The sequence below is a fragment of the Cryptomeria japonica genome, chromosome 10 (assembly GCF_030272615.1).
Source record: "Cryptomeria japonica chromosome 10, Sugi_1.0, whole genome shotgun sequence".
NCBI lineage: Eukaryota > Viridiplantae > Streptophyta > Pinopsida > Cupressales > Cupressaceae > Cryptomeria > Cryptomeria japonica.
This window is the reverse complement of record NC_081414.1, coordinates 499,527,986-499,672,164: the sequence shown is the minus strand read 5'-3', so window position 1 is coordinate 499,672,164 and position 144,179 is coordinate 499,527,986.

Below are 144,179 nucleotides of genomic sequence, written 5' to 3'. Positions count from 1 at the left end.
TTTGTAGTGGTTGCCAGCTCGCAGGTAAAGAAAGAATATTACTAATAATGTTGCGAGGTTGCGACTGAAGGTCTTGATGAAGATCAATGGCTATCGCTCACTTGTGAGATTCTTTGAGGATTCGTAAAAGGGGTTGCGAGCTTGCGATTAAGAGGATTTGGTAGCATTGTCACTAACTCATTGGTTCCTTTCCTAATTGTTATAACCGGTTGAGAGTGTGCGATTAAAGATGGGGGATTGACACATGGACTTGTTTGTCGAGTTCTATAAAAGTTTTGAATGGCAATCACAATCAAGTGCCACAGTAGCTAGTTCATGCAAGTGTGGCAATTAATGAGACTTGAGAGAAGTGACGGCTTGCATGATCTAGCTGAGATTTTGACAATTGTACAATTTCATTAATGACGACGCCCATTCCCAAATACCATTTTATGTTGCGAGGTTGTGACTGGATGTGATTTTATGTTATCGCAAGGTCATGAGGTGTTCGCAGTTAGGTCATTTTAATTTGCAATCATGTGATGGGGTTAAGTCGCTTGCTCACAGGTTTTGAAGTTGTTTAGTTTTGGTCTGATTTTGTGGTCATCGCATGCTCGCGGGTTTGTAGTCTTAAGTCAAAAAGTGTTGCGAGCATGCAATGGCGGTTAAGTGTCTTCTTATCGCGGGATCGCGAGGGTTTAAGTCAAGTTAAGTTTCTAGTTGTGAGCTTGCGATGGAATAAGTTGTTTTGTTAGATCAACAGCTGTCACTCACTCGCGAGATTCTTTGAGGATTTGTAAAAGGGGTTGCGAGCTTGCGATTAAGAGAATTTGGCAGTATTGTTGCTAACTCGCTAACACGTGGACTTGTTTGTCGGGTTCTGTAAAAGTTTTGAATGCCAATTGCCAATCAAATATAAGGGCATGAATTCAAATTTCGCTCGAGTACTTCAATTTGAAGTTTGAATTAATGCCACAGACTGTAGCTACTAGCTAGTTCATGCAAGTGTGGCAATTAATGAGACTTGAGAGAAGTGATGGCGCCCAAATAGTAAATACCATAAATTGCATGATCAAGTCGAGGTTTTGTATAATTGCATTAATGCATTCTATCTTCGAGGTAATCTAGTGAATTGAGCTCTGCAACAACGTTGAAGAATTCGGAGTGTTGGGTGTGAGAACTCAAAAAATTTCAGAAAATTGGTTAAGTTTTTCTTTGCAGCTAAAATGAGCCAGGCGACGAGTGCTACTGGAGGTTCCAAGCCCAAGCCCAAGCCCAAGCCCAAGCCCAAGCCCAAGGCCACGACAAGTGGAGCAGGAGAACCTGGGGGTTCCAAGGCCAGTGCCACTGAGGAAATGATGGTTAAGAAATACAAAGAGGAATTTGTAGATTTGATGCCAGGGACTTCCGTTGCTTTGAATACAAATCATTTGGCATGGAGAGATTTATTTAGCCAATGCAGAAACCCTACCATGCCTAATATGACTAGTTATGCTCTGTTTAATTATTTCTGGAATAATAGGGTTAAGGGTGTCCCGATGTCAAACCCTTGGGATTTAAATATGGCAAAGTTAATTGTGCCAGATGTGTATGTTGATGTGGATTTGATCAAAGAGTTGGCCAAACGCTATTGCCCAGTATCTAGGGTAATCAGAAGAAAGAACCAGTCTACCTTAGTTTCAATTAACATAGCTAGCTTTGTTGAAGCTTTCCAGATTACTGGTTCTGCATGTACAAATATAGATTTGGAGCGGATTGCAGAGGATTACGACAAATACAAAGGTGTTATCAAGAAGCATGCAATCCCTAGATACATGCCTAGGGTGGATAGGAAGCCGGTTATAATTCCAGAGAGTATCAAACCACCATTTGACATCACAACTTTCCACCATTATATGCATTGTATAATTTATGGATTATGCAGAGTGTTGGGTTTTGATGGAGATTCAACAGTGTCAGCTGAATTACTGATGATGGCCATGGACATTCAACACCTAGATGTTAACAAAGATTATGATTATGTGGGCTATGTGGTTGAACACATTCATAATGCTCTAGTTGAAATTCAGAGTGGTGCACCTAGCCCTACATTCAAGCATTATTCATTGTTGATGCATTTAATCTTGTTCTATAATGTTGAGTTCTTGGATAAAGAATTGGAGCTTTTCAAAGAAGAACTCGGTGTCTTAATGCCAATACAAAGATGGACCCAGGTTTGGGACAGTAGTTCTCCCCATTCTTCTTTCCTTTTCTTTGAAAATTGGATTGTTTCGCCAATTATGGAAATGCTAGGAATAACTAGGGAACGATTGTCAATTGATGTTAGGAGAGTTTTGAGACCTTACCAGTTTGTTCCAAACTGGTCTATTTCACATAATTGGGGGGACTTTAATTTTTTTGATAACTTTTCTATGATCAGAGTCTATGGGTGTCCTCAACCTCCCCATATTTTACCAAAGTTTGTTCCAATTAGGATTTCTTTTATGGAGTTTATTTGGCAATTGACCCTAGTTGAAAAAGAATACCTTGATAAACACAGGAAGGGTTCTTTTCTTCCTAGGCTTTGGGTTGTGTCTGATTTTACCATTGGTCGGAGTTGCTTTGATGAAGTAAACAATTTCCTTAAACAGTATAGGTTGGTTAATGTTGTGTCTAGATTTTGTGATCCGAAACAATTTATTAAAATTGCAATGCCAAAAATGACACCTTGGGCCACAATAAAGGACCATGAACCATTGGATGATGAATATGTGGTTAGAAATTTGCTGAGAAAAGATGAAGTACAAGAAAGGAGAAGAAAATGGAAAAATTTGATGAGAGTTGAAGCAGAATTGAAGGCTGCTAACCCTAGTTTCTCAAGTTTTTGCCCTGATAGCCCGTACCTAGAGAGGATTAACAAAATGTTGAGTTTATATGAAACTCTGATGGAACAAATGCCTCCAATTCCAGATTCCGAAGTGGTTGCTTAGCAGCAAGACCCCTAAGATGTACATTCTTCACATGGCAAGAGGCCACTTAGTGTGTGTGCTCATGCTAATGATGTAGAGAGTGGGGATGAAGTTCAATCTACCCCAGCTGCAAAGAAACAAAAAACCAGTGAGGTCGGTACAATTGTGAGGAGAGACCCTACTAGAGCAATTGTTACAGAACAAGGACAATACTTTCATCAAATAAGGACACATCTCAGAGAAGCAAGGCAAAATGAAGAACATGGAGAAACAAACGAAGCCCTTGCTCAAGGCTTTGATGAGCGTGTGATGTTGTTAAATGAATTCATGAAAGATGATGACTTTATTAAGTTAGATGCATTTAAAAGTTTTTTGTCAAGATTGAAACAAAAACAATTAAGACAAAATCTGATCATAGAGGAAGCAAATGAAGACAAGAAACAGGAGATCATCGAGGCACTGCAACAATATGATCCTGACAGGGAGCAAATATTTGTGGAACAGGCAAGACAATTGATTAAGAGTACTGGTATGATTATGATGCCTGACTGGGATATCCAGTCTACTTTTATTATTGATCAGACTAGGAAGCAAGAGGACCCAATGTTCAAAACTGAATTTGAAATTGGAGATGTAATAAGAGGATCAGGATTTATTCCTAAGTCAAAGATACTTGTTGCTTGGTCTTTGGCCCCTTCCACTCAAAAGCCCCACCTTCTAAATATCCAAGTAGAAAAGAAAGCTGATAGAATGATCTGGAACTTGCAAAACACAACTGACATGGAGATTTCCTCTTTTTTGACTCAAGTTTCTTTCATGAATTTATCAAAAATAGAGGATTTGTCAAGAAGATACATAGAAACATATACCCAATTGATTACATTGAATAAAAAATATGAAGAGACACTGATGAAGAAGGGCACTCTAGAGGAAGAGTTAGTGGATTTGAAAGAAAAATTGCAAATGAGCCCCCTCCAATATAGATTACAGAACAAGTACAAGAAATACCAGCTGATGTGACAACAAAAATGGAGGAATACACAGGGAAAATTGAAAATCTTGAAAAGGAACAAAATGTCAAGGCTATCTCTGTTGTGTCAGGAATTCTGAAACACAAGATTAATGTATTGAAAGGAAAATTGATGGTAGTGCATGATTTGCACATTTCTTTGACAGAGGCAAGTAAAACATCCTCAGAGGCTGTCGCTTTTCTTGGACCTTTGTTCAATGTTTGGTCAGGAAGAAGTAGATTAATGGATAAGCTAGATACCGCAATGATGTATAGTGACAAGTTCCCTCCCAAGATCAGTGACACCAAAGACATGGTGGAGGTAATGAATGCAACTTATGCATTTTTCACAGGGAAGGATGCACTTATAAATGAAAAATTGCAGACATTTGGGGAAGGTTATAGTAAATTGGTGCCTTCAATTTATGGTAGTAATGGATAGTTGAAATCAGTTTCTGATTGGACCAGCGAATTTGATTTGATTCTGGAGCAAGAAGAAATAATCAAGCATGTAAATGAACAGGTTGATGTTGATTTCCTTAACGGTCTGCTTGATTCACTGTTCAAGGTTGAGGTTGACCATGCAAAATTTATTGTTGAGTCCAGGGCAGTTACAGATGCCAGATGGACAGATTCAATTGCAACGTTGGAAGAGGTAAAGGCATTCAGTTGGCCAATAGACAAAGAGGTGGACAGGTGGCAAGCCATGCTAAAGCCAAAGGCAAAGAAGAAATCTCAGGTTGAGGTTGCTACCCAAGATTGCTCACAGTAATTTTTTATTTTCAATCGGTAGAGAGGGATGGCCAGTTGGCCACTTTTATTGATGTTGAACTTGAAAAATCTTATATAGTTATAAATTTATAATAGCTCAACTGTTCAAGAATTTGATAAGTGCATAGTTGAAAACTTGAATCGCATTGTGAATTTACTTTTTGATATCATTATGAATATAATATCAATATCATTTGCAGTTTGAGATCTTCACATAATTGTCTTTGTGTTGAATTAATGTTTTCACTGTGAATTGAATGGTCAAGGGTTTTTCAGTTTACATATGAATCTGGGTTGTGTATGTAATGGCATTATTCATTATTGAAGTTTATTATCAGGTTGTCTTGAATTGTAAGTTTAAAGTGACTCTAGAGTCTATGCCCTAGGATAAGGCACCGATCTGTTGTCTTGATGTCTTACTAATTATGTTGTATAATGTATTCCTATCTATTGTGGTGTTTAATAGTAATACTTTCATTCTTAATACTCTTGAGTCTTATGATTTTATATGCTATGGATGTTTATGTAATATATGCTGTATAATGTAATATGTGTTGTATTCCTATCTATTGTGGTGTTTAATAGTTTTACTAATTATGTTGTATAATGTATTCCTATCTATTGTGGTGATTAATAGTAATACTTTCATTCTTAATATTCTTGAGTCTTATGATTTTATATGCTATGGATGTTTATGTAATATATATGGAGGTGTTCTATGACTGTCTATAATCCGCCCACCAATTACAATGAGGTGAACCTTTAATATGTATTATGATTCCAGACTAATAGAAAATTTAAATGAAAAATTACATACACCATAACAATGCAACAAATGAAAAAAGTTAAATCTCATGATTCTGATCATTTGAAAGAGATACAATCATACACAGTAAATTTAATAATTTATATATAACTCCTTCAAGAACCTGCACAAAGCTTGACACTAAATGCTTTTCATTTGCTATATAAATGACTATACAGTATACAACTTGCTCCCTTCACCTAGAGTCTAGAATGAAGAATCACTATTGGAACTAGAAAAGGAACCCCAATGACTATACAACTTCAACTTGCAAAACTGCTTGAGCCATGCCATTATCACCCTGATGCCTTTAGATGGAATGTGAGATGTTACGTTCTGTCCAACAGATCGTTTCCAAATAGAGGAGGAAGCCTTCATGCCCAAGAACAAAGAAAATGGAAAGATGAGCTCGAGCCTTCATGCCCACGATCAAGGAAAGTGGAAAGAGGAGCTTTAGGGTAAATGTAATATGTTGGGGAGGGGTTGCAGCTTCCATGTCATCACAAAGATGACTGGCTGCCACTCCCCACCCAAACAAATCCTTCTTTCATTCCTCTGCGGGCTCCTTCTTCAAGCTCCCTGCCATCCAGTGGCAGAGTAGAAGCAGAGGATGTGCCATGCATGGCCTTTCTTGATAAGAAAAGGGTTTCACATCCCCTCTGGCAATCCTTCTCACTTTCACAACCCCTCTGACAATAAACAAACTCACATAGCAAAAAACAAAAAAACACCCATCCGGTATCACAGAGCACACAACAAGTGCAACTCCATGCACGATCCTGCTCAAACATCATCTTCCTTTCTGAGGAAAAAAACCACTCTCAGAAAATGAAAAAGGTTTATTTTCTCTTCTACCAATTAAGTCACCACTCCATTGTATTTATAACATTTTCACACTTCATTTGGTGATGCTCATTCTGCATTCACGTGAAAAATTATCATTTTGGTGGTTTCCAACATGACTGTAGACTCTAGAAGTCATCATCATGCCTATCAAATCCTTAATCCACTGTATCCTGCTAAGGCTCATCTATTGTGAATGATTTTGTTATGATTTTATTCCTCCTTGATTGGACAAATTCTGCTTCAAAATCCCTGACAACAAGCAACCTGAGCTCTTATTTCTAAGAGAAATCCGTGATCTCCCATCTCTAACTCAGAAGCTATCAAATCCTTTTATGCCTCTGAAACCGTCATCCTCGCTTGTCTAATCAACCTCGACTCAAGAGAAACCTTCAAACTAGTCCCTCAGGAACAAGTCAGCATCCAAGCCTTATGGTTATTGCTAGCTCACGAGGTAAAATGTCTAAAGACGTGATCAAGTCACGAGCTAGCGACTAGATAGTTTGTGGTTAAGTTTTATGGTTATCGCTAGCTCACGAGGTAAAATGTCTGAAGACGTGATCAAGCTGCGAGCTGGCGACAAGTTGGTTTGGGTTTACATCGCGAGGTCTCAGGCTTTTTGGGTGTTAGCGTTTTATGTTACCGAGTTTAGCAAATAAAACAATATAGATTGTTAGTGAAATTGCTTTGGTCACGAGGTCTCGAGTTGGTCTGATGTCATACATTATAGCCGTGAGAGTTAGCGAGTAACTCATTTCATACAATTGTCACTAGCTCTCATGTTTGTTTAATGTTAGCATTTTTAGGTCACGAGCTAGCGACTAGACAGTTTGTGGTTAGGTTTAATGGTTATCACCAACTCGCGAAGTTAAATGTCTGAAGACCTGATCAAGCCGCGAGCTTGCGAGTTAATTGCTAGCGGTTAAGAGATAAATAGTTTTATGTTGGCGAGTACGTGACAAGGGTTAAAGTTACCACTATCTCCAAGTCGCTGCGGTGACGAGGACTTAACATTTTGTGGTCGAGAATTGGCGAGTGGCAGTTCAGTTTCCCTCAGTTGCTAGATCTCGAGGTTACAAAGGCTTAGCATTTTCAGCTTGTGATTTGGAGATAGAGAGAGTCATTAGGGCTTGTCGCTAGGTCGCGAGATGCCCTAATGGGCAGTCTTCCAGGCAGAGAGATGATGACTGTGTGCCACGTGTTTTAATGACTTAAAGTTAATATCCTGAAATCGCCAATATTTTTATTTTTATGGTTTGAAAATAGCTTGAAATCGCCAATATTTTTATTTTTATGGTTTGAAAATAGCTTGAAATCGCCAATATTTTTATTTTTATGGTTTGAAAATAGGTTGAAATTGCCAATATTTTTTTTTAATGGTTTGAAAATAGGTTGAAATCGCCAATGCAAATATTTTTCTGGTTTTAAAAACATTACAATTCGCCCATGCAAATATTTTTTGGGTTTTAAAAACATTACAATTCGCCAATGGAGATTATTTTTTTTCTCCATAAACGACAAAAATTCGCCCGTAAAATTAAAATTTTCCTCGAGAATTATACAACTTTCGCCAGGTTTTTACACCTTGTCCAAGGGGGGGGTTTCTTAAAGTTTTCCCTGTTCAAGTTCCCGAAGTCTACACAAAGTCTTATATCTCCATTCTTTTTTGTGACATGCACTAAGTTTGAAACCCAAGTGGAGTACCTACAAGGTTTGATTATCCCCACATCTTTCATTTTTATTATTTCTTCTTTCATTTTATGTAGCAAGGTTGGATTTACAAGTCTCTATTTTTGTCTAAATGGCTTGGCATCAAGTTTAAGGGGTATTTCATGCTGGAAAAGATCTTCTCTGTAAGCTTTGAGGTCATCATATGACCATGCAAACACATGCCTATATTTTCTAAGCAATATTATCAGTTGTTGCTTCATTTTAGGAGTTAATTTCTTTCCAACAAACACACACCTTGGTGACTCCTCGTTTCCCAAGTTAACTTGTTCAACACCACTTTCTCTAGTTGCAGTCACTTTAGTTTCTATTCTGTCTGTGCATTGAAAGTTCTTTCTAATGCAACCAAACCTCTTGGTATTTTGTTTGATTTTAGCTGTATGATTTCCTGTCCAAACAAGGTTTCTTTCCCATCAGTCCCTTCCACAAAGTCATTAAAGTTAATATCCTATGCCTAATAATGATCCATACACTGCAAGAAATTTAGCAAGTGAGCATCATCTTGAAAAATTTACCAGTTGTATAGGTTATCAGGGATAGAAGGTTTGACTTTTATCTCCACTTTTGATATCCCATTCAATGTCACATCATTTTCCTTTAGTGCAATATTCGCCAGAAAGTCAGCCATTATGTTTTTTGACCTATCAACCCAATTTATTTGAAAGGCATCAAACAATTCGATAGTTTCCCACACTGCATTCCTATATTGCTTCAATCTGATATGTTTAGAGACATATTTTTCCTTAATTTGGGACACTATCAATTCTGAGTCCCCAAATACACTAAGGATTTTAATCCCATGCTTAACTGCTAGGTTCAGTCCTGTGATTAGAGCCTCGTACTCAACAATATTGTTGGTACATTCAAATATAAACTTGAAATAATACTTAAATGTTTCTCCACTTGGTGAAATGAATAGAATCCCAACTCCACTTCCTTCCTTACTGCATGAGCCATCAAAGTACATGCGCCACACTTGATCATTTATTTCTTTGATGCAAGACTCAATTGGAGACAAATCCTTAGTCTTTGGCTTCGCCAATTGCACTTTAAAATTATCCATGTCTGACCAAATAAAACATTTTGGCTCAGGCATTTCCACATCCTCAATGATATATGAGGAACGAGGCTCTCTTTCAATTCTCACTTCATGTCCGTTCACTGGTATGGTTGCATATGAAAAATCCAATTGGACATGTCCCCATATCAGGTTTGACCACTATCTAGATAATAACATTCCATAATTTAGAGGGACATCCACCACCGCGATGCCTGTCTTGTAGGATGCTTCGGGGCATGCTGCTATCTTGAACTCTACATCTTTCATAACACCCACTATTGAAACAGATCTATTATCCATAGCGTAACACTTGCCAAATGTCATATCCACCCCCATTCCAAGCTCTTTCATGACTCCTACAAGCATAACATTTATTGCTGCTCCTGAATCAATCATGCAATTTTTAATCATCTTATTATTGATCATTAGAGTTAGGTAAAAGGGATCTACTTCGGAAGGATTTTTTGTTTTTGTCGACCCCAGATAAATGGCTGGAACTGGATCATGTTCACCATTATTGTCTTGACCACTCTGCTTGTGTTCTTTCACTTTATCTGCTGAGACATCTGTGATCATCCTTAGCGTCTTCTCTCTGTATTCTGGGAAATTCATCATATCAAGTAATGGCACAAAGACCTTCATTTGTGTCAAAGCATTGGCAATGTCAAACAATTTGGCAACGGGTATTGGGGAAGTAGATGCCATATTCTCCCTCTCCCCCTTTTGCAGTTTTGTTATCTGAACCTCTTTCTCTTTGGTTTTGCCTGGGTCCTTCTTGGATATTACTCATTCTATTTATTGGTTTAGATATTTTATTGACTTCTTTTATGAACATTCTGGAGGGCTTTCCCTGCTCAGGGTTTATGGTTCTGTTTCTGAGAGCATAGGTTCTTTTGGCTTGTTCCACTATAGCTGTCGTGATTCTTTCCCTTTCTTCCTCAGTGGGGACCTTGAGTTTGATCCCTTCTTCTTCATCTGAGAATATTTACTGCATACAACATTGCTGATTGATCTGTCTGGAACTTACATCACTATCCCCTTCTTCCTCAAATGAGTTATATTCTTCGAATGGTAGAAAATCTATGGTGTGGTCATCTATATACCCTTCACATTCTTCTTCTTCTTCTTGCAGCTTCTTTGCCACTATACATTGGTAAGGAGAATGTGGCATGCCACAAGCAAAGCACCACAGGTTATCATCTGACACTTGATTAACAGTTCTTTTCAGAGGATCTGGTGTTTTCATATTATCCTTTCGACTCTTCTCCACTATTTCCCATCCTTCTAGGTAGTGTTGTAAGGCATATTGTGTAGTCTGGGTCTATCATGATGAAAGAATTGTTGTTTTTCTATTTTATTTACCTTTACAGATAAATCTTTTAGAACATTTAATACCTTGTCCAATTTATCTTCATCTTTAGTTTGTTTGGGAGCTTTTGGGTTGATCAACCTAGTATCTTCTCTCTTCCCGATTCTCCCATCAACTTTTCTATTGTTTTCTATAGTTATGGCAACTTTCATAACTCCTTGGAGAGTTTTAGGGTTTTTTGTTCTGAGTTCATAATTTGTCTTGCTGTCAAAGGCATTTATGTAGTACAAGATGCTTACCTCTGGGACTGGTTTTATCCTATTAGGAATTTTGTTTATAACTCTATTAAATCTTCTATTGAAATCGACTATTGTCTCATTAGGTTCTTTTTTGATACTTATGATATCATGTAGGGCAAACTCAGGGCTATTTTGATCTCCACATTGTTCGAGAAAAAGTCTCCTAAACTTTGCAAAGCTACTTATTGAAGCATCAGGTAATGTTTTGAACCAACCTCATGCATCTTCTGTTTAAGATTGCATGAATAACTTCATTTTAACATCTTCATATGGGAGGCATAAATCTTCCATGATTGTATCGAAAGATTTGCAATGTGCTTCTCCTATGATAGCATTACTCCCAGTGAATTTTGGTACTGCAATCCCGATTTCATTTGGGATGGGATGAGGATACACCATCATTCCTGAAAAGTCAAATCGTCTAATACACTTTGTATTCATCAATCCATATCCTCCCTAGAAGAAATTTCCATGGTTCTGACTCGTGTTATTATAATGGGGAAATTGGTTTTTGGGTTGGAATTGAGTTTGATATGCAAAGTTGTTATAATGATTGTACTGATGTTTAGGAGGTACATGGGTGTATGCATAATTACCATTCTCATGATCATATAAGGGGTTTCCAATTATCTTATAGCTTTTGTTCTTTACATTGGTTTCATCTTTATGATTTCTTCCCTTGTCCGACCCTTGGGTTGCATGTTCACATATTTCTTTATACTTATTCAGGTCATGATCAATATCATTTTCATTGATATTGATACCCATCCTGGCACATAATTCCACACACTCCCTTGTTCTTCCAATATCTTTCATTTCAGTAGCTACATCTAACATTTGTTTCGTCAAATCTGCAAAATGGTCTGGTGCATCCATCCTGCTTGAACCTAAGGAACTTGATGTATTTGCTCTCGAATTTGGGTGATGATTTTCAAAACCAGGAGAGAATTTTCCTTTTCATGCTTTATTTGCAGCTACCAAGTCATCATTTCTTGGGCATGAAGGAATTGTATGGTTCTGTTTATTCCAAGCTGACTGTGAGTTATTTTCAGAGTAATACTGGTTATACCTCTCGTTCATGAAATCATTCATGTGTTCCATTGGATTGTATGTCGGTTCTTTGTTTGGTTTTTTCTTGTTTCTTTTCTGATCAAAGTTCAATTGTACTATTAGATGGCCTTGTGTTGTTGACCTCCTCTTGTACATAAAACTTCTTCTCTTTACTTCAGAGTCGCCACCTCTCTCTAGAGAGGAAATTTGTTTCTTTTTTATATGAGTTCTTTACCACAATAGTCTTTTTAAATGAATACTGTCCCCAACAAAGTCGCCAATATGTTGGATCTCAAATCAATAGATTGGATAGGTTCTAAGGAAATGCCAAATCCTATGATCAAACCCTCCAATTCACTTCGCCAACTTATAGAGTGAACCTATTTGGTTACTAACTCCTTCACTTTAGGCTCTGCAAGACCTAGGTGGGTGTAGCTATTCACTAGTGGCTTTCGATGACTAATGGTTTTTTATAGCAAATTGAGTATTTTGATCTAAATTCTTCCCTACCTCAGAATGACATAGGTTCCTAGGATATGTGGCTTTTATATGAGTTCAAAATTGTTGTTGTGGAAGCTATTTGATCTTTGTACTTGAAATTTATATGTATGTATACTATTGCTAATTGGTTCTATGCATCCTACTTACTTATCCTATGGTTTTAATGCAAAGGTAATTAATATGGTAGAGGTTGTGATTTGTGAATGACTAGTGTCTTTTCTGTTATTTGGGCTACAGAGTCTTATATTTCTCTAGGACTTAATGTATGATTTGTGAGACAGTTTTTAAACCTACCCCCTTTGGTAAATCTGTCAGTTACTGTTTCTTATGAGATCTGTCAAATTTTTATATCATAAACTGCCTGAATGAATTTAACCCTAACCTTAAGGGATCATTCAAGGAAGAACTACAAGGAACAATTACAATCCATGAGTAGATCTTTTTAATCCAAATTTATAATATAGGAACATAGACTTCACTGTAAGAATACGAATAACCTTATCTCCTTTAGATAATATCACAAACAATTGCCTACAGAAAATGAGATAATCTACAACACATATGCAAAAGAAAACAACTAATTCTATTAAAGCTTCTGAAGAGGGGAAAACAGATTTGAAGGTCAAATGATCAAAACATAACAAAATAAACATGCAGAATGCTAAAATATCATTAAAAGACCATTTCACCTTGCTATTTTACCTTCTCCTTCGGATTGAGCTTGATGAAGTGAAGGCGCCACTTGATAATGCTCCACTTGATGTGCTCCTTTGATTGCTGGATGTGGATGGCTCTCCAATGTTGTGCACAAATGGAATGGATTTGAAAAATGATAAGAATGAGATGATCAAGTTGCCAAGATGATTTCTTGGGCTCAAAAGGGCAACATAAACTTACTGGATTTCAAGATGTTTTGAATGAAGGGATGGAGCCCTATTTTATAGGAAGAGGAGAGGAAAATAGATGGCTAGGATGAATTCGAGATGAAGGGCTAAGATTTACTTGTGAGCTCACACAAGGTCCAAGAGAGGGTGTGGAGACCAAGAAATATGCCTTAAAGGCATTTCGTATCTCCACACTCCACAAGATGCATTGGAGGAATTAAAAATTCTCCAAAAAAGGATATCATGGGGATTGGAGGAATAAAACGGAATTAAAAATTCCTTGGGAGAGGGGATGCCTAGAGGAATGTGTGATTTCAAAAATCTTACATTCACCTAGGAAAAGAGCATTTAAAGCTAGTGGCTGGATGAAAAGGACAAAGAGTTGACTTTGTGGCTAATCATGCTGATTAACCATTAACGACTCATTAGGAGGGGGATTAGAGGAAATGTTAGGTGGGATTAATATTTGTAGGAGAATTTGACTAGGAGAGAGAATGAGTGGAGGGAATAAAAAATTAGAAGAATAATGTTAAGTGAGTTTAGGGAGTTTCTAGAAGAATGAATTAAGAAGATGATTTGAAATTAATTAGCTAAGATGAGGATTTGATTTTTTTAGAAGAATAAAGAAAGTGATTGATTTATTAAATAAATCAATCATATGCTATGGTGACAATATTAATTATATTTAATTAATATTGAGAGGAATTTGAATTAACATAATTAATTAATTAATTATGTGAGGAATTAAAAATAATTAAAATAATTATTTTTAAGTGTCTACAGCTTCCAAAATGGTACAATAGTATGCTAGAGGCTATAGTATTTGTCCGATATCTTATATTCTAATAATGTCTTCTTTCACAAAATTTGCTCATATAAATAACTGAGCAACACCTATTTTGTGAGAATTTATGTCCCTTCATCATTAACAACCTAATTACAATTGCTTAATAAAGTGAAAGATAAAGAGATTAAGCATGCCAAGATAATTAATATAACTGTCACTCTTATAGCATCTAACGACCACACTCTAGACCACTCATGAATTTGATCTCGAATCGTCTCGGCTCTCTGAGGCTCACTATGAATTCTTCAAGTGTCGCTCATAAGTGTTTCCTCTTTTATCAATTTATCGAGCATTCATGGCGACTTTATCAGTTACCATTATCAGTTGCACAATGATCACAGAGGCATTTATTTGAATTTATGATGAAGTGACCTTATTAAGCTTTCTATTGATCCTCGCGGCAAAAAGTAATCATTCGTCTAGCAGCACTTCATATCGCCCATCGATACTCATCAATTCTATGGCCGCAACCTTTTTCGATGGAATCATGTACTTCAGTGGCTTAACTGTATCTTCCCTCGAAATGTCATGTTTCATCGATGTCTCCTTAGTTTCGGTGAAACTACCATCATTGTTAAGGAGCTTTGTGGCATCATTGATTTCTTCACTTTCATCGAAAGGCTCTACCTCACCTGTCTATGTCGATGTAATCCTCCATTGGCTTATTGAAACCCCGTTTTCGGTGAGAATCCTTTCACTGCCGCGTTTTGCAATCGTCTTATCATTTTTGAGTATGCCGATAACGATCCCTCATTTTCCGACTTCTACATGGGTCATTGATGAAATCTTTCATGTCAATGAAAGAAGAATATCCTCCTTCGACTTTTCATTTTTCAATGAAACTGTGATTGTCGGCCAATAAATTTTGCACCTCTTTGACACCTTCCTTTTCTCAAAAAATCTTATCGATGAGAACTTCCTGTGGTTTCCTCGACATACCACCTGTCGATGAAAATAATGTTTTTGATGAGCCACTTTTGGAACTCATCGAGGCCCAAGTCTGTTCGATAATTTATCTTGTCGATGAAACACTGATAGGTTTCTTCAATACAACTTGTGTACCATTTCGATCAAACTAGATATCTCGGTGAAGGGTTAACATGTATATCTGATGGCCTTGGTTTGAGCGATAATCTTTAGGATTCTGATGTTGATGGAAATACCAAGGGTTCTATCGAAATTCTTAAGGGCATGCTTGATTTCATTTTTTTCTCAAGAAAATTTCTATAGCTTCAATTGACACCACAAAATTCTATTTATTTAAATTCAATGCTCAACAGGGAGAAAATAAATAAGACCCTTATCAGAATGACTTATAAAGTCGAGAAAACAATCTTTGGATATGCTGATACTAACAGTAATACCGATGGGCATCATCCGAGAAATTATCGACATAAATAGCTGAAGATCAAAAAATAAGTTAACGGTTACTTGTCAGTATAGCTCAAGCTTTAATGACGCAAAAGGTAGACAGTTACTAATGTAGGCATATTTATCTATAGCGACTAAATTGTCAGGAAGGCACCAAATTTAGAACAGTGATGGAAGGAGTTAAGCCAATGTCAGACATCATCAGAAAAATTCAAATTTCGAAGAGATGACAAATTGATCTACATAATTAAGATACATTTATTGTTACAAGAATGACATTCTCTGAGAAGTATATCCAGAAGGACGTTGCACCTAGAATTACAAGATCTTGGAAATGACATTAAGGCAGGTTGAAGATATAGTAGAAGTCAATAAGTAAGTGCTCTGATCAATTCCCTTGTGATTATTTCAAATAATCTATTGAATTGCTTGCAAAATGGAAAGCTCTAGTGGTTCTACAAAGATAGAAAGAGGGGAAACAAGCAAGGGTAAAATAAATAAACAAAAAATAGATGAAACAAGTCCGAAAATGAAGGGGGAGGACAAAAAACTAAATCAGGACCTACTAGATCAATTGCCAGGTTCCACCCCTAAACCTAAGAGGTTCATAGAGTGGAAATTAGAAGATAATTATGCTGATGTAAGAGATGTATACACAACTGTTAGGGGATATGAGTTATTTTTGTTTCACTATCACATACGTGAAAAACCAGAGCCCATTTGCAATCCATGGCAGTTGAGTTTGGGAAAACTTGTGGTTCCAAATGTGTATGTTAATGTTGATCTCCCGAAGTTGCCATCGCAAAACTTTGATCCAAACAAAAGGTCTCCCACACTTTTCTTCACACTAAGTGCAGCCAACACGAAGTGGCCAAACCTCCAACGAATCCTCTCGAATAACATGGATCTTGCAATGCATTCAAACAAACATCATCTTGAAAATGTAAGAAATAATCCACATTATACGTACACCATAGATTCACCATCTTCTGTAAAGAAGTCATTGAAAAATCCTTGGTGTAAAATATTATTGGTATAGATACAAATAGAAACATCGAGGCACCACACATATCCATGGTTTCTTATGGCTCCAATACGCTCCAAACATGGACAAATTAGATTGGGAGAACAACGATGCTATCAACACCATAAGAGTTTTTTTGACAAGTATGTAAGTGCTTGGAACCCTCGTGATGCATCACATAGAAATAACAAAATATGGCACTCCCCACGCAATGATCCATGCCTCCTAAACACAAAAGAAATCTTAGCCACAAATCCAACCCATGATTATGAAGAACTAGTTAATCGCATGCAGAGACTCACAAAATGTATAGAGGGGGCATGCTTGCGAAAAAGGGGGAGAAAATTAGCATGCTGATATAAATCACCATGGGAAGAACATCCTACCTCTATCCTAAGATGCGATGAGATGGGAAAAAGAAATATGAGCCTGCAAGGAATGATGACAGGCTTAACATACATAACCCAACAATGCTTTTACTATGGAGAGATAACATTGATTGTCAACCTATTATCTCTCGAAGCCTTGTACTGAAATACATTGCCAAATATGCATTAAAAAAAAGAGAGCATCTTAAAGCTGTACTGATATGCTAACACGAATATCCACAACTCAAAAAAAAGACACCCCTGCTCTAGTAGCCTACTGAAAATTTATGGCAAACGTTATAGTAGAACGTAATATTGGTGCATAGGAAACTTGCCACGTGCTACAAAAATTACCCCTGGTTGTTTGTAGTAGGCCATTTACATCTTTGAATACTTCATAATCAAATCTATATTGAGGTGATTGGGTTTTGATAGAACAAGGATCCCATAATATTTAAATTCATTCAACATCTAAATAATAAACATAACCCAACTAAATGACAAAATTAACATAGATAGTTCTTATATGTATTTGAAATGTTGGGGTAATGTGTTCACTATCTTAAACATATAAAATACAAAGCATTTTCAATCCTAAATTAATTGGATAACAATCAACTAGGCTCAAAATGCATCGCACCAAAAAGCCCCAATACTCGTATTTGCTCCCACTGGAATTGCTACATTTAAAATTCATGTATCAACTATCCATTCAACACTGTGAATCCCCATCAAAGAAATGTAGCCACCATAGGGCCAAACACTGACAATGTTCCAAGAAGAACTCAAACACATAAGATACATACTTATAGATGAGATGAGCTTCATAGCTCCTAAATTGCTATTGAAAATAGACAGCCAACTTCGTGAAACTTTTCCCCATTGTAAGCATTTATGCTTCAGAGGCGTATCTATAATACTAGTTGGAGACCTTGTCCAATTGCCACCTGTTATGGACAAACCAATATACACATCACACTCAAATGACCTAACAATTTGGATCCAATTTACAATAGTTGTCAACCTAACAATGATGTTTCGCCAACAAGGAGAATCCCTATCCCAATCACAATTCCCTCAAACATTACTAAACATTCAAAATGCACACCCACCACAGGAGGATTGGCAAATATTGATGATGTGAACAAAAGAACAATTAATGCCAACTGAAAATGAGCAGTTCGACAATGATATCCACCTTTTTCCCTACCAACGACATGGTAGACCTTCACAATAAAAGAATGCTAAAACAAATAAACTATTTGATTGCAATCAATACAACCACAATGACAAGAAGCCAAACAACTATGGAGGCTGACGACGGACAACTTGAGAAACAAGTCTTGTTATCATTTGGCTAATGAATCATACTGACAATGAACATATAGACACAAAAGTGCCTTGTCAATGGAGCTCTTGGTGAAGTCATGGAAATAGTTTATGACCCTTAGTCTAGGCCACCCGATGTGCCAATGTACATCATGGTCAGGTTCAATAACTATAGTGGACCCCCATGGGACCCTGGTGACCCAAAAGTTGTACCCATAACACCAATATCACTAGGAAACCTTAGACAACTACCAGTAAAAATGGAATGGGCTATTACCATACACAAATCCTAGGGCTTAACATTGCAAAGGGCCACCATCAATATTGGCACCATGGAAAGACAAGGGCTAACATTTATTGCAATATCTAGAGTGAAGTCCCTGGATGGTCTCCTCATCGATTCGACATTCTCTTATGAAAGGTACGCAAAAATGAAAAACAACACATACACAGTCATAAGGAAAAAGGAAGAAGCTCGCCTGCAACAAGTCGCTTTGTGAAAGAGGAAGCATGCTTCTATAATCTTACTCAAGTAATTTAATCTATATATACCACCAATATAATGGTCATCTTAAATATAGCTATGGAGTTCTACCAATAAATTTTTCTCATGTTGATCCATGACAATTTACTACGACTCTCCTATTTTCCAGATTGTGCAGCTTGAAGATTTCTCCACCCAAGCTATGGTGAACTTGCAACAACCTATATTGTTGATAGAAGATAAAGGTAAACACCAATGATCGTGACCTTGACTATTCACATGCCCTTGCACCCGAAATAAATACAGTTTCCTTTAAGTCCCCATAAATTGCTTCCATTACTCTTTGACTTTGTTGTTGCCCATCAAAAACACAAATAGGCACCCATGTTTCACTTCTCAATAGCTATTTACTTCACCATTCCATATGCTTCTTGTTGTAGATCACACAAATAAAACCAAACAACATGGATATTATTAGATTGCGGTCAACATTTCTATAGCATAAATGTCTGCTCATGAGTGAAACAAGTGATGCCTATTTTTGTTATATTGTTTGGTGTCCAATACATACTACCCCTTGCCTTATATGGATTTATACCTTCCTGCCTATATACATATATATACCAATATTTTTTTTTCCTTTAACTATTAATGTATCCTCCCCAAACTACACTATCAATGCATTTCCTCTGTAGATTGCAACTGACAAAATTCCTCTTTGAAAGCATAAAATTTCTTTGGAAACAACCCTTTGCAATATCTTTGTTTTTCCTCACAGCAACCTGAACACCTATATGAGGTACGCTTTGATACATCAAAAAAATAATGATAAGTATAATATTTGAATTCTATTGAAAGAGTAATAGTGTTCAACTAATGAAAAGTTGTTGATAGAGTATGCAAAAATATCTTGCGTTGAGCTTGCTAATTTTGGTTCATTGTTACCCTCCTTTGGCTGTTACTTTGTTGATCATGTTTTACAGTATGGCTTTGAATTGATTTCAAGCCTCCTCTCAAGCTTCATCTAATTTTTCTACTTTTATATTGTGAATCTCAGAGTACAATATTTATCTATCCAAAAGGAGGTTCCTACTCGTGGCAACAGATGGCATAGCGAGACTTACAAGCTCCCTTTGCTACTTAAAATTTATGTAAATAGATAGGTTTCTAATAATTGCAACATTATGTAGAACAATTTGTGTGCATTGGCTATTTTAGAAATCTATTTCTGCACCCAAGGCATAAGACAAGCAAAACTGGAACTCTAATTATTAATTCATTCACAATCAAGTTTGCACTTTCTTCCATTTCTACTTTGTATGGATCACCAATGTCTTCAAGATAAATAAGTGACACCCATGCGCACTAAAAAAAATCATAACTTTGATATACCCTTCTTGCTCATACAATGAAACTGTTATTATTTGTTGCATCTTCACTAGATGCTCATCTTCCTGAAATATTTTCTAGAGGACATAGACTTCAGCTACTAGCTATTTGAAGTAACCACTTTATACTTTATAAGATTGATATACAATTATTATTAGGATTTTGGTAATAGTTTATATAAGCTCCTATCGACAATTCACATTGCACCTCCCAGGTGCAAGCACTAGTTATAAAATATCTAATTAGCCGATAGGCTTCTTATTGCGAGCTTGCTCATGTACAGATCGTCGGGAATTTTGTCTCACGCTTGAAAAATTGATTCCACAAAAAAAAAGCTTTTGTATTCTTTGCTAGAAATCGATAGAATTTATCAATAGTCACATCAATTTATGTATCAACCATCACAACAATATGGTCACTCAAAATGTGATCTTTACAATAAATGCAAACATAATCGTACCTTTCCCACTACCCTAGCTCCTGCCGACTCTAGCACCAACCAAAATATTAATTCACAACCAACATTTTCGAATAGAAGGTTGAAAAATATTGCATCGAACTCAAGAATATGAAGCAACGAGTATAGGGAGACTCATTTTGGTTAGGAAAAACTTGCTTTTGTAAGGTTCCATATAAAAAATTCTTGCTAACTCTGCCCATTTTTTCTCATCAACATCATTAACAACCAACACAATTTCTATAGGGATATCATTTTTTCAGTCAGTGATTTAAGTGTTTATTTCATGGATATCATTTTTTCTTGTGTTTTATTTCATTCCTATGTTTTAATTTGTTAAATGAAGTCACTGGTTCTATGATTTTCTGTAGGGATGTTTACAACAACTGTCAACATTAATGGCATTCAACATTTCTAAAATGGCGTTTAAACTTGTTGGCATTTGCATGAAGATTGCATTAATGAACTATTATGTTGTCATTGATGTCAATTGTAACTGGTAATGATATTGTTATGATGTTGTTTTACAACCGATAGTTGAGCAAGTGAAGGAAACTAGTATTACTTAAGATTATGATGTTGTTTTGCAACTGGTAGTTGAGCAAGTGAAGGAAACCGGTATTACTTAAGAAGCAGTGAGATCAACCGATAATCCTACCTGTTGATGTGCCAAACCCTAACCGATGGAGCTTGGTGAATCAGTTGTATTTATTTATGATCAAATGATGATCGATAATGATTATGCCATGTAGGCATGTTGTATGTGATATGTTTCAAGTGGTTTTTGGCGTGTAGAGATAACAATTTTATCTTGGGAATGAGCGAGTACATTGCATGAATAGAAAACCACGTGATGAGTTACAAGATTCGATGAAGCGGTGATCAAGGAGCGGTCAAGGTTGTCTTGAACAATGTGCAATGATTGCTATGTAATCTAACAGTCATACTTGAACCGATTTGTTTGCATTCTCTATGAGATCTTAGGTTTGTGATGTGTTACCAACCTATTGTTTTTCTTATAAGGTCGATGAGTTGTTTTGTTGTAGTGTTAGTAATTTTTGTTAAGTGTCAGTGTGATTGATTGCCGAACCAAAAGGAGTATCTACAGTATGTGTGAAGGCAGATAGGAGCATGGAAAGGATCTGATCAAGCAGAGTAGTGCTATTTACAAGATTAACAAACCCCTATTGTTCTCTAACAATTACAACAGTTAAATCCCTTAACCGGGTAATCTTTAATAGACTTAGTGCTATCTAAATCCTCTAACAAGGTGATCCATTAGCTTGGATTTCAAATCCTCTGTCGAGGTTACTCCTAATAGGGTATTGCTTCTAATAGGGCATTATAGTCAATCTCTTAACTGGGTGGTCCCTAACAGGATCTGTTCCTAACATGACATTTTGTAAAGCTTTAACAGGCTTGGCTCCTAATAGGGCGAACTTCAGAAGAGTTCATAATACTTGTGGGTATTCATCCCCACCGTGGTTTTTCCCATTTGGGTTTCCATATCAAAAATCATTGTGTGAAGTGGTGAATGGTTTTTGTGGTTATGTTTGATATGGTTAATTTGCTTAACTATTAAATCCACATAGATATGTTAAGATGTCCAACATTAATATGAAATATGCTTTTACTATTGTTAGTAAAGTATTTTGATGTTTTGGTTAAATGGTTTGGGAGTTTCAGAGCTGTTATACTATTATTTTGATATGCCAGTCAAACTGGTAAACTGTCAGTACTATTGCAGTTTGTAGCTCAGTGTTTGAACCAGTTAGTTCAGTGATTGACTTGAGAGATTGTTTTTGAGGTTGGTGAAAGTTTAGTCAGTTTTCTATTTACTAATTCAACCCCCTCCTCTCAGTAGTTGTCCGGATCCTTATTGATTCATCATATCATCAAAAATTGAATAACTTGAATGATGTAGCCTACATTTCCAGGATCAGAGATGAAGTGCCATTGCCCACTTATGGGTTGAATGTTTATCAAGATTAAAATGAGATTTCTTTAGCATGGCAACTTGAAAACACAAGCAATCGAACTCAACATGGTCGCCGCTATGTGGCAGGTTTGAATCTTGACCCCAAAACCTAAACAAAGAGCCCAACCAGTGAACGACTTCAAGGCGACCACAATTTGGAATCTATGTAGCTAAAAGAAGTATAAATATGCATGAAAAATTAAAATTCATATGTGCATAACATCGCTCTACTTCATGTAGAGCTTGTGAGGGGAACTGGAAAACCCAAGGAGGTTACAAGGTCAATTAAGGTTTGTGATTTCATTCAAGCCCTATATATTTGTGTTCTGATTATTCATAAATAGACAAAGACAACCTTAGATTACATATTTTATGAGGAACAACAACATCAACAACATAGCCAGTAACCAATATCTTCATGGGCTTTTAAAAGATTGGGTGCTCAGAATGGCCAAGGTATCTATTTCAACTTAACTACTCAGGGTTTATAACACATTTGGCTAGGGTTATGATCTTCTGAATTTAAGTTCAAAAAATAGAGGCATATAGTGTGTTGTAACTTGTACAGATGGTGATGTCTTTTTATTCTCTATTTTTTAAAAATCCTTAGAAGTTAAAAGATTTGAATTGTACATTTCTGTTAATAGAAGGAAATGCATAAATATTTTGAATTTTGAAGTTTTTTGTTTTGGAATATCTTGGAATAGATGCCATTATGTTGGCATCTTTTTTGTTGAATTAACCAGATACTTGCAATTAGCCTCCTTTGTTTGGGTTTGCCTAGTCTTAGACGTTTGGTGTGTTAGTTTATTTAGCTGTAGGTTGCCCCATTTTATCCAATTCTTTCTAGGCCTTGTTTGGTGAGTTAGATGGGGTTTATTACCAATTCCTACCAGACAATATTCAACCTAATTATTACTAGGTATGATTTCTTCACCCATTGAACAAGTTGCAGGGCATTTTAGCCAAATCTTGTTGTGGATGGTGTTGAATTCTTGTAGAAAATTCAATGTGGTATTTTTCGCAACTCTTTTGGGTGCATTGATTAACCCACTATTTTGATGGATGTGTTATCTTTCCAATTATTTCTATGTATGATGTCTTTAACAAGAAGGGTTTCTAAACATAAAATATGTATGATGTCTTTAACAAGAAGGGTTTCTAAACATAAAATTTGTCTGAGCTTGTAACTTCTTTGTCTATGTTTGTGTTTGCAGATGCAGAAACAAGCCCTGGCCAAGCGGCCGACTCTTTGAGTTTTTCTTGATTCTCGAGAAAGATTTTGCATGTTCTGAAGAACAACAATTTTATTTGGAATTCGCGAAGAAGTTATGTTTTAGGAATGAAATATGGGTTTCAGAACATTCCTTATCCTTCTTAGGTGGAACGGGAAGTAAAACATGCTTCAAATTTCTTTCCGTTAACACGTACAACCTTAGTTTTATCATTTGATTTCCTTGTTCTTCAAATTGCTTTTCAGAGGCTTTACAAAGCAATTTTCACTTGCATATGGTGGTACTTTAGGGGGTTGTGTATGTAAGTATCCACATCAAAAAATGATGTGTTTCCAAAAGAGGCTCATATGAATCTCTTTTAAACTGTACAATTCTTATTTTATCAATATTGTTGAACATTGATGTGCAACAAAAGGAACAACCCTCAAATGCTCACAAAAATGACCACTAAAACAATGCAATCAACAACTCCCCATTTTCTTGATTTGCAAATTTTGAAGCTTTGTTCACCACTACTTAATCCATACCATCTCACTAGAAGCACTATCCTTGATCTTGAAAATATTTTGTCACAAGAATAGAAAAGTTACTCTAAAAGAAAAAAAGAGAAAGCATTCATATAAGAAAGAAATGTTTGCTTGATTTCACTTTCGTGGAGCTGTCATAGTTGGTGGGTGAGAGCATTTTAAATTATGAAAATAATTTAGGTTATATTTTTTGTGAAGATGTTTCAGATTTACATGTGTATATAATTATATGTTAATATAGTTCGTTATGTAGTATTAAATTTCATCTGTTTTCCCTTATTTACCTATCGGTTTATCCCTTGCACCTTCTACAACTACAAGTGCTAGTAATAACATCATTCTTAGTATTACTTATGATATTTCATGTCCACATGGATATTACCTTAGGATGATGGGGATGATACTTGTAAAGAGTTGGTAGCAATGCCCCCTAATTATTGCAATCCCCATTTTACCTCCTAATATTTTAATGATGGACTTTTGGTTATGACTGATGGCACAAGTTCCCCTTTGAGTTCTAATTTTTTTGCATGAATAGGACTCCTTGTATGCAAAATAAATATTTGCTCTTAAATACTGTGGTGCAAAGTAATATTTTTTATTACTCTAGCACACATCTTTATTTATTTATTTTATAAACATTATAGCTTTGTTCCCTATGAGTTAATAATTAAGGAAGCCTCTAGTAAGTTCTACTTTCTTTTATGGTTCTAAATTGGGAATTTTGTTATTACAATGGAGTGAGTATAATAGAATATGCAAGATTTCCTTTCTACAAAATTACTACTTTGTGTGTGGTGAGATGGGGGGTAACAAGGTGATAATTGAGTCAAAGGCTTGTAATGGATTTTTTAATGATGCTACCATATGGTTATCAGTAGTGAGGTAGGGATTTCCCCATTTCTAGAATGCATCAATGGGCACGATGAGAACCTTTCCATTCCATTTTCTAGCACCTAGAATAACCAGCAAGTGAGGATGTGCGAGATTTCTTTTGAGTGGATGAAGAGGTCATTGCTCAAGAAAGTAGAATGTCTTCTAAGGGTCACAAGTTGAAGCAATGCAATAAGGTCTCTAATAATAAAAGACTAACTCTTTTATTCAAAGAATGTTAAATGCTAGTGAAGGTTCAATGTGGTTTTGATAGAGAGGAACTCCCTAAGTGATGGGACAAGGTATGTCTTCTACTCATAATGTACTTTACTCTTGAGGAAAGATTCAAATGTTGTTATTATTATAACTTTTCCCTACTAAACCATTTTACTCACAATGCCACCATTAGTATCCCCTTATTCTTTCTCTTCTCATTGGAGTCATTAGTCAAATAAGAAATGAATTTGTATGCCCAAAACTATGATAAATCCCCAATTCTGCTACACTAGGGGCTTATTCGTTGCCTATACAAATTTCACCCAACAGTCTACCCCCGCGAACAACAAAGGCTCATTTAATTGAGAAAGCCTCATAGGATAATTCCACTCCTACTTCTTTTCTTGTGGAGGATTATATTGGAAAACATAAAGGTTCTTCTACTAAAGGAAAAAAAAATACCCCTCCTAGGTTACTCCCTAGTTGTCTCCTCTACCCACTAAGGGAAGGTTAAAAAATTTCCACCTAGCAGGTCTCTCCTAACTCTTCTCCTAGTGATTCTAATCCTATCCCCCATATGTGCTAACCAAATCTCCTAAAACCCCATACTATTTCCATAAATTCATAGTTAAAATCCTCTCCAATATGAAGAATATCCCTTTTACTACCCCTATTTCTAGTAAAAGGGGTCACACAAGAAAATCCAAAAACCTCAAAGACCAAAAAACCAAAAAAAGCCTTAGCTTAGCTCTTTGTTGAGGAAGTCAATTTCAATGATAAGACAATATCAATTAAGCATATAAAGGATAAGGAGGATGAGACCATTTACTATGTTTGATACTATCAATGATATTATGAACTCCCATCTAAGGCAGTCGAGGCTAGCTAGCCACCCTACCCCCAATATCAATACCAATGAAGAGAGGATTAAGGATGCTAAGCAGTTTAAGGAGGAGACTGAAGATGAAGAGGATATCAAGAATATTGAGAATGTTGATGAGGAATTTGATAACGATAGTAAAAGACTTTTCCCAAAAATGAGTAAACCAGAATCAAAGAGTTTGGATATTGCCCCCATTACTCAATCCGCTCAACTTGCACATAATAACTTCTCAAAATGTGACTAGATGGATGAGGAGTTTGCTATCCTAAAATCTAAATTACCGATCTTGAAGGAAAGATAGTCACTCTCTTCAAATTTAGTTCAATTTTTATGCACAAGTAAATGACTACACTCTATCTGCTATAGGAGATGGAACTTAAAAAACATGGTGATGACATGGGCACCAATTTTAGCAATCATACTTTTGTTTGTTAAATTCTTTCCTTTTCCCTTAGATGACTATACAATAGGTGCCTAAATTTTGAAGAGGTGATAGAATCCATAGAGATTAGTGTAGATTGTTCTCTTTTAAATCTATCACAAAACTATTCAAAATAAGGCATTACATGTCTTATTCCAAAAGCATATGTTATTTACTAAAAGGAAGAAGAAAACACTTGATAAGGACCTTCAAGTTTTAATAAGACCAAAAAGACACTCTTTGTCTATTTTTTTTAACCACAATCTTTAAGTCTAGAAAGAAAAAGACTTAAATTGAACCAAGAAGTCTTTAATATAAGGGAAGGCTTCAAGAGACATCATTGTTAATTCAACATCCAATTGTAGTATTTTGAACTCATAAATGGTACCAAAAAGAATATTAAATTTATCCCACATGTGCTTAGTAGTTGTAAAATTTTCAATATAAAGTTGTAAATTATCAAAAATAAGAAGACTTATAATGCCTATTACCCCATCTAACTTGTTCTAATAAGTAAACTATATGAAATCTCTAGTAAACTACTTTTTTTGTCCATTGTCCATTTTCTATAATCCCTTAGAGTGAAGAAGTTATATTTTCACTTTCCAAGTGTATTTTAGGATACATGATACAAACACAATAAGGCATGTGAATTGTGCCTTACAATACCTCTGATAATTATATTATATCCAAATGTTAACCCCCCTGACAGAATGATACAAAGTAAGAATTACAAGATTATAGGTTTAAAAGCCACATTTTTTGTTTATAACTCATGATTATTTTTAAGATTTGTGAAAAATGGCTATCTAAAATTGGAATTTGATAAATAATCTAGAATCCTTGCAAAAGTTTGATGAATTTTAAATAAGAATTTATCAATTTTTGACATATAAGGTGGAATTTATGTCCTGTTCAAAGTTGGACAAGTTACAATGATTTTTGGAGGATTACAAATAGATAAAATCAATACAATTTCGGAAAATGGTCTTTGCCACTACAAAGTCGATGGAAAGAGTTTTTTGTTGACTAAAATTTTGTCAAAAAATATTCTCCCATTTGTCAGTTATACAAAAAGAAAAAGTCCCCCCTTTACAAGCACTTAATGAGTTAGCTAAATTGGTAGATGTTAATATTTAACCACTAAAATTTAACATTAGATATTAAAGATACAAGAAATAGGACCATTTAATCTAACATATAATGCTACTGTCAATGTTCTAGTATTGCTAACAAAATTAGCAAATAATGCCACAAAGGAGACCGATTTTGGGGTGTGAAGCTTGAGTAAAAAAAAAGTCATGGTGTGGATGATAGTTGACCAACAACTTGGCTATTGAAAAAAACCACAAAACCATGTAGACCTCCAAAGGGGTTTGACCAAATCTTTAGGCATGTTGTCCAGGTTCATTTTGGTGGTGCAAACACTTCCCTTAATGGACATAAATAGGGCAAACGATCTTGCAAAAAAAGGCCACCTAGAATGTATGTTGGTCTATGTGGGGAATTATAGGTGGAAGGAAGGTGTTATATGGATTTCTTAGTGCTATGTTAAATTCTACAAAACAAGTGAAACTTGACAAATAAGAAATTTTCTTGAAAACACTTAAAAAATCATGAGCTAAAGAATGTCCATGTCCTAGAAAATAGAATGAAAAATACCCTCCAAATGAGCAGATTTGACAAAAATAAATAAAAAATTCCTAAGGGGCAAAACTGCCCTTTATGAAAAAAATTACAACCTTTACAATAAATCCATATAGTATAAAAATGTAGGGTGTTGTACCATATAGTATAATAGGTGATGGAAACAAAAAAAAAAAAACCTTGTCAACAAAATGAAAGGTAATCTTTTATTTTTGGAACCTTTAGGATGCTTGATGATAATGTCTATTTATCTTCGCATGCTTCCTTGATAGAGATGAAAGATTGATTCACCGGAAAATGAGAAGGAACTTGCAGTTCAATACATTGATACCATAATCCCGAGTAGCAAAAAATGAGTGCAAAATATAGACTTCCACAAATGGATCAAGCACAATTAGACAATAATCTATCATAAAATGTATACATGTATACTAAACTCTCACTCCATATAGAGATCAAGGAGCAAGTAGAAAGGTAAAATAGAATGTTTGACTAATCCTCCATCAAATGTGACACATGTAGAACACTTGGAACAAGTGTGAAGGCATGTGTCAAGTGTCTATGAAGTGAGAAACTAAACCACTAGGTGAGCTTAAGCTAGTGTGAATAGGACTGCTAGGTGTAGGAACTAGATAAAAGAAAACTAGATGCAAAAAGACACTTTTCACACTAACACTTCCCAGCTAGAGATCAGATTTTTAAGAATACATATCCCTTAATAAACCTATCTTAAGTGAAAAATAACTACTTTATTCAATATTTTCATCATTATAAGAGAGTCTTGGCCAAAATTTTATAAGAAACATTTAGCAAAGTAATACGCCTCTAGTTTTTTTATAAGATTCCCATCTCCCTCCTTGGGAAGTAATTTAATAATTCCTCATTTAATCTACCTACCCATAAAATCCTAAAAATGAGTGTGCAACTTGTTGAACAAATCACTAATTAGAGAAAGTTTCATCCTATGTGTAGTACTAGTAGTAATAGTACCTAAGAAGGATAAATAATTAAGGATGTGTATAACTCTCGATAGAACAATATAATTAAAATAAAGTATATATTCTCATTTCCAAATATAAATGATATAATGGATGGTTTGAGTGGAGTTAAATATTTTAACAAGATTGATTTGAAGAGAGGATATCATCAAATGAGAATCAAAGAAGGATATGAATGAAAAATTACATTTAAAATAAATGGAATATATGAATTGTTGGTTATTCATTTTGGGTTAACCAACAATTCAAGCACATTTAAGAGGTTAATGAATGATCTTTTGAAGAAATTCACTGGTACTTCAATTATGTTTTTTTAGTAAGACTATGGAAGAACGTCTAAAGAACATCATATCGGCATTGCAATAAAGAATTGCAGTTTCATGAAAATAAAGTTGGTATACTTGAGATTTATAATTTTATCTAAATAATTGAAGATTTATTCAGAGAAAAATAGATCAATTATTGAGTGGTCTACACTAGTTAATATTAGAGTGGTAGTTATTGTATTTATTCACCTTTAAGTAAACTATTTACTATAAACATTTCATAAATAATTTAGTGGTATTTATGCTCCATCAATTTGGACTATGAGGGGAGACAAGAAAAAAATTCAAGCATTAGGAGTCAGTATTTTATTATTAAAGAAGAACATAACATCTCGTGTTAGCATTGTCAAATTTTAAAAAGTTATTATAGGTTGATAGTGACTCAATTAGAATTTCAATAGAAGTGTTGAGCCAAGAAAGAAGACTAGTAGAAAATTTCAATGGGAAGTTGAATCATGCAAGAAAAAATATTCAATGTGTGATCAATAGTTTTATGAGACAATTAATGCATTCAAGAGGCATATACATTACTTGTTACCAAGGATATTATTTTGTATACAACTCATCAAATATTGTGTAATGCCCCTCCCATATGCTTTTCTTCATTTCATACTTTTGTATGTGGACTTGGCTTTATGCCCATGGATTGTATCTTTTGCGAGTTGGATGTGGATCTTTATGTGGTGTTTGATCTTGCTTTGGACTTTTCAATGTTGTAATGAACGTGATCTTGAGTGATTATATTATGTTAAAATTTAAATATATGTTTGTGATCATTCTAGACCAGTGATGTGGTGTATTGCTTCATGGTGACTTGATTATGTTGTGGCATTGAGATGTGTGCTTTATTCTTTTGCTCGGTTGTGAGAACCATTGGATGATTGATTTGGGTACTTGACTCTTTGGGTGGTCGCTATGGCATGAGATAGACCTATCTCATGATTTGGTATTATATTATGTGAAATGTTGATTTGAGTAATCATTAGAATGAGATAAGTGATGTTAGCTAGATTAGTTGATTAAAAGTAATGAATCATATTTTATGTTATTTTGATTAGATGAGATATCATGTTACTAACAATGTTTTGATGTTGACCCGTTTGAGGAATACATGTATATATGCTCATAGATGTAGAGGTATGATATTGATGATGCGTTTAATGTAGTTAAGTAAATACAAAACATGGGTCTAAATGCAAAATGTGCCAGACACAATGGTAAAGTATGCACAGGCAACACTTAATAGCACAGGAAATGGCAAAGATTTCAAGATACACATGGTGCAGAATGACTTTGTTGTCTCTAAAACCCTTTCAAGAAAATGCAATGTGGAAGAATAGACCAGCCACATGGTTCTTTTGACAAGGAACTCTGCTAATTTTGGAAGCATAGACCAACAACGTTACTATTAACTGAGGTTTTAATGCAAAATTTGTATGTAAACAGGCATGTGCTCTGATTTATAGAGATTTTTGTCAAAGAAGAAGAGAACACAACCAACGTTAGCAGTTTAATAAAGATTTAATGCAAATACCATCCACGTGATAGTTTTGACAGTAAACTTAACAAAAGTTTGAAGCATAGAGAGGATACATGGCTATAGCTGTGTGAGTTGTTGTGCAAAACTTGGAATCCAATATAGAACGTACTTGGTATTGCCAAAACATGGAGCACATTCAGGGTATGCATGCAAAACAAACCAAGAGAAGTTGCGTGGGCCTAGACAAAAGCTACGTGGAGTAGGGAAGGAGTGAAGAGCTGCGTGGGATGTGTACGTGGGTTGGGTGCTTGCAATATAAGCCTCATGCAAGGTAAATGGAGGCATATAAATGTAGAAAGTGGGTAAAGATACCTGTAAAATGAACAGGTAATTATTTTTTAGGTAGGTTGTAAGTGGTATAATGCAGGGTAGATATGCATGTAGAATGTGGAAAGTTGAATGGAAGGTGATTGTGCATGTGAATGGAGGCTAGATGAATAATATTTTGTGAATTGAAATGATGTGGGTGGTATGTCAAAACAAATGAAGATTGAGGTTTCATGTATGCAACAAATATTAACCCTCAGATAATCTACAAACAAAGTGTTGAAATCTCTATCTAGCAAACTTGCAAACAATGCGTCAAAATCCTTAAATAAAACTGCAAATAGAATGGACCAGAATGTAAAACCTCTATCAAGTGAAAACCAAAACAACTAAAAGGATGAGTTCATGTCCAATCGGGCATGCCAAATAAAGTTGGAGGAAATGGGTGTTTGAATCAAAGATTCAAACTTGTTCCAACATCCAACAATGAAGTGCCTATAAGAAGCATCCATGCAAAACAAATATCTAAGCTAAACACTCATGCATGCTACAAAAACCTACTCCATTGCACTCATATCAACCAATATCTTGTGTTCAATGATGCTCTTAGAAGCACACACACAAGAGGCTATGGTGAATGAAGTTTTGAGATGAATGCAAATGATATGAAAGGAAGAGAAAGCACAAGCGTGAGAAAACAAGAATGCGAGAATGTAAAAGTGAACTAAATAGCTAGATGATTGAAATGAGAGGGGGGTTGGATTTAAATAGTTGTCCTTAAGGTGAATCTAGGCATTAGGATAGATGTAGGATAAAAGAGATGTAGAAATGAAGAGTATTTTTTGCCACATGCATTAGATGAGTGAAATGGATACATGTGAGAGATGATAAATAAAGGGTGTAGTGGATGTGTAGGAGATTTAGGAAAATGGATTAATAGAATATATTAATGAATTAAATGAATAATAATGGAAGAATGAATATTAATGAATAATGAAGATGAATAATGGATAATATAATGTAATGAAGAATGGAATAATGAGAAGCGGATATTATGAATATTATAATGGAAAGTTGAATAATGGATCCATTTGATGATGTAAGAAAAATTAAGGTTAATAAAGATGACATTTTAATGCAAATTTTTATATGTCTACAAAGGTTATCCCTATTGCCTCGAAAATTAAAAGTTGGATAAAGATAATGAAAGAGGAACTAAACCAAACTGAGGAAAGTCAAACATGGAAACTAGTACCTAAAATGGTAGACATGAATGATTCATGAACAAAGTATGGAAAAGAAAAGGTCGAGGAGGAATTGAAGAATCCCAATTTTTCTTAGAAAGAATTCATTCCAGTTCAAAACTTGAAGAACTTCAGGAGACCTCCTCTTGTTTAATCCAAGTATTCCTCATCTTGTATGGTAACTGTTTTTCATGCAATAAATTTGGACATAGAGCTAGTGAATCAATAAGATCATAATTCAATCATTTAATGGCCAATGTTACTATTGTGATAATTTGGACACAAAGAAAGTGAATGTAGAAGTAGGATGAATTGGAATAGATATGGAAATTCAAGTTTTGGAAGGGGTGTTCAATCTTTCAATGGATGTTGCTATGCATGTAACAATTTTGGGCACAAGGTTGTTAAGTGTAGTCCTAAATTAAAAATAAATGGAAGTAGAATTATCAACATGAATGGAAATGATTCATACAGAGGTTTGGTATGCTATAATTGTAACAAACTTGAGCACATTGCCAAATTCTGTAGAGAAAAGGAATGTGAAGAATGGTTGGGTAAAGAAGATTGATATCAATATAGAAAAGGAGAAGATGCAAAAGATATGGGTGAAGGAATCAAAAGAAAAGCTGGAGGAAAAATGTGAGGATGGGTTGGATCCCTCTGTTGGTGGTGATTCTTCAGGAAAATAAGCATACATGCATTGTCTAAGGGGGAGAACTAGCCACAGATCTTTTGCATCCCCCTTTATGGTCAAGATGCTAAATTGCTTTCAACATGGTAGATGTTAGGAAGTCAGTTCCGGTGGTTACTAGATGGTTTCATTGGTCTAGAAAATTTGTTGAGGTTTCTCGTGAGATTAAATATCAACTATTTATAATAATGACAAAGTATATTTATCGTTAGTAAAGAGGTATGTTTCTTAGAAAGGAAAAAGGTGGCTTGCATAAGTATGGATCTGAAAGATTATAGAAGATTGATCAAGTACATAAAGAAGTAGTTAATATTGCAGAAGAAGTTATGAAGACTACGTCCACATTGGAGCTTCTGGATATAGTAGTGTTGAATTAGGTTCAAAATAAATGTTGTTAGTACAAATGAGTTAGTGAAGAAAACTCTTTAGGATATGAAATATAATGAATAGAAGATGTTGAAGAGATCACAAGGAAGACTTAAAGAAGATCAGATGAATCTAAAGAAGCAACATGAGAAACATAAGTCATAGTAGTTGTACAGATTTAAGGCTTTTTTTTGTCTCCTAGACTAATGTTGTGACTTTTCCCAGGGGGAACAGTGATGGATGTGGCATCATGGTTATGGAAGTTGTCCATGTGAGGGGAAGTGTTGCACTGATTTGAGTTATTTTTAGAAGAAGGAAGAGAAATTCATGACAAAAAGAAAAGTTTATGTTTGTTGAAGTTATAATTGTTGTGTCATTTGTCCTTGATGTCAAAGAGGGAGAGATTTTAGTAGGATATCAATGCAATATGTTCCTTGTTGTTGATGACACAAGTTTTGCCATCAATGACAAAGGGGGAGAATGTTGGAAACTTGGAGAATGTTGTAATTGATGTCAAACATGTATGGGGAGAATTTTGTTAGTGATCTATTGTGTTGTCATTGATGTCAAACTTGTTGTCCCAGATGGAGTTTGGTCCAGATATGATCTTAATATAGATGCATGTTTCTCTATTTGGTGTTAGTGTTGAGTTTGATGTAGGTTTCTTTGTCTGGTGTTGCTGTTGATTTTGATAATAGGAATTGGTGTTCAATAGTATATACATTTAGATGTTTATATAGTGCTTGGTGAATATGTATGAAGTGCCTTTGGAAAGTTACAGTTGTGGCAAGTTCAATATGCATGAAAGATTGTTTAATATTCAAATGGAAGAATGTATTATATTCCTTTGGATTGTGTAGAGGCTGTATGGTTTTGGATATAATGTAAATATTTTGCGAGTGGTGTAATATCAAGTTTACAAGTCTTGTGATTGCTCATATCATGAGATTAGTTGTTGCTTCTTTCTAGCAGTAAGAGTATCTGTTAGGCTGGACCAAAATATGCTTGGTGGTTTTCAAATATGTGAGTTCTAGTGTTGTGATTTTGAGGGCATGTTTATTTGGTTCGTGTAGTATTCTAGTTCAATTCTATGTTGGTATTTCTATTTCACAAGTGAGTTATGTTGCTCTATGCTTGGTATGTTCAGTTGTGTTATGTTTTCAATGTCCTTAGTTGGATTATCTTGTTTGGATCATGCTTTTTGGTATGGATATGCATTGGAGGTTGAGTTAGAATATTGTTATGGGTCTCACTGTGGTGTGTGGAGATCTGCATTAAGTAATTTGTCCTAGAAGATGTTTGGACCTACTGATTATTGTTTTATTGTTTATCTACATGTTATGTTTGGAGATGTGTTAGCATGTGTTGTTCATTGGATTCAAATTAAGATGATAAGTTGTGATGGATTTGGGTCCCCTCTATCTCCTGGAGTGGGCTGTATTGAGTGTTTTTGGTCTGAGTGGCCTACTTTATGTAATATTTTATACTCTTCTTATGGTAAACTCTCAACTAGGTTTTGGATGATCTAACTTGTATTTAAGAAGTGTGAATGTACAAGTTGAATTAAAGAGTGTGTGTAAATTGATGCGAAGTGAATGTGAATAATGTGCAAGTAGATTTAGTATTGTGAATATGCAAAAGTCAATTTATGAAGAGCTTTGATGATGATATATTCAGTGCGATAGTGGTCTAAGATGGTGGTTGATGTTAGATGTGTTTGATATGATACTGGTCACTTGACACAATGGTTCAAGGATAATTTCATGATCAAGAGATTATTTTCATTCTAGTTATCCTATTCTTCCTGTTGCTGGAAGATAGTGTGTCTCTTGGCAGCTCTCTGTATCTTGCCTTGAAGCAATGAGTTTAATTTGTGCAAGTCATTGTATCTTTCGCTAAGGTTGTGTGCCTTATCCTTGCAAGCTCGTAAGATGCATATTTCTCCTTGGAAGTGAGTCTAAAATATTGTAATCAATTTTATTTATAGCATGAGTATGATTCTCACTGTGGTTTTTCCTGTTGGGTTTTCCATGTACATATGGTGTTCATGTGTTGATGATTAACGTTTTCCACTATTGTTGTAGAATAGTTAACTGTTGCTTAAAAAGTTTGATAGATTAGTGTTTAAAAGATCCAGATTGATCCACCCCCTGCCAGTCCTACCATGGGTTCAATACCTCAAGGTTTTGTCTTTCTTCCTAATAAATAGCACTAGGGCTCCCCAAGGGGACACACTAGGCTAGACCAACCCTTTCTCCATTAAATCTTGTAATTGCATCTTAAGCTTTTGTAATTCAGTACAATGTTCATTCTATAGAGGTCTTTTGAGATATGGCCAACCCCTAGAACTAGGTCTATGATAAAATACATCTACCACTTAGGAGGTGTGATGGTGAAAATGGTATTAGTTAGGCTAAGACCTAATCCCACTCTCATTCATACATTGGAATATGAAAGAGCCTAAGGAAGTGATTCACTTTGACTAAGTCTTGTGAAAAAGAGTCAAGGAGTAATTTTAGGGTTTCTATTCCTTCACTGATATGAAAGGGAATGTTCTCAATGTAGGAGAATGCAAATCTATGCTAATAGGGTTAACGAAATCAACTAGAAGAGCAAAAATAATAGTCTAATACATAGATAAAAATAAAGCACCAAGTATAGATATGAGAGGGGAATTTTGATGTGCACCTGACACTAAAATTTAGGTCTGATTTGATTGGACTAGGGCGCTGGGTGCTCTAGTCCCAAAGACTGTACTGAGCTAGAAAATGGAAATCTGCATATTGAAGTGCTCCGGATCAAAACTACCAAATTTTACACCTGACGGAGGAGGACCAAGGCGTTGGGCACTCTGGTCTTTGATATCTAGGGCCAAATTCTAGAAATGGGTCTGTGACAAATTGTTGAGATCTCTTCGAAATTGCCCCCTTCGAATGAAACTTGTACCAATGCCTGCAAGCTAGAAAATGGTGTGTTTGTGTCTATATAGGGTTTTGCCTTAGTCAAACCCATTGTTTTGGTGATTTCCACCTCCACAATAGCCAATAATGTATTGAAAAGCGTGTGTGCCCTAGAATCTCATGTGCTTGTAAGATTCCTAAGAGCTAAAATGCAAAACTAGAGTTCTACCCTATGTTTTGAGTAAAAACCCTAAATGAATGTAATGCAAATGCTTCATACCACAAATGCAATGTAGATCTAAAGAAATAATGTAAATCTGAAAATGAATGATGTGTAGATCTGAAAACTCACATAGAGATATGAAAATACCATGAAACCATACCAAACCCTAAGGGAGAGGTACAAGCCAATCAACAGTCAGTGATCTCTTTATTATTCTTCAATATCTCCTAAGCTTCCATGATTGATGGAAAAGGTTGATGAATACTTGATGAATGATGAATTTTCTAATTGAAGACTTCACACAAAAACCTACACTTTCACTTCATAAGAGGTCTCGTTCAATTGCTAGAGAATGGATCCTTGAAATGAGGAAAGAAAAGGTTATATATATGAAACCCTAAGTTTAATTTTGATCATAGGCCAACCTAGAATTGATAAAATTTCACAAAAAATGGGATTTGAGAATTATAATACCACCAAATAAAGCTCCCAAAATTTGGAGAGAAAAAGTCGAGACCGATGTGGTGGTTGCACTAATCCGGTCGATTTTTTTTCCAAATTTCTAGGGATGCACAATATCGTGATTTCAAAGTCAAATCTAGCTCAAGGCATCAATCCAAGGTGTTTAGATGGGAAAAAATGTGCCTTGAAGAGCGAAATAGGACATTATTAGGATTAATTTATTAATTAAAGAAAATGAAATAAAAGGCGCACACTTAGGGTGAAGAGCCCAATTTTATAATATGTGGGTTGATGAGAAAGGACCTTAGATTTAATTAAATGCTTAAAGGAACCTTGAAAATGCAAAATGAAATAGGACACACTAAGGTGGGTGTTAACCTAAGCATGGAATTGTACAACCCTAATTAGGGGTGTACAATTTACAATGCTATATTTAGCCCCCACTTTAGCGGTCATATGAAAATATGTGCATATGCAAGGTAAAGTACAAAAAAGTAAACATTCATGGGAAAAAGGATATGTCCATAAGATGTTGAATGAAGCCCCCAATGGTATCTTCAGTACAACGTTAAGATCCACATCCTACAAAACCACATTGTTAGTTTAAATAAAAAAATCACCTAAAATGCTTACTAAGTGTGATGAAATTCGAGGGCAGCTATATGCCCCCCTATTTCAGCTTGCTAATTAGTGAGTTGAAAAAGGGTATCATGTTTACCACATTGAATTGTGAAGGAAAATTGATGACAAATGCTCACAACAAGGTTTGATACAAGATCAAAACTAATGAAAAATCATTTGGTAAGAAAGAGATCTAAATCACGATTCTAATACAATCAAGTGTTGAAAAAACAAAGCTCTCTAACACAAGATGTAAAAGATTAAGTGCAAAAATGCAAAATTAGGGTTTGGAAAAATAACTACCTTGACAAGTGTAAAGGGAAGAGATCATTATCCAAGGATATCCACCTTCAAGAATAGAGGGAATCTTTGATAAAAACAACATCTTCAAAAAAAGGATAAAGAATACACCCCTTATGCAATATTTAGGAAAAAGTGGATTCTTAGTGAAGGATTTCACACTTTCATTAAGGAGATATTGTTTAGGAAATATGTATTATTTCAAACAGAGAATGGGTTCTAAATAAGGAACACGCATATTCTATGCAAGAAATGACATCAAATGAAAAATGCAACTCAACAAAGGAAAGGTGAATATTTGGGAAAGAGAGAGAAGATTAAATATCACCCTTCCCCCCTAACATAGAGGCAAGGACATCAAAGAGGGGTCATTTATAAAATCTAAACACTCTTCTAAAAGGACATAGATCCTCATCAGGGCTAAGCATGTCCACAATATAGAAGGGTTCATTATAAAAGATACCAGTCAATGAATAAAAGGATTTGGTGAATGATTATAGACTTCTAACACTAAGGAAGAGGTCCCAATTAATGATATTTACTTAAGATCCTCATTAGGGGTACTTGTTCCAATAAGAGGAAGGATATCCCCAATAGGGATATACACTTTCACAATCAATAAGAGATCCTTATAGAAGACACTACTTCACAAAAGAGAAAGTTTAATCTTAAGGAGAGATGTGTGAAATCATTCTTGCCCCTGAACATAGAGACAAGAGGTGGTACAAAAATAGGCTATTATGTTGCTTACAAAGTACGATTGTACGTGAAGCTATACTATCATGAATGACAATGAGCCCCTAATAAGTAACCTACCAATTCCATATGGTAAAGAGAAACATAATAGCCACTAATGTTATTTAAATATATGATAGATTGGATGAAGAATTTAAATACGACATGTTAATTTCTCTGTACAATCAATAAGAGTAAAAATGTGTATAAGATGATAAGTATCGAAAGATCAAGAAAATAGTCTCTAGGAGAAGAATAGGCCTCTAAGTCATGTTCCTCTTGCACACAAATTTCATCATAGCTAAAAAAAACCTTAGGAGAGGGACAATTTTAATTAATTAGGGCCTCCTTTCTACAAGAGAGGGTATGGATAGAAGAAAAAACCTCATAAATGGGATTGTCAGTGACTTGGGAAGATTCATAAAGAGACTTGTCAATCATCATAATTTCCTTATGAGTGGAATGAGTTTTGAGAGATGTAGAGGGTGATCTAACCGATTTGAGGTCATCATCACTACTAAATATGGAATTCACACTAAGAGATGGTCTTTTAGATGCTTTGGTGGGCTTTGAAGGATTATATCCAGGTCCAAATGAAGCTTCATGTATGTTATTTTCTAGAGGAACCTTAATCCCTTGTTCATTTGCACCACAACCATTGCCATTATATCCACTCTTAGCTAAGTTGTGAAATCCAGGACCATAAATGGATGCCATATCAGAAAGAGATGGCGGGGCCTCATAGGTCTCAATGTCATAAGAAGATGTTGAAGAATTTTTTGAATTAGAAGCAGCCACAAAATGGTTACTAAGCTGTTTAGACAAAGTAGGTTGATTTTTAGTTTCCACCATATCATCTTCCTTTTTAGTCTTAGGCTCTCTTGGGGGGATTTATATTCTCCTATAAGGGTAGGTGTAAAATCTAAGGAACCCCAATCGTCTTCTAAGAGTACCTCTTCCGATCAACAAGTATCTTTAGGAGGAGATGGTGTTTCGACTTGAGGAGTAGAAGAATTAGAAGAAGGTGAAGAAGATTTAGAATCAGATGAAGTTTTCAAACAAGCTTGTAAATTAGTATCAACAAGCAAAGTATAAATATTATTGTTATAAATGAATTTGACACTATGATATAGAGTAGAAGGAACAACTTGCATACTATGAAGCCAAGGTCATCCTAATAGAATAGAATAATGTAAGTAAGTCTATCAGGCATGACGTGGATAAGTGCAGGTAAAATAACAGGTCCCACCGTAATAGGCAAGGTTATAGTATCTAAAGATGGTTTAGCAACATTGTCAAAGCCACCAATAGAAAGAGAATCAGGTTGAATAAGAGAAGGATGGGCACTTTAATCTTATGCGATAAATCAATGCTATAAATATTAAGGTTATATCCATTGTCCACTAAAGTTCTTCTTATAGAATTACCATCGATAAGAACAACAATCATAAGAGGATCCTATTGATGTTAGATCTCATGAGAGGGTAACTCATCTTGTGTGAACATAATTTGAGCTTTAGATTCTTTCATAGGATCAATCAAAGAAGCCATATTATTAGGTGTCACTGCAGGTGGGACATCTAAGTTCTTTAAAACATCTTGTAACATTCCATGATTTGTGGATGAAGTTTGAATCAAATCCCAAAGAGATATCTTGGCAGGAGTATCTTTAAGCTATTCAATAAGATCATACTCTTTACCAAGAATTTGTGATATACGAGGTGCTGATGGAAGAATAGGTTGAGAAGCAGGAAGTGAAGAAGGAATATCTGGAGGAGGATTAAGTTGCCTATTGTTTCTTGTATTATATGTGTGAGCAATAAAATTATATCTCTCTTGAGTAATATATTTAGCATACTCATAAGGACTCTTGGTGGGATATCCTCCTTGCATACTAATAACTAGTTTGTTAGGAGTTCAAAAGGAATCATTAGCATAACCACCCTTAATGACAGAGAGAGATTTATTGAGAGGTTGATAATTTTGAGGAGGACTAACACCTTGAACTGTGAATGAAGAGGGGTTTATTAGGTGTTTCATAACCATTTATCTATATCATATTGATCAAAGAGGGTTTGGGAACATGTGAGGAAGGTCTAGTAGAACTAAAATCATCAAGTGGTCCACAAAGAGGATTATCAACCTTAAAAACTTCTTCATGAATAGGTTTTTCTTTGAATTGAATGAAAGGTAAATCCTCATAGAGGGGAGTATTAATGTTATTAAAACTTTGCAACCTAAGATCATTCTCTTGTTCGAAAGTTTCCTTACAAGGGGTGTACATTTTACGAGAATGAATGATATCATTCATATGATGGGGATTATTGATAGAAGTGTTGATAGTCTCTTCTTGTACCAAAAACATTATCATAAATAGGATCAATTTTGGGAGAGGGACTAGAACTAGTCATTAATGCTTCAACCCTAGAGGAAAGGCTATTGAAAGGTGTAGTGTTGCTAGGAAAGGTAGCCATCATATATTCCTCTATCACCAAAGGATCCACATGGGGAAGGTACAGTCTAGGAGAAGGATAAACATTACTCTTCAAAGATTCATCATTGAGAGGGAGATCTTTGAAAGAAATATTAACAATCTCTTCTTGAACTAAGGTATCCTCATGAGTAGAGCCAATTTGGGGAGGCAAGGTGTTATTAAGGGATTGTCAATCATATCACCCTCTTTTACCATATTATCATCTTCTTTCAATGAGGTACTTTCATGGGGGAGGAACAAATTAAGAGAATAATCAACATCATCATCCAATGGTTCATCCCAAATAGGGAGATCATTGAGAGAAGTGTTAAAAATATCTTCTTTCACTTTGATGTCCTCATGGGTAGGGCCAATTTTGGGAGAGGGAATAATACTATTTATTAATGCTTCTTCTTTAGAAGGGAGATCATTAATAAAGGTGTTATTGAAATCATCCTCTTGCCTTAAAATGTCCTTAGTATGATCGTTAGGAAGCGTGTGAATTATTAGAACAAGGTCTAAGAATGTATTATGATGCAAGGATAAGTCGACCGAAGGCCATTGTGTCATCTTAAGACTGACGACATGGAATGGGGTTTTGGGTAGTGCCCAAAAAATGTTTTTTGGCAACATGAAAAGACTTGAAAATGTCCCCCCCTTTTTTTACCTATACAATGCAATGAAAGAAAAAATGCAAGGAAAGAAAGAAAACTAGATGTCTAAGAAATGAAGATATTACGTGTATAACTAAATGCAAGAATGTGTACTAACCAATACAATTAATGAAAGTGCATGAGCTATATGTTCAAGAATTGTTACAAATATGAATGTTTAAGTGCATACAAATCAGATCTAAAGATGAAAATCATAATTAATGCAAATGTAAGAATGTAGGGTTCACCAAAATGGGATGGAAAAAATTAGATTAGGTAGGCTAAGACCTAATCGCACTCTCCTTCATACATTGGAATATGAAAGAGCCTACAGAAGTGATTCAGTTTGATGAATTCTTGTGAAAAAGAGAAGGAATATTTTTTAGGGTTTCTATTCCTTCGCCAATATGGAAGGGAATGTGCTCAATGTAGGAGAATGCAAATCTATGCAAATAAGATGAATGAAATCAACTAGAAGAGAAGAACTAATAGCCTAATATAGAGATGAAACTGAACGACTAGTACAAAAATGAGAGGGGAATTCTAATGTGCACCTGATACTAAAATTTGGGTCTGATTTGATTGGACCAGGGTGTTGGATGCTCTAGTCCCAAAGACTGCACTGAGCTAAAAACTAGAAATTTGTATATTAAAGTGCTCCAGATCAAAATTGCCAAATTTTGCACTTAATTAAGGAGGACCAGGGCATTTGGCACTCTGGTCCCTAAGATTTGGGGCCAAATTTTGCAAATGGGTCCATGATAGATTGCTGAGATCTCTTGGAAATCACCCTCCAATGGAAATTTGTACCTGTGCTTGCAAGCTTGAAAATGGTGTGTTTGTGGCTATATAAGGTTTTGCCTTAGTCAAACCCCTTGTTTTGGTGATTTCCACCTCCACAAATAGCCAATAATGTATTGAAAAGTGTGTGTGCCCTAGAATCTCACGTGTTTGTAAGATTCCTATGAGCTACAATGCAAAACTAGAGTTCTACCTTATGTTTTGAGTAAAAACCGTAAATGAATGTAATGTAAATGCTTCAAATCACAAATGTAATGTAGATCTAAAGCAATAATGTAAATATGAAAATGAATGATGTGTATATTTGAGAACTCACATAGAGATATAAAAATAACATGAAACCATACTAAGCCCTAAGGGAGAGGTACAAGCCAATCAATAGTCGGTGATCTCCTTATTATTCTTCAATATCTCCTAAGATTCCATGATTTATGAAAAAGGTTGATGAAGGCCTGATAAATGATGAATATGTTGATTGAATACTTCACACAAAATCCTGCACTTTGAATTCATAAGAGGTCTCCTTCAATTGATAGAGAATGGATCCTTCAAATGAGGAAAGAAAAGGTTATATATATGAAACCCTAACTTTAATTTTGATCATAGGCTGACCTAGAATTGATAAAATTTCACACAAAGTGGGATTTGAACATTATAATACCACCAAATTAAGCTCTCGACATTCAGGAAGAAAAATTTTGGACCGATGTGGTGGTCGCATCGGTTCGACTAATTTTTTTCCAAATTTCTAGGGATGCAATGTATCGTGATTACAAAGTCAAATCTATCTCATAGCGTCAATCCAAGGTGTTTAGATGGGCAAAAATGTGCCTTGAAGATCAAAATAGGACTTTATTAGGATTAATTAATTAATTAAAGGAAATGAAATAAAAAGTCACACACTTAGGGTTAAGAGCCCAATTTTATAATATGTAGGTTGATGAGAGAGGACCTTATATTTAATTAAATTAATAATTAAATGCTTAAAGGAACCTTGAAAATGCAAAATGCAATGGGACACACTAAGGCAGGTTGTAGTGTCCCTCCTAGACTTGCATTTTGATTTGCATTTAGCTAGACTTTTTTAGACTTATGATGGTTACTTGGATGGTTATTTATGACTCTTCTGCTATATTAGATGGTATCATTGATGCTAGGACTTTATGTGGATTCATGTTATCTGATATGACTCTTATGATTGGAGAATTTTATGATTGATGATGCAAGACTTGTTATATGACATATGATATTCAATGGTTCTTATGGATGTTGATACATAGTATCACCTTGATGGATGAATTTATATGATTCATGGATTTACATAGGATCATTGTTTACATGGATTATGTGGCTTATGAGGATACTAACTCTATTTCATGATGATGATTTTATGCAATGTTTTGATATTATATTGTGTGACTGTCTTCGTGAGTAGAGAGGATGACATATCACTCATTGCGAGTGGGATATGTTGTCGCGATTCTCTATCACTTGTCTGTTTATACGATATATATATGTATATATACATATATGTATATGTACATATATGTATATGTACATATATATATATGTACATATGTATATATATGTATATATACATATATATATGTATATACATACATATATATGTATATACACACATATATCTATATGTATATACATATATATATGTATATACACACATATATCTATATGTATATACATATATATATGTATATACACACATATATCTATATGTATATACATATAGATATATGTGTGTATATACATATATATATGTATATACATATAGATATATGTGTGTATAGACATATATATGTATGTATATACATATATATATATATATGTATATACATATATATATATATGTATATACACACACACATATATATATATATATATATATGTATATATACATATATATATACATACATATATATGTGTGTGTGTGTGTGTGTGTGTGTGTGTGTGTGTGTGTGTGTGTGTGTATGTATGTATGTATGTATCGTATACATTGTGTTGGTATTTGATGCAGGTTTGCAGGTACTAGACATCGACTCCACCTGGCTCCACAGATCTTAGCGTGTCTTTATCCCAATGGCAAGTTGTTAGAGATGACATAGTTTCCCTCACACACTCTAGGTCTAAGTTGTGTACTTTGTCGTTTATGACATGACGCAAGTTGAGGTTAGGATCTTGTGTTATGTTTATTCCCTTGGCGTAAGTGGGTTTGAGTCCATGCTTATGTGATTATTGTGTGGTTGTTTAATTATTGGATTATAGATATTTATTTGATTATTTTAGGATGATGATTTTCTTGTGAGATTTTATTCAACCAATTAAGATTTATTTAATTGGTTTATTGAATTAATGATTGATTTGATCATTGTGTATATTTAAACATCAATTATCTATTTATTGGTGATTTAATTATTTAATTTGATTATTAATGTTATGAAATTATTTTACGTGATTTATTTATTTAATTGCTATTTGATGATTTATCCATTATTTATTTATTTGAGGATTTATCAATTATTCGATATTATTTATTTACATCAAATTATTGTTGAGTAATTTATTTATTATTTATTTATTGTTGTTAGGCTTTATTTAATTGATAATTATTATAGATTTTTGATTTATTGACTTATTAAATTATTTATTGTAATCTGTGATTTGATTTTTAAATTTTCTATTAAGGGTCCTATTTCTAAGGTCTTATTCATTTAATTTATTCAATTGATTACATAAAGTAGTGGATCATTATTTAATGTGTTTATATAAAAGTTATTTTGTCGGTAATTGTATTTGAATAATATTTACCTACCCTTGCGTGTGATTGGTTGTTTTTATTTGGGAGGTAAATTATATTGAGAGAATAATATTTCCCTTGAAACTATACAAGTTAGGTGAATTATATTGTTTTAGGAATATTTTGATTGGCCAATGTTTGGCCATAGTTTTGAATAATTTCTCTATTTATTTGCCTCTCTATCATTGTTGCCAGGTTAATTTTTCTAGAAATTTGAGTTTGATTTTGGATTGCGTTGGAGATTGGATTGAAGCTTGCTTGGGATTTCTCTTCATTGGATCTTCATTGTTGGATTGCGATTCCAGGTTGGAGTTCTCAGATCTTCATTCTCTGCAATTTTATTTTTGAAAAGATTGTCTTCAGTGGTGTTTTCAGAAAGATTGTTTGGGGTTTTTCCAATTCGTTATAAATTTATTTGAATATCACAAAGGAATTGGGAAGGAAAATTTGTTATTGTATTGATTTGGGAATTTTGATATGATGCTTCCGAGAATGTGTTTCATGTGCCTTCCCTTTTTTTGTTACTTCTTTGGAATTGGGTATTTCCATACATTCTCAATGTTTAGAGAGAGCATTTCATTTATTTTAGTAACTGTTTCATTCTCTTAGGTTCTGGGAATGAGTTTCCTTGTATTGAGATTTTGGGAGTTGTCGGGTGTTACCTTTGGTCACCTATGGATGTTATTTTATGAGAATTCTTGTCTTGTATTAATTTTAATTCACCTTAGAGGCTTGGAAACTTATTTTTTTTGTCTTTGATATTCCTATGATGCCCCTTTTTATCTACTGTATGTCTCTTTTTGAGATTGAGAGAGTTGAGCCCCTTCCTGTGTAAATTGTGTGCTTGTTTGTTCTTGTAACTTTTCTTAAATATCATAGGAGGGTATTATTTCAATTTATAATTCTATGCATGTGTCATTTTGACCTTCCTGCACATTCTGGGAACGAACCTTAACCTATTTGTGAGCCTGGGGCCCAAACTGGGCATTTTCATCAATCTGTAACTTTGTTTTATGTTATTTATGCCTTTTGAGTCATATGTGCCAAAATATTCATCATATGCACCACACGATTGGTCATATGAACCACTTTAGTGATCATATGCACCACTTCAGGTTTTGTATGTGCCATTCTGTGTAATTTGCAGTTTGTGAGGTTTTCGTCATCTGGGTTTTTGTGGGCTGATTTTGGGGTCCTTCTAGAGGCTGAGTATGATTGTTTTTGAGATTTTTAGAGTCATTTTTTATTTCATTTTTATGTTATCCATGATTATTAGTGCTATGGTAAGAGGATTCATGCCTTACCGTTTAGGATCCATATGCGATATGTTGCTTCAGTGGGACGGAGAATGTTGTTGAGGGATTGATTGTATGGCTCTAGTGGGATGAGTTATGCCTCACTTTTGAGGATTTTATGTGTTTTTGATCTCTTTTATGGATTGCATTCATGCTTGGCTTATCCTTAATGATTTGGTGAAGGCTTCTTTTTTTGAGTATGGTCTGTGAGTACTCTTTGCTCAGTTTGTTGTAACTGTTCTTATATCACTTTTGATCCTTCATGATGTTGCTTTATGTTTTACATATGTGTATTTAACCTCTATTTTTGGTTAATGGTTGGGGGAGTGGGCTCTTGCATGTGTTGGACCTAGGCCATGAGCACTAGATCTCTAGGAAGGAGGTCTAAACTTATGGAACCACATGAAGAGTTTATTTTATAATTGCAAGTGATAACATAATAATAATTGATTAGTGGGTTGGGTATTTAGGAATTCACCTAATCAAGATAAAGAATATGATGTTGTATGCCCCAATTGGATAGACCTAGGGAGGTTGTTTTGGGATCCTAGATTGGGAAGACCATGGGAGCGGTATACTCGATATCCCTTGATTGAATCCAAGGTGGAGATAGATTCCACATGAGATTAGCATGTGATGAAACTCTACCCCACATGTGTCCATTGTCCATACGCCTTTCCTTGTTAATTTTTCCTCTGGAAGTTGATTGCATTGATTTAGCCATGTGTTGTACCTTGGTTCTTTATTCTTATGTTGGAGTCTTGTGTAGTTCTGTTGTATCCTTTGGTTGATAGGTGTTAGCTTAGGTCAAGAGTGTGGGTTGGAACCTTTGTCATCTCCTAGAATAAGGGTTGGTTCCTATTTGGTTCCACATGGTTGGGTGGTTTGATGCCTTCTTCCATTGGGATAATATTCTTCTTGGATGCTAGCACGTGTGGATTGGATTCTTGGATTCTTCATGTGATTATTCTTTGGAGCTGATTTCTATGTTCATGAAAAGAAGACATTGTATCATGATGATTTGTAATTGTAAAAGTGATTATGTATCTTTGCAATAGGCATCTATATGTAATTTTACATGAAATTGAAGTAGGACATGATGTAGTGATTTAGGAGAAGTGATCCTTGATGTATCTAATAATTCATTAGGTAATATGAGTTTATGAGAACTATATGAAAGTTAAAGAAAATAGTTTATATGTATTGGAGTAGCATTTGTGAATATGAAATGGATTTATTTTATATCATGCTTAGGATAAATGCAAAAAGGAATGGAATAGTTGCATTGATATTTATTTGAGTAATTAGGATAATATTGTTATTAAATGGTTTCTAAATGGTTTTGTAGCAAATTACCATGCAAATGAATTGTAATTATGAGTGAATGTTGATTCTTATTTGAGTATCTAGATGGTTATTGGATTTGGATGGTTAGATGTATCCTAGTATGATTTTATAGAAATTACTATGTGAATGATTCATGCATAAGTGCTAATGATGTTCTAGATGTTTGAGTAGTAAATGGTTAAAGGTTAATTGAATATGATCTTCTAGATAGATAAGTTTTATGTTGGAATAATGTCAAGTAATGACGTAAAGATACCCTAGGGAATGGCGTTAAGATACCCTAGGGAATGGATGTGTTTGCAAGAATACATTTTGAGATATGTTGATGTTTAGAAAGAATTAATCTGCTTGCCTAATATAGATTTATGATTTTATATATATTTTTTATGTGACAATGCAATTAGTTAATGTTATAATGATGTATGTTAATGTTAATATAGTGTAATGGATGTTTAAAAAAAAATTAAAAAATCTCCATTTGTTAGTAGATTTTATATTATCCCTCTAGGGTATTTTAGCGAGCATTACATTTGGTATCGGAGCCAGGTTCATACACTGGGTACTCTAGTTTCATATGAGCCCATTGTGTGAGTTAGCACACTTAGAATGCGGTAGCCCAGCAGTTTATCCATGCTTGTTATTTCTTTTGCATTAGTTGCCCCAGATTCATTCTTATAGATTCTTTTGCGTCTTGGTTAGACAAGATGCCTGCTAGAGATAAAGGTCGTGGTCATGGTTGTGGTGGTCGTATGGGTACTTGTCAGAATCCTTTCCTTGAGGTTTCTAAAGAGTCACACCATGAGGAACAACAATAGAAGGATCAACAAGTTGGTGATGCGATTCTGTAGTTGGTCAATGCACTTCAGAATCTTCTTGACTGTCTAGGACCCAAACAACAGGAGAACCAACATGAAGAGTGTCATAATTTAGGTCATGAAGATAAAGTTGAGTATCAGGAGTGCGAGAGGGAGTGTTCACGTTCACCTTGTAGGAGAGAAGATGTTGTAGTGGATCAAGATATAGTTGCGATAGTTCACATGAGAGATCTCCTTAGGTCTCGTTCCCCTACTTTTGATGGTTTGGGCAACGAATTGTTGGTAGAGATGTGGTTGCTTGACTTGGGTAGGTGTTTTGCCATGCACCCATATGATAGTTACACCAAGGCCAGGTGTGCGATTATTCATCTTTGAGATTTTGATTCCACTTGGTGGCATACGGAGGAGCAAAAGCTTCATTTGGATATTGCAATAGTATAATGGGAGTTATTCATTGAGCATTTCGTTTCCTATAAGATATTTGGAGGCAATGTAGGGCTAATGAGTTCCATGATTTGAGGTAGCGAGATATGATAGTTGAGTAGTATGAGAATAGATTCTTTGAGCTTAGGCAGTATTCTGGTATTGCGAATGATGATGCGATACTTGTGCAACATTTTATTAGCGGTCTTAATAATCACATTGGTGGTGATGTTTGGGTTTTCAAATCAAGACTATGGAGATAGAGGTGGACAAGACACAATTGGTTGAGGAGAAGCTGTCACCAGGAGGATCATTAGTTACGAGGTCTGTCAGTGCTCCAGTTGTAGGTGTAGATGCGAGAGGTGCTTAGTCTTAGGGTTCATGTTTCACTAGGAGCTATCCTTCGGCTTTCAAGGGTAGACAATGAGCTTGGAAGAAGTTTGCATGGAGTCAGAGTGTCTCTCAAGGTGTTAGATCTCAGAAGGATAGGGATTGTGGTAGGAAGTGTGATAGGAGATTAGTTACTGATAGGCGGTCAGCTCCTTCCCAGCCAGCACAGAGTGTTCATCAGTCTAGTAGAGGCAGTGTGCAATAGTCTAGTGCCGCTCTAGTTGTTCGAGGTTTTAATAGAGGGAGTTGTTTCACTTGTGGCTAGTTAGGTCAATATGCATCGTAGTGTCCTTAGAGGTCCACATAGGTGTTAGGCCAGAGGCTAGCAACTTTCGAGCCTATAGTTGGTGATGCAGGTAGATCCCATCATGTTTTTGCGGCGGTTGATAAGCGTCATGCCGAGCATCAGGGAATAGTTGTTGAGACTACAGGTGAGATAGGTGGTATCTCTTGCTCGGTATTATTTGATTCTGGTGCTTTTGATTCTTTTATTTCTCCTTCTTTAGTAGAGAGATGTGGGCTTGATGTGGCAAAGCAGGCTGATAGGTGGCATGTTGAGTTGGCCACGAGATCCAAGGTGGCCATAGATTCTCTTGTGTGTGGTTGTGTTTTGGAGTTGGGTGTGCTCTCTACCTCAGTGTATCTTCATGTTTTATCTTTGGGATCCTATAGAGTGGTGTTAGGTATGGATTGGCTTGAGTCTCCTCAGGATATGATTGATTGTCGGGGTAAGAGAGTGCAATGTTTGGATGATAGTGGGAAGAGTGTGGAGATAGTAGGTATTCAATGACCTATCTCTCTTCACATGATTTTCATGATGCAGATGAAGCTTTGTGTGCGCAAGGGTTGTCAGATTTTTGTAGTCAGAGTGGATGAGTTGGATGAGGGTGAGAGTCAAGATGATGTCTTTTCTTGTCATCCTATTTTGTAGGATTTTTCAGATGTATTACCAAATGAGATTCTAGGTATACTGCCTAAGTACAACATTGATTTCAGGATAGATTTGATTCTAGGAGCAGAGCCTATTCATAAGGCTCCCTATCAGATGACCACTCAGGAGTTGAGATTGCAACTAGAGGAGTTGTTGGCGAGGGGATTCATTCGACCTAGTGTCTTTCCTTGGGGTGCACGAGTGTTGTTTGTGAAGAAGAAGGATGAGTCTCTTTGGTTGTGCATTGATTATAGACAGTTGAATAAGGTGATGGTGAAGAATCCTTATCCTTTGCCGAGGATCGATGATTTATTTGACCTGATGAAGGATGCGAAGGTCTTCTGCAAGATAGACCTCAAGTCTGGATATCATCAGTTATGGATTCATGAGGCAACCATTCATCATACAACTTTTTGCATGAGGTATGGTCATTATGAGTTCACAATGGTTCCTTTTGGGTTGACAAATGCTCCATCGGTTTTAATGAGTTTAATGAATGGAGTGTTCAAGACCTATCTCGATGAATTTGTTCTTGTGTTTCTAGATGATATATTGATTTATTCAAGGATATAGGAGAAGCATGAGCATATGCGGCTAGTCTTACAGTGTCTTCATGAGAATCAATTGTATCGCAATGTGGCGAAGTGTGATTTTTTCTAGTCTGAGGTGAAATACCTTGGCCATGTCATTTTAGGAGAGGGTATCACAGTTGATCCCTCTAAGATTTAGGCGATTGTGGATTGGCCAACAACCACTAATGTGGGTGAGATACGTAGCTTTATGGGTCTCACAGGCTATTATCAACAGTTTGTTCAGGATTTCTCCAAGATTGCACATCCTATTACTTCTCTTCAGAGGAAAGGAAATAACTTCATTTGGTCAGAGCAGTGTGAGACATCTTTTCAGATTTTGAAGGAGTGTTTGACCAGTGCACCCATTCTAGCAATCCCAGATCCTTTAGGTGATTTCGTGGTATGCATCGATGCATTTTTGGAGGGCCTTGGAGTAGTTCTCATGCAGGATGGACGTATGATTGCCTATGAGTCGCGTAAACTCAAAGATTATGAGTTGAACTACCCCACTCATGATCTAGAGTTAGTGGCAGTTGTTCATGCATTGGTGAGGTGGAGGCATTTCCTTCTTGGGCATTGATTTGAGTTGCACAATGATCATAGCAGTTTGTAGTATATCTTCACACAGCTAATTCTGAATACCAGGTAGTGTCTTTGTGTTAGTACATATTTTACAAAATATTTTATGCTATATATGGATGCCTTTTTCCTATCATATGAGCATTTACTGGTGGTGTCTTATATGCAGGAGCATAACTAAAGAAAATGGAGCTATCCAAAAGATCAAATGCCTCATGAATGGCGTTGCCAGTCCTTTGAGCCTGCGCATATGGAGCAGTAGACTAGACATTAGAAACTTCCAAGCAAACATAGTTGCCAGGGGTCACGTGGCTGCACACTAGGCTCACATGTTTTCAAGAAAAGGCTCAGGCATAGAACACATGCAATAGCAGGGGAGGCATAAAACCATTTATCCCACATTGGCTATGCAAAAGGAGTTTTATATATTTAAATATATGGCCACATGTATACTTATTGTCAAGAGCTAGCTCAACCCTGGTGGGCCCCCCGCGTGCTCGTGCATCTCAAAGCACCCAAATTTTATAGTAGAAGGACAAATTAAATATCGAGCAATTTGGATAGAATAGACGATGATCGCAGAAGATATGATGACCATTGCTATACCGCAGGATAGAGATGCACACTGGTTTATCCCCGCGACTTGGCGACAAAGCACGTGCGGAAAAGGGGAGGTTAACAAGCATGCAAGTTCAAGATTGATCCAATGGTGGTCTCTATACCACAATAGGAAGTTGCATGACCTATATCCCTCGTGACATAGTGACTGGCAAGGTGGCAGGTGAGGTGTCATCCTAGTGGATCTGCAAGCAAATTAGGATGTGCCACATGGCAGAGCACAGAAGAACCCAGGTCCAAGTGGTGGGTAGGTGGATCCACGGGCAAACCAAAAAGTGACATGTGGCATGGATGGATAAAGAGGAGAGAGCCACCCATGAAAGGTTAAAGGTTGAGCAGATAAGGAAGATCAGACAGTCAACCGAGTCGATCCGATGGTGGTCGCTATACCGCGATCGGAAGATGTGCGATGTTTATTTGTCGCGACATGGCGACCGAGTGGTGGGGCCCGCTAAGGAAGTAGTTCAAAGATGAAATTCTAGTGATAAGTGAGGCCATGCTAAGGTGGCAGGGCAGGGACTCCCGAGCCAATCAAAGGCTGACGAGTGGTGGATCCAACAGTGCTGAGTTAGCAATTGAAGTGGCAGTCAGGTGGCATGTCATCAAAAATGACTTATTGAACAAACCTAGGCTGCGATGAATCTCTAAAAGGACTCATTGAAAGCAACAGTTTCATCGACATGTAGTTCATCGAAGAAATCAAAAGTGGTCCCATCAAAAATAAAAGGTATCGATGAAACTACATAATCAATAGGACATGAGAATAGCTCGCCGAGGGAGGAAGTTTGGCCGAAAGAATAATAAAAGGGAAGTATAATCTCTACTTTACGTTATTGTTTGAAAGTGCATTAAAGATGAATTTTATGTGTATTTATCCTAAATAAAGTGCCTTGAATATATATTTTAGGGTAAGGTATTATTTTATATGAATGGATGCTATGTTTGCAAAATATTGTTAAAGGGAAATACTTTAGTTTTAATGAATTATTTTAAACAACTATTTTCAAACTAAAATATAAAGTGGAATACATTTTATTTTCAAATCAAGGAATCTGGTTGGCTTATCTTGAGTGTAGAAAATAATGAGAAGATAATGAATACTTGTTGAGAAATTTTATCAAGGCGGAGAATAAAGCACACATTATTAAAGCATCATTTAGTATTTTTAGGGTTCTCATTTGTAATTATTTATTAAACCAAAGGGTGTGTCCTTTGGAGGGAAACTGTTTGTAACTCCCTTTTGTGTATGAAAGGGTGTGTCCTTTCATATATGCCTTTTGATTTACATACTTATAGGGAGACATTCTTATATGTAAGAGGAGAGAGTCATAAGAAGAAGATACTGCTGTAAGGATTGAATATCATTTTGTATTAGAGAAGTCTATAGGAAGAAGTATCATTTTGTGCAAGCAATCTGTAATGGAGTATCTGCAAGTGCAGCTTATGTATGCAATTATTTTCTGAAGATTAATATACAAGGTTTGCTGTTTCTTTTTTCAAATATTGTGTACACTTTTGTGTTGATGATTATCTTTTCCTCTTGATAAATATGTTTATTGATTTTCTATGATGTGAATCACATGTCGTTGCATTAAGTGAAATATTGAGTTCTTATTGTTTGTGTAATGCATATTGAACCTTCATAGTTGATGAGAAATTGTCTCTTGAGTTGATAAGATGTTTTGTCCATAAAGTGTCATATATATCCCTGGATAGAGGCACTGGTCTGTTATTAGTCTTTTAAGGTTTTGATCTGTATGCATTCAAGGTCCTTGATAGAGAAATGTTCTTCCCAAATCCTATATGAACTGATCTATGTAGATTTCAAGCAATCTCATTTTCAATATACATTCACAATCATTTCTTTTCAAAGAATTCATTTAAAGCACATAATAAAGCATAGTTGCAGAACAATAATTTGCCAGTTGTGTAAACTTACTAAAAGTGTTAAATCCACTATAAATAATCTCTTTTATTCTTGGGAGGAAGAGGCATACCCATCTAGGTTCAGTGGAGCCTAAAGTGCAGAGGGATTTGGTCTTTGAGCATCCTTGTTCGTTGGCCAAGGCTGATTGGACTACTTGAGGATTTGGCAACTCTTTTGGTTTTCCAATCTGTGGTTTTGCAACACATTGGAAGGAGTTTTTGTGTGAGTATGAGTTCAAGGTGAAGTACATACGGGGTAAGGAGAATGTGGCAGCAGTTGCATTGAGTCGCAGGAGGCATGAGGTATCAACAATGGTTCTTAGTGTGTATTTGAGGAGCCATATTCTTAGCGCACTTCCATCAGATGCTTGGTATCAGGAGGTTAGAGAGGAGATTTCTTCAGGGAGAACTTTGGATGTCAGGTATATAAGATACTCTTTGGAGTCTGATGACCTTCTTTGTCATTTGGGACATATCTATGTCCCACCTTCAGATGGTCTTCAAGCATTGATTCTATCAGAGGCTCATTGCGCACCTTACTCGACACATCCTGGTGTCAAGAAGATGCACATGGATTTGCAACAACTATATCATTGGGCAAATATGAGGAGAGGCATAATAGATTATGTATCATGTTTCTTAGAGTGTCAGCGGGTGAAGGTAGAGCACCAACATCCAACAAGTTTGTTGTAGTCGAACCTGATTCTAGAGTGGAAATGGGACATCATATCTATATATTTCATCATCGGTTTTCCTATGTCTTCACATTGTCACGATGCTATGGTCACCATTGATAGGTTGACCAAGGTGGCTCATTTCTTGCTAGTTAGATATTCTTACATAACAGAGTTAGTGGCTCGTATCTTCATGGAGCAGATAGTGAGATTACATGGTATTCCTCGACGGATCATATCGGATCATGATCCCGTGTTCACTTCAGCATTTTGGAGAGCCCTTCAACATGATTTAGGAGTAGAGCTGAACTTTAGTTCAGCATATCATCTAGAGACAGATGACCAGATAGAGAGGGTTAACCAGGTGTTGGAGGATATGTTGAGGATGTACATCATGGATCAACAATTTAGATGGGAGGAGTACATCCATTTGGTTGAGTTCGCATACAATAACGAATATCATAGTTCGATTGGTATGTCTCCCTTCCAGGATTTGTATGGTCATTTGTGTCATACACCTTTGAGTTGGGACAAATTAGAGGACAAAGTCCTTCTTGTATTAGAGATGTTGCAGGTTTTGGAGTAGCAGGTGCGGCGTATTAGAGGTCATATGGTGGAATCACAGGATAGATAAAAGAAATATGCAGATGCTCATCGGGTAGATCATTAGTTTGTAGTGGCTGACAAGGTGTTCTTGAGAGTGTGTCCACAAAAGAGTCCTATTCGATATGGAAAAGGCTCTAAGTTAGCACCTCGCTTTGTTGGACCATTCAAGATTTTGGAGAGGATAGGTCCCATAGATTATTGCCTAGCCTTGCCACCCAGCTTGTCCCGCATCCATGATGTGTTTCATGTATCAGTTTTGAGGCCTTATTACCCTCATATGACACATGTTTTGGATTGGCATTCATTGTAGGTAGAGGACATGCAACTTTCTCTGGAGTCCGCATGCATTCTTCAGTGTCAGGGGTTGACCCTCAGGGGTCGGAACATAGAGCAGGTAAGGGTCCAATGGGACCCAAATGATGATTCTTCAACAACTTGGGAGGATGTAGTGTGGATGAGAGAGTTATACTCCTATTTGTTCTCAGGTTTCCAGAAGTAAGCCTAGGCAAAGGGGGGGAGGATGTAGTGTCCCTCCCAGACTTGCATTTTGATTTGCGTTTAGATAGACTTATTTAGACTTATGATGGTTATTTATGACTCTTATGCTATATTAGATAATATCATTGATGCTATGACTTTATGTGGATTCATGTTATCTGATATGACTCTTATGACTAGAGACTTTTATGATTGATGATGCAAGACTTATTATATGACATATGATATTTGATGGTTATTATGGATGTTGATACATAGTATCACCTTGATGGATGGATTTATATGATTCATGGATTTACATAGGATCATTGTTTACATGGATTATGTGGCTTATGAGGATACTAAACCTATTTCATGATGATGATTCTATGTGATGTTTTGATATTATATCGTGTGACTGTCTTCGTGAGTAGAGATGATGCAATATCACTCATTGCAAGTGGGAGATGTCTTCGCTATTCTCTATAACTTGTCTGTTTAAATATATACATGTATCGTATATATTGTGTTGGTCTTTGATGCAGGTTTGGAGGTACCAGACATCAACTCCACCAGGTTCCACAGGTTTGAGCGTGTCTTTATCCCAATGTCAAGTTGTCAGAGATGACATAGTTTCCCTCACACACTCTAGGTCTAAGTTGTGTACTTTATCATTTGCGGCACGACGCAAGTTGAGGTTAGGATCTTGTGTTATGTTTATTCCCTTAGCGTAAGTGGGTTTGAGTCCATGCTTATGTAAATATTGTGTGGTTGTTTAATTATTGGATTATACATATTTATTTGATTATTTTAGGATGATGATTTCCTTATGAGATTTTATTCAACCAATTAGGATTTATTTAATTGGTTTATTGAATTAATGATTGATTTGATCATTGTGTATATTTAATCATCAATCATCTATTTATTGGTGATTTAATTATTTAATTTGATTATTAATGTTATTGAATTATTTTAAGTGATTTATTTATTTAATTGCTATTTGATGATTTATCCATTATTCATTGATTTATTTTTTTATCTATTTATTTATTTGAGGATTTATCAATTATTTGATATTATTTATTTACATTGATTTATTATTGAGTAATTTATTTATTATTGTTAGGCTTTATTTAATTGATAATTATTATTGATTATTGATTTATTGACTTATTAAATTATTTATTGTAATCTGTGATTTGATTTTTACATTTTCTATTAAGGGTCCTATTTCTAAGGTCTTACTGATTTAATTTATTCAATTGATTACATAAAGTAATGGATCATTATTTAATGTGTTTATATAAAAGTCATTTTGTCGATAATTGTATTTGAATATTATTTACCTACCCTTGCATGTGATTGGTTGTTTTTATTTGGGAGGTAAATTATATTGGGAGAATAATATTTGCCTTGAAACTATACAAGTTAGGTGAATTATATTGTTTTAGGAATATTTTGATTGGCCGATGTTTGGCCATAGTTTTGAATAATTTCTCTATTTATTTGCCTCTCTGTGATTGTTGCCGGATTAATTTTCCCAGAAATCTGAGTTTTATTTTGGATTGCGAATTGGTTTTGGATTGCATTGGAGATTGGATTGAAACTTGCTTGGGATTGCTCTTCATCAGATCTTCATTGTTGGATTGTGATTCTAGGTTGGAGTTCTCGGATCTTCATTCTCTGCAATTTTATTTTTGAAAAGATTGTCTTCAATGGTGTTTTAAGAAATATTCTTTGGGGTTTTTCCAATTGGTTATAAATTTATTTGAATCTCGCAAAGGAATTGAGAAGGAAAATTTGTTATTGTATTGATTTGGGAATTTTGATATGATGCTTCTGGGAATATGTTTCCTGTGCCTTCCCTTTGTGTGTTCCTTCTTTGGAATTGGGTATTTCCATACATTCTCAATATTTAAAGAGAGTATTTCATTTATTTTAGTGACTGTTTCATTCTCTTAGGTTCTGGGAATGAGTTTCTTTGTATTGAGATTTTGGCAGTTGTTAGGTGTTACCTTTGGTCACCTATTGATGTTATTTTCTGCGAAGTCTTGCCTTGCATTAATTTTAATTCACCTTAGAGGCTTGGAAAGTTATTATTTTTGTCTTTGGTATTCCTATGATTCCCCTTTTGATCTACTGTATGTCTCTTTTTGAGATTGAGAAAGTTGAGCCCCTTCCTGTGTACTCTGTGTGCTTGTTTGTTCTTGTAAAAAATTTTAAATCTTATAGGAGGATATTATTTCAATTTATAATTCTATGTATGTGTCATTTTTACCTTCCTATACATTCTGGGAATGGATCTTAACCTATTTGTGAGCCCGGGGCCCAAACTGGTCATTTTCATCAATTTGTAACTTTGTTTTATGTCATTTATGCCTTATGAGTCATGTGCTCCAAAATATTGGTCATATGCACCACAAGATTGGTCATATACACCACTTTAGTGATCATATGCGACATTTCAGGTTTTGTATGCATTATTCTGTGTAATTTGCAGTTTATGAGGTTTTCGTCATTTGGGTTTTTGTGGGTTGATTTTGGGGTCCTTCCAGAGGCCGGGTATGATTGTTTTTGGGCTTCTTAGAGTCATTTATGATTTCATTTTGATGTTATCCATGATGATTAGTGCTCTGGTAAGAGGATTTATGCCTTACCATTGAGGATCCATATGCGATATGTTGCTCTGGCAGGAAGGAGAATGCTTCGCTGTTGAGGGATTGATTTAATGGATCAAGTGGGATCAGTAGTACATTTGGGGCTCAATTACAATGACGGTTCATTGGAATTCTAACTACAATTTGTTGGACTACCGACAAGCAACACCGTAGAAAACTTGTAGTCGGACATTTCGACGGTGCTCAGGAACGTTGGAATTCTGATGCCATCGAAGACTCTTCCGATGATAACCATGACTACGCTTAGCCATTGGTAAAATTCTATATATCATCGAAATTCCAATGACATCTTTGTAATTTTCTGACGGTGAACATGACCGGCCATCTGGCGAGAATGTCATTGGATATGCAACATCCTCGTCGAATGTTTCATGGGGGTCAGTCGGACTTCCAATGACGGCCAATGGGAACATGACCACCCATCTAGTGAGAATGTTGTCAGATATACAACATCCTCGTTGGATGTTTCATGGGGGTCTGTCGAACTTTCGACGATGTCCAACGAAAACCAAGGCATCCAGACCAACGAGGATGACATATGTGTAACGGTTCGGGCATCAGAATAAATTGGGTGGGCATCGAAATTTCGACGGCACCCTCACTGCTTATTCGACGAGGATGTTGTCAAACATACAACATTCTCATTGGATTCTTGGTGGATGGAAATATTTGAACTGATTTACCAATAAGATAATACTAAAGATTCATTATTCTGTATCAACCAACCAAACGACAATAAAAACAATTTGACAATCTAAGCATGCGACGGTACGGGCGTTAGATGCTTGGTGGATGGAAAGATTGAACTGATTGACCAATACGATAATACTAAAAATTCATTATTCTATATCAACCAACTAAACAACAATAAAAACAATTTGACAATCTAATCTTTCCACTTGAAGGCCAGCCTCAAAAAACCATGTATGATTGAAGAATTGTGTCCCACGTTAAGTTCTTCAATCCCATCAATAGCCACCCATAGGTGGCATACCATAAGTTGGCATGGGAGGGATTCCCATTCCACTCATACCTAGCTAAAACCAACCTCCCATACCCACTCCCATGCTAGGCATTGGAGGTGCTGGCAAAGCAAGGAGAAGAAGCTGAGCATTCATATTCTGTAAACAAAATAGGCACATATTTTTAAAAATTGGTAGTAGAGTAGTGTTTCTACTTATCAAGTTGCCATTAGTTTTATATTCAAAGTCATACTATACATTCTAGTTGGTTAGCACTACCGAATCATGTAGTTGGTATATACACAGAGAAGTCGGTATGCATAGTCTAGTCGATTACAAAAGAAAGCAGTTACAGAACACAGTATACACCGAGCTGTCTATTGAGTATCTTTTTGAGACTACCGAGCAGTAAAGATGACACACCGAGTTGACATACACCGAGTGAAATGTGTTACCAGATACATTGAACTTGGACATGCATATGAAAATGTGTTACAAGATTGAGGCACATCTAACCGTTATTACATTGGAAATTGCACCAGAAGATCGTGTATGATTACAAGGACAATTTAACCAATGAAATATTTTGTTTAGTTATTCATTCGAGGAATCTTGTTTGTAAGATCAAAGCAATGAATTGGATCACCATTTTAAGAGATCTATTTATACAACATGAGTTAAGAGCAAGGTATGTGCATGTATGAATGAAGGGAAGGTTGTTATAGAGACACAAAGGTCACCAAGAAGGTTTTTAGAGAACAGTAGAAGAACAGAGTAAACAGAAGGGTTTATCGAGTTACTATATGTGTTACCGAGGTATGCTATAAGCAAGGTAATCTTATTCTGAGCACATAGAATCTGCTATAACATTTCAGATGTAAAGTTGCAGATATTTGTAATGATTTTATTGTAATATTGTGAAGATTGAAAGAGAAACCTTTAACAGGGTAAAAGACTCTAACTAAGTCTATAAATTGTAAAGTTTCTAACCAGGTGCAACATTCAGAATAAATGTTGTAAAATCCTTTAGCAAGGTAGATCTAACAGATCTTGTTACTCCTAGCAGGGTAAGCTATCAGAAATAGCTAAATGTAGCTCTAACCGAGCATTCTTTATTATTGCAGTAGTGAAGTTGTGGGTGCCATCCCCACTGCAGTTTCTCTCTAACCAAGAGTTTCTGCATAACCAAAATATATGTGTTATGGAGTGAATCATGTATGATTGTTATCTATTTATTTTAACTTTATTTTATGTTACTGCACTATTCGGTTTATGCATAACAGTAAGGTTATTATTCAAGAAAAGTTTTGGAGTACTGATTCACCCCTCCCCTCTCAGTACATTAGCTTTCCATATTAGGCCTAACAATTGGTATCAGAGCTTGAATCTTGGAAAATGGTTTAACTACCTAAAGAGAAAGATCTTATCAATGGAAGGCTATAAACAATCTCAGAGGATTGTGTATTTGTAAGAAGAGCTAGACCATGCAAATCAAGTGATTGCAGACATGCAAAGGCAAATGCAAAAATCTCTGAAAGTAAGAAGAAGATTATTTGATGACTTGCAGGATTCTCAAGAGTTAGTGGAACAAATTGAGACATCATCTGAGAATAGTATATCTGAAGAAACTGAAGAAATGATTGGAGTGTTGAAAGAAAAGAACAATGCATTGGCTTATCAACTAAAAGCAATGAAAAGAGAACATGAACATTTCAGCACACAGATGACTGAAAATCTAGATGCATTAAGGACAGCTGAGGATAAAGAAAGGGATCTACAAAGAGAGAAACAACAACTTGAAGTCTTAGTATCTGATAAGGATGATGAAATCATAAGGTTGAATGAGATTCAACAAAATATGAAAGATCAACTGAGTTATGCACATCATGAAGCAATTATGAAGAATGATGAGAATCAAGCATTGAGACTTGAAGTATCAAGGTTGACTGATGAACTTGAAACAGAGAAGAAATCCAAAGAAACACTGAAGAAGAGTTAAGAAGCATCAAAAATGTTGGATGAGCAACTGAATACAAAAAGACCCAACAAAGATGCAGGACTCGACTACAAAGGAATTCATACTACCGAGAGGAGAATCATCAAAGCAAGCTAGAAATAGGAATAAAATCAAAAGGAAGAAGCCTATTTGCTACTACTGTGGAAATCAAGGTAATACTGCCAACATATGCCAGATCAAAAAAGGTAAGCAACCGAATATCACTAAGTCAAATGATTATTGTTACAATTGCAATAAATATGGTCATACATCTAATCAATGTAGGACAAAGTCTGTTAACAACTATCAGAAGGCAAAATTCAAAGGGTTTTGTAAAAACTGCAATAGATATGGACATAGTATCGAGAAGTGCTGGCTTAAGCAAAAGAACCACATGTGGCCTGCACACCGAGCAAACACTAGAGGTTACCAAACTCACACAGATCCTTATCGACAATATGCAACAGTACCATGGGATTACAATACAAGGATATGGTGTGAATGTTGTGGAAGATATGGACACATCAGTGCCAACTGTTTTATAAGGTTTGGAATGAACAACCAAAGATCATGGAGAAATCCTGGTATGGCATGTTTTCATTGTCACAAAGTTGGACATTTAGTTGGAGATTGCAGAGATCAACCTAGAGGAGACACTGAAGAGATAAAAGAAAAATTCAAGATGATTTGGAAAAAGAAGGAAATCATGTCAGATGAAGAAAGCACCTTACCTATCGAGTTAGGTGCACCTATTCCAAATTAATCAGAAAAGGTATGAAGGGACTGCATTCTCTCAAGGTTAAAATCATAATAGTTCCTATTCTAGTATGTACTAAATTCAAAATTTGCATAGTTAAGATGCATTAGTAGGTTTGAAATTCTATCAAAAGTACTCTATAGGAAACCTATCAAGTTGTTGAATACAGGAAGCCTGTCAAGTCGGTAAATGAAGGAAATTTGGTTACTCGGTTAAAATGAAAGAAATGAGAGTAAATCGGTTAAAGGTAAATAGAGTGCATTTAATGTTTTGACCTAACCCGCACGGAGCCCGATAAGGTATTTTGTGTACTTAAATGTATTTTCGCGGTCATTTTCATTCACCAAGTTTTCAAGAAAGTAGAGCAAAGTGAATCAAGGCAATCAAACTTCATTCAAAGTGAATCCAAGGTATTTACATCAAATCTCATCACACTGTTAAGTTGGTCTTCTGATCTTGTCAAATTGCTATTATCTACCAAGTGTGAAGAGTCTGTCATTTGTAAACTGTCAAACCCTAAGGATAGTTTGCTAAGTTTTATCTCAAATTTACAAATGGCACCCAAGATCCAAGATCTCGTAGTTGTCAAGAATGTGGAGAATCCCTCATTGAAATACACTTTGACTCCTAAAGTTGCCTCTGAACCAGATGACAAAACTGCCTTTTCACTCATCCTAGATCGAGTCTTGTTAGTCGAAGATGTTAGATTCTTCACCAAATGCCGTGTTGAAGAACTCGATCATGTTGAGATTAGTGGCACATATGATGAGCTATGTACTGATGGCAAAATGGATAGCAAGTACGAGCATATCAAAATCAAGGGATTAACAGAAGCCCTAGCCTATCCCCATGTGTTCAAACCCCAGTGGGTTAAGTTTGTTTTAAGTAGAGTTCATGATGATTTTATGTGGCTAGAGGAGCAACCATTCAAAATCACTAAGGAAATCATTCATGTGATCACCGGGTATCCTATATATTATCATGCACGAGCACAGAAAATGATATCACAGAAGGAGTTAATTAGTTTAACTAGAGTTGAATCTGATTACCAAGGACTGAAACTTAATAATGTCACTGATGCATAACTTAAGTTTGCAATTAGAGTAATTAGTTACAGTTTCTTCCAATCAGCAAGGGAAAATAGTGTACCTTGTGCAACAGTTGACTTAGCCTACAAAATAGTGAAAAAGGGATTGAAAGTTAGTTTATGTGAAGTGCTACTGAAGAACTTGTTTGAGAACTTGAACACAATAAGGAAGCCGAAGAAGAACAACTCAACAAATACACTGAAGTTTGGTTCACTTCTTGTATGCATGTTTTTCTACTTTGAGAAGTTCTTTCCCTCAATTAGTAAAATAGTTTGGGAGCTACACCAACCAATCACCCATCAAATTAATGATTTTATTAAGAAATTGGGAGATAATTTCAATGATATCATGGATGACTACTTCAACAAATTTCAAGAAAAGATGCACAACAGGTACCAGATTCCACCACAGCTAGTAGAGAAATATAAGGATGGTATATGTTTTGAGGTAGACACCGACTACTGCTATGTGAATGCTGTAGAACCAAGGACTCAATCTTTTCCACCAATGGGTTACAAGATTAACTATGATATCACACAACAATAGATTGATGTATATCTCACATTACCAAGGCATGCTACTGAACTAAGATATGGAACTTACGAAGATGTTAAGGAAAAAGTGAAAATGTGCATTGTAGTACCTAAAGCTACAAGAAAGGCTACAAAGATGATAAAGGTTTTATTTGCAAAATTCAGAGAAGAATCCTCCTCTACACCTATCAAAGGCACTCTTCCCATTACCGAAGAGGAATCTGAAGCTCAAGAGGCAGAAATAACATTGAGTACCGAGTTGCCCAAGGGTAAAGTTTTAAAAAGAAAGAAACTGGACACTTCAAAGGCCCTACTGATTCCACCAACAAAGATACCTAACACTAGAGCATCAGCTGCATCACCGAGTAAGAAACAAAAGAGTGTTACTATTCCCAAGGTAACCAAGACCTACAAGAAATCTACTCGGAGACTATTTTGGCAAAAGAGTCTAGTGATGCAAAATTCGATGATGCAAACAAATTCCAGATTGTAAAAAGCAAGAAGGTAAATATTCATAGTGTTGAAAACTTTTGTGCCAATCTTAAAGAATATGGTGGATTTGCAGGATTTAGGTATGTCAAGTATGAGACTAGGAATAATGATGAGAAGTGATAAATTGAAGAAGCTGTCATTTGTACACTTCTAAAGTTTTGGCTAGCTCCATTAGAACTAGTAAAGTCACTTCCAAATGAACTTTACTTGCATATTGATAATAGGTGGAAATATGCAATGGACTCAGAGAAATAAATTAGAGAAAGAAGTCTAGTCCATCTATTTCCTAATATGTCTATAGCAGAAATAAAGGAGCATTTGACAACCTACAATTCTAAATTTTTTGTCAAATAGAAAGCCTTAAAATTGATGAATGGGCTATACATTGATGTAGAAAATGAGACAAAAGCCAAGTGGCAGGAAATATTCAAACTAAAGGATGTCGGTGAACAATCTCACATTGAAATTGTTGATGTCACCGAGCAAGATCCTGATGTCACCGAGAAAGATTCTGATGCTACCGAGAAAGACCTGGCTAACACTATTCAAATTGATGAAGATGTCATGGATGCAGAAGCACCGGAGCAGGAAATGATAGAAGGCACCACCTATGCAAAACTTGTATCTAGTGAACCTGTGATAGTACAAGTTCAGCCTTATTCGCCGGTCAAGCCACCTATCTCTACCAAAGCACCTAAAGATACAACACAAGGCACTGAAGGTACAACTCAAGAAATGACCTCTCAAGCACCATCAAGCACCAAGAATGTAGCAGTTGAGACCCCCAATACCGAGACACCCAAGGACACCACAACGACTACAGGAACAAACCAAAGTGTTGCATCTACTGAGCAACCTACCGAGGGTCAAAAAGCCTCACAAGCAATTGTCTTAGTACAACCGACCAAAGGTAAAGAGAAGAAAGTGAAAAAGCATAGTTTTAAAGTTGACTTGACTAAACCGATAGTGTTGCCCAATGTGGATATCTCAAAATTAAAGGGGCAAGCACTTATTGATTTCGGTGAACTATGCAAAGCAAAGGACGAACAGGAAAAATAGATGGCCATTCAAAAGAAGAATAAAGTACTACAGAAGGTGAAGACACTGCTAACAAAAATGCTACCATCAGCAACAGTGTCAACCGATGCAGCCATCCACATTCAACTAGATGAACTCCTTAATCAAATAGAAACATCTGGAGTTGATGCATCTGAGTACTTGAGCAAGCTAAAAGACAAAGAGCTTACTGCAAAAATGATTGAAGAGGTACAAAAAGCTCTAGCTCTAGGAAAAGTCAAGCTTGTCAAATTCATTGCTGAGTTGTCCTCTCAACTCAAGCATATTCTTTATTTATTTCAGAAACTTTGTACATTTTCCTTATTCATTAAAGATATCAAGATTAAAACTGATGCAATTGAGAAAGAGATCACCGATCTCTCCACTAAGTTGACCACAGAGTCAAATTCAGTTCAGAATTTTTACACCAAGCTTCAATGGCTCATGGCTCAACAGTTAGAACTCAGAAATGAAGAGCATAAGATCAGGATGGATATAATGACTCTCCAGACATTATTCCTTCCTCATCTCTCATCAGTTTAGGAATAGATTAACCGAGCTACACACCTATCTACTACACAAGAGGGAAGCACTCTTGATGGCTTAATATCACTATTGGCTGATATTCAAGCACAAAATTCTTTAATGGAAAGTGTAAAGGATGCACTCTCAGTCGCACTCACCAATGCTCAGAAGAAGTATAAATCTATTTTTGATCAGTTACTGCCCCCGGATGGAAATTAAGTTTTTGATGTTTGTCAAAAAAGGGGAGTAATACTACATAAGGGGAGTAATATACTATATTTAGGGAGTGATATAGTTTTGATTAATATAGTTTTGAGTATTGTATACAGGGGAGTATACCGAGTAGAATATACAGAGTATGCAGAGCACACAAGCACAGAACCGAGCATGCAAAATCAGAGTTATGTACAGAATAATGATAAGGGGAGTATATCTGAATATACTATTTCATTGACTATTGTATTTACTATCAAGTTTAGTCATTTTGCAAGTATATAGATTTTTGAGTTATGACTTTGAAAGTAGTTTTTGTCAAACATCTCAACTAATGTCAAAAGGGGAGATTGCTACTACTTATCAAGTTGCCATTAGTTTTATATTCAAAGCCATACTATACATTCTAGTCGATTAGCAATACTGAATCATGCAGTCAGTATATACACAAAGAAGTTGGTATGCACAGTCTAGTCGGTTACAAAAGAAAGCAGTTACAAAATGCAGTATACACCGAGCTGTCTATCGAGTATCTTTTTGAGACTACCGAGTAGTAAAGATGACACACCGAGTTGACATACATCGAGTGAAACGTGTTACCAGATAAATTGAACCTGGACATGCATATGAAAATGTGTTACAAGATCGAGGCACATCTAACCGTTATTACATTGGAAATTGCACCAGAAGATTGTGTATGATTACAAGGACAATTTAACCAATGAAATATTTTGTTTAGTTATTCATTCGAGGAATCTTGTTTGTAAGATCAAAGCAATGAATTGGATCACCATTTTAAGAGATCTATTTATACAACATGAGTTAAGAGCAAGGTATGTGCATGCATGAATGAAGGGAAGACTGTTATAGAGACACAGAGGTCACCAAGAAGGTTTTCAGAGAACAGTAGAAGAACAGAGTAAACAGAAGGGTTTATCGAGTTACTATATGTGTTACCGAGGTATGCTATAAGCAAGGTAATCTTATTCTGAGCACATAGAATCTGCTATAACATTTCAGATGTAAAGTTGCAGATATTTGTAATGATTTTATTGTAATATTGTGAAGATTGAAAGAGAAACCTTTAACAGGGTAAAAGACTCTAACCAAGTCTATAAATTGTAAAGCCTCTAACCAGGTGCATCATTCAAAATAAATGTTGTAAAATCCTTTAGCAAGGTAGATCTAACAGATCTTGTTACTCCTAATAGGGTAAGCTATCAGAAATAGCTAAATGTATCTCTAACCGAGCATTCTGTATTATTGTAGTAGTGAAGTTGTGGGTGCCATCCCCACCGCAGTTTTTCTCTCTAACCAAGAGTTTCTGCATAACCAAAATATATGTGTTATGGAGTGAATCATGTATGATTGTTATCTATTTGTTTTAACTTTATTTTATGTTACTGCACTATTCAGTTTATGCATAACAGTAAGGTTATTATTCAAGAAAATTTTTGGAGTACCGATTCACCCCTCCCCTCTCAGTACATTAGCTTTCCATATTGGGCCTAACAAGTAGAACACGTGCTCCTTGAGGCTCAATTAAGCAAAATGCATACCTGTTGAGAAACAATATCTTTCTCTCCTTTCTCCTTGGATTTATCTTCTTGGACAACCTCTAACTTGTCCTTAACAAGCTCATCAACTTTTGTTGTGTATTCTCGAATGAACTTTGAAAAAGATGTTTTTTGAATATTAGCAATTTAATTCTGCAGAAGATTTAAATTGTTTATTAAAGAGTAACTTAAAATATTCACATAATCATTAGAGTATATCAAGAACCTAAAGTAGGTATGTAAACACAAATTCAATCATATTATTCATCCAGGCAAGTTCCAAAGCCACATATGGTCTGATCAAGTCATAGCATATGAACAAGCATGAAGCAAAGTATTCTTTCTTACCTTATAGTTCCAAATGCAAAAGTAAGCCCCATTTCAATGCCCCAATCCAAAATGAAAATTCAAAATATAGTTTAGCATGTGAGAGAGAACAACCAACTATATGTTTTACCAATTGTATACCCGTTCCACAAAATACACCAACAATTCCTCTACAAGTTCACGATTACTCGATTGAGAACTAGTTTCCATTGCATCCTTGTAAAGATTATCCTTTTTAGATAGTGCAACATGTTAGCACATAATTTTTCAAATTAATTATGCTCTTAAAAATGCTATTTTCTATAATTTTCTTAATTATGCTCTTAAAAATGCTATTTTTCTATAATTTCCTTAATTATGCTCTTAAAAATGCTATTGGAGGTGCTGGCAAAGCAAGGGGAAGAAGATGAACATACATATTCTATAAACAAAATAGGCACATATTTATTAGAATTTCAAAAAACCGTCAACAGAGTAGAACAAGTGCTCTTGAGGCTCAATTAAGCAAAATGCACACCTGTCTTCTTTCTCCTTGGATTTCTTTTCTTGGATAACCTCTAACTTGTCCTTAGCAAGCTCATCAAATTTTGTCATGTATTCTCGAATGAACTTTGAAAAAGAAGTTTTTTGAATATTAGCTATTTAATTCTGTAGAAGATTTAAAATGTTTATTAAAGAGAAACTTAAAATATTCACAGAATCATTAGAGTATATCAAGAACCTGAAGTAGGTACGGAAACACAAAGTCAATCATATTATTCATCTAGGCAAGTTCCAAAGCCACATTTGTTCTAATCAAGTCTTAGCATATGAACAAGCATGAAGCAAAACATTCTTTCTTGGCCTGCAGTTCCAAATGCAAAAGTAAGCCCCATTTCAATGCCTCAATCCAAAATGAAAATTCAAAATATACTTTAGCCTGTGAGAGAGAACAACCAACTATATGTTTTACCAATTGTATACATGTTCCACAAAATACACCAGCAATTCCTCTACAAGTTCACGATCACTCAATTGAGAACTAGTTTCCATTGAATCCTTGTAAAGATTATCCTTTTTAAACAGTGCAACATGTTAGCACATAATTTTTCTATAATTTCCTTAAAAATGCTATTTTTCTATAATTTCCTTAATTATGCTCTTAAAAATGCTACTTTTCTATAATTTCCTTAATTATGCTCTTGAAAATGCTATGGGAGGTGCTGGAAAAGCAAGGGGAAGAAGCCGAGCATACATATTCTATAAACAAAATAGGCATATATTTATTAGAATTTTTAAAAACTATCAGTAGAGTAGAACAAGTGCTCCTCGAGGCTCAATTAAGCAAAATGCATACCTATTGAGAAAAAAGATCTTTCTCTTCTTTCTCCTTGGATTTCTCTTCTTGGAAAATCTCTGACTCATCCTTAACAAGCTCATCAACTTTTGTCGTGTATTCTCAATTGAACTTCGAAAAAGATTTTTTTTGAATATTAGCTATTTAATTCTGTAGTAGATTTAAAATGTTTATTAAAGAGAAACTTAAAATATTCATAGAATCATCAGAGTATATCAAGAGCCTGAAGTAGGTATGGAAACACAAAGTCAATCATATTATTCATCCAGGCAAGTTCCAAAGCCACATTTGGTCCGATCAAGTCATAACATATGAACAAGCATGAAGCAAAGCATTCTTTCTTGCCCTGCAGTTCCAAATGCAAAAGTAAGCCCCATTTCAATGCCCCAATCCAAAATGAAAATTCAAAATATACTTTATCTTGTGAGAGAGAACAACCAACTATATGTTTTACCAATTGTATACCTGTTCCACAAAATACACCAGCAATTCCTCTACAAGTTCATGATCACTCGATTGAGAACTAGTTTCCATTGCATCCTTGTAAAGATTATCCTTTTTAGACAGTGCAACATGTTAGCACATAATTTTTCTATAATTTTCGTAAAAATGCTAGTTTTCTATAATTTCCTTAATTATACTCTTAAAAATGCTACTTTTCAAATTAATTATGCTCTTGAAAATGCTATTTTTCTATAGTTTCCTTAATTATGCTCTTAAAAATACTATTTTTCTATAATTTCCTTAATTATGCTCTTAAAAATTCTATTTGAGGTGTTGGCAAAGCAAGGGGAAGAAGTTGAGCATACATATTCTATAAACAAAATAGGCACATATTTATTAGAATTTTTAAAAACTGTCAGTAGAGTAGGACAAATGCTCCTTGAGGCTCAATTAAGCAAAATGCATACCTGTTGAGCAACAAGATCTTTCTCTTCTTTCTCCTTGGATTTCTCTTCTTGGACATCCTCTAACTTGTCCTTAACAAGCTCATCAAATTTTGTCATGTATTCTTGAATGAACTTTGAAAAAGAATTTTTCTAAATATTAGCTATTTAATTCTACAAAAGATTTAAAATATTTATTAAAGAGAAACTTAAAATATTCACAGAATCATCAGAGTATATAAAAAACTTGAAGTAGGTATGGAAACACAAAGTCAATCATATTATTCATCTAGGCAAGTTCCAAAGCCACATCTAGTTTGATCAAGTAATAGCTATTGACACTTAATAGCTTCGGTAAGATAAATGATTGAAAGGGAGATAAATAAAGTCTCCCATTCAATCATCTATCTCATTGATAGATAAATCCAGATCTCTAATGATTATTCCTTTATTTATAATTGCTCTTCCTATTCTATTACAGTCAATTACGTTACTCATACAAACTGATCAAGTGCAAACTATTAAGCTTGATAAACCGATAATGATCCAGTCTCATTCTAAACCCTCCCGATCCATTATCGGGTTATCACCTTAATAGTCACCGAGTTTATAATCATCAGGATTAATGCATCTCACCAAATAACTAATGTTATTGGGATAAATTAATAAATCAACTAACTTATGTTATCGGGTTTTATCGATTAATAGTAACCACCGATTGATATTTGCCACTAACTAATATTGCCATCGGTTGATATTGCCACCGATTGATATTGCCACCGATTATCATCGGATTAAATATATGAATAACTGAAGTGACTTTGGTGCTTGTGTATATGTGATAAACACCAATTAAGAAATTGGTTAAGGAGGGACATGACCAAGGGGTATCTTGGTTGGTCATGTCCAAGGGACATGATCGATCAAGGTACCACTTGATCGGTTCCCTCCTTGATATACATACCCAATGATATGTTGTGGAGAAAATATAGAAAAATATAAATGTTCTCTCTCCACCCGCAATAAACAAAATCAGGTTCATTATATTGAGAAATAACATATATTTAAGAAGAAAAATAACCTTGAATACAACTTGCATCTTGAATTGAAAATTGATTAACATTTACATGATATTAGAGCCAGGTTAAATCAAACCTAAGGCTATTCAATTTTATGTAAAATTCAAGGCAAGCACATATTCAACATCACATTTCTCCTAATGGCTAGCACTATCATATTCGAAGATAGACTCAAAGGAGGTGATGACTTCTCAACATGAAATTTCTGAATTCAAATGATTCTAAAAGAAAATAAAGTCGAATCATTTGTGAAAACTAAAACTAAAGAACCTGAGATTGAACTTGACAAACCAACTTGGATAGAGGGAAATGAAAAGGCCATCAAAATCATAGTTGATGGGGTGATAAATAATATTATGCCTATCATAAGGAAACATGAAATGACCTACAACATGTTCAAAGCACTTAAAGATGCATTTGAAATATCCAATGCTAGTAGAACCTTGGCTTTAAAGAGAGAAATAAATCATATAGCTATGATCAAAGGGGACTCAGTCAATGCCTACTTCATGCAAATATCCACCCTAAGGGATGACCTATCAACCCTTGGATATGAGATACAAAGCAAAGAATTAACACTCATTTCTCTAGATGGGTTGCCTAGTATATGAGAAACATTTGTCCAAGGCATCAGTGCAAGGGATAAATTTCCAAAGTTTGATAGGCTAAAGGTAGATTGTCTCCAAGAAGAATCAAGGTTAAATAAGAAAGAGATCAAACAAAAGAATATAGATGAAGATCTTCAAGTCCTAAATACAAACTCCAACAAGAAAAGCAAGCAGAAACAATTTAGGAAGAGGAAAGGTCATCATGGCAAGAACACCTTCAAGAAGGATCTTTCATAGATTCAATGTTACAGATGTGACAAATTTGGGCACTATGTTACCAAATGTCCAGAAAGAACCAATACAACAATCCACATTTTCCAAAGCAGGAAAATATAAAAGGGAAGATGACTCCAAGAAGTATGTACTCTACTCAGCACTTACAAACCAAGCATCAAACAAGGTTAACTCCTGGGTGATCGATAGTGGCTCATCCAGATACATTACAGGGTTTAGAGAAGTGCTAGACTCCATGATAGAGGAGAATGATGAGGAAGTGACTATCAGAGATGAATCCACACATCCATTCAGAGGAGTTGGAACCTGCACCATCAAACTAAAGTCAGGCGAATCATTGCAACTCAAAGGCGTACTATATGTCCCAGGCATCAAGAGAAACCTAGTCTCCATATCAGCACTAGAGGATAATGGGCACCAAGTGACCTTTATGGACAACAGAGTGTTGGCTTGGCCAAAGAATTCATCTATCAAGAAAGCTAAAACCATTGGTCAAAAACAAGGCTACTTGTATGAGCTGTGCACAAAGTCCAACCTAGCCCTAATCCATGAGACTACAAATGCTAATGAAGTTTGGCATAGAAGACTTGGTCACCTGAATTTTAGAGCTTTATCATCAATGGGAAACCTTGTCACATGCCTACCTAAGTTAAAGAAATATCATTCATGAGCATGCAAGGGATGTGCCCTAGGTAAAAATGCTAAAGGTGTTTTTCAAAATAGTACTAGGAAAACAAGCAAAGTTCTAGAGTTAGTTCATTCTGATGTATGTGGACCTATGTTCGTACCTTCTTTAGGGGGATTTTTGTATTATGTAATATTTGTTGATGACTACTCTAGGAAAACTTGGATCTACTTTCTGAAATGTAAAGAATCAGAAGAGATCCTTAATAGGTTTAAGGAATTTAAATCACTAATAGAAAACTACTCAGGAAATAAAATCAAAACCTTAAGAATAACAATCGAGGGGAATACACCTCAGATTTGTTTTAATATTTTTGTAAAAATGCTTGGATTAAGAGGGAGCTTACTATACCCTATAATCCTCAACAAAATGGGGTAGTTGAGAGGAAAAATAGGACAATTGTAGAAGTTGCCAAAGCCATGATTCTTGATCAGAATCTAAATACCAATCTTTGGGGCAGAAGCAACACTATTGTATATATAAAAAAATAGATGTCCTCACTCCCATCTTGAAGCTAAAAACCCTGAGGAAGTCTTTACTAAAATAAAACCAGATATTAGCCACCTTAGAATATTTGGGTTCCCTGTCTATATTCATGTACCTAAGGAGAAAAGATTAGAATTAGAGCCTTCTGGAAAAAGAGGAATACTTGTAGGATATAGTGAAACCTCCAAGGCCTACAAAATCTATATACCTAGTCAGAGGAATATTGAACTGAGTAGGGATGTAATCTTTGAAGAAGAATTAGCCTTCAAAAGAGCCCAAAGCTCAATAGAACCTGAAGTCTATATCCCCACCCCTAGATTAAAGGAAGACTCTACTCTTGAGCTTCAGAGGGAGAGTCTTGAGGAAAATGTAGGTGAAACTCAAAACCCACCTAGAGAAAATTTCAAGATAAGACCACTATGGGCCACCAAAAATGTAGAAGAAGCTTAGAAGTATGCTACTCCTTCAGGAACCTTTAGAGAAATCAAAAGGCCTAACAAAATCACCAACTACATCACTCTCATGGATGATCTCTCAAAAGAAGAACCCACTAATGTATCAGATGCACTTAAACATCAAGTATGGAAGAGTGTCATGTCTAAGGAATACCAATCCATTATGAAAAATGATGTTTGGGAGATTGTCCCTAGGCCAACTAGGAAATCTGTTGCTACCTCCAAATGGCTCTTCAAAATCAAACATGTTGCAGATGGCAACATTGAGAAACACAAGGCTATATTTGTAGCTAGAGGGTTCTCTCAAAAGGAAGGAATTGATTATGAAGAAACATTTGGACCTATAGCCAGATACACCTCAGTAAGAGCGGTCTTAGCCATTGCAACATCAAAGGGATGGAAAGTTCATCAGATGGATGTTAAGACAACATTCCTTAATGGTGAGATCTCAAAAGAAGTATACCTAGAGCAACCTGAAGGGTTTGAGATTCATGATGCAGAGTCTCATGTGTGTAGACTCAAGAAAGCTCTCTATGGGCTTAAACAAGCTCCCAGGGCCTGGCATGAAAGAATTTATACTTATCTCTCTAAACTAGGCTTCTCTAAGAATGATGTAGATCCTAATCTCTACTATAAGCAAAACAAAGGAGATATGCTAATATTGATTTTATATGTTGATGATTTATTAATTACAGGAGAAGATCACCTTATAGATCAATGCAAGAAAGACCTTTCTAAAGAATTTGACATGAAGGACTTGGGACTCCTTCATTACTTCCTAGGCTTGGAAGCATGGCAAAATTCTGATAGCATTATACTAAACCAAGGAAAGTATACCTTGGACATATTGAAGAGATTTGGAATAATAAATTGCAGACCCATGACCTCTCCAATGGAAACAAATCTTCATAAACTTAAGGAAGCAACAACAGAGTCAAAACCCACTGATCCTACTTACTACAGGCAAATAATTGGGTCGCTAATGTGTTTGGTAAATACAAGAACAAATATCTGCTATGTAGTTAATGCTTTGAGTCAGTTTATGTGTGTGCCAAAGGAGATACAATTGATAGCAGTAAAACACATTATGAGATATCTACAAGGTACTCTAAATCATGGTCTCAAATATGAGAGAGTTGATCTAGATCTACACGGATTCACAGATTCAGATTGGGCTAGAAGTGTGACTGACATGAAAAGCACCTTAGGATGCTATTTTAGTTTAGGTTTAGCCATGATATCTTGGATCAATAGAAAGCAGTCTTCAGTAGCACATATTTCCATTGAGGCTGAATACATTGCAGCTTCCATGGATACTCGAGAAGTAGTATGGCTCAGGAAGTTGCTTGTAGGATTATTCAGTGAACCAATGAAACCTACTGTTATCCATTGTGACAACCAAAGCTACATAAAACTTTCAGTAAATCTGGTGTTCCATGACAGATCCAAGCATATTGAGATTCCATACCATTATGTGCGAGATATGGTAGACAAGAATGTGATTCAGTTGGAATATATTTGTACAGAAGATCAAATAGCAGATATTCTTACCAAACCACTTTCTAGGGTAAAGGTTGAACATTTCAGAAAAGGCTTGGGTATGATAGAAAGGTAATTTGTTATGTAATCTGTACTTACATATCATAAGATGTTTAATGTGTAAACTTCTTTGTCATGTTAGGACTTTTATGGGTTTAACCCCCTGTGTTCATTTCTAAGAGGTGACGATCTCTCAGATAATAAATACTTGTATATAGACATTATAAGGTGACGATCTTATAATGATCAAACTAGTTATCATGTGTGATTTCTGACATGTCATGGATGTGCCATAATTATGATTATGGTAAAACATTTGGAAAGATGTTAGTGCACATACCACAATGTAGATCAGTTGAGAATTTAAATTATTCTCATATGTTAATCCTTAGTTTTTCTTATTTTGCAATACTAATATCACGTACTCATGTTATATCATATCATCACACGGTGATGAAATTCTTGTATCACATGTCTAGGTGATACTCCATATCACGTGTTTAGGTGATATGGCTACTTGTATCATATGTTCTGATGACACTTCATGTCATGTATTCAAATGATATGAATCCTTGGAGAATGAGATTATAAACTATATAAGGAATACTAGTCATCAAGAGAAATGTGATGCTAGACACTTTGTTTTCTATTCATCTTCCCAAGCTAAGAGGGAGTGTTGATACTTAATAGCTTCGGTAAGATAAATGATTGAATGGGAGATAAATGAAGTCTCCCATTCAATCATCTATCTCATCGATAGATAAATCTAGATCTCTAATGATTATTCCTTTATCTATAATTGCTCTTCTTATTCTGTTACAGTCAGTTACGCTACTCATACAAACTGATCAAGTGCAAACTATTAAGCCTGATAAGCCGATAATGATTGGGTCTCATTCTAAACCCTCCCAATCCATTATCGGGTTATCACCTTAATAGTCACTGAGTTTATAACCATCGGGCTTAATGCATCTTACCAAATAACTAATGTTATTGGGATAAATTAATAAACTGACTAACTTATGTTATTGGGTTTTACCGATTAATAGTAACCATTGATTGATATTTGCCACCGACTAATATTGCCACTAGTTGATATTGCCACCGATTGATATTGCCACCAATTATCATCAGATTAAATATATGAATAATCGAAGTGACTTCGGTGCTTGTGTATATGTGATAAACACTGATTAAGCAATCGGTTAAGGAGGGACACGACCAAGGGGTATCTTGGTCAGTCATGTCTAAGGGACATGATCGATCAAGGTACCACTTGATCGGTTCCCTCCTTGATATACATACCCAATGATATGTTGTGAAGAAAATATAGAAAAATATAAATGTTCTCTCTCCACCTGCAATAAACAAAATTAGATTCATTATATTGAGAAATAACATATACTTAAGAAGAAAAATAACCTTGAATACAACTTGCATCTTGAATTGAAAATTGATTAACATTTACAATAGCATATGAACAAGCATGGAGCAAAGCATTCTTTCTTGCCCTGCAGTTCCAAATACAAAAGTAAGCCCCATTTCAATGCCCCAATCCAAAATGAAAATTCAAAATATACTTTAGCCTGTGAGAGAGAACAACCAACTATATATTTTACCAATTGTATACCTATTCCACAAAATACACCAGCAATTCCTCTGCAAGTTCATGATCACCTGATTGAGAACTAGTTTCCATTGCATCCTTGTAAAGATTATCCTTTTTAGACAGTGTAACATGTTAGCAAATAATTTTTCTATAATTTCCTTAAAAATGCCATTTTTCTATAATTTCCTTAATTATGCTCTTAAAAATGCTATTTATCTATAATTTCCTTAATTATGCTATTAAAAATGCTATTTTTCTATAATTTCCTTAATTATGCTCCTAAAAATGCTATTTTTCTATAATTTGCTTAATTATGCTCTTTAAAATGCTATTTTCTATAATTTCCTTAATTATGCTCTTAAATATTCTAATGGAGGTGCTAGCAAAGCAAGGGGAAGAAGATGAGCATACATATTCTGTAAACAAAATAGACACATATTTATTAGAATTTTTAAAAACCGCCAGTATAATAGAACAAGTGCTCCTTGAGGCTCAATTAAGAAAAATGCACACCTGTTGAACAACAAGATCTTTCTCTTCTTTCTCCTTGGATTTATCTTCTTGGACAACCTCTAACTTGTCCTTAACAATCTCATCAACTTTTGTCATGTATTCTCGAATGAACTTAGGAAAAGAATTTTTTTGAATATTAGCTCTTTAATTCTGTAGAAGATTTAAAATGTTTATTAAAGAGAAAATTAAAATATTCACAGAATCATTAGAGTAAATGAAGAAATTGAAGTAGGTATGGAAACACAAAGTCAATCATATTATTCATCCAAGCAAGTTCCAAAGCCACATCTGGTCTGATCAAGTCATAGCATATGAACAAGCATGAAGCAAAGCATTCTTTCTTGCCCTCCAATTCCAAATGCAAAAGTAGGCCCCATTTCAATACCCCAATCCAAAATGAAAATTCAAAATATACTTTAGCCTGTGAGAGAGAACAACCAACTATATATTTTACCAATTGTATACATGTTCCACAAAATACACCAACAATTCCTCTGCAAGTTCATGATCACCCGATTGAGAACTAGTTTCCATTGCATCCTTGTAAAGATTATCCTTTTTAGACAGTGCAACATGTTAGCACATAATTTTTCAAATTAATTATGCTCTTAAAAATGCTATTTTTCTATAATTTCCTTTTATATATTGATCACTTTTTCCATAGGAATAGTTACTGTTGGGTTTTATGTTGAGGTACAATCTTGTAGTGATAATCTCCATCCATTTGTGACTTCTCTCTAGAGATTCAACCATAAGGTGGGCATATTGAGGGTGGCATTGAGACAAGATGAAGCACTCTGGGTTTCCTTTTGAGGTGAGGAGGCCTGACAAAAAGGTTCTTGGGATTGATCAAAGTGCACAAGTAATTATCAGAAAGGGTAAAGCTCCCATGCAGAACAAAGTTTTTGTTCAGATTGTATTAAATCCATTATCAATTTTTGTATCTTAAAGGAGTTGAAGATGATTAATAATTCAGATTATCGGTATAGTTATACCGATGAGGGCACTTAAACTAACAAAGACCAATTTTGCATTGGGATACCATATACTGATGAGAGAGCATAGCAAGCCGGAGTTATACTCATCGACAGAAGTTATACCGATCAAGGAGCAAAGTTGAGGAGAATTGATACATTGGCAAAATTATACTGATATGACCCTTCGACATAGTAAACACTTGCGATAGCAGTGGAGAATTGTCTTGCCGATATCCGATGAGGCTATCGGTAAGACTTATATCGATAAGACTGGCGAAAAGAAGAGTCCATCGGTATAACCAAAGCGATCGGTATGTGTTACTTTGAGCCACCCCGATGCCCGAAGAAATCATCGGTGAAACATATACCGATGGAACATACTCTATTAGGAAGACTTTTCTTATCGATATGTTTCATTTCGAATTAGCCTGATACTCGATGAAGGAGTGAACTGATTGAGAGAAGTGAAGACACTATTGGGAAGACTCATGGCGAGGAAGCTGGTTGCATCGGGAAGAGATATGCTGATGGTGAAGCCCATCGGGGAAACAATGGCTATCATGATAATGCTAATTAAGCTCACCCGACGCCTGATGAGAATATCGGTTTGAGATATACCGATGAGGAGGAAAAGGAGTCATTGACTTAGGGTATCCCGATAAGAGAAAGTAAGATGTCTAAGCAGATAAAGGGTTGTTCAAAGAGCGCCAAAAGGGAAATATTCATTGGGGAGACATATGCCAATGAGCTGTTGTCATATCAAAATTCAAAACCAAAATTTTTTAAAATCTTCTATTTAATACTTGCAATAGATGCATCTATGGTTCGCACGGAAAATTTTATGAGAAGTTCATTATTGCAAAAGAGTACGACGAAACTAGAAATAGCCTTGTCTAAATACTTTTTGGTGAAAGAAGAATACACAGATAGAACACATTGCGCCTTTGAAAAATAGAGAAGAGGATTGTAATTGCATAAATGGAAGCTTCGAGTTGAACAGGAAAGAAGAGGGCGGCCAAGACCCCTAACTCTTACGCAAAGAAAGGAAAAACTGAAGAGGTGCCTCTAGTCAGAAGGTTAAACCAAGACATGATAGACCAAATGCAGGCACCTGACCCAAAATCCAAAAGGTCGAAGAAGCACCTGCCGGGGAGAGACCAATTAGAAGACAAGTACAAAGAGGTTGGAGGTGTGTGGACCAAGGTAACGGGACATGAACTATTTATGTTCCACTATTTGAGGATGAGAAAGGAGATGCCGCTTTGCAATCCTTGGATGATAAATTTAGGTAAGCTAATAGTGCCCAATGTTTTTGTAAACATAAGATTGCTAGAGGTTTTGGTCAGGAATTATAATTCGGTGAAGAGGTGCATTCAGCTCCCAAATGGGGAAACATTTATTAGATTTTCTGCGGGTACCATAAACGAGGTTTTCAATTTAGACCCCAGTCCTAATAATCCCTTGTCCTTTGGGGAGTTGGAGGAAGAATACCTCAAAATGGACACTACATATACCGGCTGGAAATTTTCCATTCACAAGAGGCAGGCATGGAAATTAACAGAGGAAGATGGGTCACCATTCAACATTGATTTGTTCAGACACTACTTGCAGTACACATATATGTCGTGTGGGAAAGTAGGAGGGGTGGAGGTGCCTGATCTAGAAAGCATTGGGCCGCTGGTGTTAGCCTCTGATATACAAATGTATGAGCCGAGGCGTTTTGACTATGCAACATATCTGGTGGAGAGGTTGCACGAAGGTTTTTTAAACCTTAGGGATGATACTCATCCCAATTTCAAATTTTATTCACTATTGATGCATCTAGTGTTATTTTATGGATATGTAAAGGGTTTTTGGCCCGAGGGCCTAAAATTAAATACCAAGAATAGGGAAGGTGAGGAGCAGCTCGTCCAATTGTGGACATCTCTTTGGGATTCTCAATATATGAGGTTCAACTATATTAAGTTTGAAGAACTTATTGTGATGCCATTGTACCAAATGTATGGAATTTCATGTGAAGGGTCTACCTCTGATGAGATCAAGAGGTTCCTCAGACCCAGGGATTATGATGAAAGACACATTGTTGATCATAATGGGGGGGACTGGTTTGTGAATAATTATTTTACATGTTTTAGAGTATATGGATTTGAGGGGAGCCTCTACATGCTACCAAAAATAGCACCAGATAGAATAGCTTATCTAGAGATTGTGAGGCAATTAAGTGTGTCCAATGCTAAACATTTTGCAGATATGTGTAAGCAAGCCTTCTTGCCTAGGACTGAGTTGAGGCAATTAAGTGTGTCCAATGCTAAACATTTTGCAGATATGCGTAAGCAAGCCTTTTTGCTTGGGACTAAGTTTTGGTGATTTCAAAATAGTGTCAACCAAAGCTTATGAAATAATTGATAAGAAGTTGATAGAAGAATACAATTTGTTTGAGCATTATGCTAGGAAAAACTATGATCCTGAAGGATACATTCACTCTTGTAAGAAGAGGCAAAACTTGGGAGGTTATCTGCATGTCAGTATTCAGGTTGAGGATATCTTTAGGAACATGGAGGATGCAGAGGCCAAAGAGGTAATTGATCAACTGAATAATGAATTGGTAGAAAAGAGACATAGACTCCATGAAATTGAAACCGAGGAGGAGGAGGCAGAAAGTGAATCTGATGAGAATGCAATTGTCTATAGATGGCAAGTGCCAGAGAAGGAAGAAGAGCCAGACATGCAGGGCCAAATAGAGACAACATTAGAAGTTCATGCTGACTCTCAGTTAGAGGAGTTTTCTGCTTTTGTTGCTGATGATGTTTTTATTCATTCCAAATAATTTAAATCATTCTTGTACAATTTTAAAGGGAAGAAATTGAGGGACTCTATTCCCAACATAATGCCTGATAATGAGGTTGAGTCGTTAAAGAAATTAAAAGAGGAAATTAATGCAGAGATAACCACAATGACCTCTCAAAAGGGGAGGCAATTGCTTATAGAGGCTGGGGTGATTTTGTTTCCCAGATGGGACCTTAGTGCTTCTTTTATCTTTGACAACTTATTGCATTCAGAAAACAAGGAATTCAAATTGGATATACAAGGTGTAAATGATGTATTTATTGGTTCAAGATTTGATTAGGATGAGGAAGCTTTGTTATTATGGGCTCTATACCCTCCCAACAAGAGACCAAATATCATTTATGTTGACAAGGCCTTTGGCCATATGATGAAACTTAAAGTTGGTGATGTAGATGGAGGAAATGGATTGAATACAAGATTCGGTCTTCCAACATCCAACAATGAAGTATCTGCAAAACACACACATGCAATTGCAAATATCTAATCTCAAACACGCATGCAACAAAAAATCACTCCATTGCACTCCTATTCCTCAAGATTTCACATTTAATATATCTGCTTTCAGAAGCACTTATGCAAAAAGCTATGAGGAAATGGAGATTTGGAAATGCAAAGATAGCGGATAAGATGTCAAGATAAAGGGATGCAAACTGACATAAGTTTGGCGCGTAAAGATGAGATACCCAAATAAGAGAGGGGGCCTTGTTTAAATAGATTTTCTCTGGGCGAGTTCATGTTATGGGATGAATATGGGATAATGCAAGATGAGTGGTAAATGAGAAATGGTAAGTGGTAGGAGGGGATATTAAAGGGTTTTATTAAATAAATAGAGAAATGTATATAATGTGAATGCATGAAGGTGTATACATGAGTATGATATAATGTTTTATTTAATAAATTTAATGGATAAATGATGAGATATTAATAATAATATAATGAAAGATGGAAATTATGAATAGAATTATGGAGAAATAATAGTGTAATAATAAGGACTTGCCCAATGTTCAAAGAAATTTGAAATTAAATGAGGACAAATTAATGGAAATTTTTATGTGTCTACATTTTGCCCCTGTTTGAGAAAACGCAGCTTGTCGCGTTGTTTCAAAGAAAATGATCAACTGATATATGCCCCAGAGGTGTCCTGGTAAGGATGATGATTGATTGGTTATGCCCCCTTGAGAGATTGATCAAACAGAATGATGGAGATTGATCTCTCGATAGATCGCGGGAGAGAAGATTGGATGATTGATATTGCGCAAGTGATTAGGTTGAGATGTACATTTGATAGAAATGCACAATTGATGAGGCATAACTGAATCATTGATGGAAATGAATAGTATAGCCGAATTGATAAGCTAATTAAGTTGATTGAGTTGATTAAGCTGATAGGGATTGATGCTAGAGAAAGATAAGGTGATCCAATGATTGATTGATTGACCCAGGGCATTGAGATTGCAAGAAGCAAGGTGGTTGATAAAGAGATTAAAGATTAAAAGACATGTATCAGTTGGATAAAGTGTTTAATTGATCTTGCTGCAATAAGAAGAATGAAGAAGATGATGAAAAAATAATGAAAAAGATAGATGAAGAGGAGGATGAGAAGAGAAAGGGGATGGAAAAAAAGAATGAGTGATGAGAAAGAGGATATGAAAGGTGATGAGAATTCTTGTGCTTTTTAAGTGCTTGTATCATCATCGAGCTTATTATAGCAAAAGGCAAAAAATCATCTGGATATGAATTAGACCCAAATGAATTAGTCACTCCAATTGCGAGAAGGAAAACATATCAGACAATAAAGGAATGCCTTAGTGTGTATCAGACCAATATGTCCTCGATGATCTTAAGCGATCATGTCCTAGGACGTGTCATCATATTCCTAAGGAACATCCCGCAAGTAGCAAACAAGTGAACATGCCCCATCCTCGCCTTTCTAGTCAAAGACATCTTGGAGATAAAATCTCTAGTCAGAGACATGTCACCAAAAATAAGAAAGTCAAAAACAATCAAAAGAAAATAAGCAAACAAGAAAACAATATGGCTCATGTCAAATGATTTTTTCCAATTAATGTGTTTGGTTTTAATAGGTTGATTAGATGTTATGTTTTCTCAATCGAAATCTTGTCCTATCACGAGTTCATTAAAGTTCCAAAGCTGCATGCTTGTCCAAAGTGTTTGTGTCATCGCAATGTTTATTAAATGTTTTTGGTTTTTTAATGATTTTTAGGGTTTTTATGAATGTTTTAATTTTTAGGGTTTATTTAGGAGATTTTATGATTTTTATGATTTTTTTAGGACATTTTAGGTTTTTAATGATTTTTTCAGGACATTTTATGATTTTTTTAAGGATATTTTATGCTTTTTATGATTTTTTTAGGACATTCTATGATTTTTACGAATTTTTTAGGACTTTTCAGGACTTTTTAATGATTTTTTCATGACTTTATGATTTTTATGATTTTTTCAAGACATTTTATGATTTTTTTCATGTTTGCTCCTTGTGTCTAGCAAGGTAAAAGGGATTTTGAGTGGATGAATGAACAAATAGGACATGAATGGATAAGTGAAAGATGGCAGAGGCTTATACAATTTTCAAGGACTATACCACAATAAGATAACATGTTTAATCCAAGCATAAGGACCAAACATAGCAATGTAAAGATTGGATAGGTGTAACGAATGTCATGTGATCCAAAGGAATGGACATGTCAAGAGGTTTTTTGCATTTTTATGTCCTTAATTTTGGTCAAGATCGAGGGATAGATTTGGATAGGAGGCAAATATGATAAGCAAGATCAAAAGGGGGTAATGATGGATGGAAGCAAGCAATAGAAAAAATAATGGATAGGAGCTTAAGGGTGTGGATCGAGTGCAATAGATAGGACACACAAACTCTTGTAAAGATCCTTACCCTTGTCAAGATCAAAGGTAAAAAAAAAAGGATATGGATGGATGTAGAGTGAATAAGGGATAATGGAGGATGGGGGATAATAGATGGATGCACACGGATGGAACTTGCCCCCAATGAATAGTGCAAGAGGAAAATGAATTATGCATGATGCCTGTTTGCCAGGTTTTCATCATGGTACTTGCCCAAGGCGCTTGTTTGCCAGGTTTTCACCAGTGGACAATTTTTTTTCTCTTTACTTTTTCTGATTTTTCACTTTTTTTCTTTTCTTTTCTTTTCTTTGCTTTTTTATTTTTTCATTTTGTGTTTTCTTTTCTTTTTATCTTTTTTTTTTCATTTTTTTCATTTTTTCTCATTTTGACTTCTTTCTTTCATTTTTTTTGACTTTTTTAAACTTTTGGAAGATGATGGATACTTGATAGGAGATATGACTTAGGAATCAAGTTGTTCTCTAGATAATACCCCTGAAAGATGTTCTATAATGATCCATGGCTATTGAAGGTATGCTCAAAGATGTCGATAGGGTGATGGTAAAGGGAGATGAAATGGATGATAAGATGAAAAGGTTATAAGAATTTATGCAAAGGATTGGATAAGAGGGATGGAAGGATAGAACATAGGTATTGGATAATGGATGGGATGTTGGAATAATTTTGCATGGTTGGATGGAAATGCTGGCAGGATCAACATTGGCACACACCTTGAGGGGTGGTGGACTGGTGGAGGAATAGTGGATTTCAGAGTTTGTGATTTTGATGGAAAGGTTGATGTAGATTTTAGGACACAAGGAGACAAAATGGATGAAGGAAGTGAAATAGGTTTTAGGATAGTGGATTTGGGAGAAGCTGGGGTAGAAAACTTGAATGCCAATTTTGATTTTTCTTTAGTGTGCATGTCCTATACGAGTGACTTGGGAATCCACATGGTTCTTGATTTTTTTATTTCTTTTGTGATACTTTAGAATGCATTGTCTCTATATAAGACTTGGGAAGCCATAGACATTTTGACTTTTCTCCTTTCTTTGTGGGCCTTTGTAGCCTTTTGTAAATTTCTTTCTTTTGTAGTCCCTTGGAATGCATTACTTCACAAGCACCTTAGGAACCCATATGATTTTTGAAATTTCTTTCTTTTGCTCAATGGGCCTTTGTGGCCTTTTGTATATCTCTTTTTCTTTTTCGATCACATTTTTCTTTGTTTTTATATGTCGATTAGATGGGACATGTTGATCCTTAAATGCATGTGGATTGTTTGACTTGTTACTTTTATGCTTGGCATCCAAATTGCTTGGAGAAGGAAAAGAATGTGTGGATGGATATGAATGATATGAAGGTATTTTGGATGGATGGAAGGTGATCGAAGATGTGTGCCTTTGTTGATCTCGCATAAGGGATGGAGTGATATAGGGACCTAAAATAGATGGAAGGGGTCAAGGGGAAGGCGTGTATTTGGATTTAACTAAAGAAATGTAGGAGTTTTGAGGGATACCAACATCTTGAGAGTGAGAAATGTAGCTAGTATAATCAAGATTTTCTTTTATAGCAGGGGGTTCTAATATACCCTGTTCATAAAAGTCTAACCCTTTTCTTTGATAATGCATGCTTTGAAAGATCTTTTTAACAAAGGGTTTCTTCTTACTTTTGATTCTAGAGGCAAGTCCAATTTAAGGTGGAGGTGGCTTGCAAGGAATGATAGGATCATGAGAGGGTTTTATGGGCATGATGGACTCTTGAGGAAAACATGGAGAATTATGGCAAGGAAATAAAGGGATACTTTGATCTTGACATGGAAGAGGACCATTGGATAGAGTAGGAAGGGTGTTTGATCCTTCATTTTGAGTAGGAACATTTGAAAAGGTGGAAGAGGAATCATGATATTGCTTAGGAAGTGGATTAGGAATAGGATTTGGAAGGATGCTTCTCTCTTGAGATGGAAGGGGGTCATCTTGGAAGAAATAGAAAGGTATAAGGTGATCATCATGGGATTCTAGGGAGGTAGGATATTTTTCAACCATTGGATGGGATTGGATAGTTTTGGTGTCTTGATCTTGATTTATGATAGGACTTGTTTCTTCATTCTTTAGATTATCCTCTTGACATGGAGCCACTTATAAGGAAGGGGTAGTGTTTTCGATATGCATGGGGGATTCTTAGAAGGTGTTCATGTTTTTGCATGATGGGGAAGCATTTTGGATAGGGCCTTCTAGAGTGGGTATGATTCGAATTGGAGTGTATGATGGCATAGGATCTAAGATATCTAAATCGTATAAAGGATTTGTATGAAAAAAAGGATTAGCTTGAATTTGTATTGTGGATAGACCTTGAGGGTCAACATGAGAAGTTTCGCCATTAGGTTCATTGTTTGAAGGAGATGGTATGGATTGTTGTTGATAAGTTTTAGGAGATGAAGGCATCGTAGAAGAGATGGAGTCCACATATGGAGCCTTGCTAGACATAGGAGTATTATTTTGATCATGCTTAAGAGTAGTGCCTTGTTTCTCTATATATGAGTCATTAGGATCTTCAATTTCAATGATACCATTATCAAGGAGGTCTTGAATCTTTTGTTTTAATCCCATACAATCTGAAGTCTTATGTTTGTTATGTCTATGATATGCACAATAATTACTCAAAAATTCACATCCCCATGTGGTCTTGTTACACAATATGATAAGATTGTTCTCAAGAAGCTCTTTCAAAGCTGACTCAATAGCTTGTCCCAAAGGCGTAAATTGTCTATTTGAGGGATATTTTAAAGAAATGTCTTGTTGTCTTGGTGAAGGACTCATGTGATCTTTTTTGAGATTTGGCTTTTGATTTTCAATTATTTGTTGTTCCACCTTATATAGTTGTTTTAGCATTCCTTGAAGTTTGTCACTCTTGATATCATGAATTTGTTTCTCAAAAGGGGTCATTGATTCATTTTTTTGAACTTGAATGCCATATATTTCTCTCTTGAGATCTTGAATTTGTTGGGCCAAGGTATCCATAGATATTTACGATAGTTATGATCTTTGACCTAGGACAATGTATGAGACTCTAGGTATGATACAAACCCTAAAGTGCAAAGGGGGGAATATATGATAGGAGTGAAATTAGGATGTGATAAAGATAAATAAAAAAATGTAATCTATGTGACATGATTGAGATGGGAATGTGCTAAAGGGTTGATGCAAAATGCGATCTATATGATAAGAACATGATGTGCAGATAAACCTTAAATGGGATATGAGAATGAATGATGTTCGATGCAAGGACTAAGGATACTCTAGGCCTGAAAATATTTTGAATGTGGGGTTTGACTTGTGCTATGATGGATAGACATAAGGATAAGTTATCAAAGAGAGGGCACACTATGATAGGAGATGATGCACTCCAAGTGGAATACCAACTCAAAGACATTTATAGATTCCCTAACTCAAGGAAGATGCACCTCAAGTGATAAGGGGGATTGATGATCAAAAGTTGATGCCAGACCTAAGACGAGAAATCCTAAGTGCAAGATCAATGTTTTTTTTGGGGGGGTTTTTGATTGGATTTTTTTATTTTATATTATTTTTGGTATGCAAGTAATAATAAAATGTTGTGACCAATGATGAAATGACCTAAGGAACATATGCAAGATTTAAGGTTATGTACTAAAGGAATTATGGAAGGCTATGCAAATGTTATGGGTATGGTCTAAGGGGATTATGCAAGGGTATAACCTAATGGTGGTATGCAAAGGTTTGATTTAAGGGTGCTATGAAAAGGACTAGGTATAATTAAATGAGATATGCAAAGATAAAAGGTGAAACTAGGTGAAGACTATGCAAGGACCTACAAGGTATGGCAAGCTAGAATGACGCGACTATGCGAGGACCTAAAAGATCAGAACTCCAAAAGTGATGTCTCAAGAGATTTGAAATGATTGTTTTGAGAACACGGGTTCAATATTTCAAGGACAATGTTGTTTTGAACTGTTTTTGTTTTTACAACGTGGATGGATACTTGAAAGTTTAGACCCATGTTTTTGTAAAGTGTTTCAATTTCAAGTGTGGTGTTGATTGTGAAATTTTCTTGTTTGTTTTGCACACACTCAGAAAACATGGTAGACAAAATGTTCGTTTGATTTTGCAATAAAAACACATTAAAGCACAATCATAAGGCTGGCTAGGACAATAGTTGTTGAATCTCACTTGGGGGGTTACCCCGAGCTACGCAATTCAGAGCGGATACTTAGGTGCTTGACCCCACTGGATCCACCCTCGCCACTCACTTCTCCGGGGTAGCCAAGCACCAGTCCCCACGATAACTCCCTGTGACAAACTTTCTATCTCTACTAAGAACTGTAAGAATGTGAGCCGCTTTAGAGGTCCGACCTCCTGTGTCAACAACTAGAAGGTTTTTGGTCTTTCTAAAACAAAAAGGTTCTAGTAAGGGCATTCATTCGAGTGGCCATACATGCGGCGACATGCGCTCCATTAAGGAAGGCTCCCAGTCTATAGAGGTTGTGCTCTATAGGGTTTATGGGGATACATGCCGTCGGTATGAACTAATCAGTACTCGTTGCTTGCAACTTTCGTCACAAACACATTTATTTATAGTGGTTCAGAAGAGCTTGACTTTAGCCCTTTACCACTTGGGTCGTTCCCTCTCATCGAGCCTTAAGGGCTTCTCGGGAGGCAGACCCTCTAAAAGGTTAAACAAAAAGAACCTATTGCTCAAGACACAAAAGACACTGGTCAATTTTAAAGCACCAATATGAAATGTGATCTAAGCTAAAAATCAGACAATCGGTTTCAAATCACCATTTCTTCGATATGCGTCCTGCACCAAATGTCATTAGTAGTTTCAAAATTATGATCTTCGACACATGAGAATAGATTGATGCCCTACACGAGATGCAAACCAAAAGATTAATTCCCAAAATAAAATTTAAATCTAATTAAAAAAAAGACTAATTTCAAATCTATAACTAAATAACAAAAATAAATTTAATCTAATCTAATAATTAAACTAAAAAAAAAACAAAATTTAATCTAATCTAATAATTAAACTAACAAAAAAACAAAATTTAATCTAATCTAAAAATTAAACTAACAAAAGACAAAAGTTAATCTAATCTAAAAATTAAACTAAAAAAAAACAAAATTTAATATAATTAAAAACTAAACTAACAAAAAAAATAAAAAAATATAAACTAAACTAAAAATTAATTTAAAAAACTAAATTAACCAAAAAATAAATAAAAACTAAAACAAAATTCTAAACTTAAAAAAAGTGATTAAAAACTAAAACTACATAATAACCATAACTAAAAGTAAAGCTAAAGAAAAAGTGAGTTACGTAAGAGAGTAAAGAAAAAGCCTAAAACTTAAAAAAACTAAAAACACTAACTTGAAAGTTGAAACAAAGAAAACTTAAGAGCTCACGTAAAACCAAAAGGGGTAACACAAGCTGCAATGATGGATGGCAGATGGCAGGGAGGCGTGAGAAAAACAAAAAAAAAAAGGGTTTCAATAAACCAAACAAATCTGCAAGCCAAAGACGAGTCACGTTGATAGCCTTGCATATTACTGATGGTGCATGTATAGATTGAGGCTAAGAAATTATATAACGTGATAGAGAGATGCAGCAAAACCAACATCAAATGAAACTTTCAAGCAAATGTAACCGACAAAGGATAAATGGCAGGCAATGACAATGTCAAAATGGTATTCAAGGCAGGCTAAAATGCATACAAATGAATTTCCTGCAAGGCACGTTAAATATTCAACAAAAGAAGATATGTTAGACGCAATCCCTGCAGCAAACAAACAAGTCACGTTAAATGCTTAATGAAATGAGAAAGATATATGAATTGTGAGATTGAATGATCAACAAAATGGATTGAATACTAGATTCAATCTTCCAACATCCAACAATGAAGTATCTGCAAAACATACACATGCAAATGCAAATATCTAATCTCAAACACACATGCATGCAACAGAAATTCACTCCATTGCACTCCTATTCCTCAAGATTTCACATTTAATATATTTGCAAGATTTCACATTTAATATATTTGCTCTCAGAAGCACTTATGCAAAAAACTATGAGGAAATGGAGATTTGGAAATGCAAAGATAACAGATAAGATGTCAAGATAATGGGATGCAAACTGACATAAGTTTGGCACGTAAAGATGAGATACCCAAATAAGAGAGGGGGCCTTATTTAAATAGATTTTCTCTAGATGAGTTCATGTTATGGGATGAATATGGGATAATGCAAGATGAGTGGTAAATGGGAAATGGTAAGTGGTAGGAGGGGATATTATAGGGTTTTATTAAATAAATAGAGAAATGTATATAACTTGAATGCATGAAGGTGTATACATGAATATGATATAATGTTTTATTTAATAAATTTAATGGATAAATGATGAGATATTAATAATAATATAATGAAAGATGGAAATTATGAATAATGAATTATGGAGAAATAATAGTGTAATAATAAGGACTCGCCCGATGTTTGGAGAAATTTAAAATTAAATGAGGACAAATTAATGGAAATTTCTATGTGTCTACAGGTGAAATAGATCCAATTGTTTCTGCTAATATCAGAGTGGATATTTCAAAATTCAATAAAGCACAGATGGTCAGAGTAGTGAGGGAGAGGAACCAGTACAAGGTATTGTATGAAGAAACACTAAGGAGAAGTGGGCAACAGGTGCCAATGGTTCTTAGTCTGGATAGCTCTCAATGGAAGAAATAATGCGAGGAGTTGCAACAAGAAAATAAAAGGATATTAAAACAAATGCAAAGTGTGGGGGCAGATACTATTGCTGCATTACTAACTAAAAGATTTGAGGTTTTACAAGGCTTTCTGAAAGAATCCTAGACAGTATTTCAAAAGAACATGGACAATGTAGTTTCACACAACATAATTTCAAATAGATTGGGAACAAGGTTGCATGATAAAACAATGGTCAAATCGGAAACAAAAGAAATTGAAAAAATAAAGAGGTTGCTGGCTAAACACAAAAAAATTGATGAACAATTACAATTTGAATATGATGAATGCAAATACATTGTTTAGCATGGTTTCCCAGAGTTAATTGATCAGAAGGGTGAGATAAAGGATAAAGATGTATGGATCTCAGAATGTCGTAGCCTTCTCAATGTCGCCCTTGATATTGCCCAAATTGATGGAATTGAATTGAAAGAGACTGTGAAACAGATGGAAAACTTTGTCACACTGGAAGTCATTGTCAGGGGTATCATCCATGATGCAGACACATATAAGTCAAATAAGTACTTGGAGCATATCCAGAAGTGCAGCAAGATGTTGGGAGATTAGACCTAATGTCTAAGTTGGAGCCCAGAGCCATATTTTTCTATATTTTTATAATATGTTCATATTGTAAAGACAATAGTTAGGACGTTAGTTTTTAGTTAGTTTTAGTTAGTTTTAGTTTTAATGAAAGGGTATGCCCTTTCACTTTCAAACTGAATCCTCATCTATAAATGGAGGATCTTTTAGAACAAGTGGGGGAGATACCTCAAGTTTTATGATCTTATCAAGATAATTTTATACAACACTTATGCAATTTGTCTTTTGGACATATCAAAGTTGATGGATGATACATATTGAAATCAACTGGTTTGGTTATTTATTTTCAATATAAATTTCAAGTTTTCTTCATTTTGAATGGTATATTCTTTTCAATTGATTGATTAGTTCCATGTGATAAATCTATTTTATTAGATTGCGTCAATGTGCTATCTTATGCTATTGTGATTGAGACTAATTTCCAGTTTGAGCATCAGTTTGAAAGGCTAGTTGGCAAGTTTCAAATTGTCTTATTGGTCTTTTAGAGCAAAGTTAAAATTCAATAAGACTAACTGCATTTTATATTTCAGTTACAATCCATATAGATGCTTTTGATGTGATGGTCTTGTTTTGAAAACAAGTTATTAAAACTGTCTCCATGGTTATATGTAGGATATTTCAATTTGAAATAGTATGAAATCAATAAGGGATGAAGGCACTAGTTTGTTGTTGATCTGATATAATTAAATCAGGTATTTTCAGAAGCAATCTTCATCAAGGAATCATACTTTTAATTTATACAGGAACAACTTCATAAACATTTATAAGTAAGCATTTCATAATTTTGAACAAGCAATAAATATAACCAGACAAAATTCAAGAATCATTTGCCTCCTCGAAGGGTCACTAGTTTTTTGAAAATTCGCTATAGAAAAGCCTTTAACCAGAATTCAAGAAGTTCATGTTTCTCAACCTAATTGAAATTGAAGATCATTAGAAAACTATTCAAATGCTAAATTACATCCCACTTTAACTTAAATGAAAGAACCAATAGAGAAGTTCCTCTCACCCTCTGAGAAAGCCCTATCTTATCAAAGTTATCGTGCATATCTATAGATTCTCGAAGCCTATCACAATCTTCCTCTTCTACATAAATTTCATTCAAAGCCTTATTAACAATAGCTACATTGTTGCTCTGTACTGCAACCATGTACGACGTCACAAGACGAAGATGTCCAACATGGATAACAAATACAACAGAACAAAAGATACTCATGTAATTTTTCCAAACCAAATAGTTGCTAAAGAGAACATCTAGAAAAACTTAATACCCAAGTGAAAGACATCTCAGTAATCCTAAAAACACTAACAAAATAAAAGAGTTGAGAACCACATCTTACACATGATATCAACCACTCATGTGTGGTCTACCCTAAGGGCAAGGACATTCAAGAGGTCATTAATAAGATCTAGGTGTTCTTGCAAATAAAAGTGGACAAATTTGTAGTACAATTCAACATTGGCTACTTTAACTACATCTTTGAATTGCATATGGTCCCATGCCTTTGGAGAATGGTTCATGATAGTAGTGGCAAAATTATCATATTCATCATCTTGAATATATAAATATGTAAGTTCCTTCTAGTGCTGCTGCTCATCACAAACACGAATATGAGTTCATCAAAGTGACCCCTGTTTTGATAGTAATCACAAACCTCTTCCAAGTCATCCACCTGGAACAAAAAAAAAATGTCAGAACACAAAAAATATCAATTTCTCACCTTCACAGTTACACATAACACTGCAGATGAACCTTCCCAGATTATCATGAAAAAAAAACTTAAAAAACAAACCACTTGTGGTGTTGTTGTTCGTGTTGGCTCTATTGGACCCTGCAATTAAGATTCAATATACATTATTCAATAAGATTAACTGTGCAACATAATGAAATATTGAAAAGTGTGTTATCTTATTGAGCTTCGCTTGGTTTTGAGAAAAGTTTAATATTCTCTACTTAACAAGGCCAACCACATGAAGGTGGAAGCTCATTTTGCCCCTTCCCCCCCAACATCACTCTAAATTCCCCGTTAACATCTAACATTCATTCATTGTTTCATCAATTAATAAAATATAACATTCATTCATTATCACATAATGTTCAATAACACATAACATTCATTAACACTCATTAACATGCAACATTCATCAATATTAATTAATACATATCATTCATGAACATTCATTAGCACATAATTAAATTCATTAACACAAAAAAATCAGTCATTATCAAATAATGTAGATTACAATTTTTTTATTTTTTTTTAAGCTATGTAAAGTCTAAGTGGAGTCATCATTTTCCCCCTCTTCAGTTGTTCTGCCCTCTGCTCGTGATCTTGATGTATGCCTAGTCCTCTTCTGAGGACGAGGACACCGATGCAAAGGGGGGTCCTCTGCAATAACAAAGAAATAGGTTAAATTCAAATCATTTTTTATTTTTGTTACAAGTATCTCATTAATTTAAAGAACATAACCATGGCTCTCTTTACTCGATGGGGCCACATCATATTCGAAATGATTTTGTCTAGCCTCAACCTCAACATGCTGAATACCCTCTAGATCCTCTAGAGTTGAAATACGAAAGGTTACATTAACCAATACACCAATTGCAATTAAATTTATTTAAAGGAATAACAGTAGTCCTCTTTACCTGACTAGGGAACATCACGTTCCTAATGTTGTCTACTCGGATCATGCTCCACTTGGTCACCACCAACTACATGCTCTAAAATATTAACAAAAAAGGTTACATTAATTTCTACACCAATTAGAATTTAAGATGTTTATTTGTATTAATAATTACATAAAAAAATTTAAATAGCAAATGAATACCTCCACTACTGGGATGCACATCTAGACCTTCATGTGGAGGTTGTGTTCCACGATTATCAAGCTACATTACAATGTCATGCACATTGTTATAATTGCTTACTTAATTAAAACAAATAAATTCACTTTATGTTGGAACTTAACATAAAAGATCATTGGAAACAAGCAGGAATTTAGCAGATGGTACCCAAAGAACCATCTTTGAGGCAGGTATTTCTAAAAATCCATGAAAATCATCTCCTAGAATATTAGGGGACTTAATAGTCCTCACTAGCATAATTTAGTTAAAAATATGATTAGAGATAAAAACCTTGAGATTTTTTTGATTCAAGAAACTAAGATGGCAAAAGATAAAGTTGAAAGTTTGAATATGTTAAAAAATGGAGGAGTCAGTGGAGGTAGTTCAGAAGGTGCATCGGGAGGAATTGTTACCTTCTAGAACAAAAATAATGTAGAAGGAGAGGTGTTGATTCAGGACAACAATCTGGCTTGTATAAGATTTAAGCACATTAAGAATTGCACTACTTGGGTCCTAACTAATGTTTATGTTCCCAACACTATGATTGGTAGAAGTGAGATGTGGAGATATCTTACTGGGTTGAGAAATAGGTTTGCTGAGGATAGCTGGATAATTATGGGAGATTTCAACACTCCCTTGAAGGAAAATGAGAAAAAGGGAGGGAGTCAAGCTAATCTGGATAGCAGACTGGACCTAATGGACTTCATAAATAATAATGCCATTCATGATCTGGAGATGAATGTTCTTTATCTTCTCACATAAGGGCAGGATCAAATCATTACCCTATAACCTTCACGTCTGAAGTAAAGAATAGAAGGATACATTTCCCTTATAGATTTGAAAAAATGTGGATTAGACACCCGGATCTGGAAAGTAAGATTAAGGGCTGGTGGCAGGTTAGTATTGAAGGTAATGCCATGTATAAAGTGGTAAAAAAGATGAATAATGTTAAAGATAATGTTAAGAAGTGGAATAAGGATTGCTTTGGGAACATCTTTACCTCAAAAGCTACAACCCTCTTAGAGCTCAAGGAAATCCAAGATGAGATACAGAACAATGGTAACACTAATATGTCTAGAGATACTGAAGATGTTGTTCTTATGAGATATCATGATATAATAGCTAAAGAGGAAACCTACTAGAAATAAAGATCGATAAATGTCTGGTTAAAGGAGGGGGATAAGAACACTAAATACTTCCATATGTCCACCTTAAGACATAAGGCCATAAATAGAATTATTCAGATTAAAGTGAATGGCAGATGTGTTGTAGATGATAATTCCATGAGCAAGGTTCCTATGGATTTTTTCTCTAATTTACTTGCTAAGGATCAGAATTTGAATATACAGGCCCAAAGGGAACTACTGGACAATATACCTACCATTTTGGGGGATGATTAGAATGATCATTTGACAGCCATCCCTTCCCATGATGAAATTCTGATAGCTGTTAATTCCTTTGAGGGCAACAAGGCCCCAGGTCCGGATGACTTGCCCATGTTCTTCTTCCAAATGTACCGGTATATTATTGGAGATGATGTTACTAGAGCTATGAAAGAGTTTTTTGGTGCTAGAAAACTTTTGAAAGAAGTTAATGGTACTTTTATTGCTCTTATACCCAAAAAGATGGGGGCAGATTCAATGGATCTTTTCAGACCTATAAGTTTATGCAACTCTCTCTATAAGATAATCTCTAAGGTCCTTACCTCTAGAATTATAAAGTTGCTTCCATCCATCATCTCGCCTCGGCAAATTTTGGATTCTATTATCTCTGTTCATGAAAATATCCACTCTTTGGCTTTTTCTAAAAAAGAAGGTTTTTTTCTGAAGCTTGATCTCTTTAAAGCCTACGATAGAGTGGATTGGGATTTTATGATGGATGTTCTCTTTGCTTTTGGTTTTAGTCCCAGAAGTGTTAGCCTTATCAGGCAACTTGTCTCTTCAACTTCTTTCTCTATTTTAATGAATGGTTCCCCCTCTCCTTTCTTTAAAGCCTCAAGAGGTCTCAGGCAGGGGGACCCTCTATCTCCAATGATCTTTATCATCATGGTAGAATGTTTGGGGAGATGTATTGGAAAGCTGGTTGAGAAAAGGGAGTTTTGTGGTTTGAATCCTTCTTCGTCAGATCAAATATGTTCTCATTAGCAGTTTGTTGATGATTCTATAATAATGGGAAAAGCCACTGTGAAGGATTCTAAAAGACTAAAAAAGGCTTTGGATAACTATGGAGAGGCTACTGGCCAGCTTATAAACTGGTCTAAAAGCTTTGTTTATTTTATCAATACCCCAGAGAGAAGGAGGATTAAAATTAGTAACATTCTAGGCGGCCAAATTGGCAATCTGCCCGCTTCTTATTTGGGGCTCCCCTTAGGCCAAGATCCTCTGGATACCTTTTGGGGAGCCTTGGTGGATAAATTCCACAAAAAGCTGTCTGGATGGAAGGGAGCTCTTCTTAGTCAAGCAGGTAAGGTTCAATTGCTAAAAACCACTCTTCAAAGTATCCCTCTCTATGCCATCAGTCTATTTAGGATTCGTACTAAGTATGCTGAGGCCATTGAAAAAATTCAAAGATCTTTTTTATGGACAGGGGTTGAGGAGAAGAAGAGAATGAACTTAATTGCTTGGGAGAAGGTCTATAAGCCTATGAATAAAGGAGGTCTAGGCCTTAGAAGAATAAGAGATATAAATGATTACCTCATGACCAAGCAAATTTGGAGAGGATATAGAAATCAAGGAGAGTGGAAAAAAATATGGGACAACAAATATAAAAGCCAATGTCTGAATCTTCAAAGTTTCCTCAAAGCGGAGATTATCCCAATTGGATCCAATATTTGGAAAAATGTCTCTAGGACTAGAGACTTAATTATCAAAGGTACAAATGGAAGTTGGGGAAAGGGAATCTTATTCAAATTTGGGAGGACCCTTGGCTTCTGGAGTCCCCTTTGAATGAAAACCCTGAGTGGAACAGATATCAGAACCAATGCAAGGAAAGATTTGGAACCAAGGTGGAGGATTACTAGAAAGATGGACAGTGGAAAGACTTATCTCAAGTGGATCAGTCTTTGGGTAGTTTGAATAAAGTCATGAACTCTATGGTGAGGATTGAAGAAGAAGACCATTTAATTTGGAAACTCACAGCTAGTGGTACTTTTACAGTGGCCTCTCTATATCATCAACAGTTCAACAACATGGAAAGTCCTTGCTGGGCTAAAGCTTGGGTGAAAGGCCTCACCCCCAAGATCAACATTTTCTTTTGGATAGCCCTTCAAGACAAAATTATTACTACTAAGAATATTAGAAAAAGAGGTATCAACATGCCTAGTTTCTGTATTCTTTGTAAGCAGAATGAGGAGACTATAAATCATATGCCCCTTCTTTGCTGATGTTTGGGGAAGTTGTCTGGATCAATTCAATATCAGTTGGAGCTTCCCCAACTCAATTCAGGATATTTTCAAGTCATGGCATTATCCTTCAAAAAACAAAACCACAACCTTATTATGGAAAATTGCTTTACCTCACATGTATTGGGGTTTATGGAAAGAGAGAAATGATAGAATTTTCAGAGAAAAGACTACTAAGGCTAAAATTGTGTTTGAAAAAATAAAAAGAAATATAGTGGAAAATATGAATATTATAGGTGGTATTGATAACCCTAACACTAAGGAGGATCAATTTATCTATAAAAAGTGAAGATTAAAGGCTCAAGAGAGCATCTAGAGAAATCCTAGAGAGGGAGTGATATGGATTAGCCCGCCTAGGAGATGGATGAAAATCAATTTTGACGGGGCCTCTAAGGGAAACCCGGGGGTTGTAGGATGTGGAGTGGTCCTAAGGGACGAATGGGGAATATGTAAAATCATAAAATGTATTCCCATAGGAAATCAAACCAATCATGTTGCTGAAGCCATGACGGCTTATCATGGGATGATCCTTGCCAAGGAAGCCAATTGCACTAAAGTTTGGTGTGAAGGAGACTCCTTAAACATTATCAATTGTTTAAATATGAAATTCCCGCCTTCTTGGTCAATTAGTAATGCTATTAAAGCTACTAGGAAAATCAGCGAAGAGTTTGATATGTGTGTTTTTACACATGTTTACTGGGAGGCCAACTCTTGTGCTGATTGGGCAGCCAACTTGGCTTGCCAATCGGGAGACATCATTACTAGTTATGGTGAAATGGATATTGCAAGTGAAATGAAATCGTTGCTCAATCAGGACCGAAGCTATACAAGGCAATGTGGTACTTTTAATCATTATTTCTAATGAGCTTTCCACCTTTTTCGATGCAAGGCTTGCTTGAAGATAATGAGCTTTTAAATAGGTGTCTTATCATTATTATTTGGCATGGATTCTAGGCACTCTTACAGAATAACCACATAAACTAGAGGATAAGTTATCAAAATGAGAGAAGGCATTGCAAGGAAGGTGCTGGAAAAATGGGAGGTAACAAGAAAAGATTTGAACCTACTTCTTGCTCTAACTGGAGAAAGAACAAAGAAGTCTGGGATATCCTTCAGTAGGGGGGTCTGAATGTTTTCATGGAACGACTAAGTGGGAAAGACCCCACAATCACTAGCTATTTCATCAAGAGCTGGAAAAAAAGGAAAATTCTGTTTGGATCACAGATGATGAATGTCGACGAAGAGGTTATCGCTGAGGCCATGAGGATGACTACCGAGGGTATGAAATTTTACAGGGACAGATGAATATCAGATAAAGCAGTAGACAAGTTTCCTATTATGGATGGAGAGAGGAGAAAGATGATCAAAATTGACAACTCCTACCACTCCCCGAAGAGAATTTGCAGGCCATGGAGGTTTGTTTTATTCGCTTCTATTGAATACATTACCTTAGATGGTAGGTTTACCAGGGCCTATGAGCATCACTTCGTCCTTCTCAACCATTTTCATCATGGAGAAAGGGTTAGCCTCCCCTATTACCTCGCCTATTCTATGGATCATACTATAAAGGAGATCCAGAAGGATCCTAAAGGTGATCATGCACTCCACCAGGGGCTTATGGTCCTGGTTTATAAAATGCTAAAGGGGAAGTGCATTGAAAAGCCTATTAAAGGCAAAAATGCAAGAGATGAGACTACAGAAAGTAAGGATAGTGGTTTTAACTTTGATTCAGAGATCGAGGGAGAGTCGGAAAAAACTAGCAAAAAAGGGAGGAATAGGGCCAAGAAGAGGAGGATTATTGTGGAATTTGAAATGTTGGATTCTGAACTGAATCCCTTGAAGAAAAATCTGTTAAAAAGAGGAAAGGGAAAGCCACTGAAAAGAAGGCTCAGAAAAAAAATACTAAAAAGGGTAGCAATTCTGATTTTAATTATGTTCTGGTTGAATTTGAGGAGGAGGCTGAAGAAAACAAGAGGGTCGATAGTCAGGACAAAGAAGGGGAGGGTAACCTGGTTAAGGACAATTTGGAGGCCATGAATACCACAAGACTGCATAAGGAGGAAAAAGGGGATAAAAGTGACAATGGTGACAAAGATACTGTTAAGGCCATCTGTGAGACCATCACTACTATGGTGAAGGATGTTAACAGTCTAAAAACTAATACACAAGCCATTGCAAGAATTACAGTTGGTGACAAGCCCTTGGAAGATCATGTTAAAGAGTTAGTGGTCATTCTACATAATGCGGAAGATATTGAATGTATGGTTGGAAAAATCATAGCAACAGAAAAAAAGGTCAATAAGATGGGAGATAGAAAGGAAATGGAAAACAAAATGAAAGATTTTGGTAGCAGAATTGACAGGCTGGAGCTCAACGTCGAGAAGATTGCTGATCAAAATTTCCAAATCCTCAAATATTTGGTGGACAACATGAACATCCTTATCAACAGGTTTGAGAATAATGTAGAGAAGGATGGTGATAAAGAGTAGTTGAACAAGAAGGGTCATGAAAGGAGGACCAAAGCTAACACAAAGAATAAGGGTGACATCAAAGGTTGTGAGCTGGAGGATCTGAAGACCTCAGCGAATAACATGAAACAAATGGTTGTTCACGTTGAGGAAATTATGAATAGTATTTAGTTTCAGTTGTTGTCCTTGGTTCTGTCTCTTTGCTGTCTTTGTGCTTTCCTTTTGTTGTCCGTTTCGAGTTTTTAGTGTAATGTTGTGTTAAGTTGATCCCTTTCGGTGGGTTCATTTTGTCTTTTTGAAGTGATTAGGCACTTTTTTAGCAGTTCTATTTTCCTGGCTTGTAAAAGGTTCGGGTGTCTTTCAAATACCTGCTTTTACTTAATCAAAACATCAAATAGATTATTGGTAAAGTATTCAATTTGAAATTATTTTCATATAGCTTATTTACCTGTGTGACAGATGCACCAGAATCTCGTGTTTGCCCACTCAATTCTCATAGCCATTCAACCATGACTGTATAGCCTTGTTGGTAGGCAATTATGATGTCATCTTGTGTGGGTGCTCTATTGAATTCAGATGCTTGCATTTTTGCTTAGTATTGTGAATTTTGCTTATATTATTTGATAAAAAAAATCTGTTTATAATTTATAAATATTTTGATGCGATATTTCATTTGCTAATACTTACAATTCATGCGAAAAGTTTCATATAACCACCAAAGCCGAGTCTTTGTTGCCCGTTCTTTTCTTGTCTTGCCTTGGTTGCCTTTGACGTGTCACTCGGTCTATGAAAATTTTGAAATATGTGAGATTATATAAATATAAAGAGTAATTAGTACATAATTAAATTTTTAATAGTATCGCATACCTTCTTCTGGCAATTGGTGGTGTATTTCCTTTTTTCATTTCAATTCTCTCCTTCGCATCCAAAATCAAGTCATTCCACTCCCTCTCTGGAATCATGGGGGGACACTCATAATTTACGTTCTTCTCTAAATGTGTCTTGTACTGGTCCCTCACATACTTTAGATATGTGCCATCTTTTTCAAGGAGCTTGGTTTTGTCAAATGTGTCATTTCCAAACAACTCAACCATACAGTTTGTGAGTTCATCTTTAACTTGTTTTCTTGGTCATTCCACCTTTTAAGAAAAAACAAACCTATTAGATTCAGAAATGAACTGAAGCTACCTTTAATATAGTTCAAGAAATGGATCAAAGGAAAACTATTCTAGAAATGATGTGAAATAAAAATAGTGGATTAGGGTTAGCTTACATATGATGTTCCACCTTTTACGTATGGTGGGCCCAAACATCTGCAATGCAATGTCATTAAGATTTTTATAAAAAATATCATTTCCTGCAAAAAAATCATTGGATCATTAGTCCAAAACAAGTGATCGGTAAGTAAATTACAATTAGACTATATATAATAATAATTTTAAAGTACCTGGAACCTTTTGTATCTTCAAGGGAATCAATTCTTCCTCGCTCACCACCAATGTAGCCTGCAACATTCCCGTACAAGAAATATGGGAAGATCTAAGAAATGATGGTATGTTATCACTAGTATTCCCCTCTAGCGCATCCTCATGTGCATCTCCTATTGCAGAAAATTAATCCACTATGAAATGCCCCCAAGAAAGAACACTTCAAGGAAAATAAACACATAACAAAAGAAAGAGAAAAAGAGGGATCTACCAATAGTGGGTAGATCAACATGATGAGCAGTAGAGGAGGTCTACATGCTGCCTATTGCCGACATTGCAGTCAGTAATATAGATGGGGATAACCTCAAATGAGGTGGCCTTTCCATAGGAACATTGGTAGCACCTAAAGAATAATACATTAAATATATGAAAACTGCAAGAATTGTAAACAAGGATGAACCTTTATTAAGAGTTGTAAATAAATATGAACCTTTATTAAGTGTTTGGGGCTAATATTAATGATACAACAGTATGAAGGAGAATAAGGAAGATAGGTTTTGATGCAAGACAAAGGTATGAAAATTTGTGAGAAGAGGACAATGTAAGTCATAAACTAGTATAGTCCATACAAAAGATAGTCCATGGAATCTATTTATTTAGATTGCTTCAATGTGCTATCTCATGTTGTCAAACTTCACGATGTCTTATTGGTCTTTGTAATGTCCCTACTTTGAAATATAATTTAATAATAGTAAATTAAAATACAAAAGAATTTAAAAAAAGAAAATTAAATTAGAATATTAAAAAATATAATTAAAATAATTAATTAAATTTAATTAAGTTAATGAATCATCAAAAGACATGGAAGGAAAAGATGTGACTCCCTTAACAATGAGATATAAAAGGGAGAAGAGATTTGATTTAAATAAGAGGCGCATATATGATTTAAATAAGAAGTGCAGTTCTGAATTATTTTCCAAAAGAATATGGACAATGTTGTGTCTCACAATAGGATCAAGAACAGATTGGGTGTGAAGTTACATGAGAAAAATTCAGAAGGAGCATATGCAAAAGAGATTGATAAAATTAACATGCTCCTGGCAAAACATGACAAATTTGATGCCCAATTGCAAACAAAATATGATGAATGCAAGGACACGGTCAAACATGGAATTCCTAAATTAGTTGATAAAAGAGGGGAAATTAAGGATAAAGACAAGTGGATTTCTAAATGTCAAAGTCTTCTTGATGTTGCCCTTAATGCTGCCCAAACAGATGGGATTGATTTAACGAAGACCACAACACAGATGGAGTGGTTTATCACTTTGGAAAACATTGTTCGAGATGTCATCTTTGATGCAGATACTTTCAAATCAGAGAATTATTTGGAGCATATTCAAAAGTGCGGTGCAATTTTGGGCAATTAGCCCTTGTGTCTAATGAAACAAATTGTGCTCCTTTAAGAGCTTTATGTAATATGTTTTCTGTGTCAGTTGTCAGGTAGGTTAGTTAGTTTGTTTGTAATTAGGTTTTAGTTAGTTTGAGTCTTAATGAAAGGGTACATTTTGAGTTTATCATCATTTTTCAAGGCCATTTTAATGTAACATTTTGAGTTTTATTTTCTAGAAATGCTACATTGGTGAAGTACATTATCAGTTGATTCTCTCATGTTCTCTATTTATATGAAGATCAGATGTTCTATTTATCTTTTATGACATCTATTTGTTCAATCATTTGATTAGTTCCTTGAGATCAATCTATTTTCTTTAGATTGTTTCAATGTGCTTTCTTATATTTTTATGATTTGAGGTAAAGTTGCAGTTTGAATATCAGTGTGGAGGATTGGTTGTCAAGTTCCATTCTATCTTGTTGGTCTTTCAAAGAAAAGTTAAAAGAGATATAAAAGAAAGAAATCAACAGCTTCCATAGACATCACCAGTGATCAGATCAGATCAAATGAGAACTTCTAATTGTGCAACTAAATACTTTATTAACATTTTAATAAAATATTATTAAAATCATATATACACACAAAACTTATTATTGTTCATTCTAAAGAGAGAGTAATAGTATAGACATGGAAATGCTTGTGTATATAACATTAGCATTAAAAAAGCAAGTTCACAAGTCCAAAGAAGGAGTAGTTTTAATGTATAGAACATGGTCATCACTAGCACTACCTGCAATACCCTGATCATGTCTACCAGGTTGATGATGACACATGAAATTCTATAAAAACAACATGTACATATTTTAGTTAGTGACATAAAAGAGTATAAAATATAAACCATTATTGAACTTTTGTTATAATTAAAGCTTTCATTACTGCTTACTGACATGTTTTCTGCTTCTTGCATCAATTGATCTAGCCTATCTTTTATCTCATCAATCTGAGGGTTCGTGCATACCAAAGCAACAATCTCTTTATTAATTTTTGTGATAGACATTTTTATCACTTCTATAGGGTTTGTGGAAATTGTGTAGTCCTCATCGCTTAATACTGTGCTGAGGTGTTGATGTAAGGGAGGTTCCTTTCTCTTTCTCTGAACATCCATCTATGACAATAATATTATTAACACTATCAAAATTACTCCAAAACACTCAAGAAAATAACATAATAATGTAACAATTTGCTTCTATCTAATTGGTACAATTACAATGAGGTTTACCTGCTCGGTAGAAGTGTCGAGACCTACATCCCTATTTATGCTATGTGACAGATCCAGGTTGCCCTGTGACAAAGAAAAAATATAAACATGTTAGAAAAATGAAACCAATAGACTTAGCAAACAAACTTAATAATAAGATGGTATATTGGAGTCATTAATTGGAGGTTGGTTTAAATGGTATATAGTACGTACCACCCCCATGTTAGTAAATTTGTTTGTATCTATATGATTCAAATTTTAATCGATTAGTAGGTCTTCCCCTGCACTTATTGATTTTATCACGCATACGAATACACAATTTCCATCACCCGCCTCAAATATGCAATTGGGTTGCTTATTAGTTGACCCAGGTCATGTACTATTTATAAAAAACTGCAATATTCCCTATTGCTTTTGGCCTTCCATCAATGTATACAACCACTCATTTACTTTGATCATTATCTTTCTGTTGTATATAGTTTTCTGAGAGTGCATACCTACGCATACTTTTATTATATCAAACAATCTAAGTCCAATTTTTGTAATTGTAACAAGGTCTGGCATACTCCATCAATTCAACAACTTTGTTGTAACAAACCTTTATGTCATCCATGGAAAATAGGCCCAAACCATGTAACGACGAAGGTACTATGTGATATATCCTCTCGTTAACACAAAAATTGGTGTTTATTGGAGGAAGTTCCTTGAGTACCCATTGTTTCTGTAGATGTTTGTACCTCAAGGGCACCTCGATGTCGCCTTTGGTCTCATTATCATAAGAACATGACCTCCCTTGAGCAAGGAAAAATTCCATGCGTTTATTGAATTTTCTCCTAATCTTTTTACCTCTAGTTGATCTCACTATTTTAGACCTACTACATGTCTCACTTTCATTAACTATTCCTACATTTCCCTCACTTGAGGAAGACACATCTGACAAATACCTATTTGGTGGTACCTGCACTCCATCAAATGAGAGAGTTAATTGGTAATGAGAGAGATATTTTGCAAATGAGGGTAATGTTGATGAAGAAGTTGGCCCTAAAGTTGATGTTGAGATTAAAAATTGAATAAGTCCAACTGGGGCCTCAAGTCTTGATAATGGTATTAGATTTTCTGCTAATGTTGAGGTTTGAAGAATTGAGGAAGTTTGTTTTCCTAGTAATTTTTTAAAAATAAACTATTTCTATAGGGTGTATTGACTTATACCTGTCAATCCATGAGACTGTGCAGGATCCTTGTCAAAGGGGTTCAGGTTCCTGCATATGTAATTCAATTATCTTATGTTAGCTAAAAATTACATAGTACACAACATGAATAAGATGAAATCATCATAATCATTGTATATTTTTTTATTCCTTACCTTTACTTTATGTAGACTATGCAGGATCCTCAACTAAAGGATTGAGAATGTCTATAGTCAATTACCTATTTACACCAAGGGTGACAACATCACACAAAATATATACATGAAATCAACACCAACAATTGAGCATCATAAGCATTACATTTGTAATTTGATAAACAATAAATACATATGTATCATGAGAATCATAAGAATCACATATGTATCATCATATATGTAATTGAGCATCATAGGCATCACATATGTATCGTCATAAACATGTAATCTATCACATATGTATCATAAACCATCATCCATCACATAGCTAATAGACAATCCACATTCCATAAATAAACACAAAGTTAAAAAAATGTCAAATGTATCATCATAAACATGTAATCCATCAGATATGTATTTTAAATCACCATCCATCACATAGCTAATAAACAAGCCAAATTCCATAAATAAACACAAAGTTCAAAAAATGTCATACATTTCATTCATGTCATTGATCTTCTTCTTCATCCAACTCATCATCATGACCATCATGGCCATCATGATCATGATCATCATCATCATCATCATCATCATCATCATCATCATCATTGTCGTCATCACTATCATCACCATCACCATCACCATCACCATCACCATCACCATCACCATCACCATCACCATCACCATAAATCACCATCACCATAATCATCATCATCATCATCATCATCATCATCATCATCATCTTCTTCTTCTTCTACTTCTTCGGTATCTTCTTTTTCCATCTCGTTATACTTTATCGACCTTCCTCTTGGATCATGTCTAACAATAAATGACCAACCTGGTTTATGTGGAAAATCTGAGTAAAATACCTTCTCACATTGGCTTGGAAGAACATAGGGCTCATCCCCAACTAGCTCAAATGACCTTGTATTAACCATTGTAAATCCATTATGATGTTCAATAACAATTCTATCAGGATCATTTTTATTCAGTCGTAGCCTATACCATTTTAGGATGAACACAACTAATTTGAAAGAATTAGAGTCACACTCAAGTATATCATCCAAAATGCCATAGTATCAATTTTGAGACTCTTGAGGATGTATGTCGTTTCTAGATGAAATATTGATCACCTCAAAGACTGCAGTTATCCCAGAATCACAAGTTTTCTTTGTGTCATCCAACTTTTTGATGCAAAATTTATGACCATTGCAGCACATAGCCTTGTGGTGTTTGACATGCAATATGTCTAACATGTTAAAATTATTGCACTGTGAGTTGATAAACATACGGGTGATTAATAAAATTATACGCACCTGTTTATCTCTTAAACCATATGCTAAATTAATTTCCCTTTGCGTAACATTAGAATCTCCATTACGATGAGCTTCTTTAACCAATGAAGCCACACCTTTCCATGTTAATGTGCGACTAGAATGTTGACATCGTTCAATCCACACCATCATCCAATCAAGATTGTTTGCAATATACAAATGTAGCGCATCCCACTCCCGACAAATTGTACAAATAATTAATAGATGACTTACAACTGATTTATTTAGAAGATTAAGAATTAATTAACTACAATAACATCTTATAATTACCTCTCACTTTCGTCAATCTCACTTTCCCCATCAAGTACTCCCCTTCGAATTTGTTAATGGGGTTGGGATCCCAAATGCGATCTACGTGGATCTCTATTGAAAACTTAGGAAGATATTCAATAATGTACACCATAGTCTGGTATACCATATATCCCTCCACCATAGAATCCTCAAGATGTGCTCTTTGTCGAACCAAAGCCTTAAAAAATTTCAAGTGCCTCTCAACCATCCACATTGACCTAGTGTGTACAGGTCCACATAATTCAATCTCCTCAACTTGGTGTATGAGGTAGTGTTGTGCATTGAAAAAAGTTGAAGGTAGACACTTTTGTATTTCACACATTAAATGATGAATTTTTCTCTTCCAATACTTTATATCTTCTTTATGGATTTCTTTAGATGACAACCACCGAGAAGAGATTGAAGACACAAAAATATATAAACGAGACTTTAAAAAATAATATACAATATATTACATAACAAGTAAAACAAATTGCAAATATATTATCTATACAACAAATTGAACAAATATCACTTCTTACCTCATGTATTTTCCAAGATCATATATGACTTGCTTGACATTATTGTCAAATTTGTCTGGGAGAGATAGAGGTAGAACGTACTGCAACAATTATCAAATGATATTTTCATTGTTTTCTAACATAATACAATGAAAAGTACATGCGTAGTATACAAATATTTAGTAAATACACAAGAACATGAATTACCTTAATGAAGGTATGCCAATCATGTGTTTTCATCCCTGGCCCAAATTCACTTTACTTTGATATGAGATTGTTTATGTTTGCAGAAAATCCTGTGGGAAATCGAATTTTTCGTATGACTTCTTTTATAGAATTGCTTTGTTGGTCCATTAATAACCAAGGAAGGGCACTTATATTAATCTGGTCTCCATTGCTATTTGATTGAATGACATTTTTCATTGCATGATTGGATTCCTGAATGTCACTACAAATTTTGATAATTTTTTCTTTGTCACGCCTTCCCTCCAATATTTTCCATAATGTCTCTATTATATTCTTTCCAATATGCATAGTATCAAACAAATGCACAATTTGTAGCTTCTCATAGTAAGGCAACCTACTAAATTGTCTCAGATAACTTTTTAGTCCCTTTGGAAGGTGGTCATTAATGCCTTGACGACCTTCACGATCATCAATTACATCATCAGTAAACAAAACAAAATAGAAAAAATACAAATTCCAAACATAAACCATTAGATGGAATGACATTAACTTGACGATTAATTCTATTATATTCCAACTTCCATAGGCAAGGTGTCATTCTTCATGGCTTTGATGTAGTCTCTCCTTTCCCATTGAAAAGATGTTTTTCAGTATTTTGATACTTATGATTTTTGTGGAGGAAGTGCCTATACTCATCAAACACCTGCTTTCCTAAACTTTTTGAATGACGAGATTTCATCTTTAGACCACAAACTGGACATGCAAATTCTCCCTTTGTTTGAAGACCTACAAGATAATGTATAATTGGATTAAATATGTTAATTTTTATAATTATAATTATAATGTGCAACTTGAACACTGTAACATACCACAAAAATGTGTTAGCCTTGGGGCATCATGTATTGTCCATACAAGCATTGCATGGAATTGAAATTGTCTTTGTCCTATTGGTCTAGAGAGGTCACATATAGTGACACCATTCCATAACTCCAACAACTTGTTGATAAGAGGCTCAATATATACACTCATATCTTTAACTTGGTACTTACCTAGTTGAATGAACAAAAACATTACATAATTATTATGACCATTTTACTATAATATTTATAATTAAATGTAGATGACTATTAAATGATAAAATACCTAGAACAATCATCACCAACATTATGTGCTCCCTCTTTATTGACACCCATGGAGGAATGTTATTATTCATAACAAAAACTAGCCACATTGAGTAAACATATCTCATCGTTCCAAATGGATTGACATCATTTGCTACCAATGAAAGCCTGAGATTATGAGGTTATTCCTTAAAGTGTGGTCACTTTTCCTCTATGTTCATTAATGTTGAACCATCCGCAGACATTCAAATAATGTCATCTTGACTTCTATTGTGTGCATGGTAATCCATAAATTGTGCCAAGGTAGTGCACCTGAATAATCATTGCATACGTGGAATAATGAAAATATAACGAAGAACCTTGTGAGGCACCTTTTTTGTTATTTGATATGTTCGATATCTACTGATATGATATTCAGGGCATTCTGTTGAAAACTCATGTTGTTTATGATATATAATATGATCATTGGGACAAGCATCTATTGTTTGATACTCTATTCCAATATGTTTCAAAATGGAAGATAATTCTCGGTATGACTGAGGTAGATTATTTGATGGTGGCAACACAAACTCACATATCAATCTATAGAATATTAATGTTACATGTTTCACCCTTTATTAACTATAATGACATGTACGACATACCTTAACATACATGAGACTGTTATGTTGGATAAATAATTCATAACCTTGAAGTTCACCAACAACAATACAATAGAGAGAAGAGTTGTTTGGGAGACTTGATAAAGGGGCTCGTATTCCTTCTCAAGTACAGGTAAATCATGAACAACATCAAAGTCATCTTGATCATCATGATTGGTTGCGCCAATACTAAATGTGTCATGGATCAATGCATTTGTACCATCATCTTCAATTGTGTTTTCTAGCGCATGATTGTCATCTTCCATGGGACCATTATCTTCAGCTTTGATATTCACACCTCCATGTTTCTCCACTTTGAAAAACATATTCTTCGGGTTGTGTTGGTCCATATCATGTACCTTGGGGAGCTTGACCTGTATAAAAAATGATCAACATAAATAAACCATGATCATGATCTCATCATGAAGTGATTTCTTATGTATATAAATTATTAAAACAATATAATGAACAACTTATCAATGGATGATAATCATGTCTCCCTTCAATGTGACCATGCTACCTACAATGTTTCTTAGTTGTTTTTATTAGAAGTCTTCTAGTTTTTAAGCCCTTACAAATTTTGCAGGGACAATAACATTTTCCATCACCTTTTCTTTTCAAGTTAGACCACAATCTAGCAATTGTCTCCTTATTTTGTTCTTTGCTGATATTTTCTAACACGGTCTTTTTTCACACACAAAAAAATCGGGCTATCGAAACTTCGGTGCATAACCTTCACAATCTATGCAAAAGGATATCACAAGTATGAAAGTCTTCCTATAAATAGTTATATAGAAGTTGAAATGTTACTTAAACTTAGACACTCTTCAATTATGAAGACTATTTTATTTAGATAGTTTTCTTGGCTAAAAAAGAAGCTCGATTTTGGCAAGTTGATGAAAAATATTTGAGTTTAAAAAAAGAGAAACCTTTTTTATTGTGTCATCTAATAGTTCAACTTAGGAATGATGAATTTACGAAGAAGTCAATCAAGTCATTCATAATGTATTAAGGTTTTAATTTGAGAATTTTAAGGTTTTCTCATTCATAATGTGGTTTTGAGTCAATGGCATTTAGGCTCATTCCATATTTAGCTTGCTAGGGCATAAGATTTCTTATAATTTATACAACCAATCAACATGAAACCAACTTCATATGAAAGAGAATTTAATTGACTATTAGAATCCAAAATATGAAGAAACTTAAGCAGTTACATTAAGAGTTATAATCAATTCTTTTGTTGCAACCCTGTCAACAAGGGTTTTATGACAGTTTTGACAAAAACCATTATAACTTTCTTTATAATCCATGGATGACCTTCAAACCTGTCTTGAATTAAAGATAACTCTTCATTATACAACCTCAAATAGGTTATTAGGGGTAGAAGAGAATGAAATATTGGGACAAAGAGACAAAAGTCCAGATGTTTGTTAAAAACCCACAAAAGGAGGAAATAAAAATAGATGAAAAGAAGAAAAACCCAATATACTTAGCAGAGCTTCCACATGGTACTGACAGTTGGAACTAGATATTAGACAATTATAATAAGTCTAGTAGTCAATAAAAAGTCTGCAACTCCACAAAAAGTGAGAAAAATGACCAAAACCTTCCTGGATAGAGAAATTTTTTGGGCTTTTGCAACTTTCAACATATGATAATAGCAGGTGGAATGAAGAGGAATGACACCTAGACAAATTTGACTGAGGGAGATCCATTTAAAGATTTCTCAAATCTGTTATATATGATGGAAAAAATAAGACTATATGCACAAGGGGGCATTCAAGCAAAAATTCCAACTATTAGATTGAATCCCAACACACTCTACAACTGGTGCCAAATTGAACTATGGAAGATTCAAATGCTTATCACCTTATTTGATTCTAAAAGATTTTTTTGTGGATTTGACAAAACTTGGAAGTTTAAGTCTATTTTGCAACACCACTTAGATAAATATGTGCACATCACTGTTGTTTATGTCCCGATTCTGGTATAGTAATAAATATGGTCTAGTTATTTTTTAATTTTTATACCATACTTTTAGCCTTTATCTAACATAATCGATAATTGGAAGACTTTTAAATAACTAGGAACTGCAACATTAGGAAAGTAAAGATAGATAAATGAGAACATACCGGTAGGATGACAAGCTCAAATTTATGAGACATAGACTCTAAAATGAACTTGTTTGCAACCAAGTTTACATGATTCAAACACAACCTGCAAGTCCACATGAATTTATAGGGATGCAAAAATCTACAGGAATTTCGCCATCTCCAATGGTCCGATACCCTCAAAACTAGCTACTCAATCCTTCGATATCACCTACTAGACAAACTAATTTTAAACCAGACTAGGAAAAGATAACAAGATGGTTGATATAAATCTATTGTTGTTAATTAGGAAGTCGAGAGTTAAAGGGAGAAGGACACTTCGAACTCGATTTGCAGAGAGGTAAAGAAACAAAGGAATTGGCAGAGGCAAAGGAATTGTTAATTCAATCTGTCGTGCACGGTTTTCAAGTGAACCAATTTTTTTTTTTTTTAATAATCTCTATGGTCGTCAGAATTCCAACTAACATAGGATTTGTCGGAAAAACATTGTCGACATTTCGACGTTATCGGGCATTTAAAAAAAAAAAATCAAATTTGATCACAAAATGCCTTGTTCGTCGGAAACCTCCGTCGGAATTTGAGGCCAAATGTATTAGTGGATGAGTTATGCCTCATTGTTGAGGATTTGATGTGATTTTTATCTCTTTTATGGATTGCATTCATGATTGGCTTATCCTTGATGATTTGGTGAAGGCTTCTTTTTTTTAGTATGGTTTGTGAGTACTCTTTGCTCATTTTGTTGTAACAGTTCTTATATCACTTTTGATCCTTCATGATGTTGCTTTATATTTTACAGATGTGTATTTACCCTCTAGTTTTGGTTCATGGTTGGGGGAGTGGGCTCTCACATGTGTTGGACCTAGGCCACAAGCACTAGATCTCTAGGAAGGAGGTCTAAACCTATGGAACCACATGAAGAGTTTATGGTATAATTGTGAGTGATAACATAATAATAATTGATTCGTGGGTTGGGTATTTAGGAATTCACTTAATCAAGATAAAGAATATGATGTTATATGCCCCAATTGGACAGACCCAGGGAGGTGGTTTTGAGATCCTAGATTGTGAAGACCGTGGGAGCGGTATACCCGATCTTCCTTGATTGACTCCAAGGTGGAGATAGATGCCACATGAGGTTAGCATGTGATGACACTCTACCCCACATGTGTCCATTGTCCATATGCCTTTCTTTGTTAATTTTGCCTCTGGAAGTTGATTGCATTGATTTATCCACATGTTGTACCTTGGTGCTTTATTCTTATGTTGGAGTCTTGTGTAGTCATGTTGTATCCTTTGGTTGATAGGTGTTAGCTTAGGTAAAGAGTGTGGTTTGGAACCTTTGTTGTCTCCTAGCACGAGGGGTGGTTCCTATTTGGTTCCACATGGTCGGGTGGTTTGATGCCTTCTTCCATTCAGATAATCTTCTTCTTGGATGCTAGCGTGCATGGATTGGATTCTTGGATTCTTCATGTGATTATTCTTTGGAACTGATTTCTATGTTCATGAAAAGAAGACATTGTATCATGATTATTTGTAATTGTAAAAGTGATTATGTATCTTTGCAATATGCATCTATATGTAATTGTACATGAAATTGAAGTAGGACATGATGTAGTGATTTAGGAGAAGTGATCCTTGATGTATTGAATAATTCATTATGTAATATGAGTTTATGAGAACTATATGAAAGTGAAAGATAATAGTTTATATGTATTGGAGTAGAATTTGTGAATATGAAATGGATTTGTGTTATATCATGCTTAGGATAAATGCAAAAAGGAATGGAATAGTTGCATTGATATTTATTCAAGTAATTAGGAGAATATTGTTATTAAATGGTTTCTAAATTCTTTTGTAGGAAATTACCATGCAAATGAATTATGATTATGAGTGAATGTTGATTCTTATTTGAGTGTCTAGACAACTATTGGATTTGGATGGTTAGATGTATCCTTGTATGCTTTTATAGAAATTACTATGTGAATGATTCATGCATAAGTGCTAATGATGTTCTAGATGCTTGAGTAGTAAATGGTTAAAGGTTAATTGGATATGATCTTCTAGATAGATAAGTGTTATGTTGGAATAATGTGAAGTAGTGACATTAAGATACCCTAGGGAATGGATGTGTTTGCAAGAATACATTTTGAGATATGTTGATGTTTAGAAATAATTAATCCTCTTGTGTAATATAGATTTATGGTTTTATACATGTGTTTTATGTGATCATGCAATTATTTAATGTTATAATTATGTATGTTAATGTTAATATAGTGTAATGGATGTTAAAAAAAATAATTATCTCCCTTTGTTAATAGATTTTAGATTATTCCTCTAGGGTATTTTGGCAGGCATTACACAGGTGCTAACCTAAGCATGAAATTGTACAACTCTAATTAGGGGTGTACAATTTACGATGCTACAGGAGGCAATCTTGGAAACTCTTCAAGGGCATCCTTGTTTCCCTTCTCTACCTTCACAAGATAGAGTTTGCTCCTTTTTCTCGCTGTCATCTTAACTTACATGGTTGAAATCATTTTCACCACTAGTGGTCTTTGAATTCCTTGGAGAACCACTGATCTTACTTAGTCATCCAAACATTCAATCTTCTTATTGTAGCAATCCAAATTACCTTGGTGCTCCTAGAACAAATCCTTTCCTAAGATTAGATCATAGGATCCTAACTATGTGACCCATAAGTTTACCTTGGTTTTTATAATTCGTAGGTCAGCATCAACTCCCTTTAGGTAAAATTTAATCTTGTGTATCTTACCTAGCCCAAACTCAACCTCCATCTCCTCCCGACTTAGACTTTTAGAATCAATTTTACATTTTGGTATTACATTAGGAGTTACAAAACTATTTGTTGCTCCTAAATCTGCTATAATAGATATAGGTTGATTGAGAAGTATACCTTGAAACTTTATTAGTGAAGCTTGTGGATCTACTTGACGATTATCCATAGCTGCATAAATGAGAGCAGTAGGATTGGTGGTATTTTTTTTTTAATTCTTGGGATAATTACTCATGTAGTGGTTGCCTCCACATGTCCAACATCCACCCACTATCCTCTATTGGATTCCTTGTCTCTTATGGATTTGACCTATACCCCTTGCTTATATGTTTTCTATCTTTTCTCTTCCCTATCCTTCTAATTGTCTAACCCACAATTCTCTCTATGGTTTTGACCTCTCTTAAACTACAACAAACCTTTTTTTTAGACTTAGCATCTTGAAAGTCCTTCTTTTTATTCTCTAAGTGGCGGGAGGAATGACCATTTTGTTTGAGTTCTTGTTTGTTTTTCTATTTCTCTTTAGCAACTAAGGCCACCTCCATCCATAATTTGGTTCAAACTTTTAGGTTGAGTGAGTTTGGTTACATTCAAAATATTCAACCCCAAAATAAACTTGTTCACCTGATCCTCTTCTTCCTTCATATAATGCACATGGTGGAGTAGGTTCATGAGTTTGGACTTGTATTCTTCTATTAAAATTCCACCTTGGCAAAGTGAGCAGAATTTCATCATCTCTCGATCTCAATGATGGGCAAACAGGTACTCTTTATGAAACCACTTAGTGAACTTGTCCTAGGTTAATTGAATTATATCATGATTTTTTTATTTCTGCCAAGTTGTCCCACCATAACAAGGCTTCACCTTCTAGCTAGTAGATGACAATTCTACCCTTAGTATTGGAATTCAATTCCAAGAACCAAAAAAAACTTATTCATCCTAATTAGCCAAGCTTTAAAACCATCTTCGCCCCCTGTGTCATCAAACTTAGAGCTTGGTTGCATAAACAATACTTTTATTTAGTCCCAAAATAAACTTGCTCACTTGATCCTCTTCATCCTTCATATAGTGCATAGGGCAGAGTAGGTTCATGAACTTGGCCTGGTATTCTACTATTGACATCCCCCCTTGGTGAAGTGAGTGTAATTCTATCATCTTTCGATCTTGGTGATGGGTAGAAAGGTATTGTTTGCGAAACCTCTTGGTGAACTTGTCCCAGGTTAATTGAATTATATCATAATTTTGTATTTCTGCCAAGTGGTCCCACCACAACAAAGCTTTACCTTCTAGATGGTAGATGATGATTTTAACCTTAGTATTAGAATTTAATTCCAACAACCTAAAACACTTATTCATCCCAATTAGCCAAGATTCAACAACATCTCCACCCCCTATGTCATCAAACTTAGGTGCACTTCCATTTTCTTTAGCTCTCAAATAAATGGGTCCTTTCCCATGCCTCTTGGTATTCTAGTAAGAGAGTGTCTTTAAGTGGGAATTATAGAGTTGACTTGAAAATTTGGATCTGTCCGCTCATTGGAATCCCTATCTAACTCTTTAGTACAAATACCCACGTTATGGTTGGTACCTTGCTCCTTCTGCCTTTTCAACTCTTCAATCTGTTCCTCTCGAGAAGTTATCTTTGCACGAAGGGAATTTAGGTCAGCCTATAACCCCTCTTGTATGGTACGAGGCATTGATGTGGCTCCCCTACTTGCAAGTAGGACTTCAATGAGGCTAGGACTATCTCCCCTCCTTAAAGTCCTCTTCATTGTGGCGAGTTAATTCTACAAGATATGGAATCAAACATTATTTTAATTTCCATCATTATTTTATTTTCTAATTAATTAAATCTTATTAATTATCAATTATAAATTATAGCCAAATTCATTAAGTCAATATTTTATTCCCAACATTTAAATATTAATTCTAATGAAATCCATAATGCCTTCAAGGCACAATAAATATATAGCCATAATTTTTTATTCATAATAGTAGTTTTTACATAAGATGATGATGATTATTTAATACTATTTCATCATCTTCACACACATAGTTTTCCAATTACATTGGAGGAGTTTCCTCCTCAAACTCCTCTTTGGGCTCTTCCTCCTCTAAGGTGCCAACAATGATAGTCATGCTAGCATGAACATAGTTATATTCCACAATTGTTTCCTTGGAAAGAACATGAGCAGTGTGTCCACAACCAAAAGGGAAGTCTCTAACTGAGGGTTTTGTCTTCAAGTTTTGAATTAGAATTTACTTTTGTGGCTCTGGACTTTGGGAAGGTTGGGCCAACTTATTTCCTTTCTTTATCTTGAGTCACTTGATGGTTTCTTCTAAAGGCTCAATGTCAGTCATTATTACTATTTTTGTTTTTGGCAATGTGGTAGCAACTGTCTTAGATCCTTTTGGGTCCATTTGTCGGGGGTTTAATTTTCTTGCAACTCTCTTGTTTCCCTTTCTTTTGTGTCTCGTGGATACTAACATCAAGTAGCCATATTATCACAAAGAAGGTGTGAGCACCTAGGTCCTAAGGTCGTTAACTATGCTCTAATACATATGTAATGACAACCTTGGATAGGACCAAAAATTTGCACATCCTTTTTTTAAAGAATATGGTAATAAAAGAGTAAGTTTATTCAGTTGCAACAATACATTATATTATCTAGCAATGTAATTATTCTAGATCATAGACTATATATGTGCCATACGTAATCTATAATTATACAAATTGATTACATCACAATATCAATGGAGGGCTAATAGTTAATGTTACCTGAAACATACCTTAATTTCTTGCTTGGTGAGAGAGTGAATGTTCAGAATATCTTGCGGTGCATAAGGTAACCTCCTATAGACTAGTTACATAGGGTATTTCTACAATTGGTAAACTAAGATAGCACATCCACATCACTACTACATAGTGAGACTCAATATGTTACCTACTTGTAATGGTGGGAAAATATTGTGAACGATAGATCAAGAAGGAAACTACCCTTTCCCTCAAAGAGAGATGTGAGTTTCGCTATCGATTACCAATTAAGAACTTTTCACCATTTGATTAGGAAGGGGGGAGGATAATTCACTAGATTCAATCTCTCCATACAAATATGGTAGATTGAATTCTGAATGAATTAAATGTTAGGTTGATCCCCCTCTTCCTTGTTTGAAATGAAAAGGAATTGAGTGAATTATGTAGTGCAAAAGTGACAAAGAAATGATTATAACTTGAGATCAGAGCATGGGATGAAGTTTTGCACCTGGATCTAGCAATAAAATGTCGAGACAAAGTTGCCCTATGAATTTGAGGAAAATTTGTCTAGACCGTGGTGGGAATGTACACGGTCCTCCAAAAAATCCATGAAACGAAAAGGGTTTTTCTGCCTTTGCAAATGAAGCCCGAATTCAAAAGTACAATTGTGCACCTGCAACCTACACACATAAAATAGAGGAAAATGGGTTGGGATTAGGGGTTTGCCTTTAGGTCAAACCCCAGTTTTGGAATTAACCAAGTAATGAAAGAAAGTACTTGCAAGTATATGTAAATGAAATATTGAATTGTAAATCACCTCAAGGGAGGTTGTAGTAGAAATGCTGATAGAAATGCTTGTGTGGAATTGTATGTTGAAATCAATCTCCTCTTCAATGGTTGAATCCTTGACTTGATTGCAACACCTAGCCTTGAATGGAGACTTGAGAATGCTCAATGCTAGAAAAGAATATTTGAATGCTTGAATGCTCTTGAATGCTTGATTGCTTGTGCACACTCCAATATTATCCAACTTCAAATTATCAAAATGAGAGGATGAATGCCCCCTGTAGACACTCAAAATTGTCATGTCTAATTAAATAAATATTTTATTTATTTAATTAATTATCTAAGCCTAATTCTTCTATTAATTAAATAAATCTTTATTTATTTAATTAATTCATTTATCCTCTTCTAGCCTGAGAAGAGAACGACCCAAGTGGTAGCAAAAGAAAAGCCATCTTCTTCCAAGCCACTATAATCAAATGTATTCATGGTGAAAACTATGAATAACGTGTGCTGATTAGTTCATACCGACACTATGTCTCCCCATAAACCCGTTTGATCAAATTTATTTGATCATTTGTAGGGCGTAACCCCTACCGGCTGGGAGCCTTCTGTATTTACAGAGCTGAAAGTGCCGCATGTATGGCCACACGAGCGGATGCCCTTACTAGCACCATTTTGTTTTAGATGCCCAAATCCTTCTAGTTGTTGAGGCAGGAGGTCGGACCTCTGGTAGCGGCCCACACACATACGGTTCTTAGTAGAGATACAAAGTTCGCCATGGGGAGTTTTCATGGGGACTGATGCTTGGCTGACCCGAGAAGTGAGTGCCGAGGGTGGAGCCAGTGAGGTCAAGCATCTAAGTATCCGCTCTGAATAGCGTAGCCTCGGGGGTAAAACCCCATGTGGGATCAACAATTATTGTCCTGGCCAGCCATAAGAATTGTGCTTGACTTATGATAAACATTCAAACAATCAAGACAAAACAGCAAAACATTGTGTCTTTTGTGTCTTCAAGTGTATGCAAAAACTTTTTACATCAAACAACACACTTTTTGGAGTCTAAACAGTCTGCAAACATTGGGTCATCAACACTGTGTCCTCTTGTCACGAAAAACAGTCGAAAAATCAGATTTGGTCACAGCAAAACAAATTCACAGATAGGAAAGATTGCACTAAGGTTGCAGAAACGCGTCTGTGTCGGTTAAAATCGCGTCTGTGTCTGATAAACGTGTCTGTGAAGTACATAATAGCGTCTGTGTTTTTATCAGCGTCTGTGTCGAATAGAGACACGTCTGTGTCTGGAAATCGCGTCTGTGAAGTATACAGGCGCGTCTGTGTCCACAAATTGCAAAAAACTGTTACAGTCCCATCAAACATCAACAGAAAATCTCAGAATCATGTCTGCGTCAAACAGAATAGCGTCTGTGTCTTAAAACCGCGTCTGTGAAGTATACAAAGGCGTCTGTGTCAGGATTTGAAAAGTTTAACAGTCAAGCAAACAAAGAAATCAGTTTCGGCATACTTGAGCTTCCTAGGTCGTCTCTTCAGGTTTCATCTAGCATTCAGCCTGTTCTAAGGTCTTACACAGTCCATCATTGCTTCATACCTCATTTTACATTCATACTTGTCTAAACTTGAGTCAAAAGGTCACTTGCTTGTCCTCACTATACTTTGTCAACACACTACATACAACAACACTTTGCTAAATGGTCCCTCATCAAGGTTTCTTACCTTTGGGTCTCATTTGGTCTTACTTAGAGTCAAGGTCAGCTTACCTCATCAAGAGAAACTATCCTCTCTTTGGAAGTCACACCTACTCTACTACATACATACTTGGTCTTACACTTTGGACATTGCAAGTACACCTCAAGATTCATTTACATTTCATACAACTCTTGGTCTTACATACTCTTGTCATTTTCGTCTAAGTCTCTCACATATTGCTAAACACCTAGTTCATGGTTGAAACCTGTCTTCAAAAATCTAGGAGAAAAGCTAAAGAAGCTCAAGGGTCCGTAAACATGAGTTCTTATGAGTATGACAATGATGTCTTCTACAATCCTGAGCACACTACATTACCAGACATGAATGTTTATAGACACAATCCAAATGTGGAAAGCGCAAACGCTATACACAACGCTACACACAATGATAATGTGGACAATTCTTCAATACTATCAGCAGACATACAAGAATCTATAATGGATCCTCAATTCAATAGATTGGTTGAAGAGATAATGAGGAGAGATCGTCAATACTTTCTAAACATGATGGCACAAAGTGGAGCTAAAATACCACATGATTTTGACTTATCTCAACTTATGGAAAGTAGACCTTCACAACAAACTCAACCTAATAGTGGAGGACCAAATAATATGATGCCGGAGTCACCATCAGTTTTGCTTCAGAAACTAGCAATCCCACATATACAAGCTCAAATGCATGATACTTACACTCAAAGACCATCATGGAGGCCCTATGTTCAAACACATGCTCAAGATATGGGTCAACCAAGACAAATGGATACTTAAGGACTTCCTCAAAATTTTGACACGAGAAGACCTCATGCCAAAATTGGGGGCAACACAATGGAAAATGAAAGGCCTATTGAATATGGTTTATACACACAAAACAGATATGGGGTCCCTCAACAAGAAATTATGCCAAGTGCTCCATATATGTCGCAACAATATAGACCTCCATATGGACATGTCTACGATCAGTATCATCCATACATGCAACAAGCTCCTCCTCAAATGGGTGTTTCAAACATGGGATATGCTACAAGAAATCCATCTCCTCCCAAAAATAATTTGGAGCAACAAATTAGAGATCTACAAAAGAAAGTGGAAGACATGGGCACATCAAAACCCACATATACTATGAGAGATATATGCCCTTATCCATTTGATAAGAGAATTCCAATGCCTCCGTTTCCTCCGCACTTTACAACACCGAAATTTGACAAATATAGAGGGAGAGGAGACCCCAAGGCACACATAAGACAATTCTTCACAGCTTGCATTGAGGTAGCGGCAGAAGAAACATACTTGATGAGGTTGTTCCCACAGAGCTTAGGAGATCAAGCGATGGAATGGTTTTCTCAATTACCTCCTGGTATTAAGTCATGGGGCGACTTAGCAGAGGCATTCATCCAACATTTCTCTTACAACATTGAAACAGATGTCTCAGTTACTACCTTGTGCAATACGAAACAAAAAGAAGGAGAATCTTTTGCGTCATTTTTACAAAGATGGAGAAACTTAGCTAGCAGATGCTCTTGTGAAATCCTGCAGAAACAAATGGTGGAAATGTTCACACAAAACGTTAACAAGGCTATTGGTTATGATCTCAGAAAAGCTTGTTTGTCTACATTTAAGGATGTCATTGAAAAGGGCCTAGCAACAGAAAAGGTCTTGATTGAACAAGGAGTTATCAAACTATTCAAAGAAAACAAAGAGGACTTTAAGGGAAAGGACAAACCAAAGTTTTGGAACAAGAACAAGAACACAGTTAATGATGGTGTTGTTGATGCCAAAACAGTGAGACCAAAGTTCATCTTTTCTGGATCAAATTCTACCAACAATCAAGTGAACAATCAAATGGCTGCTAAACCACGAAGGAAGTACACTCCATTGGGAGAACCACTTGAATCAGTATTCAAAAAGCTTGTAGCAAACAAGGTGATCACGGTCCCAGATTTTCCTCCATATGAACCAAAGGTAAAACCGAATTGGTGGAACGATGATGAATATTGCGAATTTCATAAGAGCAAGGGTCACAAGACAAGTAATTGCCATCGATTGAAAAACATTGTACAAGATCTCATTGACAGAGGAGATATTGAGATTGAGGGACATTCATCTAACCAAGAGCATGAGGTGTTTAAGGAACCATTCCCAAAACATGACAAGGGAAAAGGCAAAGTCACAGATGATCAAGCCAATTACACCAGAACATCTTACAATTATGATTCCACTATTAATCACATCTCAATGGACAATCATATTTCTACCATTACTATCAAAAATAAAAATCCTGAGAATCCTCCTCAGCGACCTAAAATTGTCCTAAAAGGTGTGGGATCTTCGTCCACATCTACCTCCGAATGTCATGTTACAACCCGTCGAGGTAAGATTACATTGCCAGGTACCTCTACTAAGAATACCAATCTTCCGTCAACTAAGCCTGAGTACGATCTTGTAGAGCAATTAGGGAAAACACCCGCACTCATCTCTATTCTTGAGCTCTTACGTATATCTCCTGCACATAAAGCTGTCCTTGACAAAACCTTGAGAGATACTGCTGTCCCTACTGATCTGAACGTGGACCAGTTTCAAGCCATGGTGGGATACCTATCCGTTCCACATTCCCTCACATTCACAGAAGCCGATGACGCCTCCATAAGTCAGCCTCATAATGCACCTCTACATATTGAAGCCTTCATACATAAACACCGAATAAAACGAGTCCTGATAGATGGAGGAGCAGGTCTTAATATTTGTACATTGAGCACCATCAGACAATTGGGATATTCTGACAAAGCTGTGAATGCTACAAACCAAATCACTATTAAGGCTTATGATGATGAAGAGCGTTCGTCCAAGGGCACAGTCATCTTACCACTAAGAATAGGGCCAGTCACAAAGGACGTGATTTGTCAAGTCCTGGATCTAGACCTCACATATAACATATTGCTAGGACGTCCGTGGATTCATGAAATGAGAGCAGTCCCATCAACGTACCATCAGTGCATAAAATTTCCTCATAATGGAGTCGAGGTAACGGTCAATGGTGATCCAAATCCATTCATATATTGCAATAACTTGAGATCACATACCGAGATTATCATTCCTAGCAATCGTGAGGCTACTCCTTCTTCAGCATATATTGATCCTGAGTCATTAAAGCCCTCAACATCCAAACAAGGTGAAATTAGAGCCAAATTTCAAGACAAAGGCATGGGAGAATACACTCTGAATCAAACAATGTTCTTACGACAAGTCATGAACTCCCCCAAGGAATATGGGAGGCCACATCCTAATAAGCAAATCTCCATCATGCTACTCAAATGGGATCCTACCGTCTTTCAAAAATGGGGCGAACTAGAGGAAGAAAATTTATATAAAATGCTATATAAGGACGCTGAAGATGATACACATGATCAAATTATAATACCCTGTGAAAACTATGGTAAAGGTTTCAAAATTCTGTAGAGATTCGGGTATGATGGAAAAAGTCCTCTCGGACTACGCAAAGAAGGTGTCATGGAGCCTCTACAACCTGAGCTAACTACAAGAAGGGAACGCTCTAAGGGGCTTGGTTTTCTAAATCCCAAGATTCAAAACAAGAGAACAAAACAGATATGGCGAGTCAAAGTGGCTGAAGTTCAACAAGAGGATAATTATTCCACAGACTCCAATGAGTGGGAATGGGGTTCAGACAAATCCTCCAGCGACTATGAACTCAATGAGACATTTAGAGAGCCAGATGAACCTACAGAGGAGGAGGAGTTTTACAAGAAATTCAGAGTTGGTCAAGAACCGACCCATAAGGATCCCGCACAAGCTTCGTTTCAAGGCCCTAGGTCAGGATCACATAGGATGAGGACACCTGTCCCTGAGGGTGCTACTAGTGATGATAATTTGGACTCACTCACGATCGACACTGATGAGGAGAGTGCCATTGACGACCTCGATGACTACCTTGACATACCTGAATATAACCACATCTTCACTATTAGCCTTGCGGACTCTAAAAACACTAAAGACCTTCCCCTCGTTCACCCCCAACTCATTGACTGGGATTAGGATGGACCACCACAGTTTGATACATTTCAAAATGACGAAGCTATTGTTGATTATCTGGGCATTCGCGATGATCTTCCTCTTGGAGACCATAAAGCAGGATACGCCATAGAGCTAAATAACATGGCATACTTTGGTGAGGGTGTCGGGCCTTCTAGTCGCAAAAATGTGAAAATAAAGACAAAACAAGGGTCTTATGGCGAAAACCACACTGTGGCGCTCTCTGACTCTAAAAAAGTAAAAAGAAAGGACGTATCTGAGGGTGAAAACCTCTCTGAGGCGCCCGAAGATGGAAGGCTTGACATTCTCCCAGCATCATACGAGGAAAAATCATCCATGTTGGTAGAGGAGACTATAAAGACAAACATTGGTACAGCAGAGGTTCCACACAACATATTTTTGGCTCAATCATTGACAGAGACCGAGAAAGCAAGGTTCATAAGCTTCTTTAAGGAACGACAAGTCAACTTCGCATGGTCTTATGCTGATATGCCTGGACTAGACCCCGATTTAGTAATGCATCATTTAACAGTCAAACCGGGGGCAAAACCAGTAAAACAGAAATTGAGGAAAATGCATCCACAGGTGGCATTGCTAGTCAAGGCAGAGCTGGAGAAATTACTAGATGTCGGATTCATACGCCCAATTGATTATCCTGAATGGATTTCCAATTTAGTACCTGTCAGCAAACCAGATCGCAGCATCCGAATATGTACAGACTTCAGGGATATCAACAAGGCTTGTCCGAAAGACGATTTCCCATTACCAAACATTGATTTAATTGTTGATCTCACAGCAGGCCATGAGATGTTATCTTTAATGGACGGATTTTCTGGATATAATCAGATCAAGATTGCACCTGAAGATCAACATAAAACATCATTCACTTGTCCATGGGGAACCTTCTGCTGGAATGTCATGCCCTTTGGGCTGAAAAATGCAGGTGCCACGTATCAACGAGCCATGACTACTATCTTCCATGATCTCATGCATGTAACGGTGGAAGATTATGTTGACGACCTTTTGGTTAAATCAATAGACAGAAATACACACTTGGATATACTTTCAGTTACTTTTGATAGGCTGGAAAAATACAAGGTAAGATTAAACCCAAAGAAATGTGTCTTTGGAGTAACCTCCGGGAAGCTCCTAGGATTCATTGTGTCTAAAAGAGGAATAGAAGCGGATCCAGCAAAGGTCAAGGCTATTTTGGACATGCCGCCACCCAAGAATATCAGTCAACTTCGGTCTTTACAAGGGAGACTCCAGTCCATACGAAGATTTATAGCACAACTTGCAGATAAGTGCAATCCTTTCCAGCACCTGCTACACAAAAACATTAAGTTCAAATGGGATGAGAACTATCAACAGGCTTTTCAGGCACTTAAAGACTATCTTTTGAACCCGGCAGTTTTGATGCCACCAATTCAAGATCAACCATTGCTACTTTACATATCAGCTACTCCAACAGCACTGGGGGCACTCCTAGCACAGCAAATACCTGATGGCAAGGAAAAAGCAGTCTACTATATCAGTCGCACATTGGTGGGATATGAGCTAAACTACACACCAATTGAGCGTGCATGTCTCGCTGTGGTCTTCGCTTCACAAAAATTATGACATTATATGCTCACTCACAAGACCAAGTTGATTGCCAGAATTGATCCACTAAAATATCTGCTCAACAAAGCTACACTTACTGGGCGACTGGCCAAGTGGGTAATGATCTTGAGTGAATTCGACATTGAATACGTGGACAGAAAAGCTATAAAAGGACAAGCCATCGCAGATCAACTGGCAGATGCTCCCATGATAGATGATGTTCCTCTACAGTCAGAATTTCCAGATGAGTCCATTCTAACAATATCACCTGCAAAGCCATGGCAACTATACTTTGATGGCTCATACACACAGCATGGGGCAGGAGCGGGTATACTCTTCATAACTCCCCAAGGCGATTCTATACCAAAGTCATACCGCTTATCATTTCCTTGCACCAACAATATAGCGGAATACGAGGCATTAACAACTGGGTTAAGAATTGCAGTTCAGTGGAAGATCCAAGAACTTCATGTTTTTGGGGATTCTCAACTTGTCATCCGTCAAGCAACTGACGATTATCAAACAAAAGATGAAAAGCTAATGCCTTACAAACAACTGGTAGATGATCTGAAACAGCACTTTGCAAAAATAGAGTTTGAGCAGATACCAAGAGAACATAATCGTGCTGCTGATGCCATGGCTACAATTGCTTCGCTCATTGACCTACCGCAAAATGAGACCTGCTATGAGTTCCTGGTTGACAACCTGCTGATTCCGTCATATGAGATCACTCCTACGGAAATGATATGTGTTGTTGGTCCTGAATCCCAGTTATATGGTTCCATATTCACATACCTTCGCGACAACATCTTACCTCCCGATTTATCGAACAACCAACGCCGCACGTTCATCCGCCAATCCTCCCGATACGTTATCCTAGCTGATATCCTATACCGACGAGGTCTAGATGGCACCCTCCTTAGATGTTTAGAAAGTGACGAAGCTCAGATTGCGTTACAAGAAGTGCACGAAGGGATATGTGGTCCGCATACTAGTGGTCCTACCTTGGCCAAGAAACTCATCAGGACTGGATACTACTGGCCTACTATGGAAAAAGATGCATATCAGTTTGTCAAGAAGTGTAAGCAGTGTCAAATTCATGGAGACCTCATACATGCACCAGCGCAGGAACTACAGCCACTTGCATCTCCTTGGCCCTTTTGTCAGTGGGGACTCGATCTCGTAGGCAAGATTCACCCTCCTTCTTCCAATAGACATAAATTCATTATCACAGCCACAGAGTATTTCACAAAGTGGATTGAAGCTGTGCCTCTCACACAAGTTACGGGGAAACAAATCGCTACGTTCATCCTGAACTACATCATTTGCCGATACGGGATTCCTACTTCCATTATCACCGATAACGGGCGTCCTTTCAAGAACCAGGATGTTCGTGAACTCTGTGAGCGCTTCCATATCTCTCATCGTTTCTCCACACCATATTACCCCCAAGGTAATGGCCAAGCTGAGGCGTCTAACAAAACAATTCTCAAAATACTTAAAAAGACAGTCGACGACGCTGGCCGTAACTGGCATGTCCAACTCAATCCCGCACTTTGGGCCTATCGTACCAGTGTCCGCACACCTACAGGAGCTACACCCTACTCACTTGTCTACAGCGCTGAAGCCATCTTGCCTATTGAGGTCGAGTTACCTTCTTTACGGGTCTCCTTGAGAAACATAATCAACGATGAAGACTACAGGGTCTCTCGCTTACAAGAACTAGAACTGCTGGAGGAATGACGACACACTGCTTTGAATCATCTCAAGGCTTACCAACAACGAATGAGTCGCAGTTACAATCACAAGGTCAAGCCTCGCACATTTGAGGTAGGTGACTTAGTACTCAGAGAGAACCCCAAGAATCAACAAGACAGAGAAAAGAAGGGCAAATTTGAACCCAACTGGCTGGGTCCTTACATCATCACAGCAGCATATGGATCTGGGGCATATCAGCTCTCAACTACAGAAGGTGAACCCTTGGAGGATCCTATCAACAGCATGCACCTTCGCAGGTTCTACACATAAGCTCTTTTTGAGTATCCTAATTTCAAAAATACAAAAAAATTCAAAAAAAAATTCAAAAATACAAAAAAATTATAAAAACAAAAAAATCGTTACTTGGTGAAAACTTGGCAAACAGGCGCCTTGTGACAGCAAAAAAAATTGAAAAATTGAAAAAAGTAAAGAGAAATAATTTCGTCCAACGGTGAAAACCACTTCGGTGGCGCCCTGGGCAAGTACCATGGTGAAAACTGGGTCACCAGCGCCATGCGTAGGGACTTTGCTCCTCCCTCCTTCAGGATTCACTTTCATCCTTTCACTTTGCACACACTCACAACTTATTCGTTCACAATAAACTTACCCATTCCCATCATGGCTTGTTATTGATCTACCCAAGATTGGTTAGCCATCCATAACCCTCCCCCTTTCACTCCCTTTTCCATCCATAATAAATCAGATCCTATCTGTGACTACGGCCAATTCCTACGTCTAGTAATGGGTGTGGAACTGAGAACATCACATGTTTCGGGGAGTACAGCTTTCTTCAGTCTATCCGCGCACAATCTGCAATAAAGCAGCATTTGCATCGCCAGTCCGCAATAAAGTTTCATCTTCTCCGCAATAAGGTATCAGTTTCATGGATTCAGTCAGTTTCAAATGAGACACAACAGCAACAATGGGCTTCAACAAAATCAAATCTTTTAACAGACTCAGACAACATATGGTTCAGTGCTATCTATCCTTTTTGTGAAAGTGAACATCGTGACCACAATCGAATAAGACTTAAACAAGTGACAAGAGACACTAAACTTGACGGCTATAGTGGATGTTGGTATCGAGTCTTGGTTTTCTTTTGATTTTATCTTTTTGGTGACATGTCTTTTAGCTTTTCCAGGATGTCTTTGACTAGAGATTCTATCTCCAAGATGTCTTTGACTAGAAAGGCGAGGATGGGGTATCGTCACCTATTTACATTTGCTGTCTGTGGATTGTCTTTTAGTAATGCTATGACTTGTCCAAGGATATGAGGACACTGTGAGTCTAGTATGAACTGGGGCATTCCTTGTTTGTGACTGTCTTATCTCCATGCAAACAGGTACAATGACTTTCTGGGCCGAACAAATGCCTCGATTGTCATAACCTATTCTGCCATAATAAAGCTCAATGATGATAACGCACAAGAAGCTCTTTCACGTTCATATCTTCTGTCTTCCATCCCCCTTTCTTGATTGACTTCCATTGTCCTTCTCGAGTCCGCGTAGCCTGCTATCACATGACTGAGTATAATGACACACTAAAAACATTTGCATTTCATCTAGCTGCACCTGCATCACCACATATAAGTATTTCATACAGACATATAGATATTACAATTGCATCACATCCTGTATACAACACATGTTAGCACATCTCACATTTTCATTAAGTAGCTAATCATTTGCATTATCATATTCATTTGCATTACATACATTTACATTGGCATCATGCATCACATATACAACATAAAAGAACAAAGATGTATTGCATTGCATCATATAAGCATCCATATCATAAAACATGCATCACATAAGAACATCTCATCACATAAGGTACACATGCATATCGCTGCCGCAAAAATGAATCATCTCATATATAATCAAATGTGTCATAATACAATGATGTCAAAAGAATCATATGGCTACAAAAGAATCACCCGCAGGTGTCTACAATACAATAATGGTACATATACTGATACAATGGGAGCCCACTATAGCTATGAGGAACTCCCTCCCTCGGAGCCGCCTCGCCTCGACGGAGTCTGAGCTATAGATGGACCCGCCCCTGGATCCCCATGTCTCTCTGGTGGTGGTGGAGGCCCCATGACTCCACCGCTGGATGCCTGTCTCCTGCGACTCCCTCCCGTAGCCGTCGCTGTGCGCGACGATCTATGGAAGCTCCTAGCCCGCTGATCTGCTGGCACGGCTGCATAGTATAGATCCCTCCAGTAGGCGATCTCCTCTCCGGCTCGCAAAACATATGCGTAGCCTGCCCCTGCATCCTCTGCTGCCCGCCTACCTGCCCTCAGAGCTGTCTCGGCCTCGGTATATCTCTGGATGGCCTGATCCCTCTCCTGCTCTGTATCTCAGACCCTGATCCTGAGGTGGTTCCTCTCTCGAACCAAATCCTCAATCTCATCTGCCTGGCCCTGGCAGATCTCCCGCAGCCTAAGCACCTCATCCTCCTCAGAGTCTCCGCTCTCCGTCCCTGCCTGTGGCTCCTCCTCTACAGGTGCCTGTCCCTGCGCCTCTGCCTGCACCTGTCCCTATGCCTATATAGGTACCTGTGGCCGTACCTGTCTCTGTCCCTCTGGCTGCACCTGTCTCTGTCCCTCTCTGGGACCCTGTGCTGCTGGCACCTGTAGGGGCAGTCCACCCCGTCCTCTAACCACTGGAGCTGCTCTCTCCTGACCTCCCTCCCTCCGAGGTGCTACCCGTCTCTCTCCCACCACTCCCCTCCGCCTCCGCCGGCCCCTACCTCCATCCCCTCCTCCATCATCATCCTCTCCTCCACCCTCTCCATCCACTGGCTCTGCTGGATCTGTCAATCTAGGAAATGGATGCTCTGCCCAGTACGCAGAGTACTCTGCGTCCATCCCTGCATCATCTACCTCTGGCCACATGTCCCATGGCATCGACATCATCTCCGCTAGCTGCATAACTGCCTGATCATATGATAGCAGTGGGCCAAACTGCACCTGATCTCTGACCGTACGGGCATACATGCCCGAGCCTCGCGGCATCCTCTGAATCCTGCCATACTGCCTGCAGACCCTGTCCACCAGCTGTCTCTCTAATATATAGGGTGTCCGCCCAATCAGGTACCTGCGCCGGAAGGTGTAGGGCAGCTCCAATGCATCATCCTCCCACTCCTCGCACCCCAGGTACGGCCTCCAGATCACCATGTCAATGTCATCAATGACTCTCCTCCAGTGCTCCAATCTCCCAATCCGAGGCTGGGATGTAATCATGGCATATAGGTGCACAAAACTCTGTCCCTGTCCTCTGCCTCTGAAGTGAATCGGCCGTGTGATGGGAAGGTGCTCATAGGCCCACACCTGCAAGAGAGTCACACCGCAGCCCAAACCCACTGATCCATGGTATACAAACTGATGCAGCTCATAATACAAATGTGCTAGGACACATGGCCCCCATGCATACCTAGTGTGCTCTGCCATCAGCGTCTCCAAGGCCCCTCCCCAGCCCACTGCCAATCCTCGTGTGGCCCTGTCTGGACACAAGTATCCACTGATGACTCCCCCAACAACTGCTGGCAATGCTAATCCTGTGGCAGTCATGGTGTCCCAGGCTACATGACCTGCTCGCATCTCCAACTCAGGATCCTGAAAAACCCGTCTCAAGGCCTCCCTGTCACCGTCACGGTCGTAGGGGATCAACTCTCCATCAATGGGAACATGTAATATCCTGTATACATCCTCCAATGTCACTGTCATCTCACCCATCAGCAGGTGAAACGTGCATGTCTCTGAGTGCCATCTCTCGGCCAACGCAGTCAGCAACCCCATGTTTACCCGAAACTCGGGCACATAGAGCATATGTGTGAGACCCATCTCCTCAACGGAAATCATGTCCTGAATAGACAACTCTGGTCGCAGTCTCTGAGTCGACGGGAATCTCTCCCGTGACTCCAACATCGGCAAATACTCCTGCAGTCAAGCAAATCAATCTTGTCAGTTATCGTGGCATTCACTGTTTATCACAAAATGCTACTCGCTATCTAAATGCATATGGCTATCTACCCTAGTGACACTCACTGTTCATCACAAAGTGTTGCTATTTATCCTAGTAGTGCTCACTGTTCATCACAAAGTACTACGTGTGTGACATTCCCTGTTCATCACAAAGTGTCACTCACATTCGCACTCCCTGTTCATCACAAAGTGCTGTCTATCCTGGTGCTCCCTGTTCATCACAAAGTGCCTTGATCTATCCTAATCTTCCTAGAGGACCTGCTTGAGTGTATCCTCTCAGCAGCTTATCCAATCGACCGCGTATGTTCATCACAGAACTGCCGATTTGACCTACAGGACTAAAACCATGCATTTAAACACACAAACGCACTGTTTCAACACACACACGCTTTTAACTCATAAACGCGCTTATAGACTGCATACACGTGCCTCTGCAACACAGACGCGCTTTTTGAACACAAACGTGCCTATGCCAGAAACAAACGCGACCAGGGAACACAGACGTCCCTGCATGACATAAACGCTACTAAAAATCACAGACGCTTCTACATTTCACAAACGCGTCCGCATTCAACACAAACGCGGTTCCAGGCACAGACGCGCCTGGATCCGACACAAACGCGCCTGTTGGACACAGACGCGCCTGGCGCTGACACAGACGCGGTTGCGCGTTTTTGCACTTTTAAACTATCCTATTTCTAGCGCATTTATTGCTCCTAAACATGCATTAATGACAAAACTCGAAATGCGTGAAAGTACGAGGAGGTTTTCGGGTACTTACCGGCTCTCCTGCATCGGCTGGTCGCTGGAATCGGCGGACACGGTCGAATCTATGAACGAATGCCATCGCTGCTGACTGCTGCTGCTCTTTTCTCGCTCTGCACTGTGCTCTTCTATGGGTGTGGATGACAATGAGGATGTCTTTTGCCCGTGGTCTATCTTATAGCCTACCCTAGCCCTGCTTTTCATTTCCCGAGTCAGTATTCTTCATCCTGTGACTTTGTCACATTATTCGCTTAACCCATTCTATTCCATCTTTCTTATCGAGAGATTGTCTGCAATCTTTTCAGACATTTTTCATCCAATCTCTCGAGGGGGCATATCATTCCCATACTGGGGCAACTCTGTATCAGTTCATCTTATCTTCTTTGAAACAACGCGACAAGCCGCATTGTCTCAAAGAGGGGCAAAATGTAGACACTCAAAATTGTCATGTCTAATTAAATAAATATTTTATTTATTTAATTAATTATCTAAGCCTAATTCTTCTATTAATTAAATAAATCTTTATTTATTTAATTAATTCATTTATCCTCTTCTAGCCTTATTTCTCATTTAAATAAATACATTTATTTATTTAAATTATCCCTTTCCTAAATTAAATAAATATTTTATTTATTTAATTATCCTATTTCTTCTATTAATTAAATAAACCTTTATTTATTTAATTAGTTCATTATCTTTTTCTACACATGACACATGTCATTCATCTCTTATTTCCTACACTACCTACCTCTTTCATTATTTTGGTATTTCTTATACCTACCCTCTAATCCTAGCCGACCTCTCTTTTTACACCTCTCAATCTTAACCCTCCATTTTCTATTGTGTCTTCTATTTAAGGAGATGCTTTCTTCATTATCAAACCCTAACTACTTGATCAATTGACTACACTACAATTCTACTTGCAACCACATTCCGTTCTTTGTTGAGCTCTTGTGCATACAAAAAATCTGAGAGCAAGCATATCAAACAAGATCAATGGAGATAGGAAGAATGGAGATTAAAACCCTAGTGGACATGTGATGGTATAATCTTTGTGATTTTTGAGTTATTTTGCATTGTCTTAGGTTATCTTCATATGTTATGGTGGATCTTTGTTCATTGTTAGGCTAGGGTTTGGTGGTTGAATCCATTTTAGTCTTTCAATATTGTTGTTTATTGCTATCCATTTTCACCATATACACCCCCTTATATACATGTTTGGCAGATTTTAATTTCATCACGGACCGACATCAGGGGAATTTCCCACCCGAGGCACAACCCACAATGCATTCTCTAGGAAGGGTCCTGCCCCAAAATAGGGTAGGGACAAGGGCGCCACTCCCCTGTCTTAGGAGGAAAATGGTGCCACGCCCCTATCCTACCCCTTTCTCCAGGGAAGAATGCGGTCAGGGTGATGCAAAGGCCAAGGAAGAAGATTTTTTCGCAAGCAAAGCAATCTCTGGTCTCTGATCAAGCTAGATGATTTGAGTTTGCATGTGTGAGGATCCTAATGTAGTCAAAAATTACTAGGGTCACAATTTTATGACACTAAATTTAGCCCCCACTTTAGCGAGAGTATAAGCATACGCAAATACTATCGATAAAGTACAAGGAAACAATATTGAAAGACTTTTACCATGTCAAGGAGGCAAGATGCGCCAAGCCCCCAATGGACTTAGGATCTTACGACTTCAATTTACAAAATAATAGGGAAGATCGAGAAGGGGAGAACCATGACTTCAAGTAGAAAAGTTCCCTTCACTATGAGTCATGAAAGAAAGGATAAAAAATATTACAAAGCAAAACAAAGTTTGCTAAGTAATTCTAAGTATCACAAGAAGGAAAATATGAGCGGAGTGTATGCCCCCACGTTAAAGCGATCGCATGCGCCTTATCAGGAGTGATTGATTTAAGGTATGATACACCCAAGAGAAAGAGAAGGAAAGAAGCACATTATCGCAAGGATTTGGCCCTCAATCAAGTTATAAACCCAATGAAAATGAACATAAAACATGAGGTACTGTCATTTTCCTCAGGGTCAGTATGTTGTATGATAACTCATCTATATCATGTATGTATATGCATATAATAGTCTTCATTCCCCAAAGAAGGACACTACCTTAGAAGAAAGGGAAGAGAGGATGTCTTTTGAGTCAACATGAAAGAGACCGAGAAAAGATCTCAATGCTTTGCATCATCCCCAAGTAGACATTAAGGGAACAATAGAAGAACATGGATACACATAGAAGAATGGTCACAAAAGAGAAAGAAAGAAGAGAGAGAGATATACAGTGCTAGTATCGCTAATCCAGCATGACATCCGCCTCCCGATCTTGCTGATCACTATTTCGGGAAGGTGAGCAACATGCTAGAGGAGTAATATCAAGCACAACAGATGGAGCTATCACAAGATCCAAACAAGGACTATGCTCATGTTGTAAGTCAATTTGTTCGATTCTAGGAGCTAGGATTAGGGTTTGTGAAAACTCAGTGCATAAATGTTTGTTCACATCAACATACTCATACTCATTATTAGAAGCATTAGTAGTTGTATTAACATTATGAATAACATTTTGACCCATTTCTTCATCAAAGTTTAAAGCAAGAGGAGCAAGAACTGTTAGAGTATTTGGGTATTTACTTGATTAATTAAACAATATTTGTTTAATTATTTAAGTTCCCTTTATCTCTTTTACACTTAAGCTAACTTTAGGTGCATATAATTAATTATTTTAATTAATTATTATGTGCAAACCTAGGTTTTCCCTTTGTTGGGTTTCTTGACCTATTAAAGGTTGAGTTCTTTCTTTTCTTGTATGAAGAAGGATTATTATTGACAATACATTTTGGAGATTATTGAGCTCTCTCTTTTGGAGCATATTTTTCCTGTGTTTTTGTTCCTTCTGTGATTTGCTTCCTTGCTTCTCCTTGTAATAGGTTTTTCAGCTTGCAGAGATCATTTGGGCTCCTGTGGTGTTGTATTTTCTCAACTCCAACATGGTATTAGAGCCTGGCCTCATGGTGTTGGTAATTTTTTCCAATTTTGTTATTTGACTGTGTTTTTTTCCAGTCAAAGTGAGGTCTTGTTTTTGCACTATGGGAGCCATAGAATGAGCATCCGACCTCCGTTTTTTGAAAACTTTATATTTTCGGAAAACATGTGCTATGTACTTTCTAGCCATATGAGTTTTATTTCCAGATTCAGCTCCATGCATATTTTATTTAGTTTTTTGCTTTTCAACACTCTAGTAGATATCTTGGTTGTTTCAGGTCCTAGGATCTCTTATCTAGTTAGGATGTCTCTATTTTGGTTCTCATTTCTATTTCCAGTATTCTTATCATTGTAGCATTGTAATTATGCAAACACACTAAGATAAAGTGCCATCAGGCATTGTTTACTTGGAATCTTGCACATCTTGTGCCTTGTTGTACATGCACTATTGATAAAGTGCCATGAGGGGGTTGATGTTTGCCTGTTGTTTGCCATCTTCCTTTGTCAAGTGAGTGTTCCTTCCATGACATTCACCTCATCATGTGTGTCAAGTGAGTGTTCCTTCCACGACACCATGTACTTTTCTCAGCACCTATGATGTTCCTGGTTCTTTGTCGTGCAGTTCTTGTTGCTCGTTCTTTTTCAGTGTACCTGTCCCTCTTCAACATTATGGGGAGGTTTGTCCTGTTGGTTCTAATGCTTCCATGGTTCTATTGATCAGCTCTTTAGGCTTTGGTGTTTTCATGCCATCTGTTGGTTCTAATGCTTCCATGGTTCGATTGATTAGCTCTTCAGGCTTTGGTGTTTTCATGCCATATGTATCTTTGATTTCAGTTGTTTGCCTTGTTTGCCTTCTGATTCGAGTAGTGTCATTTGAGGGTACTCATACAGATTACAATCTTCTCTACCTGGTCATGTTCTATTTCAGTGGAGGTTCTCCAGATCAACAGTTATTTTTCGATAGAGTTTGCAGGTTCTTCATGCTTAAGTGGTATTCTTTTTCATCTCTTTTTGGAGTAGAGTTTTGTTCCCACGTGGTTTTCTCTATTTCTCTAGTTCATAGAGATTTCATTGTATTTGGGTACCTGATCAGGAATTGTTGTCGGGACCCATCTTTATTGCTTTCAGTAGCTATTCTAGGTTTTAGCTTCTCCCTAAGTCTAGCTTAAGGGGGGGTGTTAGAGTATTCGGGTATTTACTTGATTAATTAAACAATATTTGTTTAATTATTTAAGTTCCCTTTATCTCTTTTACACTTAAGCTAACTTTAGGTGCATATAATTAATTATTTTAATTAGTTATTATGTGCAAACCTAGGTTTTCCCTTTTTAGGGTTTCTTGACCTATTAAAGGTTGAGTTCTTTCTTTTCTTGTATGAAGAAGGATTATTATTGACAATACATTTTGGAGATTATTGAGCTCTCTCTTTTGGAGCATATTTTTCCTGTGTTTTTGTTCCTTCTGTGATTTGTTTCCTTGCTTCTCCTTGTAACAGGTTTTTCAGCTTGCAGAGATCATTTGGGCTCCTGTGGTGTTGTATTTTCTCAACTCCAAAAAGAACACCAATAGGAGTAAAACCATCATATGTTTTATGCAACTTATGATTTGGAGATGTTGGTTGAACATATTTCTTAGGAGAAAAGGGAATCATGTCAACTGTCGGAGTCTGAGGAGATTGAGTATTTTGAGGGATAGCTTCACGAGCTCAAACATGATGTTTTCATTGGTGTTCTCTTGCACAACGATTCCGCCAAGTCTTAGTGGAAGGCTAAGAAGGAGGAGTAACACTTGAAAAAGTAGGAATGTTTCCCTCCTTGATAGTGGAAGGTTTAGGTTCAAGCCTTTTTCATTGAACAATAGGAGAAGCAGGACTCTTCTATTGATAAGAGAAAGGAGGTGGAACTGTACCATAGAAAGGAGGAATATTAGGTGTAGGAAGGATACCAGGTCCATCACGAGGAGGAGGTATAGGTATAACCTTAGGAGGAATAGTGTTTTTCTCCTTAAGAGAAGGTAAAGTCACATCCATAGGAGTAGGTGGACAATTTTCCTTAGGAGGGAGATTAGTTCTATCTGAGAGGGGAAGAACCTCATCTTGAAGAATAATAGGAATGTCAATTGTTGGGGATCTAGGTTGACTTAAGGTTAAGATCATATCATTCTTCCATTTTTGATAAGATTGAAAAAGAGCACCGCTCTGTGATGGAAGAGATTGAAATTGTTTAGGCCAAAAGAGATCAATAGGAACACTGGGGCTTCTTTCAGATGGATGAAATAAGCTATGGTTCATGGTTATGATTTCTCCATTGTGAGGAAATTTAAGACACTTGTGGATTGGAGAAGCAATAGCCTTGATGGAAGATAGACAAGGATAGACCAACTTCACGTGGAATTGCTCAGAAGAAGGTATGATAACAAAGTCAACATCCATGGATCGAGTATGAACCTCAACAGGAAGGGTGATAGATCCAATGGTAGGGCAAAAGAAGCCATCAAATAACTTCACAACTACATTAGAAGCATCATATATTGGTTTATGCAATCGTAAAGTGAAAAGATACTCTTATGACATTAACCATGCAAGAGGGATCAATCAGGGCACCACAAAAAGGGATATGTTTAACCTTCACCACTATGTATAAAGAGCTATCAGGTTCTCTAATGGTCTCACTAGGGTCAAATGTAATACAAGGATCCTTAGGCGTATCTTGTGTTTCTACCATATTAACCAAGTTTAGAGCCATAGAGGTGAATTCTTTAGAAGTGAGAGAATTAGGCATAATCTCAATAATGTTAGAGGTATGAGATGGCAAGGGATTAGTGAAAATATTAAGATTTTAATTAGGAGGAGCTACTGATTTATTCCCTTTATCATTCACACCTGCCACAGATATAGTATTGTTATCAATCAAGTCTTGAACCTTATTTTTCAATGCAAAACATTTCTCAGTATCATGACCAAGTTGACAATGAAATTGGCAAAAGGAATTGTTATCAAAATAAGGAGATACAAGTTTGGAAGGATCAATTTGTTTTATAGGAGGAAGTTTGCTAACATTTATGTGCATCAACTGAGACATAATACCATGTAAAGATTCATTCAAAGGATTAAAATGTCTTTCTCTTTGGAAAAAATTAGAAATAGAAGGCACAACTATTGTAGCATTCACATGGTTGTTGTTGATTGGATTATTGTGCTTGATGAAGCTTTTTGTTGGTTTGAACTTCACAAATGGTTGTTGAACACTCTCCCCCTTATCACTTGGAGCTATAGGGGTGGATTGCTCCATTTGACTCACAACCAGTTGATAACTATGGAGTATTGCGCACAACTGCGGGAAGGAAGTAAACTCAGACAAAATAAGGTTTTCCTTGATATCTTTTTGTAAATTAGAAATGAAAATTGTTTGAATATCATTATCAGGTACATGAAAAGATATTTGAGCACACAAATGCTTATATCTACCAATGAAATCAGTCACTTTTTCTTTAACACCTTGTTTACAATGCATTAAATCAGTCAAAGTGATTTTAGGACCAATGTTGTTTTGAAATTGTTGGATGAAAGCATTTGTTAGTTGTTGAAAAGAAGTGATAGAATAGGAAGGCAGAGAACAATACCATTGTAAGGTCTTACCACTTAGTGTTCTTGTAAACAATTTTGCAAGCAATCGTTGATCATAAGCAAAATCAGTACACAAGGTTTGAAATGTTTTAACATGCGTAAGAGGATCACTTTTTCTATTATAGAGTTCCAATTGAGGGATCTCAACATGTTTAGGTGGCATGACTTTAACAATATCAAGAGAAATTGGGCTCGCAACATCAAAGGTGGGCACACTAAACTTGGATTGACTCATGGACGTAATTTGTTGTTGTAAGGATGACACAGTTTGAGCAAGATTGTTGATTGTCATTTCGGTGGAAGAATTGATGTTAGACATAGGTGATTGAGAAGGTAGTGTGATGTTATTGAAAGAAGGCATGGACTGAGAATAAGGTGGTGGGACATTATGATAAGTAGGCATGGGTGATAGGAAAAGGGACACTTAAAGGAGGAATAAAGTTGTTGAAGGAATTGCCCCCTTCTGTCACACTAATTGGTTGAGGAATAAGAGGAATATTCATGGAAGACATAGGTAAAGATGGAGGATTAAATGAAGAAGAGGGATTGCCCCCATGACCTATGGTTGTAGGAATGACATTTTTAGTTGAAGTAGCCATGATGTTGGATGTGAAAGTAGGAATACTAGTCATAGGATTAGTCAAAGGAATAGAAGAATTGAATTGTGTTGAAGGTTGTGAGTAACCTAAGGTTTTAGCACAACTCTTGATAGGCATGACATTAGAATCAACAATATGTGCAATGCCACACAATATATCAATTCCATTCTTATCACTTTGAAGCATGCGCTTAAGACCTTCAATTAATGGAAGAGCCTCACTATTAGGGTACTCTTGGGACATCCATTGTTGAAAGATATCAAATTGATTGTCCAATGTGGAAAGTTGATCTAAAGAAACCCTAGTTAAAGCTTCTTCTTCATCATGAGACCCATCAATAGGCACATGATTAGGATGGGAAGAATTAGCATGATCCTAATTAAAGAAATCACCCAAATTAGGCTCCATCTCCTCGATAATAAAACCTTGGGAAACCTTAATTCTAATGTCTAACAAGGATAGGATAGGTAGGACTAATAGTGGTAAAACTCATGCACTAGAGGGAAAATTTGAATTTTGAATTGTGAAACAAAGCTTACAAAATTGGGTAATGCAAAATGGAAGGAAATAATGATTACACAATTTGAACTTTGTTGGAGGAAGAGGATGACACAATTTCCAAAAATGAAAGGAAATTGGAATTTTAAAATTAGGGCCAAGGGAATACCACTTAATTTTAAAATCAAGGTAGACTATAATTAACCTCTTAATTTAAAAAAATTTCTTGAAATTTGAAATGTTGAATTTTGAAGGTATTTCCGATTCTAGAGGGATCAAAAATCGATAAAATCAGCCAATCTTCTAGATTTAGGCTATTAAATACAATCATAACAATCTCCCAAAATTTTGGAAAAAAAATCGAGGATCGTGGCGGGAACGCACATGGTCCAACCAACTTTTTTCGAAATTTTCAAGGATGGATATTACGATGATTTTAAAGCTAACCCCCAAAAATTGGTGAAATTTACAATCTCTAGATGGGAGAAATGAAGGTGCAAATGTGAAAATAGGACCCTATTAGGGTTTTGAAGAAAAAGAGGAATTGAATTGCAATTTTGAAAAGGGTCAAACCTAATGGATAGGGAAACCTTGGAAAATGTTTAAAAATCTGAATGTAAATGAAATTGATTTGAAATTCACACAAAATCCAATTAATTTTAAAAATTAGGGGTTGATGACCTAACCACTTAATTTTGAAATTTGAATTTTGGGAAGAAGGGGGGAAATTGAAAATTTGAATTATGGGATTGAAGACAAATCTGAGAACAATCAGAAATCTGAAAACTAAATGGAAATCCAATTTTTGCACAAGTTCAAGATTATATTTGAAAATTAGGGTTTTAACAAGTAACCTCTCAATTTTGTAAATTTTAATTACAAATTGAATTTGGCAATCAAAACAATTTTCAGATCTAAGATAACCACAAGCAATTTTTACAAATCACAAGTTGAATTTTAATTTTAAAAACTAGGGTTTTTAATGATTTAACCACTAAGTTTGTAGGAAGTTGAAACTTGTAAATGAAAAAATATGCAATGTTGTTCAAAGGAAAGCATGCAAGATGCCGGGTTCACCAAAATGTAATGGCAGGAAAATGGTGAATGATAAATCGAGAAGGAAAACTACCCTTTCCCTCAAAGAGAGATGAGAGTTTCGCTATCGATTACCATTCAAACACTTTTCACCATTACATTAGGAAGGGGGAAGGATAATTCACTAGATTCATTCTCTCCACACAAAGACCATGGAGTGAATTCTGAATGAATTGGGAATGCTAAGTTGATCCCCTCTTCCTTGTTTGATTTGGAAAGGAATTGATTGAATTATGTAGTGCAAAAGTGACAAAGAACTAATTATAACTTGAGATCGGAGTATGGGATGAAGCTGTGCACCTAGATCTAGTAGTAAAATATTGAGATGAAGTCGCCCTGTGAATTTGTGGAAAAGTTGCCTAGACCATGGTAGGAATGTACATGGTCCTCCAAAAAATCCACGAAACGAAAAGGGTTTTTTCGCCTCTGCAAATGAAGCTCGAATCTGAAAGTACAACTACGCACCTGCAACCTACACACATAAAAGAGAGTAAAATGGGTTGGGATTGGGGGTTTTCCTTTAGGTCAAACCCCAATTTTGGAATTAACCAAGTGATGAAAGAAAGTACTTGCAAGTAGATGTAAAAGAAAGACTGAATTATAAATCACCTCAAGGGAGGTTGTAGTAGCAATGCTAATAGAAATGCTTGTGTAGAATTGTATGTTGAAATCAATCTCCTCTTCAATGGTTGAATCCTTGACTTGAATGCAACACCTAGCCTTGAATGGAGACTTGAGAATGCTCAATGCTGGAAAAGAATGGTTGAATGCTCTTGAATGCTTGATCATTTGTGCACACTCCAATCTTATCCAACTTCAACTTATCCAAATGAGAGGACGAATGCCCCCTTAAATACATGTTTGGTGGATTTGAATTTCATCATGAACTGACATCAAGGGAGATTCCTGCTCGAGGCACAACCCACAATGCATGCTCTAGGAAGGGTCTTGCCCCAAAATAGGGTAGGGATAGGGGTGCCACACCCTTGTCCTAGGAGGACAAGGGTGCCACGCCCCTTTCCTAGGGGGTACAATGGCACCACACCCCTGTTCTACCCCTTTCTCCAAGGAAGAATGCGGTCAGGGTGATGTAGAGGCCAAGGAAGAAGTTGTTTTCGCAAGCCAAGCAATCTTCAGTCTTCAATCAGGCTAGAAGATTTGATTTTGCATGCGTGAGGACCCTAATGCAGTCAAAACTTGCTAGGGTCACAATTTTATGACACTACACTACTTAAAATTTGTTAGGATATCTTATTCCTACAATCTATCAGATGCCTAAGCAACCAAGGAAATCCATCATTGGCATGCTGTTGGCCCCAAGGCCCACATGCTCCTGGTGGAATCTATCCTACTATCTATGCAGTATATGTAAAAACCCTTTGACATCATACAATCCTTGATTACTATCAATCTCAAGCATGGATAAGATTATCTATATATAAGTCATATGATTTCTATTGGTGATCACCTTAGAGAGATAAGTATAGCCTATGCATTGAGGTATATGACCTCTACCTATGCCCTTATAGGGCCCTTGCTCCATCTGTAGCTATAAAAGACAAAAATTGTACCTTTCTTACCACTAACTAGAAGAAAGGTTCCTAAATTGGAATAAGTAGGTTCCAACCCATCCATCTCTAAGTATTATCTACCCATTTTGGTGTTGGACTAACATGAAGGTTCCATGATCTATTTACTTCAAAGTTGTTTGGGTATTATTAAACTATAGGACAAGCCCTTCATTTCTATCAAATCGAATAAGGTATTCAACTTGCAACACAATAGTTATGGTTGTTGTACTACCATTTCTTAGCTTATAAAGGTATTCTAGCTGATCTATGTTTATTTTACAGCCATGAATGGGCTCCAAAATGTGTTTTAAGAAAGGACATGTTTGCCTAATGACCCTTGGTTGAAGGTAATATTGACTAAATCCTCCATTTTCAGATTTTTTTGACAAACCATTCCCACTTCCAACCTTATAAGGTAGCAATCTCATAGTAGTTTCATACCTATAGTAAACTAACCATTTTGATGACTAAATATATAATTTTAGCTAACCATGGGTGGTTTACCAGTTGTTTTCTCATATAATATTAAAATATTGTTTTCATTACATTAACTAATCAAGTTTGTGTACTTAAATTCTTCAGTAAGAATGTAGCAATAGATGTAGGACAAGATGCATTGAGTGTAAAATTTTATATTGATAGTTTAATTCCTAAGAACTTTCTTATCACAACACACACACACACACACACACACACACACACATAGTTCTAGGTTATGCAAGGTTGTCTTGACTTAACTTTGAGTTAATATATCTAATTCCTTCATACATTAACTTCATTACTTAATTTAAAGTGTTAAAAAGATTTAAGAACCTAACAACTAGGTAAATAGGGATGGATTCAAGAGAATGTTAGTTGTTGCTAGGAAGCATAACTTTTAACTATTATCATAAGAATATAGTGATGCCCAAAGCTACCCAATTTTCTAAGAAAATCAACTCTCTTATTGGTTTCAGATTTAGAAATATCCAAGAACGAGTCAAATAAGTAGATTCCTTTATATGCAACTAAATATGAAATCTTCCCACACATAAGATCAAAAGGGTGCTACATTGTGAAATGTGTTTGAAAGGATTGGGTTGCTTGGACTATTTTATTTGAGCCAACCTATTAGAAGGGTTAGATATTATGTTTACAGTGATAAGTTACAGCTCTACAAAAAAAATAGTTGTAGGCTTCAATTGAAATGTGATCACGCTCCAAATTAGCACCTCTAAACAT